The 129,928-nt window shown below is 43.3% G+C and overlaps 5 protein-coding genes across 9 annotated transcripts; 3 read left to right on the forward strand and 2 right to left on the reverse strand.

Moving 5' to 3' along the window:
* Positions 1 to 12,299: 12,299 nt before the first annotated feature.
* On the forward strand, positions 12,300 to 19,188 carry KBTBD13 (kelch repeat and BTB domain containing 13). Its single transcript, XM_072148647.1, has one exon. It carries the CDS (start codon positions 12,407 to 12,409, stop codon positions 13,787 to 13,789), a length of 1,383 nt encoding a protein of 460 aa, XP_072004748.1. The 5' UTR covers positions 12,300 to 12,406; the 3' UTR covers positions 13,790 to 19,188.
* A 3,412-nt stretch (positions 19,189 to 22,600) lies between these two features.
* On the forward strand, positions 22,601 to 47,916 carry RASL12 (RAS like family 12). Its single transcript, XM_072148648.1, has 6 exons — positions 22,601 to 23,310; positions 25,481 to 25,601; positions 27,827 to 27,883; positions 39,798 to 39,871; positions 44,152 to 44,342; positions 46,415 to 47,916. The coding sequence occupies exons 2-6, from the start codon at positions 25,484 to 25,486 to the stop codon at positions 46,800 to 46,802; spliced, it is 828 nt and encodes a 275-aa protein (XP_072004749.1). The 5' UTR covers positions 22,601 to 23,310; positions 25,481 to 25,483; the 3' UTR covers positions 46,803 to 47,916.
* Positions 47,917 to 49,524: 1,608 nt separating this feature from the next.
* On the reverse strand, positions 49,525 to 75,870 carry SLC51B (SLC51 subunit beta). Of its 3 annotated transcripts, none has more exons than XM_072148653.1 (4): positions 75,746 to 75,870; positions 54,165 to 54,287; positions 51,902 to 51,992; positions 49,525 to 50,974 (listed from the first exon to the last, which is right to left on the reverse strand). In XM_072148653.1, the coding sequence occupies exons 2-4, from the start codon at positions 54,262 to 54,264 to the stop codon at positions 50,773 to 50,775; spliced, it is 393 nt and encodes a 130-aa protein (XP_072004754.1). In that variant the 5' UTR covers positions 54,265 to 54,287; positions 75,746 to 75,870; the 3' UTR covers positions 49,525 to 50,772. The 3 variants fall into 3 exon arrangements, with proteins under 3 accessions (XP_072004754.1, XP_072004756.1, XP_072004755.1); XM_072148655.1 differs by lacking the exon at positions 75,746 to 75,870 and adding an exon at positions 67,552 to 67,634; XM_072148654.1 differs by lacking the exon at positions 75,746 to 75,870 and adding an exon at positions 56,728 to 56,812.
* A 13,619-nt stretch (positions 75,871 to 89,489) lies between these two features.
* MTFMT (mitochondrial methionyl-tRNA formyltransferase) lies at positions 89,490 to 98,617 on the forward strand. The gene is made up of 9 exons (XM_072148649.1): positions 89,490 to 89,926; positions 93,775 to 93,993; positions 94,068 to 94,190; positions 94,679 to 94,781; positions 94,864 to 94,939; positions 95,431 to 95,522; positions 95,951 to 96,032; positions 96,130 to 96,197; positions 98,019 to 98,617. The coding sequence occupies exons 1-9, from the start codon at positions 89,490 to 89,492 to the stop codon at positions 98,211 to 98,213; spliced, it is 1,395 nt and encodes a 464-aa protein (XP_072004750.1). The 3' UTR covers positions 98,214 to 98,617.
* LOC140127684 (uncharacterized protein HI_0077-like) lies at positions 98,595 to 115,227 on the reverse strand. 3 transcript variants are annotated; one of them, XR_011855051.1, is made up of 13 exons: positions 114,957 to 115,227; positions 112,774 to 112,859; positions 112,223 to 112,341; positions 111,167 to 111,269; positions 109,965 to 110,065; positions 109,362 to 109,511; positions 106,143 to 106,310; positions 105,988 to 106,057; positions 105,820 to 105,898; positions 104,521 to 104,674; positions 102,757 to 102,861; positions 101,117 to 101,497; positions 98,595 to 99,017 (listed from the first exon to the last, which is right to left on the reverse strand). XR_011855051.1 is itself a non-coding variant. In XM_072148650.1 (12 exons), the coding sequence occupies exons 1-12, from the start codon at positions 115,061 to 115,063 to the stop codon at positions 101,468 to 101,470; spliced, it is 1,272 nt and encodes a 423-aa protein (XP_072004751.1). In that variant the 5' UTR covers positions 115,064 to 115,227; the 3' UTR covers positions 100,513 to 101,467. The 3 variants fall into 3 exon arrangements, 2 of the variants coding, with proteins under 2 accessions (XP_072004751.1, XP_072004753.1); XM_072148650.1 differs by lacking the exon at positions 98,595 to 99,017 and having other exon boundaries at positions 100,513 to 101,497; XM_072148652.1 differs by lacking the exon at positions 98,595 to 99,017 and having other exon boundaries at positions 100,513 to 101,497; positions 115,040 to 115,226.
* Between the last annotated feature and the right edge of the window lie 14,701 nt (positions 115,228 to 129,928).

Consider the following 129,928-nt stretch of genomic DNA (forward strand, 5'->3'; position numbering starts at 1 on the left):
GAGAAGCTTCCGTCAGCACACATTTTCCATAAAGCCACAATAATCTTGGGGTTCTTCTTTACCTCTCTCAGCAAGGCTTTTCTCCCACAATTGCTTAGATTGACAGCCAGGTCAAGGAAGAGTTGTGGTCGTCCCAAACTTCTTTCATTTAAGGATTATGGAGGCCACTGTGCTCTTAGGATCCTTGAGTGGTGCAGAAATTGTTTTGTAAACTTAGCCAGGTCTGTGCCTTGCCACATTTATGTCTATGAACTCCTTGGGCAGTTTCTTAGACCTTATGATTCTTGTGTGCTCTGACATGCACTGTGTGCTGTGAGGTCGTATTATATTGATAGGTGTATGCCTTTCCTGATTAAGTCCAATCAGTTTATTAAATCACAGCTGGTCTCCGATGAAGGAGTAGAACCATTTCAAGGAGCATCAGAATACAAAGGGTCTGAATACTTATGACCATGTGATATTTCAGTTTTTCTTGTTTAATAAATTGGCAAAAATATCTACATTTCTGTTTATATGTCGGGTGCAGTGTGTACATTAATGAGCAAAAAAACTACTTTTTGATCTTTCCAAATGGTTGAAATGAAACAAAAAGTGAAATATTTCAAAGGGTCTGAATACTTTCCATATCCATTGATCTCAATGAATTAAATTATTTATTAATTACATTGTGGAATGCTGTGAGAACAATAAAACATAGAAACGATCAATGAAAATCAAATTTAATATCTCATAGCTGTCTGGATTTGGTTGAAGACAGAATTTGGTCGTCTACATTCCAAGAAGTCAAAAACTGACAAAAAGTGTACCTAGAAGAACTGTGCTTTTGATTTATTATTTGCTCATTTACATGGCATTTTGTTAATTGATAAAAAAAACTCTTCTAAGTTTTTAAAGAGTTCTTACTTTGCTGCATTTTTACCCACAACTGGCTAAAACTTTTGCTATAACTTGTGTCCAGATTTTCTAAAAAGCTACATTTTTTCCATTTCGTGACAAATGATCCATGGAATGTCAGGAATGTAATTTCTTCTTTACTCCACTATAAACTGGATTAGTAACACAATTTGTTAAAAAGACATCTCAATATATAATATCTACAGTGAGGCTTCTGTTATGGAGTCTTATAGATGAATGTGTGAGTCTTTGGATGAATGTGTCTTCATATAAACTTTTTTATAAATTGCAATAGGTTACAAAAGAACCTAAAAAACAGAATGTGAAAGACACATATCTACATAAATCTACACACATTGTAGACGTACAAGTGTTAGGGAAGTCTGCTTTTCTATAGTTCCAAAAAAAACTCACACTTTGGTTTACATTGACTCCATCACTTTGTCTATTTAAGGTGGTTTCACGTTCTACATCATATGTTGTATCACAAGCCCTAGTGCCAGTGACAGGATTAAAGGGATTATTCAATTCAAAAGAGCTTTCCCCCACCCTGGCACAGTCTCTAGGTCTAAATATAGAGATGCCATTCTCAGTACTTCTCTCTACATCAGTACAATGAAAGCTGCCTGTGTGTAGCTGCTCTATGTAGTAAGTGATACACCCACCTCAATAATCCCACCTCAAATTAGTTTTTGGATCCATATAAGGGTTTGTAATAATTGATATATGGATATATTGAAAGGGAACCCGTCATCACCAATTGGCCTAATAAACTACTACCACTATGTTGTCACACCCCCTAGGGAAAGAGAAGGCAAACCGTACGTCGGGGTGCTGTGGTGGTGGTCCATTATTGTTCTTCAAATTTTGGTATCATGCAACGCCATGGGGGGTAATGTGACTATTTACATTAAAAAATTGTATATTTTGGTTGTTTTTATTAGGACATTGTACAGTGGATGCACATGTAAATTTGACTGATAAGCCCACCACCACACCTTTGTGGATTTTATTGTATGTTTTAATCTTTTTGATTGCCATATTGTGTGTTAATAAAGATTGGAATAATTGTCTTACTAAATTGGAGTTATAGTGTATGGTTTATGGTAATTTTGGTCCTATATACTTGAACTGGTATTTATATTGTAGTTGGTATTAGGATTTTATACGTTGGAATTGGGTATTCCTTTTGGAATTCATTACTACCATTATGTTGTCAAACAGTGTAATACCTTCTAGTTTTTGTTTCTTTCATGGTCCAGTGTGATGGCATCTCCCAGAAAATCAACTTTGAAGTGAGATGTAAATTGGTAAAGTCAAGGAAGAGATTTTAACACTTTTCTGGATGATGCCACCGCACTGGGTCATGAACAGGGCCAGCGCCAACACAGGGCATACCTGGGCAGATGCCAGGAGCCAGAGCTGCTGGGGGGCCCACATATGGCTGTACATAAGGAATCCGTAGGAGTGAGGGCGGTTGTATCTAATGAATCCAGAGGGGGTGAGAGGAAGCTTATTTAAAGTACCCACAAGGGGGCTGATTGTTATGATAAACTAGGGAATATTTTTGGGAACAGGAGACTGTTTTAGTTTCAGATTTTTTAATGCCACCATGTGAGTTCACTCCAAAGGGGCCCACTGAGGCTCTGTCACCAAGGGGCCTACTGATACCTGAAACATGTTTTTTTTATGGACATGTGCTCTGAAAATTCATGTTTCTGCATAATTCAAGGGCAGAGTGTAATGGCAACCTGCTAAATCATGCAATTTTATGTTCTTTGGATTTCAGTCTTTTGTAGAGAGGTGATCCATGCATCCATGGACCAGTGAGGTGGGTGAGCTGGTTTTTCTTCATATGGATACTATACAATATGTCTCCAGTGGTAGAGTGTTGTAATTCTTCACTCTATTGGCCTGAACAATACTGTTCTCTATTGGTTTTCTTCCTATCTCTCTGACCGCAATTTCAATGTCTCCTTTTCTGGAACTCGTCTTCCTCTCAGTGTCGGGGTTCCTCAGGGCTCAGTCCTGGGTCCTCTTCTCCTTTCTCTCTATACTACCCCCATCAGACAAACCATCAGCAGATTTGGTTTCCAGTATCTTATTTATGCTGATGACACTCAGTTATGTACTTCTGCACGTAACATCACCCCTGCCTTAATCCAGAACATTAGTGATTGGCTCTCTGACATCTCTTACATCATCGAATCTCTCTACCTGAGACTTTACCTTTCTATCAGTGAACTTCTTGTATTTTCACCATCTACTAACCAACCAAACCCTGACCTCTCAATCTCTGTCTATCAAATCATCATTACCCCAAGGCAGCAGGCCCGTTGTCTTTGTGTTGTGCTGAAACCTCTCCTTTGCACCGTATATACAATCACTTGCTGCATTCACCTCAAATATATTTACAGAATCCAATTCCAACCTCTAAAATACTAATCGTTGCTCTGATTCACTCTCGTCTCCATGACTGTAACTCCCTACTTATTGGTATTTCACATATTAAACTTTCTCCTCTACCATCTATCCTTAAAGTAGTAGCAAGGCTGGTCTTTCACTCCAGATGCTACACAGAAGCCTCTAGTCTGTGCCAGTCACTGCACTGGTTGCCTGTCTCCTTCCGAATACAGTTTAAATTAATGTTGCACCTCCTTCCATTCGTCCCTCATCTCCGTCTATCCCCCAGCCCATGCTCCTTGATCTGCCAGTAATCTCAGATTATTCTCACCTTTAATTCGAACCTCCCACGCACAAATCCTGGACTTCTCTTGAGCTGCACTAATTCTCTAGAATGCTCTACCATGGTCTATCAGATTAATACCTAACTACCAAGGTTTTAAAAGGGCTCTTAAAACCCATCTTTTCTGGCAAGACCATCACACTCTCTAACGGCATGTAACTTTAACTCTTTCTTCTCTAACCAACCCTGTGCACTCCTACCATCTGTTATCCTACAGATGCCAATATTTAGGTGTCAGGATCGATGGTGTTGGACCCACTGAACTGCCACAAACAATGACTTAGACTCTGCTCTCAGGTATCGGTTTAAGTGGCACCCGGTATTCACCAGAGCCCTCTACAAAGCAGGTTGGACTTTCTGTGGCGGGATACCACCAGGTCGCTCCACAGGCGCAACTTGCTCTCAGTAGTGAGACAGTGGCGCATATTTATCAAGATGTCTGAAAGTCAGAATATTTCTAGTTGCCCATGGAAACCAATCACAGCTCCCCTTTAAAATATTCATGAGCACTGATAAAATGAAAGCTGAGCTGTGATTGGTTGCCATGGGCAACTAGAAATATTCTGACTTTCAGACAGCTGATAAATCTGCCCCAGTGAGTCAGAGTCGTAGTCAGACAAGAGGTCAGGACAGGAGGCATAGGAGCGGAGTCGGAAACGTAGCAAATGGTCAAAACAGGCGCCAAAGAATTGAGATCATGGAACAAAGCAGAGATCACAACGGGCGGGAAAATCACCAAAGTCACAATATATCACATTTTCTCGCAGGAAACAGGTCAAAAAGATCCAGCAGAGGTCAAAGTAAAAGGCAGGCTATATATCAGGGGAGCGATCGGCCGGCACCAATTAGGGTGCGCAGATGCTCGCACCGGGCCACAGGAGCCGTCAGAATTCCTGGACCATTATACCTCATGTGTCATCTATCTAGCTAAACAGCCCCTTGCTTTGTACTGATGAGGGGCAAATACCTCAAAACAGCTCTATATATATGGATGCCTATTCTGTTTCCTACATTTAGAAAGAGGGCAGTTTGCTTAAAGTGTACCTAAACCTTTGAAGCCTTTTTTATTTTAGAAATGAATAGAGCAGGGAAATAGTAAACATTGTAATATACATCTATAAGCAAAACAGCTTGGTGCTTTGTTTCTGCTCTTTCTTCTGTAGTGAGCAGTGTATCAGAAAGTCTTCTGAGCTGTAGTACATCTCAGGTAGATAAGAAGACTGATCCATCTGAGTCAGGGAGTCATTGTCAGGAATACGCCTCATATCTTCTTCCCCACCTCATCTCTTTTAGACATATAAGTCGACCTGGCTGATGGTATCTTGTGCTTGTGGGTGGCCTTCTTCACTCTGAACAGTGGAGTTGTCAGAGTTCTGGGTCTGTGGACCCCCTGGACCACCGTGGGAGATGGTAATAGCCGACACGTGGGACTGGAATCTAAGAGGCACCTGGCGCAAAGCGAGATGGTCCAGCCCACGGTGGCAGCCGAGGTTGCGAACAGAGTCCAGGCTCAATGTCAGGAACAGGCACGAAGTCAAGGCAGGCTGCAGAGATGCAGCGGTCAGAGGATCCGGCAGGGAATCCTTTAAGGAAACCCGGGAGTACCAGCGCCAATCAGAGGTGCGCTGGCCCTTTAAATCCTCGAATACGCGGACCAGACCAGACGGGAGAAGGAACGTGGAGAGGTGAGTTTGATGCCGGGGCCGAGGGGCAATGCCACAGCGGAGAGGGACATGGGTGTGCCCGCGATCTGAGACATGGATCGCAGGGGCACCGGTGACAGACTCCATTGCTCATTGCCCACATCTGGAGCCAGGAGAAGACATTGCTTATAGCAGCATACTCGAATTTCCATGAGTGAGGCTATGTGTCTAGCGAATGACTCAATGAATCACACAGCTTGGTAAACCACTAATAGCCATATTTTCAAAATTTGCTTTCAAGTGAACACTAATGTGGGCTTTTTTGAAAAAATATATGTTCCACTTAGCTTATGTGTAAGCTACAAGAACCTGTCATAAGGATCATATGTCAACATCTGAAGACAGGTTACTTTTAAGCTATTTAAATAAAGTTTGCACTTGCCACCTTGTTTCCTTCACACAAAAAGCTCTTCAAAGTGTGGACTCCACCAAAGAGCCGCTAAAGTTTTTGCATTTATGGTAGAAAGGGCATAGGATTGGAGTCACGTCTGAACTAATATAAGGCTTGGTCGGTGCTTGGTCAGCCTTTTAAATATTTACAACAAGAAAGAATCCCTTATGGTTCATATATTCAACAGAGCCGTACAAAAAGTTCCCTCTTGAATAATGTTTTAGCATGTTTAAATGTGCTCTTATAATAGTATAGACCACTTTAGCCCAGTGGAATCGTGAATGACAATTTTTTTACCTTAAGAATAAGCAATTCCCAGGGCTGAGAGGAAGTCCCAGAGCAGGGAACAGCTGCGGGTCACCAGATGTCCCATGCACATTTTCCCAGTAACCGACCAAAAGTATTCGAAAGCTTCAATTCACAAAAACATGTTGTGTGGATGTTGTCACGTTTCTGCAGCATATTATCTCTACCAATGAATAGATAATATTTAAGAGCAATTATAAGTAATTTGAGATGTCTTCCCCACAAAACACCCAAAATTTTGTTCTAGAGGGCTGACCTGGCCCTTTCTATGGAAGATGATTAAGATACAGATAGTCCCCGGGTTACGTACAAGATAGGGTCCGGAGGTTTGTTCTTAAGTTGAATTTGTATGTAAGTCGAAACTGTATATTTTATAATTGTAGATCCAGACAAAAAAAAATTTTGCCCCAGTGACAATTGGAGTTTAAACATTTTTTGCTGTAATGGGACCAAGATTATCAATAAAGTTTCATTACAGACACCTTACAGTTGATCATTACAATCTGGGACTATAGTAAAGCATTCAGAAAGCTTCACCAGAGGTCAGAGGGGTCAGCCTGTAACTATGGGTTGTCTGTAAGTCGGGTGTCCTTAAGTAGGGGACTGCGTGTACTACAGAAACCTGGTACAAACCTACATGATGTGATCTTCTATCTATCCCACCTACAGATTAATGCAATATATTATACTCTGCGTTATATGAATAGGGCTAGATTACATCAACCCATCCCAATACAAGGACTGGATGAGTGTGGCTTCCTATAAAATCACATCAGGAAATCCCTCAAATCTTGCTCTTATCCTCCATACACAGCTCAGCTAATCTAAGTATACATAGACTCCTGAATTATATATACAGAGACTGAGGGAGATTATATACAGAGGAATATCAAAGCAGGAAATTCATGAGGCAGTACGTCAGTGCTAGCGTAATGTGCAAGGAAGCGAATCGGTCCCCTCTTGCCCTTGAATTGCACATTTGGGGAAGTAATTTACCATCACATTGCATTTGGGACTTCTACATCAATATATGTTTACTGTAGATACAATGCAGGGCGGGTTGCGGGGTAAAACATTAGTGCCGTTATAACAGCGACCACAGTGACTTTGCTAGATGACTTCACAAGTGTCAGGATTCAGGGGTAGTGGACTCACTGGACCATGATGACATAAGCCGACACCTGGGAGTGGAGTCTAAGTGGCATCTAGTTTCACCAGTTCGCTCCACACACTTGACTTTGCTCACAGTGGCGGCCAAGGGGAGGTAAAGAGTCGTGAGGCAGAATCGTGGTCGGGAACAGGCAGGAGGTCAAGACAGGCAGCACGGGATCAGAGTCGAAGGCAGAGCAGATTGTCAGGGCAGGCAAAAGAGGAGTGGAGTCAGAAACAAAAACAGGGTCACAATGGGAAATCAGTCTAAATGCACAAGACAAGGAATACAGCTTTTTCAATGGCATGAGAGCACAACGATCCGGCGGGGTTTACAAGAAGAGGCTGGCATTTTATAAAAGGATTGAATGGCCAGCGCCAATCAACGGCACGCTCCCCCTTTAAGATTCAGAAAGCAGGTGCTTGATGCAACAAACCCATTTTAGAAAGATGGTTTTGTTTCTTCGCCATAGTCCGTCATACTTGGTTTTATAGTAGTGTCTTGTTCCTATTTATGGCGTGGCGAATCATCTTTATTTTGTGATTCTCCATTTTACTCAGATCACAGGGACCTTTGGAGTATGATAACTATCAAAGATCTTATGTTTGTGGTCCCTGGTGGTGTGAACTACCATTACTGGTGGCTTCCAGGAGCTGCATGTTTTACTGGTGTTTCTTCATGATGGTATACTGTACTTCTATATTCCATATTCTTGGTCTCTAAAATTAAAAATTGCAGGATTCCAAAATAAGGCTACAATCATATCATGTTTTTATGATATGCTCAGCGAATTTACCTGGAAAGCTATTGGCATATGCTCGGAGTATATACAGAGGTACTGGCAGACAGATATACTTTCTGCCTCCGCCTGCTTAGTATACACTAGGGCTCATTTAATAAGGGTGGCAGATCGCACTTTTGTTGGACTGTTTGTCTTTTTCAGGATTTGCGTGGCTTTGACTGGTATTTAACTGGTGTCTGCACTCAGATTTTGGCGCACGTAATCCTTTTTTGGCGCAGCTACCCTGGCTTCCATACGACACAAATTGGGGGGTGTGCCGTCGGACAATCCGACTGATACGGACTGAGTGCAGGAATTAACTTTCAAATTGTGTTGAAATCCAAAGCACTTACACGCACCAGGAAGAGGAAGGTGAACTCCGGCGGACCTGAGTGGGAAAGCGACAAATGATATCGGGTGCACAACCTTAGTAAATTGCAGCACAGCTCATCATCGTCGGACAATGCACGTTCGGACAAGAGAGATCAGAGAGATCAATAAGAGATCAGCAGTAAAATTGCTATATACAGCAATACTGTAGTATTGCAGTATATAGTATTAGCAATCAGTACCCTGGAGGGTCTGAAATAATAGTAAATAAAAAAAAATTGTAAAAAAAAGGAAAATTTTAAAGCACCTCCCTTTCCCTATATCACATACAAAAATAAACAGTAAAAATCATAATCATGATAGGTATCACTGCATCCCAAAATGCAAAAAACCTAATAAAACCTATATAAATCTCTGTGATCGTAGCAAACCAAATAATAAAGAGAAAGTGTCATATGGAGGGCAGAATAAAACCTATAAAAACAGAGCACACAAGAAAACGCAACAAATGTGTTTTTTTGTCAGTTTCACTGCAGTTGCAACACAGATGTGTTGGATGCATTTTGCCCAAAGCATTTGAATCCGAATGCAGCCTTTGATTGTGTTCACACTCTGCACCTGAATTACATTAAGGAAGGTAAATCCAGTGCAGTGCGGAGGAAATTCTCCCAATCAGGGAGACGCTCATCCCCGAATTGTGTTCCTAAATGTAATTCAAATGCAGTGAACAGAACCATCAGGAAACGGGACGGTTACCGACAACTTTTCCGATGGTGACCATAGGGGGCTCCAACAATGTCGGGGCCCACCGGAGGATTCTCCGGTCCTCTGCTGGGCCAGTCCGACCCTGTATATAAATTATATATTCTGAAGCGCTTTACAGATCATGGGGGACCTATACAAATAAAATATGACATTACAGAATAATAACATGGTCAGATGGGATAATAGGAGTGAGGGCCCTGTGCATAAGAGCTTACAATTTATGGGAGATTACAACCTATGCATTACACTTATATAATCAATATTTCTTATCCTAAAGTATATGAAACATAATCAAGCATTGCAAATAGAAAATGTAATCCAACCAAAAGCATGTATGTGAATGATGGGGCTCACGTGGGGTGTGCTTAGATACTATTTGTTTGTATGCGTGCTGCTGAGAATAGCGGGGCCTGGGAAACCCATATCTCTGACATTAGACTCATTAACCCTTTGCAAGCACATTCAGTCCCCACTGTATAATGGGAAGCAGATGGTGACCTCCTTGTGGGCCACCTGCAGTAATACAAACTCACACGATGGCTGCCAGTGATTTGACTTATAGGTTATGTGCGCAGCGAGGCGGTGTAATGTGCGCCTTTACAATCTGTTTGTAGGGGCTTGATGTCTGACACTTCCTTGTGAATGTATGATATTATATTTCAGTATCCTCTAGTGAGGAATCCAGCACTCAGTCTAATGACCTTGGTGGCTGAATCCAAGGAGCCCCATGGGAGATTATTCTGTAAGAGAGGGGTCTGTAAAGGTAATCACTATTAAAGGGGCTTTCTAATCATCAATATTTATGGTGTATGATTATCCACAATGTATACCATAAATTATTTATCAATGAGATACTCGTCTCTTTCTATAACTCTTTAGAACAGAATTGAAGAAATGGCTGAAGTGATCAGTCAATAACTATATTTGTATTTTTTTTCTTTCAATTTGTTAGAAACTCTTTCATTCTGGAAGCAATGTCTGCTGGGACTGCTCCAGGTGGTTGTGAGCTGATGGGCAAGACAGTCACAATGGACCCTTTGTCAATCTCAATGTTGGCTTGGCATGAACATTGATCCTCAGAATGCCATGGGCACTTTAAAACCACTGGGCTCTGGCGTCTTTCCATGTTTGCCTAGTACCACTGCCACAGCCTTGGTTATTAGAAAACCAAAAATACTGCCCACACCATTTACCCAGCAATCCTGAACTCAAGGGACCGAATGTGGAATCCACTAAAATATCTCTATGTGATTTATCAGTCTATTATGTGGTAAAGGGTTTTATGGCCTATTTTGTCCCCAGGCCGTTAGAGTATCTGCTTCCCCTACATCCTTTGAGGGAGCGTTCACACGTGGCATTCGCATTGTGTTTATATGCAATGCAAACACCCATGTGGTGGGTCTCGGACCAATCTCATATGTGTTTCCAGTAAAAACACTTTTGATTGGCAACAAATACCCTGCGTTTTGTGTTGTGTACATGCAAAACACCGGGTGCTGGTTACTGATCGCATGCATTTCTACGTACAAGATATCTGGCGCTCCTGGCTGCTAATTATGCCGAGCACTGATCACCTTGTTTCTTTTTTCATCTTTTTTTTTCATCAGTTTTTTTTTCATCAGTTTTTTTTACTAGGTGTCAAACTTAGCAAAGAACACCAGCAGGATCAAGATGAAGAGGGGCATAGGTGAGTATTTCTAGGTTTTTTTAAAAATATTTTTTAAATGGTTGATTTCCTTTAAAAATTGGAATGTGGACACCTAAAATGTCACAATTATTTGTGTAATAGCGGTAAAAAGTAGCAAAAAAAAGGAATAAACCCGCATGCCTAATTTGTCAACTACTAAGATAAGTCAATCAAGCCCAAAAACTTAAAAAACAAAAGAAAACTAGACATTAAAAAGACGTGAATAATCCCCCAATCGCATCAAAACTGAATGCAGTATTTTACGATGCAGTTGTGATGCGTTTTAACATGTGAACGCATCCTTAGCACGGCGGATTACGACTGCCATGGGTGATGGCCTGTATGAATATTATAGACCCTACAAGTCTGGAATCACTTCCTACATAGGGTACTAGAATCAAACTTCTCGGGGATGGAGAATGCGTCCCTTCTGCCTACTTCCGATCTGCTGTTTCAGGACCTTTGGAGGACCTTTAAAGCTCCTGAAATGACTCTTGTGTACATGTGTATTGTGAGAAGGAACAGATGTATGAGGATTTCATTGGTGAAGGCCCTTTTCAGTATAAAATTTGGTGGGTGGTTTGGATGGCCATAGCCCCCCTAGAATGCTTTGGTGTCGGGCTACTCCCCAAACCACCTCTATAATAATCCACTTCTGATGTTTAGAAAATGTTCACAAAGGCTACCAGTAGGAGCCCCTATGGAAGATTCTTTTCAAAATCAACTCGTGAAATGATGCATATCATAGTCGGTACTTATAAGGGGGTCCCTTGGATTTCCAGAGCAGATGTAAACTTGTAAACCATTGCTGATATGGAAAGGAGTGAACATATGTCACATAAACACTGCATCATAACAGCAAGGACAGTAATATAAAGCAAAACGTATACATCGCTGGATTTTGATATCAATAACACCAATATACATTATATATATATTTAATGATACTAACATAACCAGGGCTAAATATTTTCAATCATAAAATTTAAAGTTGAGATTTACGTAAGGAGCTTTGTGTGTTTTTCCGGTTATTATATGCTTAATAATGAAGCATTTTTGAGGAATATACTGTTAATGCAACAATATCAATGGTGGAAAAGGATAGGGCTGTTTTGTCTGTACAAGCAATATCTTGAAGATTAGCTACAACATTTGTAGACCTCTTTTACACAAGTTTAATATATTTTGCAACAAAAAAAAAGAGATTCCAGCAGACCAAACAAGGAGGACTTTCCCAAGACATTTTATTTTCCCTGTTATACTTTATCAGAAGTTGGAAATAGAATAGAATACAGCTCCGTATGATGAATGTGAGAACAAGGCTGAAGCCTTCTATGTTTATACTGTGGCCTATTCCTATGGGAGGAGAGTGCGGTCAGATGACTGCTATACGTGCATATATAATATGTGATTACTATACTAAGTTGGGACATGTATTGTATTACACTTTATAATCATGTATGTGGATTACAGGGCAGAAGCTGGCACCAGTAGCCGCCTTGTCAGAAGTAACAGGAGGTCTGCTCTGCTTGGCGCATACCATCACATGAGCAATGCTATCTTTAGAAAATGACATGTTAGCTCCTTCCCAGCACAAGATAAATACAGAAATCCATCAGAAAGAAGAAGACGCAGCGGCCTACCCAAGCTTTTATGATGGCTAAACTACATGTCACTGTAGAAAGTACGGTTTTTACCACGGACAAGGAATTATTGGTGAAGCATAGTGAATATTTCCGGGCTCTTTTCCAGTCTGGAATGCGGGAGAGCTCCCAGGATGAAATCCAGTTACACAACTTAGGTGCAATGGGCTTCTTGATAACATTGAGAGTACTGGATGGTGAGAGGCCTCTCTTGACTGGCGAGGAGATCCTGGAAGCTGTGGAGTGTGCGGCCTTCTTACAAGTTGAAGTCCTAATGAAGCATTTGGTCAATCTTATTGACTCGGACAACTGCCTGGTGATGTATGAAGCTGCTGCCACATATGGATTGCTCGATCTGTTCCATGAAGCGGCCTTATACATCAGAGATATATATGAGCTTTTGGAAAAAGAAATACAGTCCTTGCCCAAAGACCTCATTCAGTACATTGACTCTCTGACACCCAGTGTTTTTGTTGCAGTTGGGGCTCACACTCCTACCATGGAATTCCTTGAAGACCCATCAAGGACAATGTGTTTCTTAAATGAGAAAGAGAATGAATGGGTAAGTCTTGGATGTATCCCAGAAAATGCCAGCACATTTTTAGCTGGTGTCACCACGTTAAACAATAAGGTTTACATTGTAGGTGGAGCTCGAGGAGCAAACAAGCAAGTAGTAGAGAAAAGCTTCTGTTATGATGGAGACAACCATACCTGGAGTGAGTTTGCCAGCCCACATCAACTCCGATATGAAGTGACGCTGGTAGGACATGAAGGGTATTTATATGCCTTTGGTGGGGAGTATGAAAGGGTTCCTGTAGCTTATGTGGAGAAATATTCCTTATCCTCCAAGAATTGGAGCTTTGGAAAGGACTTACCACAACCCATAGCAGGTCCTCCTGCTACAAGAACCATGGGAAGGATTTTTGTCTCTCTCTGGAAGCCACAAGAAACAACCATAGTTTATGAATATGACACTGATAAAGATGATCTAATTTCTATCTCATCCATAAGGCGACCACAGAGCTATGGCCATTGTATGGTGGGACACAGGGACAATCTGTACATCATGAGAAATGGTCCATCTGATGACTTTCTACGCTGCACCATTGAGAATTACAACCTCAGCACACAGCAGTGGACAACCCTTTCTGGACAATACGTTAACAGCAAAGGAGCCCTGTTCACCGCTGTTATCAGGGGAGACACGGTCTTTACCCTGAACAGGATGTTAACCTTGATTTATAGGATAGATACCTGCACCTGGAAGCCCACAAAAGAGAAGTGTGGATTCAACAAAGGAGGATCTCTGCATACATTCTTCCTGAGACTTCCTCCAAAGATAAAGCTAATGGCCAGCAAACTATACAAGAATCCTCACCAGAGCTATTTATGACCAGATTATTTTATACAAGTTTATTAATTCATTTCATAATGTTTTTATGTATTTTCATCATTGTGTAACTGTGTAAAAGAACAGAAGTAACAATTTAATGCAATGCCACAGTTTAATTTTTTAATTTACAGAACTATGGTATTTTAGTTTTTACATTTTGATAGACTAGGCAAAAATTGGGGGTAAAACAAGAAAGGTATATATATTGAAGAAAAGGCGGGATGTAGGCAATAAGTGCTTAAATTGTTATATGTCACCTTAAAGGGAACCTGTCACCGGGGACCTAATTTTCACTAAAGACAGGTTGCAGAAGCCAATTACAGCTGCATTGCACATATGCCTTCCAGCCTTCTTGAAGCAATTGCATTCAAATATAATTGTGTGTTTTAACTTACCTGTATTCCTGACAAAGGTTAGTTCCAGGTGTTCGGCTTTGGTTTGGTTGCATTTAGAAAAAACAACACATGACTTGTCTGTGCTTCTGTGCTGCTCACTCCTCAGCTCTCAGTCCCCACCTTTGTGCACATGTAAAGCTCCTCCCTCTCCCACTGATGTCAGCTAACCAGGCTGTGAGCTCTGTCCCTGTGAAGGATCACAAAGGTGGGGGCTGAGAGCTGAGGAGTGAGCAGCACAGACATGTCACATGTTGTTTTATGAAATGCCAACCCCTGGAACTATACAGAGGATTCTGACAGGGTGGCAGGTAACTTAAACACACAATTATATTGTAATGCAAGTGCTTAGAGTTCCCTGGTCACAGGTTCCCTTTAAGAAGTAATTGTCTATGATTCCTGGGGTGCTGTGCTCTGGTTTGAAGAAGCATGTGTAAGTGCGCCGCACGTACAGTGCATCTGTAATAATGTTTGTTTCACATATCCCCGGTAAGTGCTGACTGTCCTCCATCCTTGTGCCTGAGTACTGGGTGTTCTCCAGACTCCTTAACCTGGAATTCATGGTACATAATCAAAAACATTTTGCTTGCAATGAAGATAATTTACTGTATATATGGACTGTGATTTCTTACAATGTTTTTTTAGCATATGCAAGTTGAACTCTCATCCAATGATGCATGATGGTTCAACTATCAGAACTCCCCCCCCCCCCTCCATTCTCCCAACTGAATAAGAAGAGCAGAGATTACTGCAGTATGTGACAGAATGATGTACAGAAGCCCATTTCCATGTCTGCTACTTCATAGATTACAGCCTATACAGTGCAAAGGTTGGAAGCTGCAGGAAAGACCCATAGGCATATAGTTGGCCTTCCATGATCAGGCATTTATCACCTATTATCTATTATGAGAACATCCATAGCAGCAGATTAGTCATGGCTAACCCTCTGAAACTACTTCCCATGTTGTCCTGGCCTAATAAGACTTTTTTTTTTATAATGAAAAACTAGAAACTTTCTATAATATGGTACATTGAAAATACTGTATATGTGGTGTAGTTTAGGTTACATATTTCTGCTAAAAGAAATTGTATAGCATTGTAAACGAATAATGAAAATGAACAGAGAAGTGAACATTATATGAGTGAAACTGACTGCAGTAAAGCAAATGGGTTTGCAAAGTTATTTAGCGATTTTATAGTGGTAGTTTACGGCATAATGTAAAATGATATCGGGTGAAAATTAGCAACCCAACCACTTTGTAATTCTTTGCTGAACAGGAAACAGAATAAATTGGAGGACATATCAATTAGCCAGCCCCAATTATCCAGAGACAGTGATGTATTAGGACATTAAGACGATCATTTTTGTCCCTAGCTGCTTCCTGTAAGCATTTGTTTCCTTTGACTCATGGTGGATACCATACAACATTAATTTGTATATCTATAGGCTTCAGAGGTAGCATATGCACCCAGGCCCTGGTGTTAAAGGTTGACATACCTGCTTATCATTGAATAGAGGATAGACGTCTGATTGTATGGGGGTCTAGGCTGCCCCCCTTTGCCCAACACAGGATTAAACTTTCCTGATGGAATTGTCCATCAAGGCAAGAAAATCATGGAGCACAAGAAATAAATGTATTCTGTGTTCCATAGACTTCTATGGGACTTTCAATAGTACATGCCAATCATAGATGTACAGTTAAGTGCAGTTTAAAGTTTGCTATGGAGTCCACTGATTTCTAGTTACACCCCTGACTGACACAAATATATATATCAGCCCTGTACTGTATGGGATTGGGCACCCACAAACATTTCCAGCAACCATATTCCCCCATTGAAGCTAATCTGGATCAATTAATGATGCAATGTCACATCGGATGATTCCCAGAGGTGTGGATATAGCCTTACTGACATGGTTAAAAAAAGCTATGACTGGCTCCTCAGAGGTGTGGATATAGCCTTACTGACATGGTTAAAAAAAGCTATGACTGGCTCCTCAGAGGTGTGGATATAGCCTTACTGACATGGTTAACGGCTGTGACTGGCTCCTCAGAGGTGTGGATATAGCCTTACTGACGTAGTTAAAAGTTTGTGACTGGCTCCTCAGAGGTGTAGATATTATCTTACTGGCATAGTTAATAGTTTGTGACTGGCTCCTCAGAGGTGTGGATATAGCCTTACTGACATGGTTACAGGCTGTGACTGGCTCCTCAGAGGTGTGGATATAGCCTTATTGACATGGTTCAAATTTTGTGACTGGCTTTTTAGATGTGTGTGTATATAGTCTTACTGAGATGGTTAAACGGCTGTGAATGGCTTGACCGGGCATAATATTCATCTTAAAGTTCACTTCTTTTAGCGGTACTGCATGTACTCAGTGACTGGCATCAGTACAGGTTTTTCTCTCTTGTGTTTTCCATTATTGTTCTCAATTTAATAACAAAAAAAATGCAACTGAAATTCCAGACATGGAGTTAAAAACATAAAATTAAATTACCGTAAATAGCTTTGAAATGTGTATCTTCATATCCTTGTATACTGAATAATGTGAACATCTTTATGGCCTTTAAAATTCACTAGCCAATTTAAGAATAGGGTACATTGATAGTGGGGCACATTTACTAAGGGTCCGAATGCTGCATTTTCGTCAGGTTTAGCGTTTTTTTTCCCGTTTTTCCCTGAATTGTCCCAGGTTTTTGGCGCACGCGATCGGATTGTGACGCATCGGCGCCGGCTTGCATGCGACACAAATCGGGGGGTGTGGACGTCAGACAACCCGACTGATTCGGACAAACCGTGGAATTTAAAAAGCAAATTGTGTCGCAAGATCAGCACTCACATGCACCGGGAAGAAGAAGGCGGACTCCGGCGGACCTGAGCGGAGGAAGCGACACATGCAGGAAATTGCATCTTAGTGAATCGCGCAAGACAACGCACGGCGGGGTTGCAATGGGACGGGTAAGTAAATGTGCCCCAATATGTCTTATTCAGGGTTGATCCTATACTCTCTGCTGCCTGAGGTGAACTATAAAACAGTGTGCCGCTCCATCAACCGGGGCGGATTAAGACGGCCATGGACCCTGAGCTGTAAAAAAATTGGCGGCCATTGCAAGTTTAATTTTTTAATGGTATTTACTTCCTTAATACGGTACTAGAAATAAGCTACTTGGTAAAGGAAGGGGGTCCCTTCTGTCCACTTTTAGTGGACAGTTTACAGGCTTTTGGAGGACCTTCCAATGTCCTGAAAGGACCCTTGTATACTAATGTGTTTGGGATTTTATAGAAAAGGTCATTTTCTTTATTATGTCTACAGGGCAGTATCAAACTTGGTGATTGGTCCATGTGGTCAGGGGCTCCCTACAAGCCTTGGGCCCCTGGCGCCCACCCAAACCACCTATATAATAATCTGCTACTGCTCCTTCCAATTCAATAGTAATGTATCATGTTATTTTTTTATTATGTCATTTCTCCATAAAAATAATATTTATTTATAATAATAATCTTTATTTATAGCGCCATCAACTTCGGTAGCGCTTTACAGATTCTGGGGAACATAAAAAATAAAATAAGACATTACTTATTTTAATAAGTCATATGGAACAATAGGAGTGAGGGCCCTGCTCGCAAGAGCTTACAGTCTATGAGGATGAGGGGATGACAAAAGAGGTATAAGAGCTTATATAATGGTCCAGCCATTTTTATAAGGGGATGGAATAGAAAATAATTTAAGAAATAAAAATGCTGCTGCTTGAACCAGCCATCGGCTGCCATCTTATATACAAAGTCCATATCAGGGAGACTGCAGAGCAGCAGAGAAGACAGGGGGAGTATCCAGAATTGGTTAATAAAGAGTTATAGTTGCATGCAGTTAAGCAAGTGTGATAGGCCTGCCTAAATAAATGAGTTTTAAGAGAAGTTCGGAAGCATTGGGGGTGGGTATTAATCTAATAGACCGGGGTAGGGTATTCCAGAGAATTGGTGCAGCTCTGGAGAAGTCCTGGAGAATTTTGGGAATTGTGGGAATTTTGAATTAAGGAAGAGGATAATCTAAGATTATCCCTAAGAGTGGGATATGATTTCCTGTCAAATAAAATCAATTGGCCAGGTTTTCAGCCCCAAGGTTTGTAACAGGTGGCCTAACCTTTGGTGTTAGTAAGGAATGAAGAGTATCGAAGAGCCTTTTAGGATTGTTTGGAAAGATGAAGAGCGGTGTTATAAGTTCTAAGCAAAAATTTGAAGTGCAGAAAGTCTGCAGATGTGCGCCCAGAAGTCCATGCAGTCTTACACCCATGCTGACATCAGGTGTGAAGAAATACTTATAATTGTCAGTTTCTGCTTTGTAGCATGTGACTGTGCACCTGATGCAACCTTCACCTTCCTTCAGTTGGTGCTCCCTGAGGCAAGAGGCTCAACTCATCTCATGGCTGTAGCAACTTGGGTCTCATTTTGCGAATAGGCTTCCTCTGGCAAATAAGCTGATTTCTGTGTTAGTACCTAACACAGAGATCAGGAGTATTAGATATTAATGGTGTATCCTGCAAAGAGATCATCAAGATAACTCTTGGCCAATTCCTTTGAAGACTTTACAGTAAATATATTCATTATAAAGCCTTCCCGCCAGACCAAACACGACCTGCCCATGAACAAACTGGTATTGTCCTTACCTAAGAGCCACCTTCTTTAGGGCAAGGAATTTTGCAAACCAAAGTGGCTTAAACACAAATTTGTCAGCATTGTGTATGTCCATGATATATAGGGACTGACAATTTGGGAATTTTTGGAAATATGTATGGATCAGGGTTCTCAATGAATAAAACTGTATCCAAAATTGGTGCATGTCTGACATACAAGGACCTAAAATGTGATTGTATACCCCATAGTAAGGTATAGTACCTAGCTCTACAGCTATTGATAACTACAGAGTTTGCACAGTGCACCAAAATCTATCCAAATAAAGGCTCCTGATACGCCCAGAGCAACACGGCTCAGATATTTTAAGAGCCGCTTATGAGGAACACTTAAATGATATAAACATTTACATATTTTCTCCTATTTCAATGCTGCTCTGCTTTGTTCCTTCCAGTCCAAAAGTCATTAGGAGCCCAGGTCTCTGCTGAGCACCCGCATCTGTGGCTACTTGTTCCAGTGATTAATGAATGACTAATATGGACATTGCTAAATTTATACACAACTAATAGTTACTTTGCATTCTGCCACATTCACAGACTGACAGGCTGAAATACACAGACACTCAGACACAGATGCAGAATTGTTAACATGTACTTAGAGACATATGCAGTCACTAAAACCCACATACAGATGCATGTAATCCACCCAATACATGTATAAACTTCATGTCCCTGTTTAGCTATTGTGCTGAATAGATTGCACAATACCTAAAGAAGCAAACTTTGTGTTTTTCACATATAGTGCAGCCATGATTTCTTATAAAGAATAATTAGGTGGGTCTGTTTTTAGTTGATGGGTAATATTTGTGATATCTGCCATTTTTATTCTTTGTTTATATGGTTATTCTCAGGGGTGTAACGTGAGGCTGCCGAGCCTAAGAGCATAATGTGCGCTGGACCCCGATTATAACGTATGGTTTATAGTACTCGTCTTCTCATATAGAAAAGGTACACCATATGGACGCCCTAGGCCTCTTGAGAATGCACCCTTTCCACCACCTCAAGTTACGTCCCAGTGTTTAGCTGGTTTGAATCCTGTATTAACATTTTCTTGTCACGGGCACCCCCGCAATCTATAACACGGGTGCACCTGTGCTTCTCTCCGCTGTCCCGGTCCTGGCCCCACTCCTGCTGCCGTGGAATTATCTCTCCACGCTCCAGCCCGGACTAGGCCCCGTGCGCCGCGGCACACATGTGATTGGCGCTGGCCGCTTCCGGGAATGCATTTAATCCGGTGGCTCCCATCATTCCCTGCCGGATCTTCAAGCATTCCTGTGAAGAGAAAGGGTGATGCCACACATGGCGTTTTTGGTCCGTTTTTAAACATCTGTTTTCAGTCTGTTTTTGGCCATTTACCATGCTGTAAGCACCGTTTGGCTGCTTATAACCTATAACCTGTTTATCTATTAAGATAATTGGGAAAAACTGACCAAAAATGGACCAAAAACGCCATGTGTGACATCACCTAAAGTCCTCCGTGTGCCTGTGTCTCCAGCAGTCCTGTGTCTCCAGTGTATCCTGTGTTCCTGTCCCGCGTGCCAGCTCCGGTTTCCTGGCGTAAGTCCTACTGTTTCCTGCATCGCTACCTTGGCTGCCACCACAGGCTAGTCGCACCTGTGGAAAAACCTGGTGGTACCCCACCGCGGCAAGACCATCCCATTTTGCTCTGGTGAAGACCAGGTACCACTTAGTACTAGCCGACACCTTGGACCGGAGTCTATCTCCCGCAATGATCCAGAGGGTCAACAGACTTACAGCCCTGACATTTCATAGTCGATTACACCTCCACAAATGAAGAAAAACTGATTCAAAACAGTTACACATTTTTACACATGGTAAAAATGTGAAAATGAATGCGTTTTCAGTGCATATATAAAGGCGTTTTGGTTGCGTTTTCATTGCGTTTTGAAACGCATTACAACAGCCGAAGAGAGGTGATTTGCCTAATCACATTACTGGTAAAATTTGCATTTACAAAACGCATTGTAAATGCAATGTGAGCGCATTCATCAACATCACGTTGACAAATGTAAACAGTAATGTAATTAGGCAAATCACCTCTCCTCAGCTGTTGTAATGTGTTTAAAAACATAATGAAAACGCAACCAAAACGCAAAGTGGGAATGTGCCCTCAGAGAGACATGATTTTCTTTTTGTCTCCTGGTCTCAGTGCCTGATTTGTGCCCCTGGGAATGTAGATGTTTTTAAGTAACCACTAAAATAAGGAGCTTACTGCCATTGTTTTTGATATCTGCGATAAGTCTGAAGGGCAAGACCACACGTTCAGTTTTTCAGATGCAGTTTTTGATGTTTTTTATGATCCACACCTGCTTTTGGCTTCAAAAACTGCATCTGAAAAATGGACCCTGAGGTTGTGGTCACATGTCGCAGTTACACCTGCATCGCAATTAGTTTTGAGGTGGTTTTAGGTGAAGTTTTGTTAATTTCACAGGTGAAAGAAACTGAATGGGTGAATTTGATTTTAAAGGAGAAACCTGTTCCACAAATGTCATTCACCTGTTGATTTGATGTCTTTCACTTGTTAAAATAAGTAATACCACCTAAAACCACCCCAAAACTAATTGTGATGCAGTTGTAACTGCGACGTGTGACCGCACCCTCACGGTTCTGCAGGGCAGGGCTGGGGAAACAGGTGGTCCTCTCCCTTTTATTAGACAGTGTCTTCATTTCAATATCTTTGGTGGTTAAGGGAAGTGATATCTTAGTGCTTCTTATTGGGTTTGACATTTAGAACCTCTGATGATTGGTAAAACTGGGAATGTGCTTGATTAATTTCTATAAGACCTCTGGATTGCCTAACATGAAGTCCTACACACTGTATAGTATACAGTTAGGCTTCATTCACATGAATGTATGCTATGCCCGGGCCAGAGCCTGCGTGTTGTATATGGCCGGCTGAAGAAGGGGAGGAGGAGCGCTCCTCATGCCTCCCCTCTCCATAGGGAGCAGTGTAGCCAGGCCGTACGTACGGCAAATGATAGAACATGTTCTATCTTTTTTTCCAGCTGTGGCACGACACAGTGACACACATGTGTTCTATATTGGGGCATATGGCCCCACTATACATTTGTGTCTGTGGGGCCAACTGCTGACGGTCCCTGAGAAGAGGCTGCCATAGATTGAACATTTTCTATGTGTGTGAATATATATATATATATATTTCAGAAAAATAACAGCACTCCGTAAAATGTGTGAAAAAAAGGTACTCTTTTATTCCAACATGTGCCAAATAGCTACTAGGAGCCGAAACATAGCTGTTTGGCACATGTTGGAATAAAAGAGTACCTTTTTTTCACACATCTTATGGAGTGCTGCCATTTTTTTGAATTGTGTATCTTGGAAGGACCTTTTGTCCGTGTTCTGGGACATGCACCCGACCTTTCCTACCTATAGTTGAGTGCCGCTACTAATTTTGGTTTTTGTATATATATACACAGTATATGTGTGTCATAAGAAAACCCCATTTAGGATACCCTCTGAGTCTGATGAGTCTCTTAGTTTACTTTTTAATTTTTTACTTTTCTCACTACTCCTGAATATGCAACTTTCCTCCTCCTTTCTCATAGTTTATTTTTTCATGCATTGTAAACTGTGTATGCTTTGTGTTGATAAAAAGATAAACTTTGCCTTTTTTTTGGGACACACATAACAGGAACAGCTAGAAAGATGAATCCATGTAAAGCTAAACGGCCTTGGGAACAATCAGAGCATTGCAGTATTAGGTTTAGGGACAATTCTCTGGGTCTGGAGATGATCTGCGACACACAGAAGATGATTCTCATCCTTCTCCTCTGGGGCACTGAAAAAAAAAACTTCCCATACAAGGAGTTTGGCAGAGGCCCAGGCTGTCCAGAACAGTAGAACAGCACTGCCCCATTTGCAGAATGATGATGGAACAGGAGACTGACTAAAGACAGTGAGAAGGAAACTGGGCAACGAGACATCTGGCGAGACAACGCAGAACAATGAGACATCTCAGCTACAGAGAGGAGTCACAGCACCTTGAAGGGAATATCCAGGGAGAAAATCTCACATCTTCATAAGATTTACTAAAGATCACTCATGAGTGGACATTGAGAATCGGCAGAGACTAGGAAACAAGGGAAGCCTGGAAGATACATTGTCAAACACCTCACCACATCAGCTGTGAGGGGGATACAGGGAGGGGGTCTGCGTATATCACAGCTGTTGGCAGCTGGAGCTGTGATAGCAAAAATCAACAGGAACTTATTACAGAATCCAAAATTTACTTAGGATTAAGGAGCGACTCATTCTGGCTGCACCTTTCATCTTCCCTACAGTGACAATAGACGCAGAATGTGCTGTCCCTATGGATTTATAAAGCTCTCATTGTGGATGGGAAAATCCCAGGGTCTCTAACTATTCAGAAGCCTAAATCCTGTCTACTTACCAATGCCAGGTGAGTTTACTGATACAGCAAAGCTGAGTTTGTCATTTGGTACAACTCATTGGGATATAAGGTTATATATTGCTTTCCATAAGAATGCAAGTAAATTTACTGACTAGAACGCCACAGCCACAATGTGTCTTCATATACTGTCACTCTAATATGAGACTATATTGTGATTTAATGCGATGTACAAATTATATCTTCTTTCTAAATATATGTGGCCCTATGCCGATCTCACATTGACCTTTGTGGCGCTGCATTGTATATGGATTGTAATAAAGTTCATGAATGTATATAAAGTATGATGACGGTGGGTGATAAAACTGTAATATTGAACTAAACTCTACTAAATTTATGGCGGTAGACAGTATGTGTTAACATAGATGTCATGGACTAAATGTACTCCTAACACACAATGTTGAAACTAAGTATATATAATAAATGTCTGTAATGTGCTATCGTAAATCCCAAAGGAAATTGCGTACAAGACTAAGCTGGAGCGCAGTCTGGAACATAAAGCACGTAGACTTTGTACCAATCAAGTTACGCGTGATACGCAATGCTGGAGCGCTATGTAATAAACTGCCTGTGTCTTATTAAATCTTGGATAGAGATGATGTAAACTACACATATAGATTTTGGAACGTTCCTATTGTTTAGCCTCTTAAAATTATCCCCAAAATCTGCTATAGGGAAGTGGGTAAGATGTCTTATGGATGGTAAAGATGTCTCAGTGAACAGTTAGATAAGATATGATCATTGGATATTGTGAACACAAACCTATAAAACAATATAACAGAGCCAAAAAAACATGTAGAATGTAGATATGATAACATGACCTCACTTGATGAGGAAGAGAAACATGTAAATCCATATACAGGCAGTCCCCTACGTAAGGACACCGACTTACAGACAATCCCTAGTTACAGACAGACCTCTCTGCCCCCTGTGACCTTTGGTGAAGCTCTCTGGATGTTACTATAGTCCCAGACTGCAATGATCAGCTGTAAGGTGTCTGTATTGAAGCTTTATTGATAATCCTTGGTCGCATTACAGCAAAAAATTTTGAAACTCCAATTGTCACTGGGGCAAAAAAATTTTGTCTTGATCTACAATTATAAAATATAGTTTCGACTTACATACAAATTCAACTTAAGAACAAACCTATGGAACCTATGTTGTATGTAACCTGGGGACTGCCTGTAAATGCATGCAATGTGGTACTCAGCTTGTATTTTTGTGTCCGTCTAGTTCCACATCACATCCAGTCGTATGATTTCTGCAGCCCTATCTGATATCAGGATATGATAGAGGGAGGTTATGAACCTACAAATACCACCTCAAGAACACCAATAATGAAAAGTGCACCAAATCTGTATGCAGAAATACATATCTTTATTATCATACACAATAATCCTTGAGATATACGGTAAAGCCGCCCCATTAAAATAAATACACAAAAACACAAAAAGAAAATTAAAGAAAATAGGGGAGGAGATACTAGAAATCACTCTCTAGCTCACAGTGTGATGCAATAAATATATACAACCATATTTACTAGAAAGCCAGACATAATGAACAGTTTTCAATATATATAAATCATAGAAACAGACCTCCTAACTAATACGCTGGTTGGAAACAACCGAGAAAAGTCAAGGATACCCACTACTGGCCTTATTCACTCCTCACCCTAACCCCCCGTCCAGCACCCCAATGTATGTTTCGCATCCTGCTTTGTAGAGGGGGAAAAGCCGTGATATACAGATTTATGTACTTTGGAGCAGGAGATTAGACTCCTAGGAGAGACAGACGGAGAATCCAGGTACACAGAAGGCTGTAAATCACTATATGTGGGCGGACACAGGACTCTCACGGTCTCTCCTAGGAGTCCGGTCAGGATTTTCTCTGCCTAAATCATGTATACTTGTACATATATATTTTCTATAGGTATGAGTAAATAAAATTGTATATATATATATATATATATATATATATATATATATACAAATAACCAAATATAAACTGACCAAAAACAGAAACCTAATGGGCATGTGCAACCAAATTTGGACAAAGAAATGGGTCAATTGCTGACAACTTCATCTGATTCGCTGCCGGTACATAGTTACAGAATATGATGTCATTTCTACAATTAATTCATTTTCAACTTTTATGACAACAGATAATGATGTTTGGGAAACCCAGAGCCGTCAATGCTTCCCACTTCTCTGCTTCCAATGAGCGCAGCCTGCACCCTGAATGCAACCTTGTGCTGCTAGGGTGCCGAGGAGCTGGCAAGTCAGGTGAGACCAATATTACTGTGACTCTATACGCTGTGTTTTAGACATGTATACAACTAGTGCTTTCAGGTATAATAGATTCAAAGTGATGATGTGTCCAAATGCTCAAAATTTCACTGATTCAGATCCAGTTGGGCCGTTGGAACATTGAATTCTGTATGTGGGCCTACTGTGTGCAAAACAGGAGTAAGTATATAACTGTGTGAAGCGTGTCACTTCGATGGCATCGCTTCTTTCATGTATAATGCCATGTGAATCAGATATATTATAATAATTGATGGAGAACCATATTGTAAAATGGGGTCAGATTGGTGGGGGTTTGATTCCTGGCACCCCACTGATCATCTGATTCATGGGCCAGTGGTGCTATGGAAGCTGGTAGTGCTCTGTGCATTGTGTAGTGACCATGTATGTAAATCTCATGGCATAACCCCCTCTATGCCACGGCATAATGTACTGCCCATGCATGCAATGTGTCCTATTCAACTATCCTGCAATATTTCATATACACATTTATATACAGAGGAAAAGTAAAGAAATAAAAACAGTGCACCCAAAGGTGCTGGAGACTCCCCAATGTAATGTACTTTTACATTTAGTTGCATATCCATTAAAGTTCAGTTTTCTGCAGAAACAAAAGACAATAGACAAATTCATTCCATACAGATTGACCTACACAGGATTTGCATCAGTTTTATAGTCACAGATCTGCTTCTAGACCTAACATCCAGCCCTGCAAGCCATCCGCATACATAGTGACTCACAGTATATTAAGATAAAATCTGTGCCAAACACAATGTACAAAATATGTCTGATACAAAACGGAGCCATATCTGGTGCCAACAATAATATACGGTTTTATGTGTGATGCCAACACAAATGGGCTGATCTACATATTAGATAATTGTGCCCTCTACAGTTCCAACAATAATACACTTTGCCAGTAATACAATACTTGTAAGGGTGACAGCTGGTAACATATATAATAGGATGTCTTACACATATACAGAGGTTTGCCACAGCACAATTATATTGGCATCAATAATATATTGACTTACAGTATTTACTGTATGACTTCCTTAAAGGGGTTCTCCACTTTTAGCACATAATTGATACTTTTTAGGTAATGAAAACTTATATAATTTTCCAATGTACATCCTGTATCGATTCCTCACGGTTTTCAAGATTTCTGCTTGCTGTCATTCTATAAGAGGCTTCATTGTTTACTTCCTTTGGATAAACACCGCTCACGGTCGCTCGTCTTGAGATGTGAGGGGACACAGGTGCAATTCTCTTTATGACACAGAGCACTGTGATATAACTAGCCTCGCTCCTGTGTGACATCACATGACCACTGGAAGTGAACAATGGAGCTTCCTGTTGAATGACAGCAAGCAGAGATCTAGAAAACTGTGATGCACTGATACAGAAATTATATAGGAAAATTGTATAATTTTCATTACACAGACAATATCAATTATTTGCAGAAAGTGGACAACCCCTTTAACATCTGCTGCCCAACAGAATTAATGGTGAAGTCGGAATATACAGTATATCGTTGTATTCTCCAACATGTAAACTGCTTTAACTCGCACTTATTCCAATTCAAAGGACATTTTACTTTAAAAAAAATTTGTAATTAAAATCAGCAAAAATGACAAAAGGAAATATCGCCCCCTAGTGGTCTCAGAATGTAATGAGAGCTGTTTAGTAAATGTGTCCAGAAGGCGCTGACATAAGAAGGTAAAGGATACGTCCCAATACTGTCAGGCAGGCAAGGAGACCAAATTGTATATTCGAAGGGTCATATTTTGAACCACTTGTCATTCATGGTCAATCAGTGATGGTTTTTGTCTCGAGGACAATGCCATAAGTTACAATGACAGATACTGATTGATGGACGCCATGATGTATGCTCTGGACTGGGCTTTGATGGATGAGAAGCAGATCTGTCATTCAACATAAATGACTGTTCAGCTACAATACTAAACAATGGCGACAAATACCCTACATGGCAGGTTATTTTCCATCATCATCTGTCATACTTTCTGTGAATAGGTGTAGGTTGATATAAGACAATGGTAGAGATTGGCCAAAATTATAATATTTGGGGGCATCAGTAGATATGAAATCCTATGGTCAATGACATTGTCCTGCCGGTCATCATTCAGAATACATTGTCGGACATCATTTACAGAAGATGATTTACAATGACTTCTTCTTTCCAGCGCTGACAGTGAAGTTCCTGACCCGGAGGTTTATAAGTGAATATGACCCCTTCCTTGGTGAGTATACTGGATCATGGCAAAATACTAGGAGCAAAATTTTAGATCTGACTTGTATATAGTCGGTCCCAATATGAAGATTTGGGACATTATTATTGTTATATATTTTTACCGGGTCTGGATGGAAACAATCACCCTGAATCGGGGTAACCTCTTCCTACCTCTAGCAGTCCATGTAGTCCAGGTAGTCCGTCATGTAACCACTAGGACTGATAAAGACAGTCGCATTATGTTACACTGCACGTTCACCTAGCATGACATTCTGAGAAGTTGCCAGTTTTGGTGGAATTTCACCTAATCTGCCCCCAAATGTTGGTTACACAATACAGGTAGACAAATCCTAAAAGGCAGACAAGTCATTTGCCAAGAAATGTTCCACTGGCATCTAAGTTTTATATTACTAGATATTGGGGTCTATTAATGTTCTTACTGTATGACAGCCTACATAGTCCAGCTGACACAGCTCCTCCATGTTGTAAGAGGCTCCTGCATGAACACTACAGCTTTTACTCATGAGGAGGGCTGTGCTTTGCCAAGTCCAGCCACAATCCTGGAAAATAAACAATTTTCATAGTCCTGTTGCTACTAATAACACGCTTAAGTTAATTACTGGCATTAAGTTATACTCTTTGCTGATAAGATATAATACAGAGTTTAAACTCATGCATAAGATTGTATGTGCTTGAGGGCTGCACCAGGCCATGTACCGTTGCTTGTGACTGGTTTGAAACTTCCACCCTGATGTCCGTAAAAGTGTTCGGCCTCACAGCATTGTTACTGCACACAATGGAAGTCTATGGGGACGGTGAGCTAGCCGCAATGTGCGGGGCTACCTCCCAGACGAAAGATATGGTCGCGTGCATGAGGCCTTTGTTACATTCACTTGTACTATTCATTTATAAAAAAAAGTATGTTAAAAGGTTAGTGAATAGAGATGAGCGAACATGCTCGTCCGAGCTTGATGCTCGTTCGAGCATTAGCGTACTCGAAACTGCTCGTTGCTCGGACGAATACTTCGCCCGCTCGAGAAAATGGCAGCTCCCGCCGTTTTGCTTTTTGGCGGCCAGAAACAGAGCCAATCACAAGCCAGGAGACTCTGCACTCCACCCAGCATGACGTGGTACCCTTACACGTCGATAGCAGTGGTTGGCTGGCCAGATCAGGTGACCCTGGGATAGACTAGCCGCTGCCCGCGCTGCTCGGATCATTCTGTGTCTGGATGCCGCTAGGGAGAGAGCTGCTGCTGGTCAGGGAAAGCGTTAGGGTGTTCTATTAGCTTACTGTTAGGCAGCAGTGATTCTCCAAGAACCCAACAGCCCTTCTTAGGGCTACAATAACGTTCTACTTTTTTTTTTTTATTTGCATCTAGTACCATTTTGTGAGGAATTAGCAGGGGGACTTGCTACCGTTGTGTTTAGCTCTTAGTGGCACACATATCCACCTCAAACACCAAAGTGGGAAAATTTAGTAGGGGTTGGATTTCAATTAGGCACAGTCTGCCATTTTTCCTTTTTTATTTTACGTTTATTTTGTTTAATAACTCAGTGTCATCTCATCTGGCATAGTAGTGTGCTTTCATACTTGGCTAGAAAATAGCCATAGGAGAATCCAAACGGCTTACGCCTACAGTAGCGTTATATATTTGATTTCTGGTTGATCTGCTGGTGGCTGTACTTGCTGCAGTGCATCTACTAGCCAATTGTGAGCAATTTGTAGTGAGACTTGCGACCGCTGTGTTTTGCGCTTAGTGACGCACATATCCATTGCAAAGACCGAAGTGGGAAAATTTAGTAGGGGTTGGATTTCAATTAGGCACAGTCTGCCATTTGTCCTTTTTTATTTTACGTTTATTTTGTTTAATAACTCAGTGTCATCTCATCTGGCATAGTAGTGTGCTTTCATACTTGGCTAGAAAATAGCCATAGGAGAATCCAAACGGCTTACGCCTACAGTAGCGTTATATATTTGATTTCTGGTTGATCTGCTGGTGGCTGTACTTGCTGCAGTGCATCTACTAGCCAATTGTGAGCAATTTGTAGTGAGACTTGCGACCGCTGTGTTTTGCGCTTAGTGACGCACATATCCATTGCAAAGACCGAAGTGGGAAAATTTAGTAGGGGTTGGATTTCAATTAGGCACAGTCTGCCATTTGTCCTTTTTTATTTTACGTTTACTTTGTTTAATAACTCAGCGTCATCTCATCTGGCATAGTAGTGTGCTTTCATACTTGGCTAGAAAATAGCCATAGGAGAATCCAAACGGCTTACGCCTACAGTAGCGTTATATATTTGATTTCTGGTTGATCTGCTGGTGGCTGTACTTGCTGCAGTGCATCTACTAGCCAATTGTGAGCAATTTGTAGTGAGACTTGCGACCGCTGTGTTTTGCGCTTAGTGACGCACATATCCATTGCAAAGACCGAAGTGGGAAAATTTAGTAGGGGTTGGATTTCAATTAGGCACAGTCTGCCATTTGTCCTTTTTTATTTTACGTTTATTTTGTTTAATAACTCAGCGTCATCTCATCTGGCATAGTAGTGTGCTTTCATACTTGGCTAGAAAATAGCCATAGCAATAGGATAGCATTGTTTGGTTTTAAAAACTCAAAAACACAAAAAAAAAAAAAAAACACAAAAAAAGTTAAAAAAAAATTAAAGCTATAACTCTCATTTTAAAAATGTTTAACCCGAGGGCTAGGGGTAGAGGACGAGGGCGGGGACGTGGGCGTCCAACTACTGCAGGGGTCAGAGGCCGTGGTCCTGGCCGGGGTGAGACACCACCTGCTTATGAGGGAGCAGGGGAACGCCGCAGAGCTACACTCCCTAGGTTCATGTCTGAAGTTACTGGGACTCGTGGTAGAGCACTGTTGAGGCCAGAACAGTGCGAACAGGTGATGTCGTGGATTGCTGACAATGCTTCGAGCAATTTGTCCACCAGTCAGTCTTCCACGCAGTCCACCCATGTCACCGAAATCGCCACTCCTCCAGCTCCTGCACCTCAGCCTCCTCCCCCCCAGTCTGCCCCCTCCCAGGAAAATTTGGCATTTGAACCGGCATACTCTGAGGAACTGTTTTCTGGACCCTTCCCACAGTCACAAACCACTTGTCCGGTTGCTGCTGAGCAATTTTCCGATGCCCAGGTTTTCCACCAGTCACAGTCTGTGGGTGATGATGACCTTCTTGACGTAGTGGAAGTGTGTAAAGAGGTGTCCGACGATGAGGAGACACGGTTGTCAGACAGTGGGGAAGTTGTTGTCAGGGCAGGAAGTCCGAGGGGGGAGCAGACTGAGGGATCGGAGGATGATGAGGTGACAGACCCAAGCTGGGTTGAGAGGCCGGGTGAACACAGTGCTTCTGAGACGGAGGAGAGTCCTCGACCAGAACAGGTTGGAAGAGGCAGTGGTGGGGCCAGACGGAGAGGCAGGGCCAGAGCTGGTGCATCAGCGCCAAATGTGTCAACTAGTGAAGCTCCCGTGGCGAGGGCTCTTGCGGCGAGGGCTAGATCTTCAGAAGTCTGGAGGTTCTTTAAGGAAACACCGGATGACCGACGGACTGTGGTGTGCAACATTTGCCAAACCAGGCTCAGCAGGGGTTCCACCACTACTAGCTTAACTACCACCAGTATGCGCAGGCATATGAATGCTAAACACCCCACTCAGTGGCAACAAGCCCGTTCACCTCCGGCCGTGCACACCACTGCTCCTTCCCCTGTGTCAGCTGATAGTCAGCCCCCTGCCCAGGACCCTGCCACAAAAACCCCATCGTCGCCTCCACGATCCTCCACAGCATCCACCAGCGTTCAGCTCTCCATACCCCAGACGCTGGAGCGGAAACGCAAATATAGTGCAACCCACCCGCACGCCCAAGCCCTTAATGTGCACATCTCCAGATTGCTTAGCCTGGAGATGCTGCCCTATAGGCTAGTAGAGACCGAGGCCTTTCGCAACCTCATGGCGGCGGCCGCCCCTCGGTATTCGGTCCCCAGCCGCCACTACTTTTCCCGATGTGCCGTCCCAGCCCTGCACCAGCACGTGTCAGACAACATCACCCGTGCCCTGACCAACGCCGTTTCTGACAAGGTCCACCTGACCACGGACACGTGGACGAGTGCTGCCGGGCAGGGCCACTATATATCGCTGACGGCACATTGGGTTAACTTGGTGGAGGCTGGGACCGAGTCTGACCCTGGGGCTGGTCATATACTGCCGACGCCGAGGATTGCGGGGCCTACCTCGGTCCAGGTGTTTCAGGCCTACTATGCCTCCTCCTCCTCCCACCCCTCCTCCACCTCCTCCTCCGAACTACCATCCGTGGGCACGGCGCCATCAGTCGGTAGCTCTAGGCACAGCAGCAGTGCCGTTGCTAAGCGACAGCAGGCGGTGCTCAAACTGCTGAGCCTAGGCGATAAAAGGCACACCGCCCAAGAGCTATTACAGGGCATCACGGCGCAGACTGATCTGTGGCTGGCACCGCTGAACCTGAAGCCAGGCATGGTTGTGTGTGACAACGGCCGTAACCTGGTGGCGGCTCTGCAACTCGGCAGACTGACACATGTGCCATGCCTGGCCCATGTGTTAAATCTGATAGTTCAGCGTTTCCTCAAGACATACCCCAATCTGTCACATTTACTCACGAAGGTGCGCCGCATCTGTGCGCATTTCAGGAAGTCCAGCACAGATGCTGCCACTCTCAGGGCAGCGCAGCGCCGCCTCCAACTGCCCGCTCACCGACTGTTGTGCGACGTGCCCACGAGGTGGAATTCAACACTGACCATGTTATCCAGAGTTTACCAGCAGCGCCGAGCCATTGTAGACTGCCAGATGTCAACTTCCACCAGAACTGGTAGTCAGGTCAGTCAGCTTCCTCAAGTCTACAATGAGGAGTGGACGTGGATGTCTGATATCTGTCAGGTGCTGAGTAACTTTGAGGAGTCAACACAGATGGTCAGTGGCGATGCCGCCATCATCAGCCTCACCATCCCGCTGCTTGGCCTGTTGAAAAACTCTCTGATCAGCATGAAGTCGGAAGCTTTGCGCTCGTCACAAGAGACGGGGGAAGAAGATTCCCTTGTTGATAGCCAAAGCACCCTTAGGTCTGTTTCTCAGCGCATATCGGAGGAGGTGGAGGTGGAGGAGGATGAGGAGGAAGAGGAGGAGAATGTTGGCGAGACACAAGAGGGGACCATTGTTGAGTCCTTCACTGTTCAGCGTGTATGGGCAGAAGAAGAGGAGTTGGAGGAGTTGGAGGAGGAGGAAATGGACAGTCAGGCCAGTGAGGGGAGTGAATTCTTACGCGTTGGTACTCTGGCGCATATGGCAGATTTCATGCTAGGCTGCCTATCCCATGACCCTCGCGTTCAAAGAATTTATTCCAGCACCGATTACTGGGTGTTCACTCTCCTGGACCCACGGTACAAGCAAAATCTTTCCACTCTAATCCCTGCAGAGGAAAGGAGTGTGAGAATGCATGAATACCAGCAGGCCCTGGTTCACAAGCTGAAACAGTATTTCCCTTCTGACAGCGCTAGCGGCAGAGTGCGTAGTTCTGCGGGACAAGTAGCGAGGGAGAGTAGGCGAGCAGGCAGCTTGTCCAGCACTGGCAAGGGTACGCTTTACAAGGCTTTTGCCAGCTTTATGTCACCCCAGCAAGACACTGTCACCTGTCCCCAGTCTCGGCAGAGTAGGGCTGATCTTTACAGAAAGATGGTGAGGGAGTACGTAGCTGACCATACCATCATCCTAAATGATCACACAGCTCCCTACAACTACTGGGTTTCAAAGCTGGACATGTGGCACGAACTGGCGCTGTACGCCTTGGAGGTTCTTGCCTGCCCTGCCGCTAGCGTCTTGTCCGAGCGGGTTTTCAGTGCAGCTGGTGGCATCATCACCGATAAGCGTACACGCCTGTTGACTGACAGCGCTGACAGGCTGACGCTTATTAAGATGAATAAAGCCTGGATTTCTCATAATTTCCAATCTCCACCAGGTGAAGGAAGCTCAACCTGAATAATTGATCCACTCCTCCTCCTCCTCATTTTCCTCCTTCTCCTCCTCTTTGTACAGTAAAGCAGAGGAAACTGGCTATTTTTTGACAGGGCCCACTGGCTCTAGCTATAGTACTTTATGCATTTAATTTTTCTGGAGGGCCACCGACCCGGTCCTCTGTTTTAAACAATTTTTGGGAGTGCCACATACAGGCACTCAATCTATTCAATTTTTCTGGAGGGCCACCTACCCGGTCCTCTGTTTTAAACAATTTTTGGGAGTGCCACATACAGGCACTCAATCTATTCAATTTTTCTGGAGGGCCACCTACCTGCTCCTCTGGTTTGAAAATTTTTTTGGACTGCCACATACAGGCACTCAATCTATTCCATTTTACTGGAGGGCCACCTACCTGCTCCTCTGGTTTGAAAATTTTTTGGGACTGCCACATACAGGCACTATCCAAATTAAATTGTCTCCATAGCAGCCTCCACACGTTGTCTCCATTGCTACCTCCAAAAGTCGTCCATATAGCTGCCTCCATACATCGTCCCTTTATCAAACGAGGTGTGTCAGGCAGAAATTTGGGTTGTTTTCATGGATTCCACATCAAAGTTGTTAACTTTGTCGCCACCCTGCTGTGTTATCCACAAAATATACTGGCAAACTTTTATCATTTACCAATATTATTTCAGCGCTTCTTGCGCATCTGTTTACATTCCCCTCACCCGGCATATCCTAAACTTATAAGAACGCTACTACACTTGATCTTATACAAAAGGTTCTTAGAAGTGCTGTTTGGGGAGTAGCCTAGAGACAGGGGCTTGGATTGGCGAAAGCTCGCCTGGCAGCGGAGCGCCAGCTCCATGCGCATCAGCCGCTTCTTGCGCATCTGTTTACATTCCCCTCACCCGCCATATCCCAAACTTATAAGAACGCTACTACACTTAACTTGGTGCAGGCTGGGACCGAGTCTGACCCTGGGGCTGGTCATATACTGCCGACGCAGAGAATTGCGGGGCCTACCTCGGTCCAGGTCTCAAAGGCCTACTATACCTCCTCCCAACCCTCCTCCACCTCCTCCTCCTCCGAATTACCATCCGTGGGCATGGCGCCATCAGTCGGTAGCTCTAGGCACAACAGCAGTGCCGTCGCTAAGCGACAGCAGGCGGTGCTCAAACTGCTGAGCCTAGGCGATAAAAGGCACACCGCCCAAGAGCTATTACAGGGCATTCCACATCAAACTTGTTAACTTTGTCGCCACCCTGCTGTGTAATCCACAAAATATACTTGCAAACTTTTATCATTTACCGATATTATTTCAGCGCTTCTTGCGCATCTGTTTACATTCCCCTCACCCGGCATATCCTAAACTTATAAGAACGCTACTACACTTGATCTTATACAAAAGGTTCTTAGAAGTGCTGTTTGGGGAGTAGCCTAGAGACAGGGGCTTGGATTGGCGAAAGCTCGCCTGGCAGCGGAGCGCCAACTCCATGCCAAGATCCAACTAACATAGTTTTAACTGCAGCACCTTTAATCTACTACTAGTTCACTGCCTCCATACATGGTCCCCTTATCAAACGAGCTGTGTCAGGCAGAATTTTGGGTTGTTTTCATGGCTTCCATGTTAACTTTGTCGCCACCCTGCTGTGTAATCCACAAAATATACTGGCAAACTTTTATCATGTACCGATATTATTTGAGCGCTTCTTGCTCACCTCCTTTGGTTCCTCTCTGCCACCCATTGGTTTGAAGCCTGAGTCCATTTAGGGTATGTCGCCATGCCACTCTCTAGCCTGCTGCCGCTGCCTCTGCATGCCGTCCCCTATAGTGTCAGGGTCAATTATTGCATGTTTTAGATGCTATCTAGCTTCATTCTGTCACTCTGTCATGGCCATGCTGTTGCCCATAATTTTGGCATAATGGTGCGATTATGCAGCCTCAGAGGCATCCATGCATGCTGCCCCTGCTGTTTCCTGTCCATTTCCGTGGTGTTTCCATCCTTTTCTGAGGTTCCCAGGTGTTTGGCCAAGCTTCCCTGTGCAGAGCCTTGGTCCCCTTGAAAAATGCTCGAGTCTCCCATTGACTTCAATGGGGTTCGTTATTCGAGACGAGCACTCGAGCATCGGGAAAAGTTCGTCTCGAATAACGAGTACCCGAGCATTTTAGTGCTCGCTCATCTCTATTAGTGAACATTTAAAGTAGCCAACGACTTTTAATAATCTCATCAGCCTTCCCCAGTGACATGCACATCCTGTTTGGGTCACACTTGATCTTTTTTACTCCTGACCATCAGTGTAAGAAGAGCTGACAAAACCATTAGATGGGCAGGTCCTTCCTTTTCCACATGGCCACCATTATGTATGTTAGCATGTGGTCGGTGTAATGATGTACCATGCACAGGATTATATACCATATGCAGAGGTATATAGTTATGCAGGGTCATATAACATGTAAGGATTATGTACCATGCACTGGATTATATACTGTACCAAGTGTGGGATCATATACCAAGTGCGGGATGATGTACCATGTGCAGGCTCATATAACATGGTCGGGATGATGCACCATACATAGGATTGCATACTGTGTGCGGGATGATGTACCATAAGGGGGATTATATACCATGTGCGGGATGATGTAGCACACATGGGATTATATATTATGCACGGGATGATGTACCATACATGGGATTATATACCATGTGTGGGATGATGTACCATACGTGGGATTATATACCATGTGCGGGATGGTGTACCATACGTGGGATTATATAACATGTTCGGGATGGTGTACCATACGTGGGATTATATACCATGTGCGGGACGATGTACCATGTTTTGAATACTATAACAGTATTATGTATCGGATCATATAGGGTGTGTGGGATGATGTACAATGAGGAGGATCATTTATGGGGGATGCTGTACCATGTGCAGGATGGTGTATGATGAGCAGGATCATAGAACATGCAGGATGATGTACCATGTGTTGGATTATTTACCATGTGCAGGATGATGTACCAAAAGTTGAATAATATATCATATGAGGAATTAGTGGTGTAACTTGGAGAGACAGGGCCCCCTAGCAGGCTACTGCATGGGGCCCCCCTTCCCAAAATATACATACTAGTATACTCACACATGCGAGTTACACTCACATATAAATACACTCATGTGAATATACACATACATACAGTGCCATATGCAACATACTCACAGTGTATACAGACACCATATGCACATCACAGATACTGCATATATACATCACAGTATATGTTATATACATATTATGCTGGACATATGCAGTACAATATAGATATATTGGTGCACATCCTCCATTCTTTAGTGTCAGGTCGGATGACGGGGCCCCCTGACACTGCGGGCCCCATAGCGGCTGCTGTGGCTGCTACCACTGTAGTTACTCCCCTGTGAGGAATGATGGACTAAGTCTGGGATCATATAACATCTGAAGTGTGGTGTACCATTCACTGGATCATATACAGTACCATGCATGGGATTATATAGCATGTATGGGATGATGTACCATGTGCTGGATTATGTAGCATAGGTAGGATGATGTGTGGGACGATGTATCATACGTGGGATCTATGATGTATGATATGTTGGATGATGTACAATGCATGGGATCATATACCATATACAGGATGATGGGTGACCTTACATGTACGGCTTGTAAACCTCTTGAGAGGGTTGCTGCAACCTTCAAGTTGTAAGCTGGAAAATGAGATATATTGGCAGGAAAATCATGCCAGAGGGATTTTTACAAAAGAGGAAAGTTATCTGGATTCTGTCTTGTGGGAATAATTGTCTTCATTAATGTGACAAGATGCAGAAAATGGTGAGGAATCAGGGTGATTAATGGCAGAGATTAAAGAGATATGAATCTTTCCTCTGATGCTCCAAAATAGCTTCAAGTGCCCAGACAGGCTGTGAACTAAATGTTTTCAGTCGGTTGGTTGAGAACACTTATCCAAGGGAACGTAATTCATTTTCTGTCAGAACTATTGACTCCTGTCCAGGACGTTCCGATTAAGTGAACTGCTTCTTCCATATGTTAGTCGGTCCAGTTATCCATCTATCACTGTGTGCCACTCTGGGATGTAGAAAACAGACACATTGATGCCATAAATTATAATAATGTTCACTGTGATCTGGCATTACAGAGTGATCGTGATTGTGTATGGGGAAACCACTAGTAACCACTTGTTTTAAACAGATATTAGCACTTGGTGTGACATTAAAGGAAATCTACTATTTGTTTTTATGCATTGTAAAACCAACATACCTTGAGAATGCTGTAGCTACACTGATGCGGAAACATATCTTGTTTGATCCTTGATCTGAGTGGTTTTCTTTAAAAAAACTATTTTAAAATTCAGGACCTTGGGAAAGCTGGGTGCTGCTGACTGCCATACATAAACACATTACATGGAGCTTCCTGAACAGTCCAGACAGGACTAATCAACCTGAGCTGGATGACTCATACACAGCAGCTGGGGGATGGTGCAGCGATTCATTACTTCTGCCAGTCAGTGACATATTCTCGGCTTATGCTGGGCATGGCAAGGCTGAAGCAGTGCATAATTAGGGTGAGAAGAGACCACTGGGGAAGCCACAGGAGCTCCAGAGCCTCATTATCATAGTTTTATCATTGTTTTTCAGCTCAGGGATGAAACAAGATGTGTTTCTGCATCAGTGTAGCTACAGCATTCTCAAGGTATGTTTGGTTTATGAATAAAAACAAATTGGTAGATTTCCTTTAAATGGTCACTAGATTTACAAAAAACTGTATGTAATAAATTGTAGACGTAAATACAAGAAACTATTTAATATATTTTATAAGGGCAGAGTGCTTCTTTCTTCTCCCTGTATGGGTCTTATCATCCTCCTTTCTCTCCTGCTAATCTTCTATTTGCTACACAAATTTCTGCTAAATTATGTATTGCTGTCAGGATTCTGGGGTAGTGGACCTACTGGAACACTGCGGACTATGATGTAAGCCGACACCTGGGACCGGAATCTAAGTGGTACCCGGTTTTCACCAGAGCCCGCCGCAAAGCAGGTTGGACTTGCTGCGGCGTGGTACCACCAGGTCGTTCCACAGGTGCAACTTTGTCTGCGGTGGCAACCAAGGTGAGGTACAAAGACGTTAAGCAGAATCGTAGTCGGCGACAGGCAGTAGGTCAGGACGGGCAGCACGGGATCAGAGTCGTGAACGTAGCAGTAGGTCAATATAGGCAGCAGAGGAGCGTAGTCAGGAACGGAACGGGGGTCACAACGGGAAATCAAAAAACCAGCAAAGGGCATGGAACACAGCTATCTCTAGGGCACAAAGCACGAAGATCGGGCAGGGTGTTCAAGGAGAGGCAGGTTTATATGTAGAATTGTGGGAAATGGCCAGCGCCAATTAACGAGCAAGCGCCGCACTGGCATATACAGAGGGGCACGGGTGAGCCCACGACCCAAGATATGGGTGGCAGGAGCACCCGTGACAGTTGCTAGCAAGAATGACAGGAGCACACAGAAGTGCCATATTACATAGAAGCTCCAGGTTAAGGAGAGATGGAACAGTGTGTCACAGCAGCTAGATCTTCACTCACCAGCTGCGGCACAACTGCAATGAATGCAGATGGGATTATTCACTGTATTCTCTGATTGCTCCTTGTATCCAAAAAGCGCAGTATTTGTCATTTTCCTCTATTAATGATGAAAGTTTCACGATAGTAGATACTTGGGGTTTGGCAGGGATGGGGGATAACAGAGGGAAATGTCAATCAGCCATTTATTAGGGACCACGGATGAGAGATGGGCATCCAATAGAGTAGATACACTTAAATGATAAAAATGTCTTTCCAAGGAGCCTATGTATCCTAAAAGTAACCTTACTTTTTTGTTTGACATTACAGAGGACACATATAGTAAAGAAGAAATTGTAGACCAAGAGCCGGTTCTTGTACGAGTTATGGACACAGCTGATCTGGTAAGAATAGTGTGCGGAGAACCTCACATGTCATGCTAACTGCACTGAGTCAGAGAATCCCAAAATGCTGTCACACCTAGGCCCATAGGTCTTAGGAGACACATAAGATATCTCTTCCTAATTTGAAAACAGAAGTAATATAAGTGCAACACCCTCGCCGATGCAATGGCGAAGGAGTGCTTGCGAATAAGCCCCATAGCATGTCACCACATCACACAGGGGACATTGCAGTGGTTAATCCTGCCTGGCAAGGCAGAAGTTAATATGAGTATGATGTAAAAGTCTATTATCCAATGATCTGTGTTACATCCTGTCTCTGTGAGCTGAGAGGTACTTGGAGGAGCAGCCACCACCTGACCAAGGGGAGATAAAAAAAACCCTGGCCAGGAATGTTCTAGAGAGCAGTTAGTTGAGCAGTAGCTCAGAAGCAGACTGGAGTCTCTCCAGTACAGACTCTTCGGAGTCTGTACAGCTAGCACACCAGACCAGAGCAGGAAGAGCCTAGCCCCTGCCTGAAGAGTGGAACTAATAGCTAGTTAGTGAGGAAAGGGGTATCATCCTACCTTCAAGGGTGATACCTGAAGATATCCAGGATAAAGCTGAAGCATCCTTCCAGGACTCAGCTACCTCCCAGCCTGCCATTGCATCCAGGCTGGTGATCTACATCCTGTGGCTCCCTCCAAGTACCTCTCCAGTACTCCACCATCTTGTTAAAGGCACGTTGCTGATGTTCCTGTCGGTTCCAATAAAGAACTGTAAGTGTTTCTGTTCAACCTCTGCCTCCGTCTGGTCCCTGCTACTCCGGCTGTCACCATCACGGGCACCCTGTCCACCACACAGAGACACATACTCTAGACACCAAAGGGTTGCCCCAGGGAGAACTACCATAGCAGTCTCTCCCTCATCATTTCTTGCCAACACCACCCTGCTGGAGACCTGCCAGGCTGTAGGACAGCCCTCCGGTTCCCCCATACCAAGCACCGTGACACAAGCGTGCCTAGGCCGCAACCGCCAGTCACTCAGGTACTGCGGGCCCCGGCTGACTCCAGGCCCCGAGAAAAGGCTAGGCCCCGGTGGGGGATGTTGCATAAGCATTGCATTATATTTAGGGACATGGGACAGATTTGTCTCAGGGTTACAACAGCATTTAAACAATACTTGTACTGAAAAAAATAGTGCAGGTGAAAACAGTAAACTTCTTTATATACTCCATTAGGTAAAGCAGCTTCTATATACCCTTTTCCTTCTTCTTTCTCTGACATTGAGCAATGCATTCAAGTCCCGAACACTGCATCAAGATAAGAAAAGCAAACTAATGATTAACTCTTTCTGTACATAGGGGCATATTTGTCAGGACCTCTGCGCCACATCAGTATTGCAGAGGCCCTGAAATAATCGCAAATGCTAGCCTATTGCGGCACAGTGGCTACAGGGCGGCACAGTGGCTGAGTGAGTAGAACTTCTGCCTTGCAGCGCTTGGGTCCTGGGTTCCAATCCCACCCAGGTCAACATCTGCAAAGAGTTTTTATGTTCTCTCCGTGTTTGCGTGGGTCTCCTCTGGGTCCTCCGGATTGTGAGCCCCATTGGGGACAGGGATCAATTTGACATGCTTTGTGCAGCGCTGCATAATCTGTGTGCATTATATAAATAAAGAATTATTATTATAATATTATTTTTATTTAGCCCTCTCCACCAATTTGACGCCAGTGGGGTGTGAGGGGGGGGGGGCGCGGCCGACCGGGAGTTGGCCAGCGTGGGGCGTTACTGTCCTCGGCCCTGCCTGGCGTAAAATAAACGCGGTGCAGCCTCCTTTTGATGTATGCAGCGGCGGGGCAATCACCCTGCATGTGCGCCAGCGTATAATAGATGTCCCCCATAGAGTGTATTTCCTTTGATGATTCAAAGGAGATTGGACTTTCCAGGACTGTCTGTAAAGAGGTAAGTCATTAGACACTTCATCAGGTTTCTTTATCTCTCAGCTGTCAGTGGATACAGGACAGAAAGATGATTTACTTAATTAAAGAAATCTGTTTCTGTCACTTTCTTTTTCCTCTGCTTTTCTTCCTTATTTTTAAGCAGTTTGTGTAAATCAGCTTTCTGTCCTGTATCCACTGACAGCTGAGAGATAAAGGAACCTGATAAAGTGTCTAATGACTTAACTCTTTACAGAGTGACTTAACTTTTTACTCTAGTTTATTCTTCTTACCGAGCTGAATCATCATGTATAAAAGAGTTAATAATTAGCCTCCTTATCTCTCTGAAGTGGACCAAGACATGAAGCCTTTCAGTTTCATGTCTTACTACAGGAGAAAGAGAAGAAACAAATCACAGAGAAGATGTTTTACTTAATGAAGTATATTACTAAGTTTACTATATCACATGCTCTATTCTTTTCTGAAATAAAGAAAATGCATGAAAGGTTTAGTTACTCTTTAATATTCCTGAATACATAAGTTTTGCATTTCAATTATGTTGTTTGTTACTGAGCACTGAAGGGCTTACTCTCAAGCTTGCTTTGCACTATAGTCATAAGATAGTGAGCCTCTTTGTTGGACACAAATAGCTTGGGATCTGGCGGACTCTGCTCAGGTTGTAAGACAGACAGAAGGCTCCTGTACTGGACAATGAATCTTTTGATCTGAGCCTTGGACAGATTAAAGGGGCCTTTGAAGTTACTCAGAAATGATCTGGATCTCCTGGTATTAGCTGAATGCACAAGCTATGAACTGCACTATCTCTATACAAACCTGCTGACCTTGGCTGAAGACTCAGTGACCAGAGTACAACATGATCCTAGGGAACAGAAATCTCCCATTAGGTCAAGGGACAGGAGTTCACTGACATTGTGCTTTATTGTAACCTCTAGTAGCTGCAAGCAAAGGTGAATAGAAATAATCTCACTAAGTGCAATACTAAATGTACCAGGCAAAGGATTTAATAAAATTCAATTTACTGTCAGTTAAATTAGAACGTTCCAGACTTATAAATCGTATAGTGTGTAGTCCTGGGCCGCAGAGGGATTTAGAGCCCACTCATGATCCTACCTCCTGCACTAAGCAACTTCTACAAGTTTTGTCTAACTTTTGGTTGTGTGATCTCTTCCATCATACAATGTTCTAATAACCATCTGTGACAGTTCCAATACATAAAATACATACAGTTCCCAAATAAGAGCAAAATGAGAATAACATTAATTTTTTAAAATGACTATGAAATTCAGTATGGTCTCCACCTAACACTGTATAATATACTGCATATTGGGTCATCCAAAACAAGACCTGACCTTCCCTTAGAAATGGTCATCAATATCAGATCTGTTGGGTATCTTGGACCTCCAGCGATTGCTGCTGTGGCTGCTAGACCTGCTTATTGTACAGAACACAAGAGTACAGCCGCTGAGCTGCAATATACTCCATGTCAACTAGTTACAGCGTACTGGTCATGGTGGAGTAGGACTCCAGTCCTATGAATAGGTTAGTAGTAGTGATGAGTGGACACAAACAGCAATGATCAGAAGTCCAGGTTTGGTTCAACCCCCCGCTCACCGGTAGCACTTGTGATCGATGTTAGTTCTGATCGTGGGTGTTATCCTCTACATGCCGAGATTGACAGCAATCTTGTCAAGATCTTGACGTCACGGAGAGAGATGATCCCAACCAATATTTTTCCAAGGATGTTACCAGTGGGTAAGCGGACCCATTTAAAGGATTAACATCCATGATTGCCCAAGCAACTGCGGTTGTTTGGATTCAGAAACTTTTGTCCGGGTTTGGTTGAATCTTCCGGATATGAAGGCTAACGGGTTCGCTCATCACTACTCATTAGAAAACAATGGGGCATATTTACTAAGCTCCCGCGGCCGCATTTCCGTTGTGTTTTCCGACGTTTTTGGGGATCGCGAAGGGGATTGCGATTGTGTTGCAATCGCGCTGGCTTTCACACAACACATTCGGGGGGTGGTCTGACGGACAATCCGAAGGATTTGGACAACGCGCGGGATTTAACAAATCAATTTGTGTCACATTCAAAGCACTTACATACACTGGGAGGAAGATGGTAAACTCCAGCGGACCTGAGCGGGTCACGATCTTCATGAATCGTGGCAGATGGGCATTCCGGTGGACAACGCACCTTGGGGATCGTGCAGGGACCAGGTAAGTAAATGTGCCCCATTATATACACCAATGGCACTTGCACATTTGTAGTGTTGCTGCTCTTTTCACTGAAATATATGAATCTTAATTTTTTTTTATTGATGATTTATTTTCTTTTTATTGCAGGATGGGCCGGTGAACCCTGAGCGGTACCTACACTGGGCCAATGCCTTTCTGGTGGTGTACAGCATCGATAACAGGCAGAGCTTTGAAGCTTGCTGCCAGTATTTAGAGATCATCGCTCAGTATAACAAGGGAGCCGTCCATGAGAGCCCCGTGCTATTAATAGGCAACAAGCTGGACATGGAACGATATCGGTATTAACTCCTACTACTGCTATCTGTGTATGTGTAACAAGGTGTGAAAGTAGTGTACATGCCCCAAAAATAATTATTCACAAAAATATTTACTTAAATAATAGGCAGCAAAATAACAGAAAATGAAGTTATGACATCTATGTCATGTTGAAACGTTTACAGAGGCAAATATGTTTTTTCCATCACTTGTTTTATGCTGAGTGTCCTAAAGAATGAAATTGTTATAAAAAGTGCATAAAAAGATCGTGATGACAGGACAATACACTTTTTGATGCCCTCAGCATATACGCCAGGAAAGCTCCCTGAGTCCCTTCATATACGCTGAGTGTATACATAGATATATCCATATTGTCTCCATCTGTATACGTTGCATACTGTGGGAATCACAGAATCCATCCCTATGTTGAGCATATGCTGAGGGAGGTCCCCAGTGATGAGGACAGTGACATATCTGCGAGAAACACCCTAAACATCGGCAGCTGCAGATCACTGGCTGCTGCTGATGCTTGCTTCTTCCCCCATTTTTAGGGAGAGGAGAAGACCACTGTAACCCCCCCCAGTAGAGAACCTCATCAGTATATTGGGTGCCACAACTGATGGCTCAGGGATGGTGGTGGACAAATCTCCAAGCCTTATATGGAAACGTGGAATCAAGAACTTGAACAGACATGTTTGGGTTACGGAAAAGTTCTTCAAAAAAATGCTGAATTATTTCACGTAGTTAGTGGTCAGTGAAATAGGAAGTTGAGTGATGGTTAGACACAAGTGTAAAATGTGATATATGTCTACATGCACTGTATACATATTACTACAGTACAGTTACGGTATGCTTTACTTGATTCAATCTCGTACTAGGTATGTGCCCTGTATAAGTCGATGCCTACTCTCATGTCACATGCCTGCTGTCATTTTCCCACAATTTCCCTGCATTGCATGATCTTATGCTGTTACTTTAGTTCTGACATATTACATGATTGTATAATACGTTCTTGTTTTCTTCTACCTTTGCCTGTCTGTCTAGGTTCTCTGCTTTCCTCCTACTTTCTCCTTTGAGATTGCTCTGCTTCTGTTCAACTAGCGCAGGTATCAAAATGTTCCTTATATCTATTTTCCCCAATGTTATAGAAAGAATATTTTTCGGAGAATGATCTATTTTCTAGTATTCTAGTAAATATTTTACAATTTTCTATAGGGAAGTTTTTGGTAAAATGAAAAAGCAGATCCCTTCATAGATGGTTATGGGTGGACAAATCTCAGTTTTTAGGCATAGTAATAAAATGCCATTAAATGAAATCTACCATCTTTTCTTAGTAGATCCAGTGGTAGATTTCTGATGCTTTACTCATCCCTATCCCGATTATACTATTTATTGGAATTCTGCTTATATCTTTGAATTCTTTATTTCAATTATATATAAATTACCTGCAAAGGCTACTCAGGCTAAGGCTACTGCACTCCCGAGTACCATATATACTCGAGCATAAGCAGAGATTTTCAGCACAATTTTTGTGTTAAAAAAGCCCCACTCGGCTTATACCCGGGTATATAAAAAAAATAAAGCGAGTACTCACCCTCCAGCACTGACCCCTGGCGCCCTCTTCTCCCCGCAGCACCTCTTTGGGTTCCCAGTCAGGCCAACAGACGCATGTCTATGTGATCTGCCGGCACAGAAACCATGATGTAGCAGTGTCATAGGAAATGTTAGAACGTATATATCACACCCTACTTGAGGGGGTTGTTAGTTTCATGCTGTAAAAGCTGGTGACATTTTCCCTTTAATTCCAAAGTTAAGGAAAGAAAAACTGTCTTGAGGTTCTTTAGGTGTTCATGTATTTGGATTAAAATATGTGAAAAATGTTAATGGTTAGATGATAGATGATATTGCCCTGTGGTTATAGTGATTCATACAGTGGATTTCAGACAAAAACTATTTTATATATCTGTAGAATGAAGATCACAGAACCTGTGGATTATATGTGTTGGCAGCTATGGAAAGGTGGATTTGCTGTTCACATTCTTCATGTAATACATCTCGTGGTATAACTAAGAAGTATTTCTGTGTTTCCTCTTAGACAGGTCAGTATAGCAGATGGTTCAGCTCTAGCGTCCCGTCATGGCTGCTTGTTTCGGGAAGTCTCTGCTTGTCTGGATTTCCGGTTGGTGCAGAAAGTCTTTTATGATGCCATCCAGGAGGTGAGGAGAGAAGCAGAGAGATGCGCATCTCTAAGACCACCACTCTACATTACTGAGGAGAGGGCACTACTTGGGCTACCTCCTATATCCTCTACTTCACCTTCAGGCCGCCATGGGATGCCTACACTCAGCACTTTGTCCCCTCTGGGCTACAAGGAGCTTCCGTCTGTGGCCCAAGCCAAACTTGTCACCGTGAAGTCCTCTAGAGCAATGAGCAAACGCAAGGCACCCACGCTCACCCTCCTTAAAGGTTTCAAGATCTTCTAGTGCCGAGATATCCCAACGTAACATCTGCTCATCATTCATACTTGTTCTCTATTTATGGATTCTAGAGTACTCTGGATGACGATGAGGCTTTTTCTCATTTAATTTAAAAATTCTGACAATGCAGGCAAGAGCAGAAGCAATGTGTAGCACCTTAAATCTAGTGCTTGGATTGTACTTAGCAAAGTTGCCCTAGCTGTACATACATGAGGGCCCCCATGAAATAAAACTTTTTAAAATAGGCCTGTAAGCCTCACACTCTTCTTTATGCTAAAATTAAAAATGAATCTAATAACCCTCAAGTGCTCCAAGGGGTCCACCTCCGGGCTCTGGCAGTAGTGGCAATTACCAACCCCCCCCCCCCCTTTCACCTCCTACCAACCCCCCCCCCCCCCCCCCCGAGGAAACTGAATACATGCTCCCGCTGTGTTCTCTCTTCACAGATGACAGCTTTTGATTCCCATGCTCCCTTACTCCGCCCGCTTCAGGGGTGCTCTGCGCACTGCATAGAAGGATTCCCATGCACAGGATTGGGTGTATAGGTCTAGTCTTTGGTGTCTGAGTATGAGTATGCTACCTCCCCTGCTATGTCACCAGCTTGAACCACCAACATAGGAAGTGAGAACGAGGTGGGTAGCTTATATTCAGTGCTCTGGGGAGGAGCAGGTAATTGCCACTGCTGCCAGTGCCCAGTGGGATACTGGTGAAGCCCCCTGGGGCACTTGAGGCTTATTTGAATAATTTATAAGTATAATAGTTAATTTCCTGCATCATGGGGCCTCAAGAAGTTCCCGCTGCTTTGGTAAGTACAATCCAGACAGTAGATTTCCTTTAAAAGGAGTCTCTCAGGTCCAAAACTTAGTGTCATGTAGGGGGTCTTTATTATACCTTTTTAGCCACAAACTGATGTACTTAAAGGAAATTTATCATCAAAACCAAGTATAATAAACCATGGATAGTAACGAGAAAGGATGGTGGAGCGGCACTGTGTGAAGGCAGTAGGGTGCAGGTCTTCGACAGGGGTCTGACAAACCCCACCAATATTAGCAGGAATCGATGGATGAAGCAGCACTCCAAAAAGATAAAGTGAAAATTTTTTATTCCACCGTGGATGCGACGTTTCACCTTTTCTATAAAGACATTTTCAAGCAATAAATGTCTCTATAGAAAAGGTGAAACGTCGCATCCACGGTGGAATAAAAAATTTTCACTTTATCTTTTTGGAGAACTGCTTCATCCAATAAACCATGGACACTTACTCAAAGATCCAGGCGCTGTGACTGTGCTAATCTTCTTATATTTATTATCCATGGACTCCTCCTACTCTAATAAATTTCCTTTAAGAGATAAGCAACTTTTTATGAATATGCAAATTAGCCTGTCTGTATATCCACAAGGTGGGGGGGGGGGCATTATTTGGGGACTAGCATTTGCCTATCCATAAAAACATGTCTATCTCCGTATTAAGTCTGTTTAAAGCCACAAAGATATGGGTATGCTTTTTGTAAAGGCCCCTACAAAACACTATTTTTGTTTTAGTTGAGCCTACAGTGTTCCCAAATGGGATTCATCAAGATTTGTAGGATTTTGTTTCCAAATGAAATAACCATAGCTGTCATGACTCCTGAAGCTTACCTTTTAGTTTAGTTAGGGGATCTCTATATAATGCATCAGCCTGGCACTGCAGCTTTATACTTCACTGACATCAGCAAAAAAAATATTTTTTAAGTTTACTTGAAACACTGAAAGGTGAAGAGGAAGGTCATTGTTTTCCTGAAGCATGACTGGCGTGTACAGAAATATGTAATATCTACCCAAATCTGGGAAGAACAGACTAGTAGTAGGAGTAATATGTCAAAGCCGCCGTATGTCTACACCGCATACTCAGCTCCTGATGATGATGTGTTATCCAGATGTTAAGCCGACTCTTGTTGCCAACCCTTCATCCCGCACCATGTTATCAGAGAGTTATGTTTGGGTCGGAGCCGTGATGAGCACATGGAATGTACTCGCCGCCTCTCGCTGACAGCTGAAGTTTGCGAATCGTCAGCTTCTGTTATACACAGCGTCTTACCAGGCTCCATCAGGAGCCCCCAATATTCAGGACTAACTTTCATTGCTAGGGTCATTGCCTTATTACTACTGGTGTAAATTAGTAGATAGTACCTGCTAGTTGTGCACTTGCTAAGAGCCAAGTTGAGCCTTTTTTCTAATTTGGTCCATCTCACATTGTTCATTTATATCAGAATTTTGGGTGTCATTAAATGTGGCAGCAAGCAAAACTGTGGGAAATATTCACTCCTTATAATTCTTCTGACAACTATAAGTGGCTCTCTATATATAGAGTCAGATGGCACCCGAATTTACAGACAGCACCAGGGATAAACAAAGACTTCTTCGGTGCCTGGATGTCTCCATTTATTGTTGTTGCTTGGATATGGCAGATCTCAAAGAACGTTGAGTTTGTGTAATAAATGATACAATATGTCACTCAGAAAATGTTAGTCGATTTTTTTCTTTCATTCAGAAATGAATAATGCAGCCGATAATAGAAAACTCTGTGATCAGCTTTTCTATTTTCCAGCAGTTACTATCTCTGGTTTACAGTCTTTGTGCTGATGGGGAGAGACCTAGCTGCTGTGACTCCCTCCTCCTACTATGTAATCTGCCATCTCTGTGAGCTTCTCTACATGACAGATAAAGTAATACAAAATAGTAACATATATACATTGTAAATTGTTATATTTATTAAAACATTGGTAGCAACATGAAGCATGACCCCAAAAATAAAACAAAAGCTTCACATTATCCATCCTTATGTAGTAAAGGTCAGGTTATTACTTTAGTGGGCTTTTAAGGAATTACATATTGATGATCTATATATAGGAATGGATATGAGTATCAGATCACGGGGGGCTGACACCTGGGGCCCCCACCCACCTGCTACTTGAAGCTTCTGCTTGGCAGGCTTATGGTAAGGTCAGTTGGTAACATGGGCTGGGTTCAGTTCAATCCTATTCAAGTGAATAAAGCTGAACTGAGCCTCTAAGCACAGCTGCTAGGTTCTGATCTTGCTGTGCAGAAGAGAGACCACATTGGGGGAGATTTATCAAAACTGTTCTAGTTACTCGTGGCAGCCAATCAGAGCTCAGCTTTTATTTTATCACTGCAGTATATAAAGTAAAGGCTGAGCTCTGAGGTTGAGACTGTTTTGATAAATTAGGCCCATTATGTTCATCACAGAGAGAATGATGAGCATTAGTCTCGATATTGAGGAGTTATCCTTAGGGTAGGTTATCAATATTTAAATTCCAAAACCCATAATATGCTACATTCAGTTCAAAGAGATGGAGGGCTTCAAGAAGATGAAAAACTGTAAAGTAACGTATCATGTGACCTTTTAAGAAACACCATAACATGTTCTTATACTGGCCATAATTAGAGATGAGTAGACTCAATGGTCAGGTTTGTCGTTTGGGTTCGCCCCCATGGCCAATCATAGCCATAGATAATTGCTAGGGGCGTCATTTTCCCAGATTGGCTGTTTGACCACCAATCCGACCATTGGTTCTGCTCATCTCTAGCCATAATAAAAAGCTATAACAATGATGTATCTATAAGGGAGAATTTGTTCTTTCATACTTTAACATATTGTCATTCCTTTAGAGGAAGTAACATTTAACTGTTTGTAGCCTATTAAAAGTACAAACTAAAATAAATATAGGAACACCAGTTCTATAATACCTTTCTAACTCCCTCCAAGAAATGACCCATTACATGTGAAAAACATTGTAAAATATCCTATATTCAGTAGCACAGTTTGACATTGAGTTGATCCATGTAAGTCCCAAGCAGAACAAGACGATAGTAGGAAATTTTTTATCCCACTATATCATCACCACTGGTTGGAGATATTGAGTGGAACTACTGTAGAAAACCTAGTATGGAAATTACAGAAATATGTCCCAGTAAGTTATACATCCGCCTCTGGTGTGTCCGTGTAGAGAGAAGACACTTGGCCATCCTTCCATTGCACTGTGATGTCACCTGGTTGAGGTTCCTTCTTGATTGTGTCCTCTTTAGGTCCGTCTTTTTCGATTACCAACACAGCCTGTTTGCCATTAGCCTCTTCTTCTTGTTTAGCAGCCATATACATAGCAATCATTTTCCTTTTCCTGAAGAGTAAACCATTTTGAGAATCTTGGAAAAAGTATACTAGGATTTTGGTTTGGTCATTCTATGAGGACAATAACTAATATATACATTTGGTTCTGGTACTGTATCTAAGTAGCAGTCTTGGATCTAGTTCTGTATATATCGTATAGGTTCTGGTACTGTATCTATGTAGTGATCTCAGTTCTGGTACTGTATATAGATTGTGGTACTTTATCAATGTAGAATGCTCGTTTCTGTATCTTTTTGTAACCTTGGTTGTGGTACTTTATTTGTGTAGTATGCTTTGTTCTGATACTGTATCTATATAGTGATCTCATCTCTCATGCTGTATCTAAGTAGTAGGCTTGGTTTTACTTTACTTTAAGAGTATCAAAAGGTCACTGACATTTCAAAATATTTCTAAAATGCCATTCAGACACGTTATCAGGTTATTTGAGTCAGAGTCAGTATATCAGTACGTCAGTATAGTGCCCATCTTCCACAGTACAGACCTGAGTTGACATCTCATTTAAGAAATGTTGGGGGAGGGTAGAACAGAATGACAGGACTGGAATCTCTCATCTTTACTTCCTGCTGTCTTCAATGTACATTCTGTATCTATGGGGGAGATTTATCATCAAGTTTCTGAGGTCAAACTGTTCTAGTTGCCCATTGAAACCAATCACAGCTCAGCTTTAATTTGATAAACATCTGTGGGAAAATGAAATCTGATCTCTGATTGGCTGCTATGGGCAGAACAGTTCAGCTTTAAGAGACTCCTAATAAATCTCCCCCCATGCGTATATGTGCTGTATGTTTGTATAAAGTACTGTATATGGGATTTACCACAGCCTTCACCTGCCTGTACCTGTCCTCCCAAACTACAAGTCTCACTTTCGCCCAATATATATACTATGGCACCTTGGGGAAAAAACCTTGAAGCTTACCTGTTGTTTAGGATATTTTTACTAAGAAGGAATAATCCCAACATTAATCCAAGTAAGGATAGGGCGAGTATAGTGTAGTTCCAGGCTGTTACTGTCAAAGGAAACAAAACTGATTATAATAATCTGAAAGGAGAATATAGTTACCCTTCACTTCATGTACATGTATGGCAATGGGGGATATTATTCATTTCTCCAGTTTTCCAGCAGAGAAGACAGAATATTCTGCTCTGGCGTTGTAAGTGAGTGGGGGATGGCAGAGAGGGGTGCGGACGTCCTGACCCGCCAGATTTACTATATTCGCCCCCCCCCCGATGGTGACTGTACTAGCAAGTAACTCAGACAGTACAGACATGATCTTAGGTCCCAACTGGCGGAGTGTGCACCCGATCTGCTGAGAGCCTCTTAGTAGTTCTGGGTGCCAGATTGCTGGTCAGGAGAATTTTAAGATTGGCCTTTAAAACCCCAATCTTACTGAATTCCCCAAATGTTTTCTGTGCAATAATCCTTAACAAGTGCAGCACAATAAGGACTACCGTTAGATAGGACACTATGTACGGTCAGTTCAGCTCCTCCTGCTCTATAATGTAATGATTGCCCATAGGAAACTGTGTGGACTTAGCTCCGTTCCTGCTGCTCTATAACATGGTGCTGTGAGATTAGGAACTATGTGCAATCTGTTCAGCTCATATTGCTCTATAACAGTGATGGGCAACCTTTTGAGCTTGGCGTGTCAAAATTCGCCAAAAAACCGAGCATAACTCGGGTGGTGTGTCACCTTGACAAAAAAAAACATAATTTTGTGATATTTATAGTTTAAATAACAAATATGCATATTATTTAAACTTCTAGGGCAGTGGTGGCGAACCTATGGCACGGGTGCCAGATGTGGCACTCAGAGCCCTCTCTATGGGCACCCGCACCATCACCCCACTGCAGACTTCGCCAGACAGGACTCAAGGCCTGTTCCAGTTCCAGGCAGCCCAGGACTCTAGAAGGAAGCTACTATGATAATCAAAGCTTTTTCTCCTTCTTTCTACTGTATTGGTGTCCTCAGGTGCCTATTCAATCTAAACATGTGACAGAGCAGGGAGTTGTTTAAATTGTCGCATCGGCACTTTGTGAAAAATATGTGGGTTTTGTAGTTTGGGCACTCGGCGTCGAAAAGGATTGCCATCACTGTTCTAGGGTACTTTACCCTAGGAATGTGTGATTGATACTACCATATGTTGCCATACTACAGTATGGCAGCATATGGGGATTTTCCACATCATCTATTACTATGTGCAATTTGCACATTGTAATCGGTTACAATCAGACACGTGTGGAAATGCTTAGTAACCTGCAAACTTTCAGTCATGAAAGTTCACAAGTTATAGCAAAGGCTCAGGCGCCGCTGTGAGCATTTTCTTTATGCCCTCTTGGCATGGAGAAGGTGTGAGGAGCAAAATAATTATTTCAGGGCTTGTACGTCACAAAACTGACACACAAGCCCTGATAAATGTCTTCTATCATACAGTCACTGACCTTACTCACTGTATGATGGGAGTGGTTATCCTCCCTGGTCTCTGCTGTGGAGCTGGTCAGTGTAGAGGTGGCAGCTTCTGGGACATCATACAAGGCAGCAGCAGCAATGTGGCCTCTGACTGAGCTGTGGAGGGGTAGGGTGGCAGCAATCAGGAGCAACAGAGGAGTCTCCATGTGTTTATGGCCGGGTCACCTCTCCTGCCCTGCCCCGTGATGACACCCGAGGCACAGCTCACACAGGGGGAGGAAAAGGAGGGGGAACAACTACTAGCTGCAGATGAGTCTCCTATGGTGCCCTGCTGTGCCCCGTGCTGATACCTGGAGACAGGAGGCACAGCTCACACAGGGGGGTGGGGAGGAGGAGGAGGGAGTGCTGGGAGCTCAGTGCAATCTCTCAGCCTCCCGCTACTGCACCGTGTACGATGAAATTTACAGTAACTCTCTGGCGGCCGCGTGTCAGTGAAAAGGGCTAAGCGTGTCAGCACTGACACGCGTGTCATAGGTTCGCCATCACTGCTCTATAACATGCTGCCTGTGAATAGGATAATATATACAATCTGACAGCCCTTGCTGCTCTATAATGCGCTGACTGCAGATAGGACATTAGAAACAATCTGCTCATCATTTCTTGTCCTATATTTACCATCCTGAATCATTTCAACAAGTTTTAACAATATGTAAAATTAATTGCAAAAATATGTCCAGTGCCTAATTCCAATTTACAGTATACTATACTTACGGTCTCCAGTGCGATAGAAATAAATGGCTTTTTGCATTTTCCTCTGAGCTTCTTTAGCTGCCGCCATTGCTTGATCTTGTGCTGTACTTGCATCAGCCATGCTTGCAGTTACTTTAGTTTATTCTGCAAAACAGTATATGAGCCGCATGTTGAATAGTGCATATCTATTAAGTGTCCACTGATAAGAACTATGCCATCTTCCTTTTGGACACAGAGGAGGAAAAATCTGAAGACTGTATTTTAATATTGTGCCATAATTGTTCATCTGCTATTCCACGGGTTAAACCTGCAGCAATCCTCTGATATAAGATAATAGGGCACATTCACTTCCATTCCCGCTGGAGTTCACCGAAAGTGCATTGTCTGGCGATCATGCACTGTGCGGCGATTCACTAAGATCGTGTGCCCGAAATCCTGCATGTGTCACTTCCCCCTTCAGGTACGCTGGAGTTCACCATCTTTTTAGTGGTGCATGTAAGTGCTTGGGCTTGCGACACAATTTGAAAGTTAAATCCCGCGCTCAGTCCGAATCAGTCGGATCATCCGACGGCACGTCCCTAAATTGTGTCTTATGGAAGCCAGCGCAGCTCCGCCAAAATAAGATTGCGTGTGCCAAAATGCCTGGGCAGACACTTCTTAAAGGGGTATTCTCGTCTGGGCATTCACATTCAGTTTCATTTATCTGCCATATATAAACATTTCTTAAATTAGATGTTATTAAAAAAAATGTTCCTGTGTAAAGATAATTTCTCATAAATGTAGTAATTTTGTCCCTTAGAAACGAGATTGCTTCCTCGGATACGGCCACCTCTGCCTGAGAGATTGCACAGATAAACAAAAAGTTTTTGTATATGAAGTGTCCTGGAGTTACTGCAAGTCCCACAGCCGTCCTGTGGTAATGATTGCTGAATCCTAATGGTCCTGCAGGACTCTATAGCGCGAGTCTGGCCACCACTGCCAGAGTGTGACGTGGTCGTATCCGAGGAAGCCATCTCGTTTCTAAGGGACAGAATGGCTACATTTATGAGAAATTATCTTCCCACAGGAACATTTTTTTTAATAACATCCAATTGAAGAAATGTTTATATATGGAAGATTAGTGAAACTGAATGTGAGTGCCCAGACGAGAATACCCCTTTAAATACCTGTCCAAGCTGTGCAATCCCCAAAAAAGCTGCACAGTCTCTGTCCATGATTACTGTGATTTTGAAGCAAAACTATCAATATGTAACTGATGGACATTCAGATATTCAGGAAATAGGAAAAACTATATATAAAAAATGTATTTAATTTGATTATGGATGGATAAGCAGATACTGGTCTATGGGACTATTATTTATAATAAAAAAGAGATAAATTGTATGGAACTGATAATGGGGATGTTTATCAGGGCATCTGAGCCATGTGAATCCGCACACATGTGAAAAGTCACCGGCTGCGTTTATTTCTATGCCCTGGTGTAGAGATAAGCCCTATGCAGGACCCCGCCGGATACATCAAAAGTCTGAAGCCCCTTGGTGTATCGGACTGCGCTTGATGTATCAGGCGTCTGTCCAGGTGTCTGGGCAAATTTCCTCAGCACTGTAGTGGTTAACGGAGCCGCCGGCTCCGTTCTCCACTACACAGAGCAGGAGACGTGATCACACAGCGTCTCCTGCTTCTAGCAGCTCACTACAGCTGCCGGGAGCAGGAGACGCCGGCTGATGACGTCACCGCCCCTCAGAAGACAGATGGAAGACAAGGGTGAGTATGTTTGTTTTTTTAATTAAACAGTGGAGGGGGGGAGGGCACTTTGAGGAGACTGTGACGAACATTACAGGGGGCTAAGAGGACCTGGGAAGGGGGGGTTGTGGGGGACATTACTTGCAGCTAAAGGCATTACTGGGGCCTATGAAGACATGGGGGCTGCAGATGTTATTACAGGGATTTATGAGCACATGGGGCGGGGGAGCTGTGGGGTACATTACTTGAAGCTGGGGACATTAAAGGGGGGCTGTGAGTACATATGGAGGTAGCTGGGGGGACATTACTTGTGGCTGGGGACATTAAAGGGGGGCTATGAGGACATGAGGGACTTCCGAGGACTTTTTAGAGGGGGATGTGGGGGACATTGCAGGGGGCTGTGGAAGACATTGCAGGGGGTTGTGGGGGACATTGCAGGGGGCTGTGGGGGACATTGCAGGTGGCTGTGGGAGACATTGCAGGGGGCTGTGGAAGACATTGCAGGGGGCTGCGGGGGACATTGCAGGGGGCTGCGGGAGACATTGCAGGGGGCTGTGGGCAGGGGCGGACTGGCCATTGTACCCACCGGGAATTTTCCCGGTGGGCCGGTCGGTCCTGGGCCGGTCTGGGGCCGGTCCGGAGCTGGTGCGGGGCCGGTCCGCACTCCCTAAAACTTTTCACATAATCTATAGTACCTGCATCGTACGATGCAGGTACTATTGATTAGTACACAGACGCAGCGCAGCACCGCTGCTTCTGCGTCTGTGTATACACCCAGCTACACAGGTTGTGCAATCGACGTCATTGCGCGACCTGTGTAGCGTGGAGTAGGCTGACTTACCAGCTGTCAGCTGTCGCCGGCCTCCGTGTAGCTCCGCGGCTTGGTGTGGAGGCGCGGAGCAGTGACGTCACTATCCCGCGCCTCTACACCAAGCCACCGAGGAAGACGGGAAGAAACTGCACCAAAGGGGTGAGTATGATGTTTTTTTTTTTAAATTACAGAACGGGGGGCATTATTTATATGTCTGGGGAGGGGGGCTGCATTATTCTATATTTGGGAATGGCAGTGGGCATAAATTATATGTCGGGGGGGGGGATTATTGTATATATGGGGCTGGCAGTGGGCATAAATTATATATCTGGGGTGGGGGGAGGCAGGGGGCATTAATTATATGTCTGGGGCAGGGGGGGGGCATTATTGTATATATGGGGCTGGCAGTGGGCATTAATTATATGTCTGGGGCAGGGGGGGGCATTATTCTATATCTAGGGCTGGCAGGGGGCATTAATTATATGTCTGGGGCAGGGGGGGGCATTATTCTATATCTAGGGCTGGCAGGGGGCATTAATTATATGTCTGGGGTGGGGGGGGATTATTGTATATATGGGGCTGGCAGTGGGCATAAATTATATGTCTTGGGTGGGGGGGGGGATTATTGTATAAATGGGGCTGGCAGTGGGCATTAATTATATGTCTGGGGTGGGGGGGGGATTATTCTATATCTAGGGCTGGCAGTGGGCATTAATTATATGTCGGGGGCATTATTCTATATCTAGGGCTGGCAGGGGGCATTAATTATATGTCTGGGGCCGGGGGGAATTAATTATATATCTGGGGCTGGCTGGGGCCATTATTTTTATGCCTGGGTCATAGTAGGAGCTCTATCAATACTGGGGTGGGGCGGGGGGGGGGGGGTTAAAGGAGAGAAAGAAGAAATAAATTACCCTTACCATTACAGTTACATTATGGGGCACTATTTGTGTGGTATTAATATTGTAGGGGGCTCTATTACAGTATTTGGGGCACAGTATTGGTGGTAGCAGAAGAAGGGACAATGGGAAAGTGCAGTACATAAGACGTCTGTGTGGTAAACTCTGCAGGAAAGCTGTGTACCTGGAGGAAGAGACAAGGTGATGGTGGAACTAATGGAGAAGATGAGGAACGAGTACAATCCGAGGAGACGTCACCTGAGGTCACTGGATGCAATAGGTGAGGATCTCATGTGTTTTCTGTAGTTGTATATGGTAAATACTGATTTTTTTCATGTTCGCTTCTGTGTATATATGTAGTATTATAGTAGTTATATTCCTGTACATAGGGGGCAGTATTATAGTAGTTATATTCCTGTACATAGGTGGTAGTATTATAGTAGTTATATTCTTGTACATAGGGGGCAGTATTATAGTAGTTATATTCTTGTACATAGGGGGCAGTATTATAGTAGTTATATTCTTGTACATAGAGGGCAGTATTATAGTAGTTATATTCTTGTACATAGGAGGCAGTATTATAGTAGTTATATTCTTGTACATAGGGGGCAGTATTATAGTAGTTATATTCTTGTACATAGGTGGTAGTATTATAGTAGTTATATTCTTGTACATAGGGGTCAGTATTATAGTAGTTATATTCCTGTACATAGGGGTCAGTATTATAGTAGTTATATTCTTGTACATAGAGGGCAGTATTATAGTAGTTATATTCTTGTACATAGAGGGCAGTATTATAGTAGTTATATTCTTGTACATAGGGGTCAGTATTATAGTAGTTATATTCCTGTACATAGGGGTCAGTATTATAGTAGTTATATTCTTGTACATAGAGGGCAGTATTATAGTAGTTATATTCTTGTACATAGGGGGCAGTATTATAGTAGTTATATTCCTGTACATAGGGGGCAGTATTATAGTAGTTATATTCCTGTACAAAGGGGGCAGTATTATAGTAGTTATATTCCTGTACATAGGGGGCAGTATTATAGTAGTTATATTCTTGTACATAGGGGTCAGTATTATAGTAGTTATATTCCTGTACATAGGGGTCAGTATTATAGTAGTTATATTCTTGTACATAGGGGTCAGTATTATAGTAGTTATATTCCTGTACATAGGGGTCAGTATTATAGTAGTTATATTCCTGTACATAGGGGTCAGTATTATAGTAGTTATATTCCTGTACATAGGTGGTAGTATTATAGTAGTTATATTCTTGTACATAGGGGGCAGTATTATAGTAGTTATATTCTTGTACATAGGGGGCAGTATTATAGTAGTTATATTCTTGTACATAGGGGGCAGTATTATAGTAGTTATATTCTTGTACATAGGGGGCAGTATTATAGGAGTTATATTCCTGTACATAGGAGGCAGTATTATAGTAGTTGGCTTGTATATGGGAGAAGGTATTGTAGTAGTTTTATTTTGTATATAGAAGGCAGGATTGAATGTGCTATTGTAGCATTATTCCTGTACATAGGAGGCAGTATCAATATATTCTTTCTCTGAATTCTACATGTATGGCACAGGGGAAAGGTAATTAAGGCATAATTTACTGATCGACAAGTCACATTAGATTCACTTACTAGCAAAAGATGTTCTTGTTTTGCATTAAGGCCATCTACCAACAATTTGTCTGTTATAACCCCACCCACATTATCTGACCACACCCACTTGTTTTGACTCCGCCCATAAGATGGGGCCACTTTTATATTTTTTTCCAGGGCCATTTTAAATTCCCAGTCCGCCCCTGGCTGTGGGAGACATTGCAGGGGGCTGTGGTGGACATTGCAGGGGGCTGTGGTGGACATTGCAGGGGGCTGTGGTGGACATTGCAGGGGGCTGTGGGAGACATTGCAGGGGGCTGTGGGAGACATTGCAGGGGGCTGTGGGATACATTGTATGGGGCTGCGGGGGACATTGCAGGGGGCTGTGGGGGACATTGCAGGGGACTGCGGGGGACATTGCAGGAGGCTGTGGGGGACATTGCAGGGGACTGCAGGGGCTGTGGGAGACATTGCAGGGGGCTGTGGGAGACATTGTAGGGGACTGCAGGGGGCTGTGGGATACATTGTATGGGGCTGCGGGGGACATTGCAGGGGGCTGTGGGGGACATTGCAGGGGACTGCGGGGGACATTGCAGGAGGCTGTGGGGGACATTGCAGGGGACTGCAGGGGGCTGTGGGAGACATTGCAGGGGGCTGTGGGAGACATTGTAGGGGACTGCAGGGGGCTGTGGGAGACATTGCAGGGGGCTGTGGGAGACATTGCAGGGGGCTGTGGGGGACATTGCAGGGGGCTGTGGGAGACATTGCAGGGGGCTGCGGGGGACATTGCAGGGGGCTGCAGGAGACATTGCAGGGGGCTGTGGAAGACATTGCAGGGGGCTGTGGAAGACATTGCAGGGGGCTGTGGGGGACATTGCAGGGGGCTGTGGGAGACATTGCAGGGGGCTGTGGGGGACATTGCAGGGGGCTGTGGGAGACATTGCAGGGGGCTGCGGGGGACATTGCAGGTGGCTGTGGGAGACATTGCAGGGGGCTGTGGGAGACATTGCAGGGGGCTGTGGGGGACATTGCAGGGGGCTGTGGTAGACATTGCAGGGGGCTGTGGGGGACATTGCAGGCGGCTGCAGGAGACATTGCAGGGGGCTGTGGAAGACATTGCAGGGGGCTGTGGGGGACATTGCAGGGGGCTGTGGAAGACATTGCAGGGGGCTGTGGGAGACATTGCAGGGGGCTGTGGGGGACATTGCAGGGGGCTGTGGGGGACATTGCAGGGGGCTGTGGGAGACATTGCAGGGGGCTGTGGAAGACATTGCAGGGGGCTGTGGGGGACATTGCAGGGGGCTGTGGGAGACATTGCAGGGGGCTGTGGAAGACATTGCAGGGGGCTGTGGGGGACATTGCAGGGGGCTGTGGGAGACATTGCAGGGGGCTGTGGGGGACATTGCAGGGGGCTGTGGGAGACATTGCAGGGGGCTGCGGGGGACATTGCAGGTGGCTGTGGGAGACATTGCAGGGGGCTGTGGGGGACATTGCAGGGGGCTGTGGGAGACATTGTAGGGGGCTGTGGGAGACATTGCAGGGGGCTGTGGGGGACATTGCAGGGGGCTGTGGGATACATTGTAGGGGGCTGCGGGGGACATTTCAGGGGGCTGCGGGGGACATTGCAGGGGACTGCGGGGGACATTGCAGGAGGCTGTGGGGGACATTGCATGGGACTGCAGGGGGCTGTGGGAGACATTGCAGGGGACTGCAGGGGGCTGTGGGAGACATTGCAGGGGGCTGTGGGAGACATTGCAGGGGGCTGTGGGAGACATTGCAGGGGGCTGTGGGGGACATTGCAGGGGGCTGTGGGAGACATTGCAGGGGGCTGCGGGGGACATTGCAGGTGGCTGTGGGAGACATTGCAGGGGGATGTGGGGGACATTGCAGGGGGCTGTGGGAGACATTGTAGGGGGCTGCGGGGGACATTGTAGGGGGCTGCGGGGGACATTGTAGGGGGCTGCGGGGGACATTGCAGGGGGCTGTGGGATACATTGTAGGGGGCTGCGGGGGACATTGCAGGGGGCTGTGGGGGACATTGCAGGGTACTGTGGGGGGCTTTGGGAGACATTGCAGGGGGCTGTGGGAGACATTGCAGGGGGCTGTGGGAGACATTGCAGGGGGCTGTGGGGGACATTGCAGGGGGCTGTGGGAGACATTGTAGGGGGCTGCGGGGGACATTGCAGGGGGCTGTGGGGGACATTGCAGGGGGCTGTGGGATACATTGTAGGGGGCTGCGGGGGACATTGCAGGGGGCTGTGGGGGACATTGCAGGGGGCTGTGGGATACATTGTAGAGGGCTGTGGGATACATTGTAGGGGGCTGCGGGGGACATTGCAGGGGGCTGTGGGGGACATTGCAGGGTACTGCGGGGGGCTTTGGGAGACATTGCAGGGGGCTGTGGGAGACATTGCAGGGGGCTGTGGGAGACATTGCAGGGGGCTGTGGGGGACATTGCAGGGGGCTGTGGGAGACATTGTAGGGGGCTGTGGGAGACATTGTAGGGGGCTGCGGGGGACATTGCAGGGGGCTGCGGGGGACATTGCAGGGGGCTGTGGGGGACATTGCAGGGGACTGCGGGGGGCATTGCAGGGGGCTGTGGGAGACATTGCAGGGGGCTGAGGGGAACATTGCAGGTTGTTGCGGGGAACCTTACAATACTCTGCAGAGAACCTTACATGGGGCTGTGGGGAATATTATAGGGGGCTTTGGGGGACATTACAGGGGGCTATTAGGACATGGCTTTACTTGTGGTTTAGGGGAACTGTTTAGTTGGGGCTGTGGAGGACACGAGGGGGACATAGCAAAGTCCAGCATGGTGAGCACACATTTGTGTCACCGTGCCGCTGCTGGAAAACAAATATTTCCAGTACGAACGGCTTCTTATGTACAGGGAAGGAGTGAGGAGCACTCGGCCCCCTCCAGCATACATGTGTGTGCGAAAAGGGCCTTATAGTAAAGGAGAGAAAGTGTTAGGCCCGTTCCACACTTGCGAGTGTGATGCGATGAACTCGCATCACACTCGCAACGCATGCTGCCGGGAACGCACGGCCTGAACGCTGCACCGCGGGAGTGAACTCAGCATGTCAGTTCACTCCCGGTGTGCAGCGTTCGGGCCGTGCGTTCCCGGCAGCATGCGTTGCGAGTGTGATGTGAGTTCATCGCATCACACTCGCAAGTGTGGAACGGGCCTTAGGGGTAGCAGCAGGATAACACTGTTTTGGGAACAAGATGTAAGGACAATAAATAACATAAGATGTCTGTGTGGTGAACTTCACAGGAAGGACACGTGGTTGAAGAGGAGACGTGGTGATGCCGGGCCTGTAGCTGTATATGTTAGGTACAGTTGTTATTATTGTTATTATTACAGGTTATGTACATGAGTGAATACTACTGAAAATTTGGTACATATGTATTGGGGCCCGTGCCCCGGATGTTCTGCGACCCTAGCAACGCCCCTGGGCTGTGCACTAGTGCAGGCGTATGATAAATAACCCCCAAAGTGTTGAAAGTACATTTGGTAGTTGTTCATGGCAACTGCAAAATACAGTCTAAAGAGGAAGAGGTCATCATTGGTCTAAAAAAATAGTAAGACCGTCTGCACATCAACTTGTTCAGTCTGGGGATTCTTTGCATCATACAGAAATATGATGGGAGGGCTCCCTGTCTAGTTCACCATCGATACTGTAAGAACTGTTACAGTGTTGGCACTGCAGTTTGGCCCTCCTGTATAATGTGTGCAGTACGTGGATTCTGACCAGTACAAAGGTTCATTAATTTCGGCTGAAAATGTTTATGTTCAACCAACATAAATCAGAAAGGTCCCACAACATGGTGTCCAGAATACTCGCAAGGAGGTAGGTGTATTATTTTCATCTTATTATTACATTTGATATAGGTGTAATATTGATGGACCCAAAAGAATAAAAATACAATGGGGGGAGCTGATCATAACTGTGTCCTTTCCTGCCAAGGCACCAGGGTGATGCAGGATTGGGAATTGCAACTTTTTCATGACTTGTCCCCAGGTTACATACAAGATAGGGTCTGTAGGTTTGTTCTTAAGTTGAATTTGTATGCAAGTCGGAACTGTATATTTTATCATTGTAATCCCAGCCAGAACTTTTTTGGACTCTGTCACACTTGGATTTTAAAAATGTTGGGTTGTCATAAGAACCAGGATTAACAATAAAGCTTCATTACAGACACATTTGATAACTGTTATAGCTGTATATTGTAGCCTAAGGCTAAAACACAATAAATTACCGATATCCAGAGGTCCGTTTGTAACTAGGGGTCGTATGTAAGTCGAGTGTTCTTAAGTAGGGGACCGCCTGTACAGTTATTGCCAGTTATATACTGATTCTACACTGAGGCATGAAGTGTTATACTGACTGTAGATGTGCCAGAACCAGTATATTATAATGTGTACTGTAGGTATCCTCATCACCGCACTAGTCGCTAGTGTCATTTACAGTAACTACTTCTTGCTTGCATCATATGGGTGAGTGCCCTGCAGGGTACAATACATTTATGTTCTTACTCTGTTTACCTGTACAGTATGTTACATCAAAACTAAAGGTTATGTCTGACACTGTCTGACACTGCCTTACTTTATGATCAGGGCAAGTTGCCTACGCACATGGATGGCAGGAATTTACCTCCTTACATTATTACACAATTGTCTGGAAGTGGGTTCCGTTCACGAATCACTACTCTAATAGGTGATCGGTGTGTATGATAGATGAGCCAGTGATGGGCTGCAGTAGTCACTTACCAGTACAGAACATACTTTTCATTAATAACTATAATAATAATAATCTTTTAATAGAATCATCATAATCTGCAGCATTTTTCAGATCATATCATTGATCCAATGGATTTAAGACTGGAAGGGATGAAATGCATTAGCTGAAGATTTTATAAATTTTGACTAATCTTTCAACTACATTTTGTAAATCAGTAGTGGAGAAGATAATACTGGACTTTTTTAATATAGAGACTGGATAGTCTAATCTCTGGACAGTCTAATTCTCTAGGTATGGAAAGAGTTAATCATAAGCCTCCTATGTCTGAAGTGGGCGGAGCTCAGTAGGTTTTCAGTTGCACTGCTCACTGAAGGAGAAAGAAGCAGAAACAAGACACAGAGATGTATATATCCACGAAAATTACACAAGCAACATGTGTCATGTAGCACAAAACAAGTCAAATTTCATTAGATTAGATTAAATACACAAAAAAGAAACATCAAATGGACAGGACTAATAAAAACTATTTAAAAGGGAGGGATACAGACCGCCTGCACCCGTATGGCGGGTGCAGGCGGTCTGTATCCCACCCTTTTTAATTGTTTTTATTAGTCCTGTCCATTTGATGTTTCTTTTTTGTGTATTTATTCTAATAAAATTGACTTGTTTTGTGCTATATGACACGTGTTGCTTGTGTAATTTTCATGAATCTCTTCATGTGTGTAGCGTTAATCTGGATCCCCCTGATGGGACAGGGTTCCATTTTCTAACCTTACAAGTATATACACAACTCAATGAAGTATATTAAAAAGTTTACTCATCTATTCATTTCTGAAATAAAGAAAAAAGTGCTTCAAAGCTCAAGTCACAGTTTAAAAGAGAGACAGGGATTGTTTGAATCACTACATACACTTCTTATGGTTTAATTTTTATTTATATCGAAGCTGTAGGGAATCTGATATGTGCCCAGGGTGATGAAAGCCTATCAAGGCTCTGAAAAAACAACTGCTGAACTAGACTATAAGGATATGTCACCTTAAATGTATAGTGCAGTAAAGTCGAAGCTCCATATTCACTGGGGAGGGGGGCAATTTATCATTGTTTTCTTTGTCTATGTTGAAGTTTTTTATGTTTTGCAACTTTCCATTGCGCCAAATGAGCATAGGACGGTGAAAAGTCACTTTAGAATAGACCCTGCGTGCGCCAAATTAATTATTTGCTTAGACTAGTTTTCACAATACTGAACTGAATTCATGATTTGCAATTTGGAAAGAAGTTTCATTTAGGTGCATGTTTTGGCACATAATGGGGCACATTTACTTACCCAGTCCAGAGGAGATCGCGAAAGGGCATTGTCCGGTGATTCACTTACATCGTGTGCCTGACTTGCTGAATGCGTTGCTTCCCCGATCAGGTCCGCCGGAGTTCACCATCTACCTCCTGCTGCATGTAAGTGCTTGCGACACAATTTTAAAGTTTAAATCCTGCGGTTTGTCCGAATCCGTCGGATTGTCCTGCCCCCCGAGTTATGTTGCATGAAAGCTGGCGCGATTGCGCCAAAATCTAAGCGCGTGCAACACAATACCCTTTTAAAGGCGGCGCAAATCCGATATCATTAGAATATCCGACGTTTGTTTGGTCTGCGGACCCTTAATAAATGAGCCCCAATGACTCCAGTCACCCCCTGGTGTAGAAGTAGGACAAAAACCACTATCAAATTTATCTAGACCAATTGCTCCTTAGAGGGACATGTGCACCAAAAACTACAACATTTTGAGACAAACGTGAAAAAAACCAACAATATTATGAGACAAAACAAAAAAAAACAAAAAGCAAATACAACAACATACATAGACTCACTTAATGATTTCAGATAAAACAAAAATGGAATTGAACATAGACAACCAGGTCAAAGACAAACTGTAATGATGGATTTCCCCCATTGAGTTTTCTCGCTGTAATGCAAGAACTTTACAAGAAAAGCTGTAGCATAAAAATAAGACTATAGTGCGTTTACATTAACACTGCAAAACAGCGACAGCATATAAAAATGAGTGAACTTCAGCTGAAATACTGGAAGTCTGTGGCAGTAAAACTGTCATACTACATACTGGATCTGTCATATAAAAAGTTTACTACAGTAACATTAAGCTGAAACTGTGATACAGCTATGACAGCTACAGTATATAAAACTAACTGCACAAACGTGAGTAAAAAATTTACACCAATATAACCAAAAGAATAAACTTCAGTAAAACAAAAATCAGCTGTTTTTTTAACAACTGTAATAAATCTACTGTAGTTAGTGTATAAAATTTACTAAACAGACGTCCAGAAAAAAGGACACCAATAAAGCAGAAAAAGCAGATTTACTAACCCAGTCCTGTCGCGATCCCGCGGTGCGTTGTCCGATGAGGATTGGGGTCTGCCGCGATTCACTAAGATCGAGTGCCAGAGTTCCTGCATCCATCGCTTCCACGCCGCGGTCCGCCGGAGTTCACCTTCTTCTTCCTGGTGCTTGAAAGTGCATGTCTTGCGACACATTTCTAAACGTAAATCCCGCGTGTTGTCCGAATCCGTTGGGTTGTCCGATGGCCCGCCCACCCTGATTTCTGTTGTGTGCAAGCCGGCGCCGATGCGGCAAAATCCGATCACGTTTGGCAAAATCCCAGGGCAAATTGTTGGGAAACCCGACGAAAATGCGCTCTATGGACCTTTAGTAATTGAGCCCCATTGTATTAGCTCATAGAGGACGCACACAGGAATGGAAAGAGAAGAGAGGAGCAACTGAGATGTCACACGTGTGGTATGATAAGGCGGAAGCACAAAGCTCTGAACGTGACAAGTGGATGGGGGACGGAGATCTGACCAGTTTCCAGATCCTGCAAATACTTTGCCACATTGTAAACAAAAGTCCATATAATATTACAGAAACACCATTGCATTCTTAGAGAAAAAAGCAAAACATACTGAAGTATTAAGCCGTTTTCACGTAGACAAGTTTGATCTGTCAAAGTCTCTCCCAGAATGACCGGCCCGAATGGTGAGTAGCCAGAACTCAACCGCCATGCCACCATTCTTATGCCAACCAAACCCGCTTGTGAGCAAAATACAACGGACAGATTCACAACATAACAAACATACCTCATTAAAGGGGTTGTAAAAATATGGTTTCTTTCCAAAACAAGCGCCACACCTGACCATGGATAGTGCCTGGTATTTCTACTGACACAAACTCTGGCTAGGTGTGGCGCTTTTTTGGAAGAATGTAATTTGGTCACCCCTGGACAATGCCCACACAGGGACACACGTTACACTGACATTCTGCATTGATTCTGACTTTACATGCTGTTAAACCATTGCCTATTATACTCTTTGACCATCGCATTTCTTAAAGCTGTTGGGAAGGGACACCTTATGTGCCATACAAAGCAGTGCACTCCCTTGTTGGGTGCATGTATAGACCCTTCTGTATATACAATCTGCCTATACGTAGAGATCCTAGCTCTGGTCTGATGTCCAAAACTGCTAAGGGTCAGGTCCAGTTTCTGCAAACACCCCTTATCTCTCATCTTATCATGCTCGCTCACTTACTGATTCCCCACAGGGGTATTTGTCCCCCAGGTCAGAGCTTGTGACTCACAGTTCTTCTCTCTCTGCTCTCTCTTTCTGCTGTCATTTCCAAGTAAACACACCCCGAAGGTGAATGGACAATAGGACTTTCACCCAGGAAGCTCCTACATGAACAGCCCTATCCCTGTGCAATCCAGCGATGAGAGGGAAACACCCAGGAATTTGGGATGAAGCTGAATATCTCACACATTATATATTATAGCTAAAATAAGCTATTGTTAGTGCTGACAAAACAGATGTACCACTTGACATAGCTAACCATGCTTATTGTACAATGGGAATATTATTTTACATTAAACTCATTGCTCATTTCATATGAGTTAGAATTTAGGATTTCTGTTACATCTGTGGCGGCGTCTTCCTGGGTTTGTGCTGGGAGACTGAGGAAATGCAGATTTTCTCTGTCTCTCACTTTCTTTGGCTACAGCTCCGGCTATCTATAAGCATCCTGTGTTCAGGATTTCTCCCAGCCATTTAACCCCTTAAGGACGGAGGGTTTTTCCGCTCATTTCTCGCTCTCCAACTTCAAAAATCCATAACTTTTTCATTTTTACAGACCTGTGTGAGGGCTTATTTTGTGCGTAACAAATTTTACTTTCCCGTAATGTTATTTATTTTAACATGCCGTGTACTGCAAAGCTGAAAAAAAATTCCAAATGTGGAAAAACTGAAAAAAAAACGTCACATTCTTGTGGGCTCATTTTTTTCGACTTTGACTGTGCACTCAAAATAACACCTCAGCTTTATTCTTTGGTTCGGTGCGATCGCGGTGATACCAAATTTATATAGGTTTTATTGTGTTTTAATACATTTTCAAAAATTAAACGAATGTGTACAAAAAAGAAAAAAATTTTTTGCCATCTTCTGACGCTAATAACTTTTTCATACTTTGGTGCACGGAGCTGTGTGAGGTGTAATTTTTGGCGAAATGAGGTGACGTTTTCATTGCTACCATTTTGAGGTCTGTGCGACATTTTGATCATTTTTTATTTCATTTTTTATGTTATGTAAAAAGGTGTAAAAGTCGCATTTCGGTCATTTGGGCGCCATTTCCCGCCTCGGAGGTCACCACCGGCCGTAACCGGTTTTATATTTTGATAGATCGGGCATTTTGGGACGCGGCGATACCTAATATGTTTGTGATTTTTACTGTTTATTATGTTTTATATCCTTTCTAGGGAAAGGGGGGTGATTTGAATTTTTAATATTTTATTAATTTTTTTTAATTTTTTAAACTTTTTTTTTTCACTACTTTTTAGACCATCTAGGGTACATTAACCGTAGATGGTCAGATCGCTCCTACCATATACTGCAATACTTCTGTATTGCAATATATGGCATTTTTGCAGCACATTCATTACAATGAGCCACTGGCTCATTGTAACGAATCTGCAGATGCCAGATAGTCTCAGGTCAAACGAAGACCCGAGACTACCATGGCAACCGATCGCCCCCCCCCCCCCTCCGATGACGCGCCGCCGTCTTTTAAACGTCGCCGGCGACTTATACCTCTGCGCCGTAGAGCTAGGGCGCAGAGTGTTAAGGGGTTAAACGTTTGCTTGGCTCTCCTTTTTGTGACTATTCCTTGGTATCTGCGATTTTGTGGCTTATATACTACCTCTGTGACCCAGACAGCTCATTATTATTTTTTGTTATTTGTCTGTTTGTCCTGTATCGTGGCATAGGGAGGCAACTACATCCAGTTACTGACTACGGTTTAAGGTGATCCCAGTAAGTAGGCAGTTTGTGGGCTCAGTTTTAGGGATCACTGGCCCAGATATATTAAACTGGCTGTTCCACTTTTATGTTCTAATTTGCACTAAAAACAATGGGGCTTATTTACGAAGGGTCCCAAGGACGCATTTCCGACATTTTCGGGGATCGTGCCGCTGAGACAGGTATTTAGTAGGTGATTGTGTCGCACGTAATTGGATTTAGTCGCAATCATGCTGGCCTACATGCAACACAAATCGGGGCTGTCAGACGATCCGACGGATTCGGACAAACTCCGGCATTTAACTTAAAAATGGTGTCGCAAGCCATTCACTTACATACACCGGGAAGAAGAAGGTGAACTCCAGCGGAACCTGAGCAGGGAAGCGACACAAGCAGGATATCGGGCGCACAATCTTCTTGAATCGCGGCACAGTGCACTCCAAGGAACTCCAAGGAACGGGTAAGTAAATGTGCCCCAATGTCTTGGAGCTTGCACTACTTTTGATAAATCTGGGCCCCTGTCCTTGTCCATATTTGGACACCACAAATTCTTTGGCATATTCTTAACATAACTACACATAATGGGAAACATTTACCAAAAACAGTGCAAACTGCACACCTATGTAGTGTTAAGGGTGCGCCAGATTCAGGATTTGTGGCGCATGTTCTTCATGAATCTGGCGCTCCTTGCACTGCCCTGACACAGTGCACCAACTTTTTTTTGGTGCATCTTTAATATGGGTTGTGCGACACAATTCTGTCAGACTTTGCACTATAAATGTGGCGCACTGTCCGACTGTGCACAGGAACGCCCATTTCAATCACGAAATTGTACAGCGTAAAGACTAGTGCAGTTGCGACATATGTCATATAGGAAATATGTGGTGCAGACATTTCATACCTGTTCATACCTATCAGTTTGCACAAAAAAGGGCATGCAAAGTCCGACAGAAAACTGGCACAAGGTCCATAGTAAATGGAAGTTTAAAAATTTGTCCTAATCCTTCTAATATGGACAATGTGCCAACATTTTCTATAGTCCACAATATTGGTCCTTCGTCCCCTGATAAAGGCTACATACACACAACACATTGTTTTATACGGGCTGAAAACAACAGATCCGTATCTCGTATTTGTCTTCCATATGTGTCCTGTTTCCCCCCGTATGGTCTTCATATGTATCAGCCCACTATGAATTTTCCCACATTGGTTGCTGCATTTTTGGTGCAATGTTTGAGGATATATTAAATTTTCACCAATCCCCAATAAAGATTTGTCTCTTCCCTGATGTAGTTTTTTTCACAGATTTCACCTGGGTAGGATTCTCCTTACAATCTCACCTCTGTCTTTCTTTAAGAAGAGAAGCCTAATGCAGAACATCCTACATGAGCAAAGGTTTGTCATAAGTGGATTACTCTGAAAAAAATATCAATAAAAACAAAGTAACATGTGACCAGCCTCAGCCGACTCTAGTATCATCCCGATTTTATCATTCACATGTTTGTGAATATAATGAATTTATTCTATAATGAACCTTTGTTCACGTGGGATGGTAAGTGATATTTATGAGCTGTGGATTCCTTTAATTCTAAAAACTGATATTGAGGTGTTTATATTCGGAGTTATAGGGAGAAGTCTGTCAATCAGTGTTTGGAGAGTATCTTTGTGCTGGCTGTTTGTTGCTGATGGAGGGTTACGAAACTATCAGCGGCCTCCACTAAGTAACACTGAGCTTAAAGGGGTTGGCCGTCTCAACTCCAAGTTCATAGTATCATAGTATATAAGGCTGGAAGGAGACGCAAGTCCATCAAGTCCAACCTTTAAGAATTAAATAAATGTTTTATCCCCGTAACCCGTGATATTTTTTCTCTCCAGAAAGGTATCCAGGCCTCTCTTGAACATGTACATAGAGTCCGCCATAACAACCTCCTGCGGCAGAGAGTACCACAGTCTCACTGCTCTTACAGTAAAGAACCTTTGTCTATGGTGATGGTAAAATCGCCTCTCCTCTAGGCGTAGAGGATGCCCCCTTGTCCTGGTCACAGGCCGAGGTATAAAAAGATCTTTGGAGAGATCCTTGTACTGTCCGTTCAGGTATTTGTACATTGTAATGAGGTCTCCCCTCAGTCGTCTTTTTTCTAAACTGAATAATCCCAATTTTTTTAATCTGTCAGTGTATTCTAGTTCCCCCATTCCCCTAATAATCCTGGTTGCTCTCCTCTGCACCCGTTCTAGCTCTACTATATCCTTTTTATACACTGGTGCCCAAAACTGTACACAATATTCCATGTGTGGTCTGACCAGGGATTTGTATAAGGGCAAAACTATGTCTTTATCATGAGAATCTATTCCTCTCTTGATACATCCCATTATTTTATTTGCTTTAGCAGCAGCCGCCTGGCTCTGGTCACTAAAATTAAGTTTACCATCCACCAATACCCCCAAGTCCTTTTCAGCTTCAGTTTTACTAAGTAATTGACCGTTTAGAACATAATTATACTTTTTGTTTCCATGGCCCAAGTGCATAACTTTACATTTATCTACATTAAACCTCATCAACCATTTCTCTGCCCATCCCTCAAGCTTCCACAAATCCCTCTGTAATGCTAAACTATCGACCTCAGTATTTATTACTTTACACAGCTTAGTATCATCTGCAAATATTGAAACTTGACTGTGTAAACCCACTACAAGGTCATTAATAAAAATATTAAAAAGAAGTGGCCCCAATACTGACCCCTGTGGCACTCCACTGGTAACGTCAACCCAATCTGAGAATGTGCCATTAATGACCACCCTCTGTTTTCTATCACTAAGCCAATTACTTACCCAAATACACAGATTTTCTCCTATTCCCAGCAGTCTCATTTTATATACCAACCTTTTATGTGGCACGGTGTCAAATGCCTTTGAAAAGTCCAGATATACAACATCCACAGCGTCCCCCAGATCCAGTCTTGAACTAACCTCCTCGTAGAAACCAATCAGATTAGTCTGACAGGAGCGATCTCTCATAAACCCATGCTGACGCTGGGTTATAAGGTTGTGCACAGTGAGATACTCCAGGATAGCATCTCTAATAAACCCCTCAAATATTTTCCCCACCACAGCAGTTAGACTCACGGGTCTGTAGTTTCCAGGATCGCTATTTGATCCTTTTTTGTATATTGGTACCACATTTGCTATGCGCCAGTCCTGTGGAACATAACCAGTCCTCAGTGAATCTTCAAATATTAAAAATAACGGTTTGTCTATCACCGTACATAATTCATGCAGAACCCGGGGGTGTATGCCATCTGGCCCAGGTGATTTATCTATCTTAGTGGTTGCGAGGCGGCGCCGTACCTCTTCCTGGGTTAAACTGTTGACATTATAAAAAGAATTAACATTATTCCTCATTGTATCTTCCACCAGGGGATTTTCCTGGGTAAAGACAGTTGAGAAGGCGACATTCAGTAGATTGGCCCTTTCCTCATCTCCTTCCACCATGACCCCCATGTTATTTCTAAGGGGACCCACACTCTCTGTTTTTAGTTTCTTATCATTTATATACTTGAAAAATAATTTGGGATTATTTTTGCTCTCCCTGGCAATATTTCTCTCAGTCTCTATTTTTGCGGCCTTTATCTGCTTTTTACAGGATTTATTTTTCTCTCTATAATCCTCTAATGCCTCATCGCTACCTTCACGTTTTAGCACCTTAAACGCTTTATCTTTCTCGCTTATTGCTTTCCTTACAAGACTAGTTAGCCACATAGGGTTTTTCTTGTTCCTTTTATGCTTTTTCCCATAAGGTATGTGTTTCTCACAGGACTTTTTCAGAATATATAAGAAAAAGTCCCATTTTTGGGGTGTACTTTTGTCTTTGAGAACATTATCCCAGTCTATGCCTTTAAGGTCTTCCCTTAGTTGCTGAAAATTTGCCCTCCTGAAGTTTAGAGTGTTGGTTGCCCCTTCACTAACGCTCTTAGTAAAGCGTAATACAAAATCAATAATATTATGGTCACTATTCCCCAGGTTCCCCCCAACCTGTAGTTTTGATACCATATCAGGTCTGTTGGTAAGGATAAGGTCCAGCAGTGCCCCCCCTCTTGTTGGCTCCAGGACTAGTTGCGACAGGTAATTGTCTTTTGTTGTTGACAAGAACCTGCTGCCTTTGAAGGACCTGCATATTTCTGCCCCCCAGTCAATATCTGGGTAATTGAAGTCCCCCATGATAAGTACTTCACCATGCTTTGAAGCCGCATCCATTTCACTTATCAGCATTTGCTCTGCTGCCTCCATTATATTTGGAGCCTTATAACAAACCCCTAGTAATATTTTATTATTTTTTTTCCCTCCCCTTATCTCCACCCATAGGGACTCCACATTTGCATTTGTGTTACTTATGTCATCTCGCAGGACGGGCTTGAGGCGAGAATTCACATATAAACAAACCCCTCCCCCTTTTTTATTTATACGATCCTTTCTAAAAAGACTATAACCATCTATAGTAACAGCCCAGTCATAGCTACTGTCCAGCCATGTCTCACTGATACCCACTATATCATATTTCCGTTCCAACATCAAGAGTTCAAGTTCCTCCATTTTGTTTGTGAGGCTTCTGGCATTTGTGTACACACACTTTATATGGTTTTTCCTGTCCGTATTCCTTTTGTACTTATTCCCCAATCTCATTCCAGCCCCCCTTCCTCCCCCATGGACTATGACTCTTCCCAGCTCTCTATGTACACTGTCTATTTGCCCTGCACAAGTGTAGTTGCCCTCCCCCCAGGTCTCTAGTTAAACTTTCCAACACACATAAAATGTTCTTCAATTTCCCAAGAACTAGTCCACATCAGAGAGGTTAATGTAATAACCAACAAATGACTTTCTAGCTCATAGGTGAATTGGCAATGTTATGAGATCCTAGAGGGGGCAGGTTGCCAGTAGTCAAACTCTTAGGCCGCCAGCATAAGGCAGTATTTTGGGCAGTATATTGTATCATGGAAAGACACAGGGCATGCTGGTACACTTACATTCCAACTCTGCAGGACCACCATTATAGTATGTGATGGTTCACTTCACACCAGTGTACCGCACTACTATGGGTGATTATTTTTATATTTATTCAAATGAGTTCTCTACCAACAAAATGCCTGGCACCTTTTCATGATAAAGTTATGATATAGAGAACGTTAAAGGCAGTTAAACGTATGGTCAGTGGTGTAACATAAAAAATAAAAGATGTAAAATCTGTACCAGCCCCACGCCTCCCATTATAGTAGATTTGCTAGTACAGGCGGTCCCCTACTTAAAGGAAACCTACCAGTTAGAATGGTCGGTGTAAGCTGTAAGTACAGAGCACCAGCACCAGAGCACCTCCGGTGCTTACTTTCGTTAGTGTTATTAACCGCTGTATCACGGTTTTAACACTTTTTAAACTTTATAGCAGAAGCTGCTTCGGCGCTGCGTGCGCACGATCTTGCGCGCGCCTACATAGGAAATGCCGGAGACGTTGCGCGCGCACGGTCACGCGCAGCGCCGAAGCAGCTTCTGCTATAAAGTTTAAAAAGTGTTAAAACCGCGATACCGCTGAGCTGGTGCTCTATACTTACAGCTTACACCTACCATTCTCACTGGTAGGTTTCCTTTAAGAACACCCAACTTACAGACGGACCTCTGGATTTTGGTGATTTACTGTACTTCTGGCTATGATAAACAGCTATAACAGTTATCACAGGTGTCTGCAATGCAGCTTTATTGTTATTCCTGGTTCTTATGACAATCCAATATTTTTCAAATCCAATTGTTACAGACACCAAAAAAAATTCTTTCCGGGGTTACAATTATAAAATATACAATTTCGACTTACATGTAAATTCAACTTAAGAACAAACCTATGGAACCTATCTTGTATGTAACTCGGGGATTGTTTGTAATATGAAGGCCTTAATCCACAGTATAATACTTACAGAAAATTACCCACTTAGGACTAGGGTTTCGGTCCGACTCCTACTTCTGTACCTATTCATCCATCTAAGCTAAAAATCCATAAACAGTTTTATCATAGTATAGGCAGTCCCAGGCTTACAAACGGAGCTCTTTGACCACTGCGACCTCCGGTGAAGATGCTGATAAGTTATTGTACTTTAGTCCCAGGCTATAACGGTCAATAATAAGGCGTCTGCATTGAGGCTTTATTTTTAATCCTTGTTCTTATGTCATCCCAACATTTTTTAAATCTAATTGTCAAAGGGACCACAAAAATATTTTGTCTTATAAAATATACCAGTTCCGACTTACATACAAATTCAACTTAAGAACACACCTAAGGAATCTATCTTGTATGTAACCCGGGGACTGCCTGTATATCAGATTCTAAAAACTACAGGCACATATATCAATGAGCCGAGCCCTCACAAAGCATACAGAGATACACAGAGCTTCTTACACATACCTGCCGGGTCTTAGCGGGTCAGAAGTCACGGACTGGCAGGCAGTGCTCAGTGTTTTATATTTCACAGCAGGAATGCCCGGTGCCCTTGGCATACAACCTGCTTATCTGTAAGTGCAATAACTTTTTGATTCCATTAGTGTCTTTGACCCTAGGATTCTGGTTATAAAGTAACCAGCCCATCCCCAACATAGAGACAGGAGAGACCTGATAGGGAATGATCTTTTAACTCTGTCATTGCCTTGCACCTGGTAAATACACGGATGTAAACCAGTTCATAAAGTTCTCTAACATCTTATTGATTTCAGTCTATAATAAAGTATTTCCTTGTTTGATATGATGATCATATTGCTAGCATGGGAAGATAATATTTGGCACCTTACAATGAAGTTACACAACTTTTATAGCTTGTTTTTGTGTGCGTATTACAATTGTAATACAATATTGATTTCTATCGCAATGAAGCAGAGCTGAATTTATCTGTTATATACTGTATTTATCGGACTATAAGGCGCACCGGATTATAAGGCGCACCATCAATAAATGCCTGCTAAAACATCTAGGTTCATATATAAGGCGCACTGGATTATAAGGCGCACCTGATTATAAGGATGAATGACCAGCAGGTGGCAGACCTGTGCACAGTTCAAGGCAGATGTTGTCTGTATATATGGTTCATATATAAGACGCACTGGACTATAAGGCGCAACTTCGATTTCTAAGAAAATCAAAGGATATTTTGTGCGCCTTATAGTCTGAAAAATATGGTACATATACAGGCGGTCCCCTACTTAAGGACACCCAATTTACAGACAACACTGAGTTAAAGACAGACCCCCCTGCCCACTGTGACCTTTGGTGAAGCTCTCTAGATGTTGCTTTAGTACTGCAATGATCAGCTGTAAAGTGTCTGTAATGAAGTTTTATTGATAATCCATGGTCTGATCACAGCAAAAAAAATTTGAAACTCCAATTGTCACTGGAGCAAAAAAAAAAATTTTGCCTGGATCTACAATGATAAAATATACAGTTCCAACTTACATACAAATTCAACTTAAGAACAAACCTATGAAACCTATCTCATAGGTAACCCGGGGACTGTCTGTATACTCTATACATAGATGTATATATGGCAGTTACAATGTCAATGGGAAAATGGCAAAAACTTGAAACTGAAAGTTTTCGATAAATTCTAAAAAGCTGTATTGTTAGTGGAAGGGTAAAAGAAGGGGAGAAATTCTAGGATGAAATGAGAGTAGGAGCCATATTGCGGGCCAAGACAGTGCAATGCTTTAGTGCTTTTGACAAATAAACACAGAGCCATATTCAGGGAAGTTTCTAGATAATTTGTTGTACAGGGCAACATATGATATTAACATGTACAGTCTCTCCTTTTAATCCATACTGTGCACCCTCTAATAAATATAGTGTAGATAGATACTGTAGAGCACTGCAGCCCCCAACACTACTACAGTATATAGGTAGCCCCAGCACACTGAAGCCCCCACCGGTATGTAGGTAGCCCTAGCACACTACAGTCCCACCACAGTATATAGGTAGCCAACACATTGCAGCCCCTCACCCACCACAGTATATAGGTAGCCAGCACACTTCAGCCCCCACTCCAGTATATAGGGGGCCAGCACACTGCAGCCCCCACTCAAGTATATAGGGGGCCAGCACACTGCAGCCCTCACCCCAGTATATAGGGGGCCAGCACATTTCAGCCCCCCAGAATATAGATAGCCCCGGAATACTACAGCCCCCCCCCACAATATATAGGTAGCCAGCACACTGCACAACCACAGTATTTAGGTAGCCAGCATACTACAGCCTCCAGTATATAGGTAGCCCCAGCACATAAAATAAAAACTAAGTACTCACCTTCCATCATCCCCTCGGCTCCTCTTCTCCTTTATTCTATCTTCATCAGTAGCACAACACAGCTTTGTGCCCTTGGCTTGTGCGCACACTGAGGGGTCATTTACTAAGGGCCCGATTCGTGTTTTTCCGACGGGTTATCCGAAAATTTCCAATTTTATCTGAATTGTCCCGGGATTTTGGCGCACGCGATTGGATTGGGGCACATCGGCGCCGGCATGCACGCGACAGAAATTGGGGGGCGTGGCCGAACGAAAACCCGACGAATTAGGAAAAACCACCGCATTTAAAAAAAAATTGTTGCTTGACACGCGCTTGCCTGCACCCAGCGTAAGATGGTGAACTTCAGTGCACTCTGATGAACTTCAGCGCAGCAGCGACAACTGGTGGACATCGGGCGCACTACCTTAGTGAATCGCCGGAAGACCCGAATCCTCCGCAGAGAACGTGCCGCTAAATCGCGAATGGACCGGGTAAATAAATCTGCCCCACTATGTCATGAGGCGCTGCATCATAGCGTGTGCAAGGGCCAAGTTCATGAAGCTGGGTCCAATACTGCTGAAGATAGAAGAAGGGAAAAAAGGAGCCGAGGGGGCAACGGAAGATGAGTACTTATTTTATAAGTCATATTGAATTGGGAAGAAGAGGAATTAATGAAGGAATGAAATTATCATGTTTCACTTCTTACTTCATATCATTCAAGTTTGAATGAAGTTGGGTCAGCGCAGCCAATGAATTCTCTAGGCAGAGGCCCTCAAGAGCCTAATGGCAAATACCAAGCATAGCATATATGATTTAGGGGCTGTACATGTTTCAGGGCTCCATCTGACACTTTACAGTACATTTTGTACATATATATATATATATATATATATATATATATATATACTATATGCTTATTTTCTGTGTATATTTGTGTTTTCGGCTAAAAGAGGTTTTACTCTATTAAGAATCTGGAGCATTGCATTACAAGTTACAAGTATGGAAAAACTGTTATTGTTCCCCTAATAGCCTCCTGTCATGATTGTGATATATGAAAGTCAGTATTATAACAGATCATAGAAGGAACATTTGGAAAGCTCTTGTAGGAAAGTTGGCATGTGGAAGTCCAAGAAAATCTATTTGGGAAGTTTCCAAACCAAATGGGATTGAAGTGTAATGGTAGCACCTACTGATGATAACTTCTATGCCGTAAGTAAATAATCCAAAACATAATCCCCAATAAATAGGTCTCATAGAGGACCCCGCTATAAGAGGTGTCCCAGACTCTGTGTCTCCTGCACCAGGTGTGTATAATGTTTATTATATTCTATCAGTTCTGTAGCCCTTCAAACACCTATATTGCTCCTTTCATTCTTTATTGTACTACCAGAGAAACCTGATTACACCCCCTTCCAAAGAAATAACTAATAACGTATAAAAAAAACAAAGCAGAAAAACAACATATTTGGTATAGTAGTGTCCGGAAGAATCAGTACAACATTGCACCCACGAAACCCTGAAAAAAGGTTTTAAAGAGTGATCAAAAACGTTATGGGACCTAAAATAATATCCCTGAAAAGAAAAACTCTTTTTGCAAAAAATTAGTCCTGAACCAACTGTGAAATGAAAAATAGGAAAGTTATGCCTCACAAATTAGAGTGTTTGTTTCAATTAGGTTTGATGAGCTTTATAATAATAATAATAATACAAATAAATACTATGCATTGGGATGGATTTTTAGGGAATTGCAGGCAGTCTGGTAGTAGGACTTGCCACTCCCATTCCTTCCAGTCCACAACTTGTGGACAATCCTGGGGAAACTCAGATATCTATGATCGTCCTTGTTAGCCAGGACTAAAGGTGATGCCACACGTTTTGTTTTTGGATCGTTTTAAAGCATGTGTTTTCAGTCCGTTTAAAAACGCATGCGTTTTTGAATGTTTACTGTGTGTTTGGCATTTCCAGAAGTGTAGGCAGATGTGAAACAGATTAAAACTAGCCAAACACATGGTAAACATTCAAAATCGCATGCTTTAAAATGGTCCAAAAACGCAATGTGTAGCATCACCCTAAGAATTCTGCTAGCAGAGAAGACAATGGTAGAGCTTGGCTGAAAAGCCACAAAGGTGGTTGCTATGGCTAGAGACGGTCTTGTATTCTTGTATGAATTGCGCAAACTGTTTATTATTATAGGTGAGGACACCGAGTCATGTTTAGTTAGTGCCCAGATGGGCAAGTATTTACTTTTATTTGCTGCATTTGAACACCTCTGTTGGAGTGTTAAAAACTCAACATTTGGAATGCTAACTTTGGAGCCTTTGTTATTAGCAACCACCACCAGAAAAACTGGATTCAAATAAAAAAAACAAAAAAACAATTGAAATGAGGTTGCACTGTAAGGCCGCATTCACACGAACGTATGCCCACTGAGCAGGCTTCGGCGCCATGGAGAGGGGGTGGGGTTGATCTCTCCCCTCTCCATAGAGATGCACGGCGTTGTAACACGGGAAAAATAGGTCATGTCCTATCCTTTACCCGTTGTACGGAGCGATACGGTGCCGCATGTGTGCAGAACCGTATCGCTCAATGCCCCCATTGCCGGCCTATGGGGGATGTACTTACGGTTGCACAAACATCCCCCTACGGTCATATGAATGTAACCTTAGTATAGTGAGCCATAGAATAAAGATAACATAATTTTTATGGTACATCCAACTGACCTCCACTACTCCAAAAAAAAGTTAATAAAATCTCATCAACAATCAATAGATGCTCAAAAATGAAGTATCTATGAAGTATCTGTAAAGTGAATCTCATCCCACAAACAAATAAGCCCTCATATGTCTACGTTGCTAAAAAAGTGCAACATTTCTAGCCTGTACAAGATAAGCGCTGTTTTGCACGAACATGTTCAGCTCATGTAAACGGGATGTATGTGAGAACAATCCCACGAGCAGAAATGTATAGAAATATATATAGTATTATATTATAGAATATAGCATTAACTATTACAGTTGCGGTGCAGCTGTTTGACCGGCAGGAATGATCCTTGCATTATATTTCTATATGTTGCACGGACCCCCATCCACAGCTCTGTGTACGGCCCGTGGGATTATGCCGACATATGGCCGGTTTACATGTGCTGCAAATGTTTGTTTGAAACAGCCCTAACAAAGCAAATCTGCTCAGAATGGTAGTCCTCCATTCTAGAGAAGTTTACCACCACATATGACATATGGGGTATCGCCATAAAATTAGGTTTAAAACTTTGTGTTGCATTTCGTCATTGAATCCATTGTAAATGTGTACATTTTAGGCCTCTCGATTCTGAAATCTGAGAAGGTCCTTCAAAACTTGATAGGATGCATAAAAAAACATTCCAACATAAAGCTGACATACAGCAAATTGTATTTACAAAGATATTTTGGTGGTCTGGCCATCTCCCTGAAAAGCTGAAAATTTAGAATTTCAAAAAAAGAGAATTTTTCTAAATTTTAGCCACATTTCAGTTTTATTTATGAATAAATGCAAGACATATATCACCCAAATTTTTCAACAAACTTGAAGTATATTGTTGTAACAAGAAAACAATCCAAAAATAACCTGTATACGTTAAAGCGTTACAAAGTTATTACCAATTTATGTTAGATTCTTAAAATAGCGCCTGTTCAGGAAGGGCGAAGAGCGGCTTCGGTGGCAAGCGGTAAAATCTTGGGTCAACCCCTTTAAAACCCAGAGCCTCTAATATGTTAGCTCCAGTGGAAATCAAATACATAAAAATGGCTCAGAGACCTGATTTATTTGGTAAGGAATGCTTCTAATGTATCCATGTAGAAAATGCAGACATGATTTATTTTAGGATTTCTGCCTAGTCTCAAACTGAAAATCATTTTTGTGACATGACCCTGACTGTAGCCAAATAGTTATGTCTTCTCAGTCTGGAACATTGCTAACAGTAAAAACAACTAAATTATCTGTAATGGGTAATGCAGGCGGTGTGTGTGATATTTATAGATCTGCTAAAGTAAAAGCTACCACTTTCACAAAAGACGCGGCATGTCAGCATTGTATCATTCTCCAGCTATGCAAAGAAGAAAGGCCTCTGTATTAGATGTGTTACTCATGGCCACAGCTGAAAAGTCAGAGTAATTCTTGACCTGTGAAAGAAAAGTAATAATTAAGATGACAAACTCCAAGACATTACATAAAAGAAGATCTAAAGAGAAAAAAGCTTTTTGAATATACAATTTTCTAAAAACAAAGCTTTTCCACAGATGACATCTACTAATGGCCACCATATGGGTATATTCAGGGCCGCCATTAGGGCATCAATTGTATCTGTGTCTTCAAGACTTGATTTAAGGGAACCAGTCACCAGGGACCTCATTTTCACTAAAGACAGGTTACAGAAGCCAATTACACCTCCATTGCATTACAAAAAAACAACAACACATGACTTGTCTGTGCTGCAGACTCCTCAGCTCTTGGCCCCCACATTTGAGCTCCTGTATAGCTCCTCCCTCCTGCTCCTTCAGAGCTCACAGCCTGCTGAGCTGACATCAGTGGGAGAGGGAGGAGCTGTACAGGAGCACAAAGGTGGGGCCAAGAGCTGAGCAGTCTGCAGCACAGACAAGTCATGTGTTGTTTTTTTTTTTTAGGCATCCCAACCAAAGCCCAACACCTCAGACTACACAGAAGAGTCTGTCAGTGTGCAAGGTAAGTTATAACACACAATTATATTAAAATGCAAATGCTTACAAAAGAAAGCATGCGCCTCAGGCAACCCCCTATGATCCTGCCATGGTGCTGGCTATGTATAGAGGTGAATGGTGGACATTGGGACAGGCTATTTGAGTGGCATACATATGGGCGCTCGCTGTGTGAGGAAGATGGGTTCCTGGTGATGCATGCTATGTAAGAAGGGAGGAACATGGTGATGCAGGTTACGTGAGGAGGAAGGAACATGGGGGTGCAGGCTATGTGAGGAGGGAGGGACATGGTGGGGCAGGCTATGTGTGGAAGGAGGAACATGGTGGTGCCAGCTATGTGTGTAGGGAGGGACATGGTGGTGCAGGCTGTTTGAGGAGGAAGGAACATGGTGGTGCAGGCTATGTGAGGAGGGAGGGACATGGTTGTGCAGAGTATATCAGGAGGGATGAACATGGTGTTGCAGGCTATGTCAGGAGGGAGGAACATGATAGTGCAAGCTATGTTAGGTGGGAGGGAGGGGCATGGTGGTGCAAGCTTTGTGATGAGGGAGGAACATGGTGGCGCAGGCTATATGAGGAGGAAGGGACATGGTGGTGCAGGCTATACGAGGAGGAAGGGACATGGTGTCGCAGGCTATGTGAGGAGGAAGGGACATGGTGGTGCAGGCTATGTGAGGAGGGAGGAACATGGTGGTGCCGGCTATGTGAGGAGGGAGGGACATGGTGGTGCAGGCTGTGTGAGGAGGAAGGAACATGGTGGTGCAGGCTATGTGAGGAGGGAGGGACATGGTTGTGCAGAGTATATCAGGAGGGATGAACATGGTGTTGTAGGCTATGTCAGGAGGAAGGAACATGATAGTGCAAGCTATGTTAGGTGGGAGGGAGGGGCATGGTGGTGCAAGCTTTGTGATGAGGGAGGAACATGGTGGCGCAGGCTATATGAGGAGGAAGGGACATGGTGGTGCAGGCTATATGAGGAGGGAGGGACATGGTGGTGCAGGCTATACGAGGAGGAAGGGACATGGTGTCGCAGGCTATGTGAGGAGGAAGGGACATGGTGGTGCAGGCTATGTGAGGAGGGAGGAACATGGTGGTGCCGGCTATGTGAGGAGGGAGGGACATGGTGGTGCATGCTGTGTGAGGAGGTAGGAACATGGTGGTGCAGGTTATGTGAGGAAGGAGGGACATGGAAGTGCAAGTTATGCTAGGCGGAAGGGAGGGACATGGTGGTGCAGACTATGTGATGAGGGAGGAACATAGGTTTGCAGGCTACGTGAGGAGAAGGAGGACCTAGGGATGCAGGCTAGTCTTTAGTGAAAATGAGTGCTGGCCAGGACTGGATTAAGGTTGGTGGGGGCCCCTGGGTGCAAAATATGGTGGGGACCCCCACTGAATGTAGTCCAGACAGGGAATGGCAATCGCTATATACCACTCCCCAGCAATAACTATATACAGCCTCCCCAGTAATCACTATATACAGCACCAAGTATTCACTATATACAGCCCCCAGTATTCACTATATACAGCTCCCAGCAACCACCATATACAGCTTCCCCAGAAACCACTATATACAGCTCCCCCAGAAACCACTATATACAGCTCCCCAGCAACCTCTATATACAGCCCCCCCAGCAACCACTATATACAGCTCATCCAGCAACTACTATATACAGCTCCCCCATCAATCACTATATACAGCTCCCCAACAATCACTGTATACAGCCCCCAGCAATCACTGTATAGAGCCCCCAGCAATCTCTATATAAAGCCCCCCAGCAATCACTATATACAGCTCCCCCAGCAACCACTATATACAGCTCCCCCAGCAACCACTTTATACAGCCCCCCATCAACCACTATATAAAGCTCCCCCAGCAACCACTATATACATCTCCCCCAGCAATCACTATATACAGCTCCCCAACAATCACAGTATACAGCCCCCCAGCAATCACTGTATACAGCCCCGAGCAATCACTATATACAGCCCCCCAGCAATCACTATATACAGCTCCCCCAGAAACCACTATATGCAGCTCCCCCCAGCAACCACTATATGCAGCTCCCCCAGCAACCACTATATACAGCCCCTATAATAACTTTATACAGCCCCCTATAATAACTATATACAGCCCATTATAATTATATACAGCCTCCCTATAATAACTGTATACAGCCCCCTATAATAACTATATACACCTCCTATAACTATATACGGCCCCCTATAATAACTATATACAGTCCCCTATAATAACTACATACAGTCTCCCTATAACAACTGCGATGTCACACGTTGCGCCGCCAGCATTTTTTTTACATCCAATCGTCTATGGCAGAGCAGGGAACTTATTGTTCCCTTGCTCTGCCATAGACTAAAGTCAGGCACATTGGTGGAATTCAGACCAGGGACCGATTCGGGCGGTGGTGGGGGGCCCCTTTAAGGGCAAAGTGGTGGGGGCCCCTGGGCATGCGCCTCAGGCAACCCCCATATGATCCTGCCATGGTGCTGGTTATGTATAGAGGTGAATGGTGGACATTGGGACAGGCTATTTGAGCGGCATACATATGGGCGCTCGCTGTGTGAGGAAGATGGGTTCCTGGTGATGCATGCTATGTAAGAAGGGAGGAACATGGTGGTGCAGGCTATGTGAGGAGCGAGGGACATGGTGGTGCAGGCTAGTTGAGGAGGGAGGGACATGGTGGTGCAGGCTAGTTGAGGAGGGAAGGACATGGTGGTGCAGGCTAGTTGAGGAGGGAAGGACATGGTGGTGCAGGCTAGTTGAGGAGGGAAGGACATGGTGGTGGAGGCTATGTGAGGAGGGAAGGACATGGTGGTGCAGGCTATGTGAGGAGGGAAGGACATGGTGGTGGAGGCTATGTGAGGAGGGAAGGACATGGTGGTGGAGGCTATGTGAGGAGGGAAGGACATGGTGGTGGAGGCTATGTGAGGAGGGAAGGACATGGTGGTGCAGGCTAGTTGAGGAGGGAAGGACATGGTGGTGCAGGCTATGTGAGGAGGGAGGGACATGGTGGTGCAGGCTATGTGTAGAAGGAGGAACATGGTGGTGCCGGCTAAGTGAGGAAGGAGGGACATGGTGGTGCAGAGTATATCAGGAGGGATGAACATGATAGTGCAAGCTATACTAGGTGGGAGGGAGGGGCATGGTGTTGCAAGCTTTGTGATGAGGGAGGAACATGGTGGCACAGGCTATGTGAGGAGGGAGGGACATGGTGGCGCAGGCTATGTGAGGAGGGAGAGACATGGTGACGCAGGCTATGTGAGGAGGGAGGGACATCGTGGTGCAGGCTATGTGAGGAGGGAGGGAAATCGTGGTGCAGGCTATGTGAGGAGGGCGGGACATGGTGACGCAGGCTATGTGAGGAGGGAGGGACATGGTGGCGCAGGCTATGTGAGGAGGGAGAGACATGGTGACGCAGGCTATGTGAGGAGGGAGGAACATGGTGGTGCAGGCTATGTGAGGAGGGAGGGACATGATGACGCAGGCTATGGAGGGAGGGACATGATGACGCAGGCTATGTGAGGAGGGAGGGACATGGTGGCGCAGGCTATGTGAGGAGGGAGGGACATGGTGGCGCAGGCTATGTGAGGAGGGAGGGACATGGTGGCGCAGGCTATGTGAGGAGGGAGGGACATGGTGGCGCAGGCTATGTGAGGAGGGAGGGACATGGTGGCGCAGGCTATGTGAGGAGGGAGGGACATGGTGGCGCAGGCTATGTGAGGAGGGAGGGACATGGTGGCGCAGGCTATGTGAGGAGGGAGAGACATGGTGGCGCAGGCTATGTGAGGAGGGAGAGACATGGTGACGCAGGCTATGTGAGGAGGGAGAGACATGGTGACGCAGGCTATGTGAGGAGGGAGAGACATGGTGACGCAGGCTATGTGAGGAGGGAAGGACATGGTGGTGGAGGCTATGTGAGGAGGGAAGGACATGGTGGTGGAGGCTATGTGAGGAGGGAAGGACATGGTGGTGCAGGCTATGTGAGGAGGGAAGGACATGGTGGTGCAGGCTAGTTGAGTAGGGAAGGACATGGTGGTGCAGGCTAGTTGAGGAGGGAAGGACATGGTGGTGCAGGCTAGTTGAGGAGGGAAGGACATGGTGGTGCAGGCTATGTGAGGAGGGAGGGACATGGTGGTGCAGGCTATGTGTAGAAGGAGGAACATGGTGGTGCCGGCTATGTGAGGAAGGAGGGACATGCTGGTGCAGAGTATATCAGGAGGGATGAACATGATAGTGCAAGCTATACTAGGTGGGAGGGAGGGGCATGGTGTTGCAAGCTTTGTGATGAGGGAGGAACATGGTGGCGCAGGCTATGTGAGGAGGGAGGGACATGGTGGCGCAGGCTATGTGAGGAGGGAGAGACATGGTGACGCAGGCTATGTGAGGAGGGAGGGACATCGTGGTGCAGGCTATGTGAGGAGGGAGGGAAATCGTGGTGCAGGCTATGTGAGGAGGGCGGGACATGGTGACGCAGGCTATGTGAGGAGGGAGGGACATGGTGGCGCAGGCTATGTGAGGAGGGAGAGACATGGTTACGCAGGCTATGTGAGGAGGGAGGAACATGGTGGTGCAGGCTATGTGAGGAGGGAGGGACATGATGACGCAGGCTATGGAGGGAGGGACATGATGACGCAGGCTATGTGAGGAGGGAGGGACATGGTGGCGCAGGCTATGTGAGGAGGGAGGGACATGGTGGCGCAGGCTATGTGAGGAGGGAGGGACATGGTGGCGCAGGCTATGTGAGGAGGGAGGGACATGGTGGCGCAGGCTATGTGAGGAGGGAGGGACATGGTGACGCAGGCTATGTGAGGAGGGAGAGACATGGTGACGCAGGCTATGTGAGGAGGGAGGGACATCATGGTGCAGGCTATGTGAGGAGGGAGGGACAAGGTGACGCAGGCTATGTGAGGAGGGAGGGACATGGTGACGCAGGCTATGTGAGGAGGGAGGAACATGGTGGTGCAGACTATGTGAGGAGGGAGGGACATGGTGGCGCAGGCTATGTGAGGAGGGAGGGACATGGTGGCGCAGGCTATGTGAGGAGGGAGAGACATGGTGACGCAGGCTATGTGAGGAGGGAGGAACATGGTGGTGCAGGCTATGTGAGGAGGGAGGGACATCGTGGTGCAGGCTATGTGAGGAGGGAGGGATATCGTGGTGCAGGCTATGTGAGGAGGGAGGGACATGGTGGCGCAGGCTATGTGAGGAGGGAGGGACATGGTGGCGCAGGCTATGTGAGGAGGGAGGGATATCGTGGTGCAGGCTATGTGAGGAGGGAGGGACATGGTGGCGCAGGCTATGTGAGGAGGGAGGCACATGGTGGCTCAGGCTATGTGAGGAGGGAGGGACATGGTGGCGCAGGCTATGTGAGGAGGGAGAGACATGGTGGCGCAGGCTATGTGAGGAGGGAGAGACATCGTGGCGCAGGCTATGTGTGGAGGGAGGAACATGGTGGTGCAGGCTATGTGAGGAGGGAGGGACATCGTGGTGCAGGCTATGTGAGGAGGGAGGGACATGGTGACGCAGGCTATGCGAGGAGGGAGAGACATGGTGGCGCAGGCTATGTGAGGAGGGAGGGACATGGTGGCGCAGGCTATGTGAGGAGGGAGGGACATGGTGGCGCAGGCTATGTGAGGAGGGAGGGACATGGTGACGCAGGCTATGTGAGGAGGGAGGGACATTGTGGCGCAGGCTATGTGAGGAGGGAGGGACATGGTGACGCAGGCTATGTGAGGAGGGAGGGACATGGTGGTGCAGGCTATGTGAGGAGGGAGGGACATCGTGGTGCAGGCTATGTGAGGAGGGCGGGACATTGTGGCGCAGGCTATGTGTGGAGGGAGGAACATGGTGGTGCAGGCTATGTGAGGAGGGAGGGACATCGTGGTGCAGGCTATGTGAGGAGGTAGGGACATGGTGACGCAGGCTATGTGAGGAGGGAGGGACATGGTGGCGCAGGCTATGTGGGGAGTGAGGAACATGGTGGTGCAGGCTATGTGAGGAGGGAGGGACATCGTGGTGCAGGCTATGTGAGGAGAAGAAGGGATGCAGGCATATATAAGGTCTCATAAACAGAGAAGATTCCTGTCAACCATATAGAGGTTCTCCATCCTTGGCTCCTTCCGGCCACTTGTGAGCCTGGGTTCGGAGAAGAGACAGAATTGGAGCCTGGGGATGTGATTATACAAGGGGCATGGTATCACTTATAAAGGATATCATTTATGGATGAGTCACAGAGTATATTTCTGAGTTGGCTCAGTGTGGGCAGGCGAGTTGCGAATGGTTTATATTACTTAGGAGCATAATGTGTGACTTCTTTTAATATTCTTTACTCATAGACATATTAAAGACATATTAAAAAGGGTACAGAAAATAGTAATAAATTCGTATAGACCTGGTATCATTCTCTTAAACTGTACACATAACTGCACACAGGATATTATACACATACAATGGGACCAGAATACACGCCTAGGAGAATCAGAACAGACACCAGATTACAATAGTAACTACACTACCTCCTTGCCACGTAGAGGCGACAAGGAGTGCTTCCGTATGATAAATTTCCCCAATTGTTTTTATCTTTTATAACTGCTCTCCCCTAAAATATATCCAAACAACCCTAAAGCAAAAAAATGCTAGCAATATTTCCTACTCCTACACAATAATGGAAATATTTTACATTGTAATGAGAAATTAGTCATTCTAATCCACATCACCTTACTATGTCCATTTCTTAATGATACAATATTGAGCATAGAAAATACATTTTTCCACAGCTGTCTCTGTGTGACCCCCTATTTTAGCATCTGTTACCTAAAATACAAGCCTTAACATTCCATAATCTATGTGGGCTAATCTGGTTGATAACAGAATGCAAAAGATTACAGTCTAGAGAAAAAATGGTTCAATAATGAAGTTGCAAATAATTAAAATAATAAAACAATGAAAGTTTTAATCACTGACAATACAACCTAAATAACATAACACTGGGGACCTCCTTTCAGTGCGGCTCCTTTCCGTCCCTAGGAACCTTTCTACCGCTGTCGTTTCTGCAAGACATGTTTTCCATGTGCACCACATGTCAAAGATGGCTGCGCCCGGGGAACGCTGCTGTACGGAAGGTTGGATGTAAATGTGATGTGACTTGATGGGATTATGGGCTTGTACACCCCGCCATGGAGAGCGCTGTGCCGGCTGGAACATGTCTGTCCCTCCAGGGTGCGCATATGGAAAACACGGACCGTGAGAAGAGGAGGGGGCACGGAGCAGGAGGGTGCACCATCTGTGACAGACAAGGACAGTACATGGCTGCGGGGGGATAACTATAGGACAAGGCTATGGACATCGCCCGGCGTCCGGGACAAGTTATCAGGGTATCAGACCCGAGCCCTGTGCTGCTGCACACACAGACGTCAGGGCGCCTCTACAGACTGTGGACGGGTGCTGCAGGGCACTGCCTGCGGTCATGTGCGTGTCCTGAGGAGGTCTATAAGTGACACTTCCTGTAGTCGGACACGCCCACCTTGGAATGTCATGTTCTTTGGAACAGATGACTTTGCACTGGAATGTCTGAAGATCTTGGACAAGTCCAGGTAAAGATGGCTGCTACACTGTGGTCACTGCAGTGCTGGTGAAGATAGAAAGTAGAAGTAGCAAAGGGGGGACTTGCTTTTTATGTCTTGTTTGTACCTGAGTGAAGTTGGCCCCCCCACCTTGTTCAAATCAAACAAAATTGGTGTCAAACGTTTGTGCTACGTTTGTGCTGGTTTGTGCAGCAGAAATTTTTGTTTGTGCCGCCATCGTTTTTGAGATTTTAATGAAAGTTTCCAGAGGTCATCAGAGGTCAACCAGCCCCCCCACATTGCCCAAATCAAACAAAACTGGTGCCGAACAATTCTGCTACATTTGTGCTGGTTTGTGCTGCGCAAATTTTTGTTTGTGCTGCTTTTGTTTTGAATATATGAACAAAAAATTAAAGTTCAAAAGTTCAAGCAGCCCCCCCACATTAACCGAATCAAACAAAACTGGTGTCAAACGTTAGTGCTACGTTTGTGCTGGTTTGTGCAGCAAAAAATTTCGTTTGTGCCGCTATCATTTTTAATATATTCATACTTTTTTGCAGAGGTCATCAGAGTTCATTTCTTCCAAAGTACAATGGGGGACATTTACTATGGCGTTTCCGCCAGTTTTGTGGCGCTCTCACCACATGTTCTGCTCTCCGACCTATTTATTAGCTGTCGGGGACAGAAAAAATGCCTTTTTCCGTCTGCTCCGACTCTTCTCCGAAAAGGGGCGTGGCTTTGGCGGAGTGGAAACTCAGACACAATTACTATGTGTCGCAGCCCTTTTTGGGCGGTGTAAACTGACGGAAAGTAGACCAAAAGAAAACTGGTCTAGCAGGGACTGTTGGACACATTTCTGGTGCTCGGGACAGATTTTGTCCCAGGGACAGAAAATAGTCTCGGCGCCAGAAATGTCTCTGCACAGCTCCACAATATTAAATGTGTATCTTCTTACCGAGAGCAGGTCGGTAACAAAGCAAATGCAGACACCGACACTGTAAGTAAATGTCCCCCAATGTGTTTGCTAGCTCCCCCTGGTGATCAAACCAGAGTAGTGTCACTAGGTTTGTTTTTTACCCGTTCATCCTAAACACCTCAAACACCTGAACATACCTTAAAAATAATAGCGGCACAAACAAAAATTTTTGCTGCACAAATCAGCACAAACGGAGCACTAACGTTTGACACCAGTTTTGTTTGATTCGGTTAATGTGGGGGGGCTGCTTGAACTTTTGAACTTTAATTTTTTGTTCATATATTCAAAACAAAAGCAGCACAAACAAAAATTTGCGCAGCACAAACGTAGCAGAATTGTTCGGCACCAGTTTTGTTTGGGCAATGTGGGGGGGCTGGTTGACCTCTGATGACCTCTGGAAACTTTCATTAAAATCTCGAAAACGATGGCGGCACAAACAAAAATTTCTGCTGCGCAAACCAGCACAAACGTAGCACAAACGTTTGACACCAATTTTGTTTGATTTGAACAAGGTGGGGGGGCCAACTTCACTCAGGTCTTGTTTGTACTGAGCCCTGAGGATGTTCCTGGTAACCTTAAGGTACAGGCAGAAGAATTAGTAGTAAACCCCATGGCTCTTACATGTATGTGCGACCTTACAGCCTCTCCTGTGCTTTACCATCATACACAATAAGGAAAGAAATTTCTTAAAAATGACCATGTCTGGGACCCATGCTTTTCACCAAACAGTTGTCCTATAAGGCCGGTGCTGGCCTCCCTGTCCAGGAAAAGAATATATAGAGAGATGACCAGATAAAATGCATGAGTCTCTCCATTTTATGGGCGTTCACCAAGCTATCGCCAAAAATAGGTGAGCTGTAATACCGGCACAAACCATGGTCAGGTGTGGCGCTGTGTTTGGAAGAAAGCATCCCTGTTTTTCATCCTCCGGGCAATCCCTTTAAGGGTTTGAAGAGTATTCACCTTATGGTACCTTATAGAAGAAGTCTGCACATTAACACAAGCCTAGGTAGTGAGGCTCTTACAGCTTCAACTGCACATAGGAACTGCTGGAAGATCACTATTCTGGAATGTGTGGTGTGTTTTTGGTTGCAAAACTTTAGCAGATTTCCCTATACAGGCTGTAACTTAAAAGGTGAGGATGGTGGAATATCTTGCAAAATACACATCAGATCAAAAAACTAAAAATAGACCCACCTCCTACCCTCTCCCCCTGGGGGTGGGCGGAGGGTAACATTAAAATCTTAAAGGGAACCTGTCATCAGAAGTTGACCTAATAAACCGCTAGCAGTATGTTATCAAGCAGTTGAGCAGCTTCTAGATGATGTTTCTTTCAAGGCCTGGTGTCGTGGCATCATCCAGAAAATCGACTTGTAAGTGAGATGTAAATAGGTTTTAGGATGTCAAGGAGGAGGAGGAGAGTTTAACACTGAAGTGAAGCTTTCTCTGTTTTAAAATGCCCCCTCCACTGTAATTGATGGTCCTGTGTCCAGGGGCATTATTGATCAGATCTCCGGAAGTCCAGCACATGATGTCAATCACATGAGAGGAGGTGTTAAGAGGCAGGAAGAACTTGACTTCAGTGCTAAACTCTCCTCCTCCCTGACTTCATGCATCTAAGTTCGAAGTTGATTTTCTGGATGATGCCACTACATCCGGTCATGCTAGAAGCATGTTGCTTGACAACATACTGGTAGAGGTCTGTTAGGTCAATTTTTGATGACAGGTTCCCTTTAAATAGGAACCCCCATTTTTTTTTATTGCAGGTTCAGATTCCATATGAAAAATTACATTGATTTAGTTTATGATTTAAGTGATTTCCATGGACAGATCAAAAAACAAATAGATATTCGACAAATATTTCTCAAAAAATGTATCGAATGATACTAAATTTTACCTTGTGGTTTCACCCTACAAGGGTGAAGTGGAAATCTATTCAGCGTAACCCAGGAACAACTTCATAGACATAGTTATTTTCTATTCTCTTCGGGGGCTGGATAATAATAACAATAATCTTTTATATAGCGCCATTAAATTTCGCAGAGCTTTTACAAATCATATTAATGTGAGTCCTCGCCTCACACTCATCGCAGAGATGATTTTTCTTGTTGCTTACAAAGTTTTTAAATCTTGAATCCTCCACAGTAAGCGCTTGAATTTGGTAACATTGGATAGCTTTTAGAAAAATATTGTATATGTCTAAAAAATATCCCCCTTTTCAAAGTATTTGCACACATTTCAATTTTTGGTGATTACAGCACCATCTGTCACCAACATTGAAAAAGACCTAGGTCAAATTGATGTAATTTTTCCTGGGGGATGCAAATCTACAATAAAAAAAATTTGAGTTCTCATCTACCACCAGAATGAAGGATTGTACACCAAGCACACTGGTGTATGTGTACTCTGGCAGGATCTGCTCTTCTTGTAGCTTCTTAAGTACTTATTTTATTTTTTTTTTCCATAAAAAGTATTTTTAAATCATGCAAATGAGCCGAGGGGCTCCGCCTCTATTGGTGTTAATGGAGCCTGGTGTCCCTGAGGCTCAATTGCATCATTTTTAAAGCCTTTTTCTTCTTAAACACAAGGGCAGAAGAAGCTAAAAGAAGAGCGGATCCTGCCAGAGGGGGCACATACCAGTATGTCAATGTGCTTGGTTTACAATCCTTCATCCTGGTGGTAGATTGAAGAATTTTTAGTTTCCCTACGCCCCACCGACAAATATATTTTTAGTTTTTCAGTCCGATGTCTTGTGTGTTATTTCACAGTCCCAAAATTTTTGTTACACCCTGTATAGAAGGCAAATCTGCTGTGTATGGCCAGCTATAGTCCTCAGATGATGTAGGTGTAATGAATATATTACATGCGCGCCGTCACTAATCTGTCTACATTTCTTCTACAGAAAATGCAGCAAGACACAAGAAGAAGTGGTAGGAAGACTAGAGGTGGTGTCTCTGCCCTCCTTATTGCCTAAAGGTCTTCCAGTGGCGAATTATGCATCAGACAAGGGGATTCCATTCCATGAATGGCCTGACATTGGCGCTTGTGACCACTTTGACGTCGGAGTGGTGGCATCATTTGGGCGACTCCTCAGTGAAGACCTCATTTTAAAGTTTCCATAGTAGGTAAACTACAAGGATGTATGAAATGGATGAATCTGTTTGGATGTCTTTTCACGTTCCATATTTATTTCAGTGGCATCTTGAACGTGCATCCCAGTCTTCTTCCCAGATGGAGAGGCCCAGCGCCCCTAATCCATACTGTACTCAATGGAGATGAGACGACCGGTGTCACCATCATGCAGATTAGACCAAAGAGGTACAGAACTGCTTCTCTGTACAATAGATGTGTCTATGGGAAAGGGACATGTTTTACCACTTTCCATGCACTGTTTATCCTGGCAAAGCCTGGAATTTAGACTGTGCCTAGTACTATATCTCTGTCTTGTTAACTTGAGCTGCATTAGAAGGCACAGAACTGTATGTATAGCACTGTGTCTGGGTATACCTTGCAGGGTAAGGAGACATCATTAAAGGGGTTTTCCCCTTTAAAGACAAATATGGCATAAGTGCAGAATATTCCATAAATGATGGATGCAGACTCCATCTCAAGGATTCACACTTCTCTTTCAAATGAATCCTTATGTCTGTGGCCCACTGTCTCTGCTGTTCAGGTTTTGTGTAAGTACAACTGAGCTACACTGCTTCTATAAGTCCGATAGAAGTGCCTGGGAGTTGCCGTAACTCATTTTCCCGTTTATGGGAGATATAAATATAGTCTAGCTCAGCTTTTGTTTTTCTATTTAGGTTTGATGTGGGCCCGATAGTAATGCAGGAAGCCTTTCCCGTGCCTCCCAAATGCACTTCTAAGGAGCTGGAAGCTGTGCTGTCCAAACAGGGCGCTGAAATGGTAAATAGTGTGAAAGGATGAGGCTTCTCTCTTAGAGTCCTACCATAACATTGTGTAATGTCTTTTTTACCTTCTCTTCCAGCTTATATCAGTTTTCAAAGACTTACCTGAACGCCTTAGAACTGTGGTAGAGCAACCGAGAGAAGGAGTGACATTCGGTGAGCCCTTCTGTTTGCATTGGTAATGGTAATTCTTACCGGAGAACATTAATAGCTAAATATTGCCAAAAAAGAAGACCCATGGTTTATTATCAGTTACATGCGCCATTATCAATAACTGAAAAAGAAGCACTGCAGCCGACCCTATGAGTAACAGAAGGGTGATATCGGTGGATTTCTTAATTTAGAAGTATCAGTAGTAAGACTAGATCCATGATTGCTATATTTCCTAAATTTTTCTTGTTACTTAGTAATGAGAGAGAGAGAGGGGGTAAACGGGGCAACCATTTAACCTCTCTCTCTCATTCCTAAGTAACAAGAAAAGGGAGGGCAACCACTTCCCTTTCCTTCCTTGGTTGAACTTGATAGTGTAGCTGAAATAAGACACATGTCTATGTGCCACAATATAAGGAGTTTATTACCTTGTGTGTATAATAACATATAGTAAAGGCTCTGACAATGCTAAATGATTCATTCTTTTTTTTGTACAGCTCCCAAGATTTCTGCTGCTACAAGCTGTATCAGGTGGTCGGAGCAGACGCCAGAACAGATCATCCGTCTAGAACGTGCCATTGGATTTGCTGTAAGTTTGCTGATTTTGCATTAGGAGTTGAAAGCCAAAACCAGGCGTGGAACGTAGAGAGAACAGGATTGTGAAGAGTGGAGCACCCGCTCCTGGTTTTAACTTGCACATGCAGTGGTATTTTACAGGTTTTCGGTTCTGTAAAATACGCACTTTATTCCTTACTATATAAGTGCAGAGTATGTGCGCCAGGTGATACACAATACTTGTCAGCTTTTTTAAGCAAGTACCCAGCAAATGGGGATAAGCTGCTTCTGGATGAAAAAGCCTAGGTTTGCATTGTTATTTCTGCCATCTGAAATACCCAAACATTCATCTTTATATAGGTCAGTGGGATTTCTCTAAATCCATGGCTCTATCCTATAAGGTGTAAGCAGAGGATAACCATATAATCCAGTTCTTTATAAGAAATCCTCTGATTTTTACAGATGCCACTACAGGCCGTGTGGAATGGTGCACCCATCAAACTACTTGACTTCGTAGAAGTTCCGGATTTCTTAATCACGTCAGGTCTGTTTAAACTGTACAGGAAAACACCTGCAGTAAATGAGTGTTTCTTTTCTTGATTTCTTTTAATACATCACTTTCTTTACTTTTGTTTCGGCAGATTTTCCCAGATTCCCAGGTTCTATTCAGTATCTTTCTGCCTCGCAGATAATAGCGGTATGCTGCAAGGTGGGTATTCCATAAAATTAATGTATATTAATATATACTTCAATGTTTAAAGGGGTTGTGCCGTAATATGACACATATGCTCTGTCCACAGGATAGGGGAAGAATGTCTGATCACTGGGGGTTCTACTGCTAGGTCCCCAAGTGTTCAGTGAGACTCATTCCTTAAAGAGTAACAGGCATTCAAAAAAAAAAAAAAATTTGATATGTTGTCTGATGTGCAATTTAAAGCCCTTTTGAAATTGGATTAGTTACCAAAATCTTGCTCCTTTCACTGCTTTCAGCAGCCTTCCCCCTGCTATCAGCCTCTGTCAGTGACCCCTCAGATGGCTGTTGCTATGCTCTCTCCGTCCTCACTGTGCTGAAGATGGATTGAACATTTACATGTTAGTCCCACCCCCTCTCTGCTCAACCGATTCTCCTCATGGTGGTTTCTCCCCTTCAATACCTACTCTTATTTCTCCATATAAACCCTCAGAAACAATCCCCCAGACAGAAGCTGCAGCTCTTGAGCACTTGGCAGCAGGAAATGGCAGAGGGGGAAAGAGAGCAGTGATAATGTGCTCTTTGCCTCTCCACGTGAGGTGCTGTAATGGATGTTTCATTATTACACTTTTCTCTAGTTGTAAAATTTAATAAACCTTCATATTTTCATTTACATTAATTATTCACCCTCTTAGCTACAATCTCCACACTCGCCTGTGTGGGTGTGTCTAAGATGCAGAAGCTATGGTTGGTCAGCAGTGTGTGCTTGTGATGTCACACGAGGCAGGTCCCGTCTCCCATCTTGCTGATTGTAGGTTTTTAACCCCAAAATGCTTGGAAAAATAAGTCAGGTATGTGACTGTAATAAAATATAAACTTTATTCAAATGCAAAGCAAATAATTATTTGCACAATACAGTAAGGACTGTATTGTGGTGTTATTTACTTGGCGGATGGCGACTAGCCCCACGCTGATCTGCTATATTCTTTCTTTTTGTAATTTGATTGTAGGTTTTTGCAGAGCTGAAAAACATGATTTCTATGGACCAAAAGAGTACTAAATGGGGACTGAGGCAAAATATTTTGAGGAGTGATTCCCAGTAACACCTGTAGTTTAAAATCGTTTACGCTTTAAGGTCCCAATACGGAATAGAGTGCAATTTTTTTGCATGACCTGTGTTTCATCCACTTCTATGGACCTCCCAGGAGGGTCATCCTTTAAAGAGGACCTGTCACCTAAATTTTCAGCACTAGGAGCTGCTTACTAAAGGGTAAGCAGCTCCTAGTGCTTGATCCGGTAACACTATCAAACACTGCAGCGGGGTACAATGTAATCATCGGACCGCTTGCAAAGTGGTCCGAGGCACTGCCTCTTTCCCGGACCGGCCCGCTCGCTCCATAGGTCGGCAGTGACTGCCACGTGCCAGGAGGCAGTGACCGCCCCTAGCTACGCCCCCTTATGAATACGTCGGACAGCTTTGTGAGCTGTCCGACAATTACACTGTACCCCGCCGCAGTGTTAGATAGCGTTACTGGAGTGCCGATAAATTGGGTGACAGGTCCTCTTTAAGTTGATGAAGAAGTCCTATAGAAATTGAAACAGCATGGGGTGGGCATGCACATCTTTAATACATTCAGTATAATACACCATAGAGGACCTGTGTATTGAGGAAGTGTCTATTATGACGCAACCTGTTGTGCTGATCATACACCGCACATGCCTAATAACACTGTCGAAAAACAAATTTGCTTAGGGTCTAATGTGCAGCCAGTATCTGTTTCCTAAGGGTTATACAGGTTAGGGGCTTTCTGTTTATATTATTGTCTCTTATGTTGGCAGGATGGCTGGGTGGGCATCAGGTCTGTAAAACTCAGGAAGAAAATGTCTGCAAAGGATTTTTATAATGGTTACCTACACCCATGGTTTGTGAAGACAACAGATATTCCCCTGGAGGAATGCCGCTTCTACACGCTTCATCTTCCACCGAAATCGAAGACCCCAAAGCGAAGATCAGTTAGTAATATTGGCTGCTAGCGCTGGAAGCAGGGTGAAAATTATCACATAGAAAGAGATCCATTGTGAAAACAGGACTGGGCATCACAGCTATAACACAGAAATGACGCTATGTATAAACAGACTGAAAATAAAATGCAGACAAAAGTCAATTATGAATTCTGTCGCTCTACACATTTTCTAAGCGTTCTGGGTAAATCCCCTGTGTCATACAGTACCGTCAAAATGTCATGTCCACGCTGCTGATTTTTTCCACAGCGGGCACTGATCTGCGTTGTGAACTAGATTTGGTTGCAGATTTTGATGTGGACAATCCGCATATGTGTGCATGTACCCTAAAGGAAATGTTCCTTATTACAAAGGTAAATCAGAACTGTAAAGAAACAACTTTTTTTTTGTATTTTAATAAAATGTTTCATTAAGAAGGTGGCAGCAACTTCCCTTATTACCTGTAATGATGTACCTAAATTATGATGATCCAGTGATATTGGACTTAAAGGGGTGTCCAGTTTCTGTGAATAAATGTTATATACATTTTCAAATATACTTTCCATATCAGTTCATCACAGTTTTCCTCAACTACTTGTTGTCATTTTAGATTGATAAGTGTTACACATCATTTTTTACTTACAGTAGGTGTGATGTCACAGGTGCACAGCTCAGTACAGTAATCAGAGCTGTGTGTGACCACAGGACAGGACTATAACGAGCTGTGCACCTGTGTGACATCACTTGATCATGGATATAACGAGCCGTGCACCTTTGACATCTAGTGACCAGTTTTTATCCACACAAAGTAAACAATGGAGCTTCCGCTATATTAACCTCTTCACGCTCAGCGTCCGATATATCGGACGCTGAGCTCAATGACTTAGCGCTCAGCGTCCGATATATCGGACGCTGAGCTGATGCCGGTTCAGCTCAAGATCTGAGCCGAACCGGCATCGGGAAAGACGGGGTGCCGGCTGTGACTGATAGCCGGCACCCCAGTGTAACACCCGCGATCGGAGTTGTCTCCGATCGCGGGTGCTTAACCCGTTAAATGCCGCGGTCAGCGCAACCGCGGCATCTAACATGTATCTGGGGGGTCTTTCCCCCACGATCGCCCCCCCCCCCCGAACCGTTTTCGGGGTGCGCCAATCGTTGCTATAGTAACTCTGGGGTCCGATCTGGACCCCAGAGTTACCTGCAAGAATTGCCAGTAAGATGGCGTCTGTGACGTCATCTTACTGGCACAGTGCCAGCCTATGCAAGTGTATAGGCTGACACTGATAATACTCTGCAATACATGAGTATTGCAGAATATTATCATGAAGAAGCAATCAGATGATTGCTTCTTCATGTCCCATGGTATAAAAGTGAAAAAGTAAAAAAAAAAGTTATTCAATAAAAAAATAGTCATAAATCACTAAAAATGCCCCAAACCCCCAAAACATATAAAGAGACATATAACTAAAAAAAAAGTCTAAATCATAAGACAAACCCCACATATATAGTATCACCGCGTCCGTAACAACCCGTAGAATAAAAGTAAATCATTATTGAACCCGCACGATAAACGCCGTAAAAAAAACCCTCCAAAAATTATGATTTTTACCTTTTCAATCCCACAAAAAATGCTATAAAATGTGATCAAAAAACCATATGTACTGCGACATGATACTGGTGCAAAGTACAACATGTCCCGCAAAAAACAAGCCATCAACCAGCTCCGTGGCCAAAAAAGTAACAATGTTATGCCACTTGGAAGACGGCAATACATAAATGATAGATTTTTCCCCACATTAGGGTTTTGTTTGACAAATTTAGTAAAACGTAAGAAAATATATTCATGTCTGGTATCCCCGTAATCGTATCAACCCATAGAATAAAGATAACATGATTATTAGTCTATACGGTGAACACCAAAAAAAAAAGAAGTAAAAAATCCAGTACAGAATTGATGCTTTTCTACTCCTGTCCTCAAAAAAAGTTCCTAAATTTTCAACAATAGGTGATACAAACCCCAAAATGGTAACACTGGAAGAAGCATCTCATCCCGCAAAAAAAATGCCCTCACATGGCCCCAATAACGGAAAAGCGAAAATTTTATAGCCTTCAAAAGGGGCCAATGAGGAAACTAAAATCCTGGCAGCTGCAGCGCCCTCCTTCCCTTCTGCACCTCGCTGTGCCCCCATAAAACAAGTCACAGCCACATGTGGGGGGTCTCTGCACTCAGGAGAAATTGCAGAACAAATTGTATGGTGAGTTTTCTCTTTTTATCTTTTGGAAATGTGTACATTTTAGGGCTAAATGAACGTATAAGGGAACAATATGACCATTCTAAATTTCACCTCCATTTTGATTCAATTACTATGAAGATCTCAAGGGGTTAACAATCTTTGTAAAAGCTGTTTCTAATAGTTTGTGGGGTGCAGATTTGAAAATGGGTTGGTTATATTGGGGGTTTTGATGCTAAATATGTAAAATTTCATTCAAAACTGTATTTATCCCCAAAATAGTCAATTCTGAAAATCCGGAAAAGCGATATTCTATTTGCAAGCCGCGTGACATCAAAATAAATTATCCAAACATTTCAGAAATTATGAAAATGTAAAGTAGACAAATGGGAAATGTTATTCAGCAACTTATTTAGGTGGTAAATCGATCTGCCTGAAAACGCAATGATTTTGAATTTCGAAAATGGCAAATTTTTCCAAAAATTTATCATATTTTCTTTTTTTTTTGTAAATAAACGCAAAACTTATCTGCCAAAATTTACCACTAAAATGAAGTACAACATGTGGGGAAAAAACAATCTCAGAATCGCTTTGATAAGTAACAGTGTTCAAAAGTTATAACCGTATAAAGAGACGCAAGTCAGAATCCAAAAAAATCGGGCTGAGCCTTAAGCTGCAAAATGGCTGCGTCCTTAAGGGGTTAACAGAAAGCATTGATCTAGAATACTGCGATGAAGTGCAACAAAGTATATTGGAAAGTTCTATAATTTTCCATTACACAATTTTAATATTTATTTGCTGGAACTGGAATACTCATTTAAAATTAGTGGTAAACTATTGTCTAACAAGACCTTGTATAAAACATTGTGAATAATTTAATGGAACAAAAATGGACTGTTGTCATAAAACGTAATTTAGGATAAAAGGTTGAAAGCCATTCTTCATCCTTGGCTTCACATTGCCCAGCAATGAGTCCTTGTACATAGAAATGGAGCAGCAGGAGGTGACTGTGCTGAAGCACAAATATCTTCATGTATAGCAGCTCGGAAGATTCTTTCAGGATGGTTTTACCAAAGGTAGATACCACTGCAAGAGATGAGAGAGAATGATTTTAGCACTGTAGTGTGACATTATGATGCGGGAAGAGACAAAATCCTGCTGTTTCTTATACAAAGAAATACAGATCAACACCACAGAGGGAGATTTATCATACGCCGATATCAGCCAAGTGTCCGCTGCCCGATACATCGAAAGGCTTAGGCCTCTTCATGTATCTGGCGGGCAGTGCGGCTGGCAAGTAAAACTACACCAGGTCAGACCTGGTATAGTTTTGCATAAAAACCAGCCCCTCCATTTTTAACGTTGCAAGGTGGTGGTGTATTATAATTGCAAATACTTGCCCTGCACAAGCATTTCCGATTATGTCACTGCTTCTATGCCACAAAACAAAATTCTGTTTCCAAAATTTGATCACCTACTTTCAGAAAAACATCATCTGGGCTCTTCCGTTCGCAACATCATTACAGGACCTTTACAATGTAAACATCCTCTGTGCCATGCATTAAAATGATACATAGATGATGCTCCCCCTAGTGGCTAAACTAGTGTATAACTTGAAAAAATTTTAAAAATAATTTCCCAAAAAGAAACCCCCTCCTTCCGTGCGGTGCCACCACTCGAGCTGTGACGGCTCGCATTCTAGCGTGTGCGCCACCATCGGCACACACTGTGATGTCAGCGAGCCGCTGACGTTACAGCTCGAGCGACAGCACCGCACGGAGGCAGGGAGCCGGAGCCAGGACATAGATGGCTAGAAAATAACCTGTCGGAAGGCAAGTACACTTTTTTTTCTTATAGGCTGGGCAGGGGCTGTATACTGGGGGTGTTTTGGCTGTATACTGGGGGTAGGCTGGGACCAATGCATTTCCAACCCTTAGCTTATACTCGAGTCAATAGTTTTTTTTCCAGTTTTTTTGTGTTAAAATAAGGTACCTCGGCTTATACTCGGGTATATTATTTATGAAAAAAGGTGAATTTGGTAAACTTTTTTTAAATTAGCTATTTTCAAACTTTAAAATGTTCTGTTTTTCAACAGTGTTAGAAGTGTCCTTTTGTTTGATTAAGACGCTAGAAGGATCACAAATCAAACAGCATTCTCTCATGAAGGATGTGGGAGATGGATTACATTGTATTCAGGCGACTGGTCTGCAAGCACTTTCCATTATATCCTATTAGCCGGGTCGAAAGTAGCTGACAAGCAAAATAACCTTCCCGATTTTCCTACATTTACAGCAAAACAAGACTGAGTAGTTGCCGCCCTGACCCTGTCTAGGAGCGTACGTTACCTCTTCAGACATCCCTGCAGATTTTCTCCCCTCTGTATTGAATGGAGGTTTTAGGTATCCTTTGAAATACAATGGTACCAGCTCATGGAAGGTAGATAAACAGTCCTAATGGGAGAGATAGGAGTGATATGTTCAAATATTCTCATTACCCCTTCTACTGTCAGATTTCGTACACCCCATCTAAAATTTGGTTAACTCGTAATTGTAGTCCACTACCCACAGTGGTCGGGCACCTACTGATCACGAGAATGGGAACCCAATTCCTCCTAATTGATAGAGTCGCAGGATGACCATGCATCCTGACGCTCCATTAAATCTCCACAGGATTGCCAGAAATAAATTTGCACATCCCTTGGATTTCTCCACGGTGGCTTAGTGGTTAGCATTACAGCCTTGCAGCACTGGGGATCTGGGTCAACATCTGAGTTTGTATGTTCTCTCTGTGTTTGTGTGGGTTTCCTCCCACACTAAAACATACTGGTAGGTTGATTAGATTGTGACCCCCATTGGGGACAGTGACTGATTTGGCAAACTCTGTGCAGCGCTGCATAATCATGTGCGCTATATAAAGAATTATTATTATTATTACTCCAGCACTCTCATCGCTGGAGATAGCGAAGTGCTGTGTTCAGCTCCCCCTTTAGACAGTGAATGGAGAGGCAAGATGTATGCTTGATCCTCTCCATCATTTAGGAGTAACTGGTCTGGTCAGACTGTTATCCCCTTGCGAAACCACTTAAAGGGAACCGGTCACCACATTTTTCACAAAAACAGCTAGTGGCAGATTCCAACACTATAAGACATCCTTCTTTTAGCCAATTTTTTTTTTTACCGCACATCCCCATAAAATCAACTTTGTTATCTTACCTGGCATACAACAAGATAAAGCTGGAGTCAAAGGAGGCATCGCCTGCTCGGCTCAGTGAATGCCTTCTTCTTACCATTCAGCACTTCATCTCATGTGACCAGAGAGATCTCATCTAAGGCCCTTTACCCAGTAACTAAGTTAATTTATGGGGATGTAAGGGAAACAGTTGTTAGCTAAAAGAAGGGAGTCAGTTAATATGGCTCTATGGGAACCTATCACTAGCTGTATATGTGGAAAAACCTGTTGTTTTTTTTTTACCATATTGCCACTTATCAACCAAACCCCTGAAGGATTGCAACTCCCATCCCAGCCACTGGGTTCCAGGATACAATTTTGTGGCAGAAAATCATAAAATTATTAGTTTGGGACAACAAAGATCACTCAATTTTTTTTTTTTTAAATCAAATTTTGACTAGACTTTAATGAGTAACCTTAGTCTCAGATTCATGTGATACCATCATGATGCAGGAGAAGACTGAATCTAACACACAGCTCTGTCTGCACTGTAGGCCAGTTCACACTTGTGTATCAATCTGCATCAACCAGATCAGCATCATGTACAGTCTCTGTTTACAAAATTTGATCTCCTGCTTTCATGAGAACATGAGAAGGACACTCGCCCCTCCCCAATAATGACATCATCACAGGTCCTTCACCACGTTAAAATCATTGCACTGAAACAGTACATAGATGGTGCTCCGTCTAGTGGCCAACTAGGTATAAATAACACAATTTTCAAAATGAAAAATAATATTAAATGATACATTTTTTTCTAATTAATATTTCGGCAACATATACGAAAAGGCCAATACGCTATGGTCAACAAAAGATTTAGAGATGTTATCGCCAGTGTTGTATACAGAGAACAAGCATATATAAAGAAACCAGAAGCTCACCCGCTGCTCCATGTTACAAATGTATGTGAACCACTTCAGACCTGCTGCCACGTGGGTGATCTCGTCTGTATAAATAACTTCTAATACCTCAGCTGAATTTTCGTCTCCTTGTGCCGAAAACCTCTGCAATGTCTGAGGATGGACGTCTAGACCTCTAACAACGAGAAGGAAACTTAAAGTGTTATACATGTAGTGTAGATAATATTAATTGGGTAGATTTACCAGGATTTGTATCCCAGTCTTCTGCCATACAAGCAATTAAATAATTGCACATTTCTTTCAAAGCACCATGATTTGTGAATTTTTTTTCCTTTTAAGCCAAATGGGCGCCGAGTAGCGTGTAGGGGGCCGCACGCAATTGTTGAAGTGGGTTAGCAAGGGGAAGGAATACCAAGTACAAAAATGTATGCTGGGGTGACACTACAAGGCAGTAATATACTCCCCTAAAATCCCAGGTGAGAGCAAGGCTGCCAAATAATACAACTTATGCATGAATATTGCAAATGACACAATCTCTAAAAGAACCACATGGGTTCAGATTGACAGTAATGATCCATATGTAAAGACACTATAACACGTATCTGTGGCTTAAATAACAGCAAAGAAAAACACAATGGTACCTTAAGAATACTTACGTTCATAAGTGGCATTTACATTTACAACCTGTAACATTGCGTTTGCAAAATTTACCCCATGTATGTATCTGATCACATGAAAACACAGCATGCTTCCATGGACTTCTACTATTCCCCATCCTGCATGGAGGATGCTGTGATTTCATGCCGTTCAATCACCCTGGTCACATGACATGAAGTGCTAAATGGTGAGAATGAGGCATTGGGAGGAGCCGCTCGACTTTGGCCGAGCATGACACATCCCCTCCGTCTTCTGCCAGGTAAGATAATAAAGTTGATTTTATGGGATGTGAGGGAAAAATTTTTAGCTCAAAGAAGGCTGTTTATCAGTTAATACGGCTCTGTGGGAACCTGTCACTAGCTGTATATGTGAAAAATGTGGTGACAGGTTCCTTTTAAGGAGGGGACTGAAGAAAATTCCCATGTGTATCGCCACACAAAGGTTCTTTTCACATTCCGCAGTCACATATAGTATACAAAGCTTGTATGTCTACTTTGTTGTATTATTTTTTTTGCTATAGGGCATCTCTTTTTGCATATCGACATGTCAGTGCTAGTATGGCATTTATACTACAAAAGTGCACCAGTTAATGTGAAGCAAATGCTGAAAACCAAGTGGGGCACCCAATTATTCGGAAATTAGTTTGTGTTCTGAGTTTCCTACCTCGCTTCATGAACCATATGTACAATAGCCAGCCGTCCGAGAAGGTCATGTGCCGTATCTGAAGCAGACTGCCACAGCCCTAGAGAGGCAAAGACACCAATAGTGAGTAAAGTCTACAGTGTCTCAGTGATAGATGGGATATAATACAGCCCATAATGTAAAACCCACCATTGTGCACAGGAAGATCTCCAAAATGACTTCCCAGTTCTACAAGTCTCTTCTCCAGTAACTGGTAATGCTGGGAGAGAGGACACAAGTCATCATGGTTATTAATATGACATGACCTAAAGTCAAAATCCATAGAAATGGAAGTTGTTCCTAACCTTTGCTTCATCTCCAGCAACTTTCACAAAATCAGAGAAGAATTCCTTTGGTAGCCTCTCACCGGTCTGTAACTGGAAGGTGGCAAAGCGGGCGATGATGTCCCAGGACAGGTCTATAGCCCACTGCTCGATATTGGCTAGAGAGTGCAGCAATGCTATTCTGCTGGCCTAGGAGCCAAACATATAGAAAATGGTTAGAAAATATGAGCCACTACACTAACTATAACCATAGTCATTCATTCATCAATCATACAAAGATAAAATCTAGGGGAGACTATTGTAGAACGTAATGGACTGCATGATAGAACATTCCCTTTACTATGGCACCCTATAAAATCTGATAATCTAACAAGTCCCACAGTTGGTGACTTGATCAAATACTGTGAAGGTATAGTAATCTCAGTAAAAATGTACTATTAAGTGGCTGCACAAGGCAAAAGTTTACTTTACACCCTATAAAAAGTGATTTATTTCCATAATCTGCTCAGTTTATTTATATAGGACACTGACCCACAAGTTTGGCCAGAACCACAAGTTGGAATGTGTTTTGTGAAAACAAATTCCTAGTTACCATCGAAACCCAAATACTTACCGTTCCATATAAATATAAGAAGTGCTGCCTGAAGCTCAGATGACGGGGGGAAAAAAAAGAATATTTCTAATTTACAGTGATCTATTAGTCAGATATTACATAATAAGGGAATTTCTCTCTGCCAAATCTATAGATCTAATCAACTAAAGAGGAAAGTAAGAGATGTAAAGAGTACCCTAAACAAAATCGTCATACAAAACAATGTGGAAACAAAAGTACCGCTTATTCTCGAGTATAAGCCTAGGGTGGGAAATGCATCGGTCACAGCCTCCTCTAGTAATGAATTGCCCTGCAGCCCTTAGATCATCAAAGTTCTTCTTTTTGCTCATTTTTTCTTGTAAGAAAAAACCTTGGCCAAGGTTACAAAAAAAATTCTGCAGCACTCATGGTTCCTAAGAGCACAGTGGCCTCCATAATCCTTAAAGGAAACCAACCACCACGGATCTACCTATAAAGCCTCCGCACAGCCGCAGGCCTGCTGTTCTGCGCATGCGCAGACGGCAGGCTTCACGGATGAGGCTGTGCAGCTCCTCGTAGCTGTGCGCCAAAGATATTTGGTAGGAGGATCACAGAGGCCTCAGCTCTGGCTACTCCACACCCCAGTAGCATCTTTACAAAATCTGCATATTAGGGACATAAAGGTTATCAAAACATAGTGGGGATGTGAGGAATAGCCCTTAAAAGGGCTATCCTCATGTCCTATAGAAGCACCTACCACCTGATCTACCTTTATAGGTAGATCCGTGGTGGTAGGTTTCTTTTAAAGAGGACCTGTCACCAAGAAATTCGGCACTAGGAGCTGCTTACTAAAGTATCCAGCTCCTAGTACTAAAACAAACGCCACAGTGTTAGCGTTATCGGAAACCTCCGATAACGCCATCTAACACTGCGGCAAAGTACAATGTAAATGCTGGTCCGCTCTCAAAGCTGTCCGGTGTATTCATGAGGGGGCGGTCCGAGGCGCTGCCTCTTCTCCGGACCGCGCCGCTTGCTCCATAGGCCGGCGGTTGTGCGTCATGCAGCAGTCACTGCCCCTAATCCCACCCCCTCATGAATACATTGGACATCTTTGAGAGCGGTCCGGCGTTTACACTGTACTCCGCCTTAGTGTTAGATAGTGGCTGGAAAGGAGCAGTTTCCCCCCCACCCTTGGGAAACAGCTCCTCCATGTGTCCTTTTCAAATATATGAAAACAGCCATCACTTGGCTTAGCGACGCCCCCTGCTCCTCTACAGCCAATCCCGAGTGAGGGGAGTTATTCATATATTTGTAAAGGTCACATGGAGGAGCTGTTTCTCAAGGGTGGGGGGGAAACTGCTCCTTTCCAGCCACTCCCAGGGGACGAGTGCCTTGTCACACAGCAGATGCTAATGAAAAGTACAATATAACATATCTTTTTTTCTGTAAAACCTATTTTTTATACAAAAACACTTTGGCAGTGTATGCACTATGTTCTGTGGGGACTGGGGGAGTGCTAAAAATGGGTCTCCTGGTGACAGGTTCCCTTTAATTCTAAGCGGTATGTGTGGGGAAAACCAGGCCCTGCTCATCATCTGCCAATACAATACCAGCAGTGAAACAAGTTGCAAGTAAAGGAAAGATGAATGCAGCCAAGTACAGAGATATCGTGGATAAAAAACCTCTTCCAGATGCTCTGGACCTCAGACTGGGACATAGGTTCCAACAAGACAAGGACCACCCTAAGCACACAGCTAAATAACAAAGCAGAAGCTTCAGAACATCTCTGTGACCATTCTTGAGTGGTCTTGAGCCCGGACCTAAACCCAATTGAGCATCTCTGGGAAGACTCAAAAAAATGGCTTCCACCAACGTTCACCATCCAACCTGAGGGACTGGAGAGGATCTGCAAGGAAGAGGCAGAGGAGCCCCAAATCCAGATGTTAAGACTTTTTACATCTTCCCAAGAAGACTCCTGGCTGCACTAGCTCCAAAGCTGCTTTTACTCAACACTGAGCAAAGGGGCTGAATACTTATCACCATGTATCTACATTTTTGGGCTTTTTTCTGACAGGATGGGATGCAGAGTGTACATTAATGAGCAGTTGATCTTACCAACTGGCTGCAATGAAACAAAGAGTGAAAAAAGCGTCTCAATACCTTCCGTACCCACTGTATATATGACACATTAATTATACAGGAAAGCAAGATAGGTGGGTAACTAAATATATTAAAAATCTTTCCTCATTTTTCCTATATATTGTTCCTGAACTACATTCAGTTACAACCTGTGTCCAGCAATCACATAACACACCATTCTGGGTACTCCTAGCACCTCATGCTACCTGCACTAGTGCATGTACACAGATATCATTATCCATAAGGCTGGCTGCATACAGACGTGTACAGCCAGTGTGCTGATCCGATCCCACTGACTGCACAGGACGGGAATTCTTGCATTATACAGAAATATGTAACAGTTCTTACAGTACTGGCCTGTAGTTTGGCCAACAGACAGGGAGCCCTTGCATCATATTTCGGCATAATGCAAGGACCTCTGTCTTGTGCAATGTGTGCACTCTGTGAGATCGGGCCACCATACCGGTCTGTTTCCATGGGCTGAACACAAGCTCAAGAGTCACAAAATACTGGAAAAGCCCACGTCTCACCAGTGTTCCTCCCTTGCCTCTCTTGATTTGGCCGGGCTGCACGATGGTGAGGTCCTCTTTGCGGCTTGGCTGGGCGGGAGGTTGTAGATGTCCAATTTCTGTGATTTTTCCTGAGTTCCACATCTCTTGTACTTTATGGGTTAGTTTGGCCTGTAGGGAACAACACACTTATGTACTGCCTCTACACAAAGTGCAGACAAAAATATAAGTAAAACACCAATACAGGCAGTCCCCGGGTTACGTACAAGATAGGGTTCAGAGGTTTGTTCTTAAGTTCAATTTGTATGTAAGTCGAAACTGTATATTTTATAATTGTAGATCCAGACAAAAAAAATTCTGGCCCCAGTGACATTTGGAGTTTAAACATTTTTTGCTGTAATGGGGCCAAGGATTATCAATAAAGCTTCATTACAGACACCTTACAGCTGATTATTGCAATCTGGGACTATAGTAAAGCATTCAGAAAGCTTCACCAGAGGTCAGAGGGGTCTGTCTGTAACTATGGGTTGTCTGTAATTCGGGTGTCCTTAAGTAGGGGACCGCCTGTAGTAACAACAATGCCATTCTGGCAGGCAGACCCTATTTTGACACTTGTAGCCTCACCTTTTCTTCGGGATCTGAAGTGCACAGGATTTTGTTGGCCCAATAGGTTAAGGAACAGTCGTTATGTATGACTTGAGTGCTCCCCGCAGCTTCAGTGTTAGCTAGAAAACACATTACCAGTATGTCAGGGCTATAGATAAAGACAGACTACGACTACAATAGGGCTACTGAGCATGGGTAAAGTAAACATCTAATCAAAATGATTTTCTGACAGGTCATGGACAGATGTAGGAAGATCATATTGATGAAAGCTTTGACCTTTCTCCACCACAAATTTTCAGGCGGTCTTTGTAAAGCAGTAAAGAACAACTGTAAAGTTTTTTTTTCCACAAATCAATAACTTTTGGGATGTAGAACAACTTTGCCTATTATCTTTGTTACCTATATTAAGCAGTTTCTTTGCTGTTTCCCCTTTATCTCAGCGCTGATGTAGCTCCGGGAGTCCGTCTGATAAACAAATCTACTGACTCCCTGTAGGGGAGTGGCTGCTGCTACCTGCTCACAGAGGAGGAGGTCATGTGAAAAAGCTCTCTCTGTGTAAGTAGCAGAGTTGAATGTGTTCAGGACTTTGGATACAGATGTCTCCTGCACAGAATAGTGAGGTACAAGATCTCCCCTGTTCAATATCAGTCCCTCCATCCCAGTCTGTGATTCTACGGACTTTCTCTGCATCTCTCCTCATGCTGCTCCCTTCCCCCACCTTGTCATCTGCAGTATCAGCTCTGTCCAGATAAGCTATTACCCTTAGTGCTCACACTGTACAGACTATACACTTTATGTACTAATGATTTCTACCACTTGCTACACGTTCCCTGCTCCTCCGTGTGATGGAAGCTGCCAGCCTGTCACCATATACATCCTGTATGTGCACTGTGCAGTGTTCAGTGGGTTTACTTGTAGGAATATAAATGGATTTAATGCTAAATTACTTTGAGAGAAAACTGTTGGCATCATGGGATCACCAATGCTCCGGTATATGAAAAGCACAGGACAGAGAAAACTCTACATAATGGTTTGCCATAAAACTGCCTGATGTCCGGCAAGTAATCTATATGGTAAGATTGTAGTGTTAGTAAGAACACTGCCCTGCATGCAATGGTGTCTCTTCAGAAACAATGTCCCACCATGTGAAGGAGCATGTCCGCTCAACTGCCATGAAAATCTAAAAATAAAGTATAAATGGTAATAAAATGTAATCATACCTGGATGTTTAGCCTGAGTTTTCTTCCATGGGGTTAGGGATAATGCATTCTCAGTCTGGATATAAACTTTCCCATCACAAACTTTCACTTCATAGACTTGGTTCTAGAAGCACAAATATGAAATTGAAAAATATGAAGCTATTACATGCCCCCAGTAGTTTCTGCAAATAATTAGCATATTTATGAAACCTTTTTTTTTAATGAAACAGGCTGCACACTAGTACATATGAAAATCACCTTAGGGATGATGCCACAATAGAGAATCTACCACTGGATCTACTACTGTAAGTAGATTACCCATGGTAGATTTTCTCTAAATGACAATATCTAGAACACATCCTAAATTGTTTTCATGACACGTGAGACTAACTTAGTAGAACAGATTTATTAATGAATTGTTCCTTTTGTTTACAGCTAAATGGCTGAAAAAATACACTTTTTTTTTGCACAAATAGTAAAAAGGCATCACCCTTCCCCATGTTCAGCTACAGAGGCAGAGGGTGCATGTATGTCTGCAAAACATATGCCTCTATGCAGCTCCTTGTACATTCTGCCTTTAGCTGACAGGCTGCAGTGGGCCTATATCTCCTGAACCGTGGCACCTAGAATATGTATTTCTAGATGCCACAGAACCAGAGATACCCACTATAAACTGTGTTTCTAGGTGCCACATTTCCGGAGATATATCAGTTTTAAGTGGACCACTGTCAAGACAACTATACACTATATATAACTGCATGAGGTATCTGCAATTAGGACATAAATAGCTATATGGCAGTCAGGAAGTGGTTAACCCATCATACGTTGTGGATACAGGTGGTCCCCTACTTAAGAACAGCTGACTTACAGACGTCCCCTAGTTACACATGGACCTCTGGATGTTGCCCTGGGCTACAATAATCAGCTATAACAGTTATCACTGTTAAACGTAGCTTGGCACATGTTGGAATAAACTAGTACCTTTTTTTCACAAGCCTTTGGAGTGCTGACATTTATTTCCTTTTTATATATATATTATATATTTCTTTCTCAATAGAGAATTCAAGATCATCGGACCTGTAATCCAGAGGAAGAAGATCCATCGTCCAAGCAGAATTCAAAGTAATGCCAAGGGCAGGTTAATGCCAGTCGCCCATCACACAGCTCTTCTATGTCTCCTTGCTCCAATGGCCCACCTAATGGAAGAGGATGTACATACCATTATATTTCTGACACCATACAGACTCCATACCATCATATATATATATATTTGAACAGTGCAGGAAACACAGTGCGGGATTCCCGAGAACAGAATATTCACTCAGTACCGCAAACAACTGGACCCTTGTATTGCACTGTTCTAAGCGTTACAGTATCCAGTCTGGATGTACAACCAAAGGCCTTATTCACACGGCCGGACCGGATAGGCGAGTGGCTGTGGCTTCCTGGCTCGGTCACAATGTGCTGACTACACCATGATCAGCTGTCATAGACTTGTATAATGGCCACAATTCGTGTGCCCAGATCACGGCTGCGTTAATAAGGCCTAAGCTAGCCAACCTGTATATACAGCCTCTGGAAGTTTTTTATCCTAGAAATCAGGAAGGAATACTTATTCAATTAAATACCTTCATGAGGACATGCAGAGTCCATAGCAAAATATCTGCCATTTCTGTGAATAAGGACCAAATGTTCTCCATCTTCTGAATATAGTCTATAAAAAAAGGATTTGTTATTTAGTACTTAGAATTACATACCAGAAGTATGACCATAAATACATAGCCTGAACCAGTCTAAGGACAGGAGTCCATTGCAGTTCCCTTTCCATGTGGGTTTGGAAAAAATGGTTGTGCAAGGAACCCTGGTGTTTTACTGCTCTGTTATTTTTACATTCTCTAATTAATAAGACAATTATCATTCACTCCACAAAGGGAAGGGGTGTAACCTTCAAATGATATACCTAACAAATCACAGAGCCATGTGTGGCATGATAGATGGGGCACCAATAGTAGGTGTAATAATATCATACTTACAATGTCAGGTGCCAACATGCTCCCCTAGAAGCAGTGAGAATACTTCTGTATCTTCATACAGTACATAAGTATCTGAAGGGACCTAACTATTTTTGTCCTAACTGAGGGCAGCATGTTATAGAGCAGGAGGAGATGAGCAGATTGTACATAGTGTCCTAGCTACATAAAGTATGTTATATAGCAGTAAGGGCTGAATGGATCGTATGATTCCCTATTTGCAGGCAGCATGTTATAGAGCAGGAGGAGCTGAGCAAAGTGTACATAGTGTCCCTATATGGAGGCAGCATGTTATAGAGCAGGGTGAGTAGAACAGATTGTACATAGTGTCCTATCAGCAAGCAGCATGTTATACAGATTGTAAATAGTGTCCCTATATGGAGGCAGCATGTTATAGAGCTGGAAGAGCTGAGCACATTATTGAAATGTTCTGTGTAAAAAGATCTCTGCATGCACACTTATTTACTGTATTTGCCACAACAGGTTCCTTTACATCACATAAACGTGAATACAGTAGTTAGTTACCCACTGTCCTGAAATACAATCCAATCAGCATGGTCTCTCAGGGGTTAATACTGTTAGGCTACATTCACACTGCCGTTGCCCACCGTACCGTAGCACGGCGGGCAACGGCAGCTCACGGGGAGAGGAGGAGGTAAGCGCAGCTCACCCCCGCCCTTCTCCATAGGAACATATGGCGCACGGTGCCGTACTACGGAGAAAGATAGGGCGTGTCCTATCTTTTTCTGGGGTACGGAGCGGTACGGTGCCGCACCGTACCGCTCCCGTTGGGCTCCGTGCGCCCATTGCCGTCTATGGGGGACGGCAGTGTGAATGTAGCCTTCCTCTGAGTAAAAAAACTTCATGCAGTTTGCATTTTCTCCCCATTTGTATGTGGATTTTCTTAGAGGAATCTACTTTGCTCCAATTCTCCAAAACCATCTGGATTTGAAATCTATATCGGGAACCCCACAGGGAGAGATATAAGTAGGGAAATATCTTGTACAGTGCTGTGGAATATAAATGTGAGTATTGCTTATATAGGTGACATAACATTATATATGTACAATGGGTGATAAATAAGGTGGGGTCTTTTCAGGACTGGCACGCGATACACTGGAGACTTTCTAAACCCAATTCTGTAGTGCATTTGCTACAATGTGAGTCGCAAACATACCCATCAATGTCTGTCAGGGACCACCAGGGCCGTATTGGGAATATACTGGGAGTGAGACAATCCCTTTCCTCCAATCTGCTGCGTTTCCAGATCTGGATCAATGGATGCACTAAAGGTTTCTGTAAGGGTATGTTCACATGGATGATGGATTTTCCCTACGTTTGCTGTTTAAATTTACAGTGTAATCACATCATACCATCAGCATGGTATAGCCTTAAAGGGTTTGTCCAGAATTAGCAAAACATGCCTTTTTTGTCCCACAAACAGCGCCATAGCTGTCTGCAGGTTGTGTGTGGTATTGCAGTACCAGACGTGACTAGGAGCGGTGCTGCATCACCAGGGAAGTGGCCTGATCGCTCTTCTCCTGGACAACCCACAGATTATCTTCCAGTACCTCCTGTGTGAACATAGCCTTATAAGAATATCCCACAGGGAGAAAATAAAGGGTGCAGTGTACTCCATCACCACCTACTACAGCCTCTGATCATAGTACACTGTCATACTATCCCATTCATTGTGATGCTACTACAAGGGCACAGCCGGGCACACACAGAGAAGCGGCATGGGGTGCAGCAGTCACATATTACCACCTCCAGGCTCTTACTTAGTACACGGGGATTTAAACCTCTCCTTGTCCCCGACACACTGCCAGTGACTGTGGCTGACCACCTCCTTCAGTGCGCTCACCAGCTCCTCCGAGAAGCCCTCCATACCCGGCAGCGGGACACAGCCGCCAACGGGAGCTGCAATTCGGCAGGAAGCAGCACTAGAGCTCGGGGATGCGGCCTTGTGCGGGGAACCTCACGGGGGCGGGGCACAGCAGTGACGTAGTGAAGGAGACACGCATCCTTCTCCTGAGACATGGCCTACACGGTGTGAGACCACGTGACATGAAGGGAGAATTAACCTGTGTTCACACTACCAGTCAAACTTCCGTTAAAAAAGTAAAGCACGGAAGTTTAAAGTATATCAGTTTACTGACTAGCGTCCCATTATACGTCTATACAGTGCGTTTGTGGAAATCTAAAGTTATAAAAGTTATGCTAATTACCCTGTGGTGCTCAGGCTCCATCACCCAAGCACCTCAGGGAGCCTCACATCTTAATTTATGCACTTTCCCCAAAGTGCCAGCGTTACCGCCCGTCACCTATCTATGTGTTGTGGGGGGCTCCGCTAAAGCTTCAAGTACACGACCAGGGCCGGCGCCAGCAGTGGGCATACCTGGGCAAGTGCCAGGGCTCAGATTTGCTGGGGGGCCCACATATGGGATCTATGGTGGTGAGGGGGGCTGTATCTAATGAATCCATAGTGTGTGAGAAGGGGGCTTATAAAAAATAACCATGAGGAGGCTGTTTGGGATGATAAACGAGGGAATATTTTAGGGAACAGGGGACTATTTTAGTTTCTGAATTTTTTATGCCACCATGTAAGTTCACTGCTAAGGGGCCCAATGAGGCGCTGTCAACCCAGGGGCCTACTGATACCTAGAGCCAACCCTGTCCTTTATATACAGCTGTCTGTGGCCGTAAATATGGGACGTATTGCAACCGTATGACAATGTATTGCACCGTATCATAGGAATGTAGGTCCTTCCACAGGCCCAGGTTTCCATAGAAACTGAACGTATACACGGCAGCATACAGGGCACAGCCATATGCAGCACCTATCTAGGCCATATTTTATACATTACCATTGACTTCTAAGGGTGATGTCAGACGTGTCGTCTTGGCTGCATTTGTAAACACAAACGCAGACCAAGCCGCACCCATGGAAACGCCTGCGATCAGGAACGAGCCACCGGTGTTTTGCGTTAATTTAATGCAAAACACCGGCGGCTTGTTCCCGATCACAGGCTTTTCCATAGAAACGCCGATGCGTTCGGGCCGCGGCCCGCCCCAGTAGGTGCTGCTTGGTCTGCGTTTACAAACGCAGCCAAGACGGCATGTCTGACATCACCCTATAGATCCTACGGACCAGAAATACAGTGGAAAATAGGACATGCTCGATATTTGAATACATCCCACTCACAGTAGGGTACAGTGGACAATACGGCCATGTAAATGTATGGACAAATAGCCCATTGGAACCCATGGGGCGGTATGGTGGCCGCAAATACGCCATTTTAATACATTCTCTGCACTTTCGTGTATATCATTCCACAGGAATGTCTTTGGGTGATGCCACGCATGGCATTTTGAACCCGTTTTTGGTGCGTTTTTAAGCAGTCCGTCCAGAAACGCAATGTGTTAAAAAACACATGCGTTTTTCGAAAACGCATCCATTTTTGAGCAGTTTTAATTAAGATAATTGGTAAAACCTGTCAAAAACGGATGCGTTTTTTTAACGGACTGCTTAAAAACAGACCAAAAACGGGTTCAAAACGCCATGTGTGGCATCACCCTTATTGTGATACATCTACTATCAGTAAACTTTTAACGAATCAATTAAAAATCCCATTGACATCAATGTTGAAAGTTGAGTCCTCAGTTGATGAAACCTTTTATTGGCTCACTAAAAAAGATGATGACAATTGCCAATAATCACCTGAGAATTCTCAACTTTCATCTTTTTAACCTCTGGCTAAGGGCTCTTTCACATTGGCGCTGTTTTCACGTCTGTGGTTCAGTGATTTTCACGGATGCCTCACAAAACCATTGATTTCTGTGGGTGTTTTCACATTGGCTGGTATTCTCACTGATTCGTTGGGCGCTGAAAAATATTCTAATGTGACACCGTACCGCGCCGTACACAGGAAAAAGATAGGACATGTCCTATCTGTCCCCGTTTGCATGGCCCATACGTTGTGCTTTTCTATGGAGAGGGGAGGGGGCACCCCTCCTCCTCTCCAGCACCGGATATATGCCCGCCCCGGCTACGGCTCAGTGGGCATGTAAATGTAGCCTAACAAGTTGTGACATTGACCTGCAGCATCAGGAGCTTTTCCTGCATCTGAAGTTTCATGTGTAACCAGTGGGAGGCAGGACAGGACTGAGAGTGGATGATGTCTAAGAATACTTGCATTTTAAAATTTAGATGATATTTCTTTCATTTTTAATACTAATTGAAATAGGACCTATCACCACCTCTTTATATCTGTTAATAGACAATGTTTCACTGAGAAATATTTCTCTAGTCCTCACTATCAATGTCAATATCTTTGGCTCTCTACTTTTAGGAACTGTGTGGCCTTCCTCCCACGCATATTTAGTTATACACATCTGATACCCCTCTAACTACATACATAAGTTCAAGAGTATCACGTGACCTCCAACAGTCTAGAGTTTTTTTAATGATCTGACATTTACTCCATAAAAACAGTAATATAACTAAACGAGTAACACACAAACTATAATATAATTAAACATATTTTAGTTGGAAAGTACCAAAACCAATCTTACTTCATAGATACATCACAAGAACAAAGCTACTACATATATTTGGCACCAGAACCAAGATTACTTAATAGATAAGTTACCAGAACCAAGTCTACTACATACAGTACAGGCAGTCCCCTACTTAAGGACACCCGACTTACATACAACCCATAGTTACAGACAGACCCCTCTGACCTCTGGTGAAGCTCTCTGAATGCTTTACTATAGTCCCAGACTGCAATGATCAGCTGTAAAGTGTCTGTAATGAAGCTTTATTGATAATCCTTGGTCCCATTACAGCAAAACATGTTTAAACTCCAATTGTCACTGGGGCAAAATTTTTTTTTGTCTGGATCTACAATTATAAAATATACAGTTTCTACTTACATACAAATTCAACTTAAGAACAACCTCCGGACCCTATCTTGTATGTAACCTGGGGACTGCCTGTATAAATGTTACCAGAAACAAGGCTACACCATAAAAACACTACCAGTACCAGAATCAATCCAAGTACATATAAATAGCACCAGAACCAAGTTTACTACATAAATACAGAGTAATAATCAAGCTTACTACATAGGTAGAGTACCAGAACAAAGCTTACTATATAGATGCAGAACCAGAACCAAGCTTTCAGTATTAATAGTGCCCCCAGAAGCCAATAGTAGCCACAGATCTGGATGTCCCATAGGTGCAAATCAATGATGTCATACATCATTGAATGGCAGTATACCCGAGTGAATGGCAGCCCATACAGGAAAGATTTATATATGCTGCCCTGGCAATCAATTGTACTGGTGTCCTTAATACCGGTACAATTGTTCAGAGAGCGAATACTTATTACTTAAAGCATAACTGTAAAGTTACGTGGCAACCCATGGGAACCAAGATAAACAAAGTCAGGGAGATCAGCCAGGGGGACAAGGTAAAACCCCTGCTAGCAGGCAAACAGCTGCAGATAACTAAAGAGAGTAAATTAGGGAATTGCTCATATTAACGTAGTATAGAGTTAGACAAAAGTTTTTATAGTTTACAGTTTTTCTTTAACTGATCCCTAGGCAAATTATAAGTAACTCAGAAACAAAGTGACTGAAGAGACTGAGGATTCCAACTTTGAGAAATAAGGACCGACTGGTGATATAGGTCCTCACAGCTAGTGATGGGTTCCTTATAATCTTTCCAAAGGTCTTGGCACAAAGTTAAATTCTACCTTTTAATGTTTACAGAGCCCTAGGGGCCCTATATGATGAAATTACCCTGGTTATTGACAGTATTGGTAGCACACATGATTCTTGAGTCAACTGGGAGGTTGAAATTTAGAGTTTACATGTCACAGCAGTACAAATAGTTCAGCTCCACATCAATCAGGAGTTAGGAGTTTGCAGGGAACACTTCAGAGAACAAGTAGTGTGGATATGCAATTTAAGGCTGTTCTTTTCTATTGTCAGTTGTTGGAAATGGTGATAACCATGGCGATTGGCGAATGCACCAATTTACCTCCTCCATATAATATGCCATCCATGTAATTATGAGAGTTTTAGAAACTCTTAACTGGCACAGGAATGTCTTCTGTGCTATGATAAAAGTGGATGTATAATTTTTTTGTACCAGTACTCAAAACTCTCTTTCTCTCTCCCTAATGTGAAAATTTAGTGTTTAGTCTTTAAAGCCAGTGATTACATAACATAAAAGTCTTTACTTTTTATGATTTTCTATGACGTGTGGAAAATTCCTGTAACGCACTGTGGTTTGCTCTGTATCCGCTGTATCCATTATCCTCACTCCTGGTGCATGTCTCGTTTTATGAAGAACAAAGAAGAGCAGAAAACAGAAGTATTGGATATGGATTTCTCATTAACTGTATTTATCTTGTAACTTGTAGCTTACACCATTACTCCATTATATATATATATATATATATATATATATATGTATATATATATATATATATATATATATATATATATATATATATATATTAGCTGTAGATGCCTGCTTTTACCTATAACAAAATAGAATTGGTTAACATTGGTTAATAGGGATGTAATATTACCACTATACAAGGCACTGGTTCGGCCTCACCTGGAATATGCTGTCCAGTTCTGGGCACTGGTCCATAAAAAGGATTCCCTGGAGCTGGAAAGGGTTCAACGTAAAGCCACAAAAATGATAAGGGGTATGGAGGGTCTTAGTTATGAGGAAAGATTAAAACAACTAGATTTATTTAGTCTGGAAAAGAGACGACTACGAGGAGACATGATTAATTTATATAAATATATGAGTGGTCTATACAAAAAGTATGGTGGAAAGTTTTTTCAGATTAAATCAAATCAAAAGACGAGGGGGCATTGTCTCCGTTTGGAGAAATCAAGGTTTAATCACCGGAGGCAACAGGGCTTTTTTACTATGAGAACTGTCAATCTGTGGAGTAGCCTGCCTCAGGCTCTGGTCACAGCAGGGACAGCAGAGAGCTTCAAGAAGGGTCTAGATGCCTTTTTACACCTAAATAACATTGATTGTTATGTTAGAATTGTTTCCCCTAAATCCCTTCCTCATTCAATCCCTACCCTTCCTTGGTTGAACTTGATGGACAAGTGTCTTTTTTCAACCGTATAAACTATGAAACTATGAAACAGGTTAGCAAAAAATAATATATATATATATATATCTATGCATCTATCTCTCCCTGCCTGTCTCTCTGTCACTCAATTTTCCAGTTTGTCTCTCACTTACTCTCCCTGTATGTCTCTCACTCACACTCACTGGCTGTCTCTCTGTCTTTCACTCACTTACTCTTCCTGTTTGTCTCTCATTTAATTTTACTGTCTGTCTCTCACTCACACTCACCGGCTGTCTCTCTGTCACTCACTCACTCTCCCTGCCTGTCTCTCAGTCACTCTCCCTGTCTGTGACTCTGTCTTTCACACACAGCCTCGGACTGGTCCACCGGGGCACCAGTGAATCCCCAGTTGGGCCCCGAAACCTGCCACTAAGTTTGGGGCCTCCATTCCTATCCATAGGAGGCCTCTGCCAGCAATAGAACTCAATGCAGCCGGGAACAGGCCGCTTGAGCACTATTATGGCCGCTAACGCTACCATTGTCAGCTGCCAGCTGCCGTCTATAAGTGAGATGTGGCCGGGAGAAATCCCCAGCACACGTCGCACTTTGACCCTGGATGTGTGGCTGTGCGGTGACGTCATCCCTTGCCAGTCAGTACGACGGCTGAAGAAGATGGGAGAGGGAACTTGCAAAGGGTGAGGAACGGGAGTCCTCAACATACAGGGGAACAGGGGGTGCATTATTCCACTAAGTAAAATACAAGTGGGAAGAGGTTCGGAGGGGCAGTATGGAAAATACATGGGGACCAGGTAGGGGGGAAGTATGGAAGATACAGGGAGAACAGGGGATGAGACAGTAAGGAAAACACAGAGGAGGGGCAAGGGGGGGCAGTATAGAAAATACAGGGGGAAGAGCGGCCCAGTATGGAAAATACAGTGGGAAGGGGGGTGCCCAGGACTAAAAATTCTGTGAGGAAGGGGGCACAGTATAGAAATTGCGAACAGGGGGGGTAGTTATATATGTAAATAAAACAATAGGATTGAATTACCATATTTTTCAGACTATAAGACGCACCTCAGATTTAGGCTTCCAAAAAAAAGAAAAATATATTTTACACCAATTAAAATATCCCTGTTGGTCGCACTAAAGCATAGCACACACAGACATACATTTACACAGACAGCTCTGCATCATCCATAGTTATACACTCAGCTCTGCATCATCCATCCAGATACACACTCAGGTCTGCATCATCCACCCAGATACACACTCAGCTCTGCATCATCCATGCAGATACACACTCATCTCTGCATCATCCATCCAGCTACACACTCTGCTCTGCATCATCCGTCCAGCTACACACTCAGCTCTGCATCATCCATCCAGATACACACTCAGCTCTGCATCATCCATCCAGATACACACTCAGCTTTGCATCATCCATCCAGATACACACTCAGCTCTGCATCATCCATCCAAATACACACTCAGTTTGCATTATCCATCCAGATACACAAACAGCCAGCTATACACACAGAACCCCCCACACACAAACATACACACATACATACATAAACACACACATACACACACACAGCCACATACTTTCCCCATACCCCTTCTTCTCACCCTGTCCCAGCGCAACATGGCAGTATCAGACCTGTGGTGATGTACCTGTAGGAAGAGAGCAGTACAGGGGACCATAAATAAAATGTGGGTGTTATATATGTAAATAAAACAATAGGATTCTTCTTACTATAGGACACACCTCAGATTTAGGCTTCCAAAAAAAGGAAAAATATATTTTACACCAATTACACCAATACACTCAGATCTGCATCATCCATCCAGATACACACTCATCTCTACAACATCCTCTCTGGGAGATCGGGTGCAGCTCTATATCAGGGCATCACCCGATCTCCCTCACAGCGTTCAGGAGGGTCTGGCAGTGCTGGATCCTCCTGACCTTCACTCTATACGATGCAGGCACTTTATAGCAAGATTTTTTCTTGCTAAAAAGTGAGTCTTATAGACCAAAAAAATACGGTAACCCCTTTGTGTCAGAGAATTTCTCTGTTAATTTTTTTCTCTCCACCTTCAAAAAGCTATACCTTTTTCAATTTTCCGTGTACAGTGCTGCGTGAGGGCTTATATTCTGTGTAACAAATTTTACTTCTCATTAGCGTTATTTATTATTCCATGCCGTATACTGGGAAGCTGGAAATAAATTCCAAATGTGGTAAAATTGGCGAAAAAATGCATTTGCGTCAGTTTCTCGTGGGCTCAGTTTTTATGACTTTCACTGTGTGCCCCAAATAACACCTCTGCTTTATTGTTCGGTTCCGTATAATCACGGTGATACCAAATTTATATAGGTTTTATTGTGGTTTAATACATTTTCAAAAATTAAGACAATATGTACGTAAAAAAAATGTATTCCACCATCTCCAGACGCTAATACTTTTCCATACTTCTGTGTATGGAGATGGGGGAGGTGTCATTTTTTGTGAGATGAGCTGATGTTTTCATTGCTACCATTTTAAAGTTTTTAATACATTTTTATTCAATGTAAAATGGCTTAAAAAGTCTTTTTTCGGACATTTGGCCGCTATTTTCAGTTATGGGGTTCACCAAGATGGAGAATGATAAAGTCAGGAATTGGGGGAGTAAAGTCAAGCTTGGCACGCCCTCTCCACTGTGACCCGTCTCCTAGCTGCAAGGCTGTCTATTATACTGCACAGTAAACAGGGGAGGAGAGCTGGGCCAGGGCCAGATTAAGTGTCCCCGCAGCAGTATACACTAGGTTTTACATTGGAGATCATTCTTTGCGGCATTGGCTTTAGGTTTGGGGTTGTTGTCCTGGGGCAGAATCCATTTAAAACCCCCATTAACACCTCTGTTTTGTTTTTTCTATTTCGATTTTTCTTCAGCAAGTTTTCTACACCTGCCTAAAAATTTTGCACAACCTGTTATAAATATTACAAATTTTACACAGCATTTTACAAACTACGCAAAACTTTTTTTTATTTAAACTTCAACTTGCTTCTGTAAAATTCCTCCTTAGGTGCAAGCCGTTTATTCTTGGATTTGCTTTGTACGGGGGTTAATGTGAAATGTGATAGATCTAACTAGACTAAAATATCTTTCCTGTTCATAGCTGCTAGACTGAAAATAGGAAACAGATAGTACAGCGTCTGTTTCACCGTACAAACATGATGTCATTATTCTGTCACCAGTTGGGGTGTTTTATAGGAACTTAAGCAGACACCGCTGAATCCCGTCCTAAGGTGCTCAACACACGATAAATTATCATTTCATTCTGGTGTGACAGCTGTATATATAAGGCAATACATCCAGGTCTCTGCGTCTTCTGGTACAATACTGTGGATGGATTCTCTGTCTTTCTGGTTCTCTTATACACAAACACTTCTTACTAGTCTTATATGTAGATTCGGTTATTGACAGTTTGTTACACTGACGTTGCCGGTTATGTTGACTGGCAAAGCTTGTCCGAATTTTATCAGATCTAGTGACCACTAGTATTAAGTGGTATTAAGGATGAGTTTTTCTTAAATAAAAATAAAAAACCTCTGAAGTGGGAATTTTGCCAAAGGATAAAGCTGCAATAAATAAATTCAAGTTAAAGTGAGGTACTTTGGGTGCAAAACCTATTGTCCTAGTCAGTTTAATTTGTGGATTTTGTCAATTTCCCCACTTGTGTTGTAGATAACAGCAGGCATGTAGTGGCTTATGCATGTGACTGTCCCGTATAGACTTGGCCCTGGTAACCCACCACCATCAGTCGGGAGTAAGAGCTGTGAAATGTATAGTCAATGTTATTCCTTATGACAAAAAAAAAAGATTGTAAGTATACTGGCTGGACAGGGGCATAGATTTGACCTGGTGTAGAGAACCAAAGGACAATTTATATATATATATATATATATATATATATATATATACAGGCGGTCCCCGACTTAACAACACGCGACTTACAGACGACCCCTAGTTACAAACAGCCCTCTGGATGTTGGTAATTTACTGTACTTTAGCCCTAGGCTACAATAAACAGCTGTAGGAGTTATAAAATGTGTCTGCAAGGAAGCTTTATTGTGAATTATGGTTCTTATGACAATCCAACATTTTTAAAATCCAGACCAAGAAAAATTCTGTCTGGGGTTACAATTATAAAATATACAGTTCCGACTTACATACAAGTTCAACTTAAGAACAAACCTACGGAACCTATTATGTACGTAACCCAGGGACCGCCTGTGTATGTATATATATATATACCAGGAGCTTACCAAGTGTTGGTGTACTCTCATACCTTGCTCTATCTACAGGTGGGTTCACATATGTCAGTTGTGTCTGGCCAGCACTTTTCTGCTATCCAGTTATCCAGTAATATTTAGAAAAATACAGCAAAAAACACTTTTTTTTAATCTGTCTTTTGTACAGGACTGAATGCTAGATTTGTTAGGACAGATCCAATAGAAAACTATAGAATGTGTTTTCATAATTTCTTCAGTACTGTAATTTAAATATTAATATGACATTATTAATGTCCTCAAAATATAAATCAACACAATGGGGGGGGGGGGGATTTATTAAAACTGGGATTTTGCACACCAGTCTTAAAACTCCCCCGTGCCAGCACACTGAATCCCGGATCAATCTTAGAGGCTCTGGCCTCTTAGTAGGTCATGATGACTCTAGTCTGATATGGCAAAAATGTTAACTATAGTCTCCACCTGTTTTGTTGTATAGACTATAATTAATATGGTGGGGCTGGGCGTCCATGTCATATGCCTGCCCCACTTCTGCTCCCACCCCGGCGAAAAAGCCAGAAAACTGGTGGACAAGGCTTTATAAATCCCCCCAATGACATAGGAAGTGGCTCTCAGAGGTCCATCCAACACTCTAAACATATCAAATAGAAAAAGAAAGCAAGCACACCCAGGATATCTTTAATATTTAGCAATCCTCAAAATCTTTGATAAAACAGGCTTCTCTAGCATGAGATCATCAGTTAATCCCTAGAAGAGAGAGACTAAGGTTCAAACCAGTTGTTCCATTAATTGGATGAACAAACTATTGAACTTTATAAATTCGATGAATAATGGGATACATTTACTAACCAATCCCTGGCACGATCCCCATCCCTGTCCGACGATAATGCACTCTGCCGCAATTCACTTAGATTGTGCGCCCCAATTTCCTGCATGTGTCGTTTCCCCGCTCAGGTCCGCCAAAGTTCACCTTCTTCTTCCTGATACATGAAACTGCATGGCTTGCGACACAATTTTGAAGTTAAATCCCGCGCTCAGTCCGATGGCCCGCCCCCCCATTTCTGTCGCATGAAAGCCGGTGCCAAAATCCGATCACCTGCGACACAATCCCCTTTTAAATACCTGTCCCAGCCGTGCAAAACCCGAATACGTCAGAATAACCGATGAAAGTGCAGTCCGTGGACCCTTAGTAAATAAGCCCCAATATGTTTTGTTTCCACTGGTTTCCAGGTCTGATCAGGTTTCTGAAGCTATTTCATAGAAATAAGTGCTTGGCATGCAAAAACAATTCTTCATGAACAGGTGACATTCTTCATGAGCAGGAGGGTACACATGGCCTTATTAGAATAATATTTGTAAAGTTCCTTCTTGCGTCAATTGAGATGACTATGAACAACAAAAAAGTAGACATTTCCTTTAATTAATTATTGCTCTAACAATCTAAAAGAGTAAAATGAAAGTTCTACACAAATTATAAGACTGACTCGTAACTATTGTCAGCTTTAAGGTTTACGAATTTCCGCAGCAGAATATAACCCACTACATCAATGAGTAGAGGAATGGAGACCTTCTGGCAATGGGAAAGTATTTAAGTAATGCTGTCTAAAAAGAGAAGTCGTTACTAATTTTGACTCCCAAGGTTGCATTGGAAGTGGCATTTGCGCAAGTTCCTCATCAGATGCCTATTTCTGGAGCGAAATGTGAATGAAGCTTTAAATACTGGAGGCCACGTATAAGTATAAAAGAGATTACAGTTATAAAGTCTGTGATCTCATTCTTTTTCTGGTTTTCTAAGTAAGAGGATTCTATAGAAGGCTTGAAGAGGTATTAGGTGTTTTCTAAATGTAGCTTTCTACATTTCTTAAAATTGTGTAAAAATAGAATAAGTTATACTCTTATCACTTGCGTTCTGATGGTACTTGAGTCCCTCAACAGGGACACACAAGAAATATCAGCTGTGTTAACACATCATATAACTTTCCTGTTATACTTCTTATGCTAAACTAGTGTATTGTTACTCACTATTTATTGGTGTTTAAGTGACAATGTACCAAAATTCAAGTATGTACATGCACATTTCCATAAATCAATGAAAATTACAAAGATGAAAGGTCTTTGTTTCTTTGCAAGTCAATAGTAGATATACTCAACTTCGCGATCCACCGCCACTGTTTTCCTCAGCGGCCTATGCTTCCTGGGTCTTCTTGACGAGATTGCACAGCTGTGTATCGAGGGAACCAACCACCAATGTGCTGTATCGCGCAGCTGCGCATTGAGGGAGCCTACTGTGCATGCTCTTACATTCCTTATACCGGGGGGACGTCACTGACTCTCGGAAATTGCTGAATCCAAGAGAGGGGCCGAATAAAATCACAGCAGAGCAGTAAATAAATGATACGCCAAACGCCCTGTGTTACATGCACTGGAGGGTCCGTTGCTCACTTGCATAAAATATAAAAGCGATTTGTGAGGAATTGATAAGGTTTTATGGTAAAAAAAAGAGACGTGCCTGCATTAAGGTTCCTTGGTTTAAATTGAGCTGTTCTAAGTGGTAGATTTCCTTTAAGCCAGATCTGATGGTAGGTTCCTTTTATCATACAAAACCCTAATCTACCTTTAACTAACCCAGTAACACTTTCTATACTAAGCTAAACTTTATTTAGCAGATATGTCAATTTTCCAGAGAGGCTACTGGGGCATGGAGTAGCGTCTCCAGGGAGCAGAAGCAAAGGCTACCCACTATCCTCAGTGCTCCCTGCTATCCTGTGCATCCTTAGCACACTCCTGCTATTGCTCCAGCTGTTGCACACTTTAGCGGAGTTCTGCTCATGTGCAGTAGCTCCGGCATCAGTGCTAATGCGCATGCGTATAGCAGCTATTTTGTCGGCACTGGAGCACTCAACGATGGAGCATTAGCAGGAGCGCACTGAAGACATACAGGAAGGCAGGGATCACAGCAGAAGCTACTGGGGCATGGAGTAGGCTTTGCTTCTGCTTCCTGGAGAAGCTACTCCACCCCCAGTAGCTTCTCTGGAAAATTTACATATTAGCTAGATAAAGTTTAGCATAGTATAGTAAGCAATATAGGTTAAGCAAAAGATAGAAGGTAGAGTTCTCATGGACGGTTTCCTTTAACCCCTTAGCGCTCTGCGCCGTAGCTGTACTGCGCTGAGTCCCGCGATTAGCGCTCAGCGCAGTACAGCTACTGCGCAGAGCCAATGCCGGTTCAGCGCTGCATAGCAGCCGAACCGGCATCGTTAGCCGCGGGATTTCAGCGGTAATTTACCGCTGACATCCCCGGCTAACACCCGCGGTCGGAGTGGGCTCCGATCGCGGGTGTTTAACCCGTTAAATGCCGCGGTCAACGCGACCGCGGCATTTAACATGCCTTCTGGGGGTCTTTACCCCACGATCGCCCCCCCGCACCATTTTCAGGGGGAGGGGCTGATCGCTGTTTTGGCTCCTCTGGGGTCCGATCGGGACCCCAGAGAAGCCTGGAGGGTTTACCTTTAAGATGGTGTCTGTGACGTCATCTTAAAGGCAAAGTGTCAGCCTATGCATCTGCATAGGCTGGCACTGATAATACCCTGCAATACATTAGTATTGCAGAGTATTATCAAGAACAAGCAATCAGATGATTGCTTGTTCATATCCCATGGTGGATCATGTAAAAAAATGTAAAAAAAATGTTTTTCAATAAAAAATTACTTTATAAATCACTAAAAATGCCCATAAGCCCCAAAACATATAAAGAGACATATAACGCTCAAAAAGTCTAAATCATAACACAAACCCCACATATATAGTATCACCGCGTCCGTAACAATCCATAGAATAAAACTAAATAACTATTGAACCCATATGATGAACGCCGTAAAAAAAAAACGTCAAAAACCAGCCAAAAATATGATTTTTACCTATTATATCCCACTAAAAATGCAATAAAAAGTGATCAACAAAACATATGTACTCCAGAATGATATTGTTGCAAAGAACAACATGTCCCGCAAAAAACAAGCCATCAACCAGCTCTGCAGCCAAAAACGTAACAATGTTATGCCACTTGGAAGACAGCGATGCAAAAATGATAGATTTTTCCCCACATTAGGGTTTTATTTGGCAAATTTAGTAAAACATAAGAAAAAATATTCATGTCTGGTATCCCCGTAATCGTATCGACCCATAGAATAAAGATAACATGATTATTAGGATATATGGTGAACACGAAAAAAAAAAAAAAAAGTTAAAAATCCAGTACAGAATTGATGCTTTTCTACTCATGACCTCAAAAAAAGTTCCAAAATTTTCAACAATAGGTGATACCAACCCCAAAATGGTAACACTGGAAAAAGCATCTCGTCCCGCAAAAAAAATGCCGTCACATGGCCCAAATAACGGAAAAGCGAAAATTTTATAGCCTTCAAAAGGGGGCAACGAGAAAATTAAAATCCTGGCAGCTGCAGGGTGCTCCTTCCCTTCTGCGCCTCGCTGTGCCCCCATAACACAAGTAACGGCCACGTGTGGGGGGTCGCTGCACTCAGGAGAAATTGTAGAACAAATTTTATGGTGAGTTTTCTCTTTTTATCTTTTGGAAATGTGTAAATTTTAGGGCTAAATGAACGTATAACCGACAAAATTTGACCATTCTAAATTTCACCGCCATTTTGATTCAATTACTATGAAGATCTCAAGGGGTTAACAATCTTTGTAAATGCTGTTTCTGATAGTTTGAGGGGTGCAGATTTGAAAATGGGTTGGTTATATAGGGGGTTTTGTTGCTAAATATGTAAAATTTGATTTCAAACAGTATTTATCCCCAAAATAGTCAATTCCGAAAATACGGAAAATCGCTATTCGATTTGTAGGCCGCGTGACGTCAAAATAAATTATCCAAACATTTCAAAAATTATGAAAATGTAAAGTAGACAAATGGGAAATGTTATTCTGCAAGTTATTTAGGTGGTAAATCTATCTGCCTGAAAATGCGGTGATTTTGAATTTCGAAAATGAGAAATTTTTCTAAAAATTCATCATTTTTTTTTTTTTTTTGTAAATAAACGCAAAACTTATCAGCCAAAATTTACCACTAAAATGAAGTACAACATGTGGGGAAAAAACGATCTCAGAATCGCTTTGATAAGTAACAGTGTTCAAAAGTTATTACCACAGGAAGAGACACTGGTCAAATTTCAAAAAAAAGTTGCGAGCCTTAACCTGCAAACAGGCTGCGGCCTTAAGGGGTTAAAGTGTGCAATCTTTATTTTGTTTCAGAAATTTTATGAGGATCAGTTATTACATGTCTGCTTAGCATTTATCTGACCTTTCGCCATTGTATATGTAAGCA

Source organism: Engystomops pustulosus, chromosome 4, assembly GCF_040894005.1.
Source record: "Engystomops pustulosus chromosome 4, aEngPut4.maternal, whole genome shotgun sequence".
Classification (NCBI taxonomy): domain Eukaryota; kingdom Metazoa; phylum Chordata; class Amphibia; order Anura; family Leptodactylidae; genus Engystomops; species Engystomops pustulosus.

Coding starts and splice junctions, on each gene's coding strand:
- KBTBD13 (XM_072148647.1), top strand. CDS start 12,407: ATGATGGCTAAACTACATGTCACTGTAGAAAGTACGGTTTTTACCACG.
- RASL12 (XM_072148648.1), top strand. CDS start 25,484: ATGATGTTTGGGAAACCCAGAGCCGTCAATGCTTCCCACTTCTCTGCT. Junction 25,602..27,826: donor CCGAGGAGCTGGCAAGTCAG/GTGAGACCAATA, acceptor TCTTCTTTCCAG/CGCTGACAGTGAAGTTCCTG. Junction 44,343..46,414: donor CTGGACATGGAACGATATCG/GTATTAACTCCT, acceptor GTTTCCTCTTAG/ACAGGTCAGTATAGCAGATG.
- SLC51B (XM_072148653.1), bottom strand. CDS start 54,264: ATGGCTGATGCAAGTACAGCACAAGATCAAGCAATGGCGGCAGCTAAA. Junction 51,993..54,164: donor TTTCTATCGCACTGGAGACC/GTAAGTATAGTA, acceptor TTCCTTTGACAG/TAACAGCCTGGAACTACACT. Junction 50,975..51,901: donor AAAAATATCCTAAACAACAG/GTAAGCTTCAAG, acceptor TTTACTCTTCAG/GAAAAGGAAAATGATTGCTA.
- MTFMT (XM_072148649.1), top strand. CDS start 89,490: ATGGGCTTGTACACCCCGCCATGGAGAGCGCTGTGCCGGCTGGAACAT. Junction 94,940..95,430: donor GAGAGAAGGAGTGACATTCG/GTGAGCCCTTCT, acceptor TTTTTTGTACAG/CTCCCAAGATTTCTGCTGCT. Junction 96,198..98,018: donor TAATAGCGGTATGCTGCAAG/GTGGGTATTCCA, acceptor TTATGTTGGCAG/GATGGCTGGGTGGGCATCAG.
- LOC140127684 (XM_072148650.1), bottom strand. CDS start 115,063: ATGGAGGGCTTCTCGGAGGAGCTGGTGAGCGCACTGAAGGAGGTGGTC. Junction 106,058..106,142: donor TTGCTGGAGATGAAGCAAAG/GTTAGGAACAAC, acceptor CCTCTCTCCCAG/CATTACCAGTTACTGGAGAA. Junction 102,862..104,520: donor TTTGTAACATGGAGCAGCGG/GTGAGCTTCTGG, acceptor CTCTCCCATTAG/GACTGTTTATCTACCTTCCA.